This window comes from Salmo trutta, chromosome 27 (assembly GCF_901001165.1).
Source record: "Salmo trutta chromosome 27, fSalTru1.1, whole genome shotgun sequence".
NCBI classification, from domain to species: Eukaryota; Metazoa; Chordata; class Actinopteri; order Salmoniformes; family Salmonidae; genus Salmo; species Salmo trutta.
The window spans coordinates 38,155,654-38,286,577 of NC_042983.1; the positions used below are offsets into that span (position 1 = coordinate 38,155,654).

Here is a 130,924-nt window from a genome sequence, read left to right on the forward strand (position 1 = left end):
AGTTTTTCCTAGGGAGTTTTTCCCAGCCACCGTGCTTCTTTCACATGCATTGCTTGCTGTTTGGGGTTTTAGGCTGGGTTTCTGTACAGCACTTTGAGATTTCAGCTGATGTACGAAGGGCTATATAAATAAATTTGATTTGATTTTTGATTTGATTAGTATATCTAATGATGCTATAATTCTAAAATCAGTCTAGACAGCCTGTTTTTTTTTTGTCCCAAAACAATTGGTTCTATTGACACCTGAGTGTAATGAATTAATAAATTACACTAATAAGTAAGTGTTTAATGACAACTTGAATAATTGATCATGTCTGAAAATGATTGATGAGTCTAGTTATAAGAATAGGCCGAAGACTTAGAATTCTAGCAATACAAGACAATGACAAGTTGACTACACATTACAAAATGTCCCTGTAAATTTACAGTAACATACTGGTAACAGAGTTGCCAGCTACATTGTAATTTTGTTTTATAGCAGGGGTGCTGTACTATGTTTTACAGTAAGAAAAACAGTCCTGTGATATGCAATGCAGCATATTAATTTGCTCTATAAAGAAAAAATAAACTTGGACCAGGACAAAGTGTAAACCATAAATATGGTTAGGCCTGCTGTTTTTTTTACCCTTAAAATATGTGTTGGGCAGGGAACAAAATGTAAGCCTATTCCCTCTAAAGTCCAGCAATGCAATTTTAAAAATATCCAAGTAACTTACGGCAAAATCAAATGCAACAGTCATGTTTATGCCCCGGGAGGCTTCTTTCCTCCTTTTTCAGGAACTGTTAACTGTTAACTGGACTTCATCTCTCCTCAGTGAGTCAACGTTGTGCATTTTTGGACTTTAAATTCATGATATACAGTTCACCCATTGGTTCTTGAAGAATGTAACTTATAAATGCCTCATGAGCTTAGTTTAACTGTCGTACCTCAAAATATAAAATATAAGCTTGTTTTACCTCAATGTATATGTCAATGTAAATTTAAACAAACACTGCATATCCTCAAAACATGGTAAAAAAAACTATAGTTTTGATGTCATGGATGGTCAGTTCTTGCATCCATAGCTCTGTATATGACTCTGAGAGTGGTTACATTTCCACAGCCCCATCCCTCAGGTTTTTACCAAAACAGAGGCGTGGTGCCGAATTGTTATTGTTTGAACTGCAGATTGCCTCTTTAAGCTTCCATAAATGGAGCACAGAGAGCAGCTGTGGCTACAGGCAAATGGAGTGCACAAACAACTGCAATTCAGTCAGCAACCAGAGCTTATCGTGCTGAGTTTTCTTTATTTAGGTCCTGTCCCCGGGAGTACAATTCAAATAGATTTTCTAAATTCGGCGTCATATGGAAAATCATTAGACAGCACACCACACTGCACGCACCATTATCTTGCTCTACCTGTTGCATACTCCATATTGCAATGTTCAATCAGTCCCTTTCATTCCTTGAAAATGACCACATTTGGCTCCCATGCTCTCACTTGGTAACATCAATAGAAATGAACAAGACCACTGAGGCCAAATCAATTCTAACAGAGAATTAAGTAAATATTGCACAATGTTGACAAACAATGCCCCCTGAAAACTTTGAAAGAGCTCCTAATAATATTTCATTGAATTTGAAACACCAAAAAAAGACCACAGCATTATATTCTCCTCTCTGAGTGACTGTAAACCTGTAGCAAATCATCCCCCATGCTTTCCCTCAGCCAGTCACTAACCTCCAGAAAGCGAACATGACCAATGCGTTCCCTGTCACCCCCAGTGTTCCAATGATACACACGAAGAAGGCCACGATGTAGTGGACATGGTCTGGGACGTCCACCTTCTTGAAGAAGCTGTGTTGGACTTGATGCTGCTCCTCCATGTTGCTTGCCTGGCCCTGGACCATGGGGGTACCAGCATCTGTCCAGTCCACTCCAACGTGCCCCAGCTCCCTCTCGCTGGCTCTAGTCGCACTCTCTCCCTCTCTCAAACTCCCCCCTCTCTTTTTCTTTATCTCTCTCTCTCTCTCTCTCTCTCTCTCTCTCTCTCTCTCTCACACACACAACCACTCTTTGTCTCCATCTGTCTCCCTCTCTATCTCAGTCCCTCCCCTCTTTCTCATCTCTCTTTCTGTCTTTCTCGCTCTCCCAGCCACCTCACGCGAAGCAGATTCAGTCCCATCACTGTGTGCTATTATGTCAGACCCATAATGTCATCCACCAGCTACAGGCAGCAGGCAGGCAGCAGTAGCCTGGACACAGACAGGCAACAACCCTCACCATAGCCCAATGACCCTAACCGTAGCCCAATGACCCTAACCGTAGCCCAACGACCCTAACCTGAGCCCAACGACCCTAGCCCAACGACCCTAACCCTATCCCAATAACCCTAGCCCAACGACCCTAGCCTCAATGACCCTAGCCCAACCACCCTAACCCTAGCCCAACATCCCTAGCCCAATGACCCTAACCCTAGCCCAACCACCCTAGCCCAATGCCCCTAATCCTAGCCCAATGGCCCTAACCCTAGCCCAATGACCCAAGCCCAATGACCCTAACCCTAGCCCAATGACCCAAGCCCAATGACCCTAACCCTAGCCCAATGACGGTAAACCTAGCTTTTTGTGCGACCTGACCAAATTCACATAGAAATTTGAGTTATAGATCTGTCATTCTCATTGAAAGCAAGTCTAGGAAGCGGTAGATCTGTTCTATGTGCACTTCCTGTTTTTAAGTTTTGTTTTTGCATCTTTTACTTTCAGATTTGTACACCAGCTTCAAACAGCTGGGAATGCAATATTTTTTTTAAATGTATTTTGCTCCTTTGCACCCCATTATTTATTTTTCTACTTTGCACTTTCTTCCACTGCAAATCTACCATTCCAGTGTTTTACTTGCTATATTGTATTTACTTCGCCACCATGGCCTTTTTTGCCTTTACCTCCCTTATCTCACCTCATTTGCTCACATTGTATATAGACTTATTTTTCTACTATATTATTGACTGTATGTTTGTTTTATTCCATGTGTAACTCTGTGTTGTTGTATGTGTCGAACTGCTTTGCTTTATCTTGGCCAGGTCGCAATTGTAAATGAGAATTTGTTCTCAACTTGCCTACCTGGTTAAATAAAGGTGAAATAAAAATAAAATAAATAAAAATCTATGGTGGGACGGCGGTCAAGCCCCTGCACTCTAGTTATGAATGAGTCTCCCTCTGCCATATAGACGCATTGTCTGATAGATAGCAATTGGCGGCAAAAGAGCTGAGTACAGAAATCGGAGAGATTATTATTGTTATTTAAAAAAAATATATATATAATTTTTATTTTCATTTCACATTCAAATACAATTACAAATTCAGTGCATTGCTCGGAGAGATACTGCAGCTGCGCGCACGCCTTTTCGCAAAACTATGTGGAGTATTGGCATCAGACCATGACAATGCTCTATTTCGCTTGGTGGTTATCGAGGGGGAGTGTTGGAAAGATTTTTCACATTGACAGAGAAACTGTTGTCATTCTCAATGGATGTATAAAAAACCCAGACTTGGTTGACTTTCTGTGTAATGAAAAGAAAATGTGACATATTTGGGGAACTGAACGAACTGGACGCACAGCATGCAGGGAAAATACAAAAACATTTTACAGATGAGTGACCGAATCAGTGGATTCAGAGGAAAGAATTCTTATTGGAGAGTCTTTGAAACGCGAACCCCTTTCCCTCGGCGGTGCATGTTTGTAACAGAAAACAGCATCAGTATGTGTCCCACACGAGTGATGACTGCTCACCTCCAACGCTTGGAAGCGCACTTTAGGACCTACTTCCCAATCCGTTTGACTGTGATCCTGGCTCAGTTGACATGCCGGTAAGTGAAATCGAACAGCTGATCGAGCTGTCATTTGACCAAATGCATTCACGGGTCACTACGGAATCTTGGTCACTGACTCAAATGGAATAATACCCTCTGAGCATTAAATGCCGCGTTCAAAACAACTGGGAAAACAATTCAATTCAAGGCGTTTTTTAAAATGTATTTATTTATTTCACCTTATTTAACCAGGTAGGCAGGTTGAGAACAAGTTCTCATTTACAATTGCGACCTGACCAAGATAAAGCAAAGCAGTTCGATACATACAACAACAGAGTTACAGATGCAGTCAATAATACTTTTTTTTTTTTTTTTACATTTTAGTCATCTAGCAGACGCTCTTATCCAGAGCGACGAACAGTAGTGAATGCATACATTTCATTTCATGCATTTTTTTTTGTACTGGCCCCCGTGGGAATCGAACCCACAACCCTGGCGTTGCAAACACCTTGTGGCTCAGTAGAAAAATAAGTCTATATACAAAGTGAGCAAATGAGGTGAGATAAGGGAGGTAAAGGCAAAAAAGGCCATGGTGGCGAAGTAAATACAATATAGCAAGTAAAACACTGTAATGGTAGACTTATAGTGGAAGAAAGTGCAAAGTAGAAATAGAAATAATGGGGTGCAAAGGAGCAAAATAAATAAATAAATACAGTAGGGGAAGAGGTAGTTGTTTGGGCTAAATTATAGATGGGCTATGTACAGGTGCAGTGATCTGTAAGCTGCTCTGACAGCTGGTGCTTAAAGCTAGTGAGGGAGACAAGTGTTTCCAGTTTCAGAGATTTTTGTAGTTCGTTCCCGTCATTGGCAGCAGAGAACTGGAAGGAGAGACGGCCAAAGGAGGAATTGGCTTTGGGGGTGACCAGAGAGATATACCTGCTGGAGCGCGTGCTACAGGTGGGTGCTGCTATGGTGACCAGTGAGCTGAGATAAGGGGGGACTTTACCTAGCAGGGTCTTGTAGATGACCTGGAGCCAGTGGGTTTGGCGACGAGTATGAAGCGAGGGCCAGCCAACGAGAGCGTACAGGTCACAGTGGTGGGCAGTATATGGGGCTTTGGTGACAAAACGGATGGCACTGTGATAGACTGCATCCAGTTTATTGAGTAGGGTATTGGAGGCTATTTTGTAAATGACATCGCCGAAGTCAAGGATTGGTAGGATAATCAGTTTTACGAGGGTATGTTTGGCAGCATGAGTGAAGGATGCTTTGTTGCGAAATAGGAAGCCAATTCTAGATTTAACTTTGGATTGGAGATGTTTGATGTGAGTCTGGAAGGAGAGTTTACAGTCTAACCAGACACCTAGGTATTTGTAGTTGTCCACATATTCTAAGTCAGAACCGTCCAGAGTAGTGATGCTGGACGGGCGGGCAGGTGCAGGCAGCGATCGGTTGAAGAGCATGCATTTAGTTTTACTTGTATTTAAGAGCGGTTGGAGGCCACGGAAGGAGAGTTGTATGGCATTGAAGCTCGTCGGGAGGGTTGTTATTACAGTGTCCAAAGAAGGGCCAGAAGTATACAGAATGGTGTCGTCTGTGTAGAGGTGGATCAGAGACTCACCAGCAGCAAGAGCAACATCATTGATGTATACAGAGAAAAGAGTTGGCCCAAGAATTGAACCCTGTGGCACCCCCATAGAGACTGCCAGAGGCCCGAACAACAGGCCATCCGATTTGACACATTGAACTCTATCAGAGAAGTAGTTGGTGAACCAGGCGAGGCAAACATTTCAGAAACCAAGGCTATTGAGTCTGCTAATGAGGATGTGGTGATTGACAGAGTCGAAAGCCTTGGCCAGGTCAATGAATACGGCAGCACAGTATTGTTTCTTATCGATGGCGGTTACGATATCGTTTAGGACCTTGTCCGTGGCTGAGGTGCACCCATGACCAGCTCTGAAACCAGATTGCATAGCGGAGAAGGTGCAGTGGGATTCGAAATGGTCGGTGATCTGTTTGTTGACTTGGCTTTCGAAGACCTTAGAAAGGCAGGGTAGGATAAATATAGGTCTGTAGCAGTTTGGGTCAAGAGTGTCCCCCCACTTTGAAGAGGTGACCGCAGCTGCTTTCCAATCTTTGGGAATCTAAGGGTTGCAACAATTTCGGCAGATAATTTTAGAAAGAAAGTGTCCAGATTGTCTAGCCCGGCTGATTTGTAAGGGTCCAGATTTTGCAGTACTTTCAGAACATCAGCTGACTGGATTTTGGAGAAGGAGAAATGGGGAAGGCTTGGGCGAGTAGCTGTGGGGGGTGCAGTGCTGTTGACCGCGGTAAGGGTTGCCAGGTGGAAGGCAAGGCCAGCCGTAAAAAAATGCTTATTGAAATTCTCAATTATAGTGGCACTGGAATTTTATTGGCATGGGAAACATATGTTAACATTGCCAAATCAAGTGAAGTAGATAATATACAACAGTGAAATAAACAATAAAAATGAAAATGAACATTACACTCACAGAAGTTCCAAAAGAATGAAGACATTTCAAATGTCATATTATGTGTATATACAGTGTTGTAATGATGTGCAAATGGTTAAAGTACAAAAGGGAAAAGGAATAAACATAAATATGGGTTGAATTTACAATGGTGTTTGTTCTTCACTGGTTGCCCTTTTCTTGTGGCAACAGGTAACAAATCTTGCTGCTGTGATGGCACACTGTGGTATTTCACCCAGTAGATATTGGAGTTTATCAAAATCGGGTTTGTTTCTAATTCTTTGTGGATCTGTGTAATCTGAGGGAAATATGTGTCTCTAATATGGTCATACATTTGGCAGGAGGTTAGGAAGTGCAGCTCAGTTTCCACCAAAAAGATTGGAGAAGTGGTTTACCCATACATCTCCATTTTGGATAGATAATTCTTTGTGTTGTTTCTTTAGCATTTTCCAATTTTCCCAGAAGTGGTTAGAGTCTATGGATTCTTCAATTACATTGAGCGGATTTCTGACGTGCTGTTCCTTCTTTATCCGTAGTGTATTTCTGTATTGTTCTAGGGATTCACCATGGTAAAGGCGTAGGCTCAGGTTTTCTGTGTCTCTATGTTTTTGGTTGGATAGGTTTCTCAATTTCTTTCTTAGGTTTTTGCATTCTTCATCAAACCATTTGTCATTGTTATTAATTTTCTTTGTTTTTCTGTTTGAAATGTTTAGATTTGATAGGGTCAAATATACTGTTTTGGTTTTCTACTGCCAAGTTTACACCTTCACTATGACATCGGAACGTTTTGTCCAGGATGTTGTCTAAAAGGGATTTAATTTGTTGTTGCCTAATTGTTTTTTGGTAGGTTTCTACACTACTTTCCTTCCATCTATAGTATTTCTATTACTCAGTTCCTTTGGCTTTGATGCCTCATGATTGAGTATTACTCTGTTCAAGTAGACTGTGATTTTTCTGTGGTCTGATAGGGGTGTCAGAGGGCTGACTGTGAACTCTCTGAGAGAGACTGGGTTGAGGTCAGTGATAAAATAGTCTACGGTACTACTGCCAAGAGATGAGCTATAGGTGTACCTATCATAGGAGTCCCCTCGAAGCCTACCATTGACTGTGTACATACCCAGCGTGCGACATAGCTGCAGGAGTTGTGACCTGTTTTTGTTGGTTATTTTGTCATAGTTGTGCCAAGGTGGGCATATGGGGGAGGGAATGCTGTCACCTCCAGGCAGGTGTTTGTCCCCCTGTGTGCTGAGGGTGTCAGGTTCTTGTCCGGTTCTGGCATTTAGGTTGCCACAGACTAGTACATGTCCCTGGGCCTGGAAATGATTGATTTCCCCCTCCAGGATGGAGAAGCTGTCTTCATTAAAGTATGGGGATTCTAGTGGGGGGATATAGGTAGCACACAGGAGGACATTTTTCTCTGTTAAGATAATTTCCTTTTGAATTTCTAGCCAAATGTAAAATGTTCCTGTTTTAGGTCTGCATACACCCTGAGTCCCTTCCCTGTTTCACACCTGGTAGTTTGGTGGATGGGACTACCAGCTCTCTGTAACCTAGAGGGCAACCATTGGGTCCCTCTCCTCTATGCCATGTTTCTTGTAGGGGATGGTCTGGTTAATATAGCACTGTGCCATGCCAGGGAATGGTAATAAGGAGCTTCATTTTGTGCTCGTTTCGTGTTTTATCATTCTTTACATACGAGGGTAATGTATTTTAATTACATCTGAACAGTGGGAGGGTGCTTCTAAGGCCTCTCCATTTGGTTGGGGCTCTCCTGCCATCGTTGGGCTCAAGGGTTTTGACACCTCTCACTTGACACGCCAGTGCTAATTGAAGTTGTATCAAGCTTGGTAGCCTTAATTTAGCATTCAAGCCTTATAAAGTAAAATATATCATTGTAATGTATTTTTCTTCTTGGCTTTTTGAAATAAAATATAGCTTCAGACTAAACATTACTCACTCAGTTCCAGGCAGGATGGTATTTTCAGGTTTCTGTTGTTTTCCAGAGCATTTGCTGTATAGCTTGGGAATAATAATCTTTGGTAGTTGTAAGCCTTCCAGGTAATTCCATAATTCCATCCAAAATCAGGTTGTAGGTTTTGAGGTTTGATTTGGAGTGAAGGTTATGTTGTAGAGGGTAGCATCCTTTATAAGTCCTTGCCGAACAATCAAAGTTTATCTAACTCTAAATCTATATTTTTTTAAGAACATGCTGAAAAATGCAGAAGCTCATCTACTCATGACCTCTCTGTATCTCTTTCTCTCAAATCTCTGACTTCAGTGCATTCAACACAACTGGGAACTCTGAAAAAACGAGCTCCAACTGGGAAAAATAGTTTTGAACGGTTATCCAACTCGGAAATTCAGGCCTCTTTCTAGAGCTCCGACTTTCCGACCTGAAGATCACTGACGTCATCATTTGACCTCGTATTTTTCAGAGTTCCCAGTTGTCTTGAAAGCACCATCAGTGCTCTCGTCGGCATTACATCCAAATATCCACGTTGGATGTCACAGCAGAGATTAGGTGCGCATTGTAGACCACGCCCCATGATTTTGAGAAGCTCCGACACGACATGCATCCAGCACACCCATCTCATTAGTGGTGGTGAGATAAGAGACATTATGTCAGACTAATTTGTAATTTCTAATTTGCCCGACATTAAAATGATGTGATGGTGAGATGAGAAGACAATCAGAAATACTGTTAGAATGTTTTTGAAATGACTGCCATTGCACCAAATAATAAAGTAAACATTGGTTGTTAATTACATAATTTTTTTCACATGGTTGGGGTCGCGAGAATTTTGAGACATCAAAATGGGGTCGTGCGCAAAAAGGTTTGGGAACCCCTGCTGTAGGGGAACCAGATTTGATTCACACCCCCACTAAGCCACGCCTCCAATATACAGTGAGCTCAAAAAGTATTGGGGAGGTGACAATGTTTTGTTTTGTTTTGGCTCTGTACTCCGGCACTTTGGATTTGAAATTACATCAGTTTTTGTACATAGTCCCCCCATTTTAGGGGACCAAAAGTATTGGGACAAATTCAATTATGTCTATTAAAGTAGTCAAAAGTTTAGTATTTGGTCCCATATTCATATCACGCTAAATCTACATCAAGCTTGTGACTCCACATTTGTTGGATGCATTTTCTGTTTGTTATGGTTGTGTTTCAGATTTCTTTGGGCCCAATAGAAATTAATTGGTAAATAATGTATTTTGTCATTTTGGAGTCAAATGTATTGTAAATAAGAATAGAATATGTTTCTAAACACTTCCACATTAATGTGGATGCTACCATGATTACAGATAATCCTGAATGAATCATGAATAATGATGAGTGAGAAAGTTACAAGGGCATAAATATCATACCCCCAAAAAATGCTAACTTCCCCTGTTATTGTAATGGTGAGAGGTTAGCATGTCTTGCGGGTGTGATATGAAATGCTAACCTCCCCTGTTATTATAATGGAGAGAGGTTAGCATGTCTTGGGGGTATGATATTTGTGCATCTGGAACTTTCTGTCATCCTTATTCACGATTAATTCAAAGCTAACCAATTTTATTTTCCAATGATTGCATGTTAGCAAGAAGAATGGAAGGCTTGGGAGTTTACTCGCTGGCCTCCGGATTCTCAGAAGGGTGCCCGATCTGCTGCCTCTTTCGGCGTCTTTTCTTCATGCAAAAGGCGTGGATCTGGGCCTGTTCCAGTGAAAGCAGGATATCCTTCTCGTCGGACTCGTTAAAGGAAAAAGTTTCTACCAGTCCGCGGTGAGTAATCGCTTTTCTGTGAACGAGCTGAGAGACAAGGCAAGAAGGGCCTTCTATGCCATCAAAAGGAAGATCAAATTCGACATATCATTTAGGATCTGGCTAAACATACTTGAATCAGTTATAGAACCCATTGCCCTTTATGGTTGTGAGGTCTGGGGTCTGCTCACCAACCAAGAATTCACAAAATGGGACAAACACCAAATTGAGACTCTGCATGCAGAATTCTGCAAAAAATTATCCTCTGTGTACAACGTAAAACACCAAATAATGCATGCAGAGCAGAATTAGGCCAATACCTGCTAATTATCAAAATCCAGTAAAGAGCCGTTAAATTCTACAACCACCTAAAAGGAAGCGATTCCCAAACCTTCCATAACAAAGCCATCACCTACAGAGAGATGAACCTGGAGAAGAGTCCCCTAAGCAAGCTGATTCTGGGGCTCTGTTCACAAACACAAACAGACCCCACAGAACCCCAGTAAAGCAACACAATTAGACCCAACCAAATCAGGAGAAAATAAAAAGATAATTACTTGACACATTGGAAAGAATTAACAAAGAAAACAGAGCAAACTAGAATGCTATTTGGCCCTAAACAGAGAGTACACAGTGGCAGAATACCTGACCACTGTGACTGACCCAAACTTAAGGAAAGCTTTGACTATGTACAGACTCAGTGAACATTGCTATTGAGAAAGTAGGCAGACCGCCGTAGGCAGACCTGGCTCTCAAGAGAAGACACTCCCCACAAAACGGGGTGGAAACTGAGCGGCACTTCCTAACCTCCTGCCAAATAAATGACCATATTAGAGACACATATTTCCCTACGATTACATAGATCCACAAAGAATTCAAAAACAAACCCAATTTTGACAAACTCCCATATCTACTGGGTGAAATACCACAGTGTGCCATCACAGCAGCAAGATTTGTGACCTGTTAACACAAGAAAAGGGCAACCAGTGAAGAACAAACACCATTTTAAATACAGCCCATATTTATGTTTATTTATTTTCCCTTTTGCACTTGAACAATTTGCACAGCATTACAACACTGTATAAATACATAATATGACATTTGAAATGTCTTTATTCTTTTGAAACTTCTGTGAGCGTAATGTTTACTGTTCATTTTCATTGTTTATTTCACTTTTGTATATTATCTACCTCACTTGCTTTGGCAATATCAACATATGTTTCCCATGCCAATAAAGCCCTTAAATTGAATTGAATTGAATTGAATTGAGAGAGGGGGGGTGGATGAGAGGTTCCAGATAGGAGGAGTGTAATTACTTCTTTCATCTTTTGAATCCGCCCCTGACACTCATATAATGGATGCTAGCTCAATAAAATGGAGCTAAGCAGATCATGAGAGAATCAATCCATTTGGACCTGGATGTATTCTACACAGAGGAAGGACTGTACATTGATACTGTCATTCCTGTCATTTATTGTCATTTTTTGTGGCCCATGATGCCAATGTACGCTGGCTTAGAGATTAGTGAGATACGCACACACATCAAGGCAGAGAAATACACACACACACGCATGGTTAAACATAAATACACACACAAACCACAGGCCCATGATGAGCAGTTTGCTTCCTTTTGTCTAGTGATCCAAGCACAATCTGCAGTGTGGAAAGAACATTAGCCATTGATGGAATTCATGGAATACTTGTGGGGAACACTGCATGAAGTACAAATTAGCATTGACTGGGTTCAGTCCTATGACCCACATGCCCCAGGCCGTACATAGTAGCTACAGATATATGGAATAAATCAACTCCACCGTGGAGCTCTATGGTGGCCAAATGTGTTCTACAAAAGCATCATCCTTCAAACAGGTTTTATTCAAGTTTTTTTCTGAACACGTTGAAATAGAAACAGCAAAAAAGAAAAATCCTTTAAACTGATATATTAGAGACTTAAACGACAAAAACAATTAGGATTCTTCAAGGTTAGGATGGCATAATTTCATTGTTCACATCATCAAGGTGGATAGATTGCTATTTTGGATGGTTCAGCAGTTTGGTAAAACCATGGATGAATCTCTAGATCTGTACCACAAGGTGAGATGGAAATAGATATTTACGCAACAAGGCTTGAGGGGGTGTGGCATATGGCCAATATTCCACTGCTAAGAGCTGTTCTTAAGCATGACGCAACACGCAGTGCCTAGATACAGCCCTTAGCCATGGTATATTTGCCATATACCACAAACCCCAGAGGTGTATTATAAACTGGTTACCAACGTACATTTACATCATTTACATTACATTTTAGTCATTTAGCAGATGCTCTTATCCAGAGCGACTTACAGTAGTGAATGCATACATTTCATTTCATACATTTTTTTTCTTTTTCGTATGTAATTAGAACAGTAAAAATAAATGTTTTGTAATACCATCTGATATACCACGACTTTCAGCCAATCAGCATTCAGGGCTCGAACCACCCAGTTTATAATACAGATTATACAACGGGTGGGTCTAACCCTGAATGCTGATTGGTTTAAACCGCATTCCAGCCAGTGTCTATTCCACAAATTAAAATGCCTTTTTACTCTGTTCCGTCTGACTGCGCAATCCACTGTCTCATCAGCCCAGCCAAGCAATTAAAACACTTGATCTCCACTATAAAAAGCATCTAGACATTATCTCACAATTCTTTTAGACTAACATTTAGTTTTCAACAGCAGAGATTTGTATAAACCTTACTGTCTGTCTCTCCAACATTTGCAACATTGATTCAATATTCAAATTCGATTTCCAACTGTCCCATAGTAATGAACGTGTCGGGAGTCGGGACGAGACAGACGGCAGGCAGCGGCTCTCAGCTTCTCGAAAAGGTAAAACGAGACGAAGTGCAGCTAGTTTGCATTCTTTCCAGCTTCAGTTTGAAGTGATTGTGTTAGCTGTGTTGTTGGCTAGCTCCTCTGAACAACAGTGGCCTGATGAGGGAGCACATTTTCTACGCCAGGCGCAATCGCACCTCATTAGCTCATTGTTATGGATGTATCCAAATAAATATCACTAGAAAACAGTTTAAACAAATGCAAATGCTGCTACTTTGCTGTTATTCTGGCTTTTTGATGTGACTGTAAGTTAGCAGTAGTTGGTTAGCTAGCAAGCAAGGGATAAGAATGTTGCCAGCCAGTATGGCAATGGAACTTTTAGAACGAACAACTGGATCGCGTCCATAGATACAGAACAAAAAGACTGAACGACTGGGTCGCGTCCATAGATACAGAACAAAAAGACTGAACGACTGGGTCGCGTCCATAGATACAGAACAAAAAGACTGAACGACTGGGTCGTGTCCATAGATACAGAACAAAAAGACTGAAACACTGGGTCGCGTCTCTAGCAACCAAACCGATAGAATGAATGACCAGTCGACGTGGGTAGCAATCCTAGATTTGTGTCCGGGCTAAATTTATCAAAATGTTTTTTTAATGAAAATATGTCAATCATTATTTGAATATGTTGGTAACCCGTTGCTTAAAAGTGATAATGCCCTCGAAGCCGGTGTTTGTAGGATATATTGGAACAGTCTGCAGACCCTCGACTTCTTCTCGGGCCTAACACACGTGCCAATATATCCTCCAAACACCAGCTTCTCTGGCATTATCACTTGAATAACGCACCGTATATCAGCATGGTAGAATTCAATGGCTATAGTTCATTCTTACATATTTAGTTTGAGCTGCTTTTTAAAGCAAAAGTCGAATTGAAAACATTATTGGTATTGTTGAATTAGGTTTTCATAATAGCAAGCTAGGACTGATGGTTTACTTTTCTAAACTAGCAAGTATGTTTGTTTGGTCACCAAGACAACTACTGTAGCTATCTAGTAAACTTGCTAGCTACTTCAGTAGATGTTGTCACATTTCTACCGGGAAATTAACACATTTCTACCGGCAAATGTGTTATATTATAGCCATGGTATAAAAGGGATAATCAACTCAGTGCTTTATGGGTTCTCTGGAAAATAATGCAACTCGGTGGAAGGTTGGTTCTAGTACGCCAGAGGTTCCCGAACTTGTTATAGTCCCGTACCCCTTCAAACATTCAACCTCCAGCTGTACCCCTTCAAACATTCAACCTCCAGCTGTACCTCTTCAAACATTCAACCTCCAGCTGTACCCCCTCTAGCACCAGGGTCAGCGTACCCCTTCAAACATTCAACCTCCAGCTGCGTACCTCCTCTAGCACCAGAGTCAGCGCACTCTCAAATGTTGTTTTTTGCCATCATTGTAAGCCTGCCACACACACACTATACGATACATTTATTAAACATAAGAATGAGTGTGAGTTTTTGTCACAACCCGAATCCTTCTAACCCTCCCCCCCAAAAAAGATATAGGTGTACTATTGTAAAGTGGTTGTTCCACTGGATATCATAAGGTGAATGCACCGATTTGTAAGTCGCTCTGGATAAGACCGTCTGCTAAATGACGTAAATGTAAATGTAAATGTGGGAAGTGACAAAGAGCTCTTATAGGACCAGGGCACAAATAATAATATAATAATAATCAATAATTTAGCTCTTTATTTAGCCATCTTACATATAAAACCTTATTTGTTCATCAAAAATTGTGAATATCTCACCACAGGTTAATGAGTTGGGTGTGCTTGAAAGGATGCACATAACTCTGCAATGTTGGGTTGTATTGGAGAAAGTCTCAGTCTTAAATCATTTTCCACACACAGTCTGTGCCTGTATTTAGTTTTCATGCTAGTGAGGGCCGAGAATCCACTCTCACGTACAGTAGGTATGGGGTTGCAAAGGGCATCTGCAAGAAACTCTGAGCGCAGCCCTATCCAGAAATCTGGCAGTGGCTGTCACGCCCTGACCAGGTGAACTCTTCTATTTTGGTCAGGGTGTGGCATTTCTATAGTTTATTTTCTATGTTTTGGGTATAGCCTTGCTTTGGGGCGTATTTCTATGTTGGGTTCTGTCGATTCCCAATCAGAGACAGCTGTCGCTAGTTGCCTCTGATTGGGGAATCATATTTAAGTTCCTTTTCCCCCCACGATGTTTGTGGGTTGTTGTCTCTTGGTCTTTGAGCAGTAACGATACGTTTTATTCTCTGTTTTGACCGTGTTATTTCAGTCTGTAATAAATAACATGTGTTCGCTCCCAGCTGCGCCTTGGTCCACTTCTTCCTTCCTGCACGACGATCGTTACAGTGGCTTCTGATTAAATTCAATTTTCACAGAACCGCTTGTTCCCATTTCGATGAGGCTCTCTTGTTCAGATATCGGTAAGTGGACTGGAGGCAGGGCGTGAAAAGGATAACGAATCCATTTGTTTGTGTCATCCGTTTCGGGAAAGTACCTGTGTAAATGCGCATCCAGCTCACTCAGATGCTTCGCTATATCACATTTGACATGTCCGTAAGCTTGAGTTCATTTGCAAACACAAAATCATACAATGATGGAAAGACCTGTGTGTTGTCCTTGTTAATGCAGACAGAGAAGAGCTCCAACTTCTTAATCATAGCCTCAATTTTGTCCCGCACATTGAATATAGTTGCAGCGAGTCCCTGTAATCCTAGATTCAGATCATTCAGGCGAGAAAAAACATCACCTAGATAGGCCAGTCGTGTGAGATACTCGTCATCATGCAAGCGGTCAGACAAGTAAAAATGACGGTCAGTAAAGAAAACTTTAAGCTCATCTCAATAATTTTTTTTAAACGTGTCAATACTTTGGCCCTTGATAACCAGCGCACTTCTGTATGTTGTAAAAGCGTTACATGGTCGCTGCCATATCATTGCATAGTGCAGAAAATACACCAGAGTTCAGTGGCCTTGCTTTAACAAAGTTAACCGTTTTCACTTTAGTGTCCAAAACATCTTTCAAGCTGTCAGGCATTCCCTTGGCAGCAAGCGCCTCTCGGTGATTGCTGCAGTGGACCCAGGTGGCGTTGGGAGCAACTGCTCGCATGCGCCTTACCACTCCACTATATCTCCCTGTCATGGCTTTTGCGCCATCAGTACAGATACCAACACGTCTTGACCACCAGAGTCAATTTGATGTCACAAAGCTGTCCAGTACTTTAAAAATATCCACTCATGTTGTCCTGGTTTCCAGTGGTTTGCAGAAGAGGATGTCTTCCTTAATTGACCCCCCCATAAACGTAACAGACATATACCAGGAGCTGTGCCAGGCCCGCCACGTCTGTTGACTCATCCAGATTAACGCATATAATTCACTGGCTTGTATCCTAAGCAGTAACTGTTTCAAAACATCTTCTGCCATGTCACTGATACACCGTGAAACAGTGTTGTTTGATGAATGCATTGTCTGTATAGGTTGTTTGGCCTTTTCCCCCAGCATTGTCCCAGCCATATCCGCGGTAGCAGGTAGACTTAAATCCTCCACAATAGTATGGGGCTTGCCTGTCCTAGCCACTCAGTAGCTCAACATATAAGACGCGTCCAGCCCCTTCTTATTAATGGTATCTGTTGCGTTTATACATGTTTTACTACTCGAAAGTCGTCTTTATTCTCGCTCAAAAAACTCCCGCGGCTTATTTTTCAAAGTGTCATGTTTCGTTTCTAATTGTCTGCGCAAAAGTGAAGGTTTCCCGCGAGAGAGTAACGGTTAATGTGATTGGATGTTAATTATTTGACTAGGCTACCTGTATTTGACATTGAATAGCCTACCTGTATTTGACATTGTCTAGGCTACCTGTATTTGACATTGTCTAGGCTACCTGTATTTGACATTGACTAGGCTACCTGTATTTGACATTGAATAGCCTACCTGTATTTGACATTGAATAGCCTACCCGTATTTGACATTGAATAGCCTACCCGTATTTGACATTGAATAGCCTACCCGTATTTGACATTGAATAGCCTACCTGTATTTGACATTGACTAGGCTACCTGTATTTTGATATTGACTAGGCTACCTGTATTTTGACATTGACTAGGCTACCTGTATTTGACATTGACTAGCCTACCTGTATTTGACATTGACTAGCCTACCTGTATTTGACATTGAATAGCCTATCTGTATTTGACATTGAATAGCCTACCTGTATTTGACATTGAATAGCCTACCTGTATTTGACATTGAATAGCCTACCTGTATTTGACATTGAATAGCCTACCTGTATTTGACATTGAATAGCCTATCTGTATTTGACATTGAATAGCCTACCTGTATTTGACATTGAATAGCCTACCTGTATTTGACATTGAATAGCCTACCTGTATTTGACATTGAATAGCCTACCTGTATTTGACATTGAATAGCCTACCTGTATTTGACATTGAATAGCCTACCTGTATTTGACATTGAATAGCCTACCTGTATTTGACATTGACTAGGCTACCTGTATTTTGACATTGACTAGGCTACCTGTATTTTGACATTGACTAGGCTACCTGTATTTTGACATTGACTAGGCTACCTGTATTTGACATTGTGTTGTTTTTTCGCTGAACACTAGACGGTTTAATTTTATTTTTGGCAGTGAAACGAGGCTACTCAGGCGAGGAAAAAAACCTCACCCAAATGTATAGCCCCGTTGGAAAAAGGTAAATGTACTGTTTGAAAATGTAAACAAAATCACATTTTTATTTGGCGTACCCCGAACGGCATTGTGCAGGTATGTCTTTCATTATTTTCCATAGAACGCTTAGCCCCTCGTTGATTATCCCTTACTTCGAAACCCCTGCCTGGCTATTACTGCACCTAACATAGACTACAAATTAAATCAATGTAGTAGAATGGATATCCTCTGTGCTGAATTGTGTTGGGAAGCCTGAAAATAGCATTCCAGTCCATCTCTATATGGGCTGCAGTAATTTCCTGGCGGGCCGGCGAATCTGCTGTCGACAGCCTGCTGCTGTTATTGCGTGGATGAATTTGAGATCTAAATGTGAATGATTATGACTAACTCTCCAAACCCTAATCCCTTGTTGTACTGTGTAAATGTACGATGTATTAAGATAACCTCATGCAACTGTACACAGTTAAACCTCATTAAACACACATTTAGCGCATTTCACATTGGGTAAAGGGGAATAGAATTCGCAATCTTATTTATACGTGTAATCCACCCCCCTCACATCCATTATATGACTCTCGGCGAATCAATCAAGGCTTGAGTCTCGAAAGTCACAGACTTCCATTTGATGAGCCGTCGTTTGCATTTGATGAGAACGCGCAGTTTCGTCAATCTTGACGGCCGTCTGTTCCTTCTGAACAAGGAGATTTGATTTGTGCGTGGGGAAGGCTACTGTAAGTAAAAACACTCATTTAATACCAGCATGAGGATCCCATCCCTTATTCCCTCATTTACAGAGCATCATCAGTGAAATTTCAGTGACATGTAATTCTATCTAAGCCTCTTAAGCGTGCCTGGCTTTCTCTTAAAATGGGGAATCTAGGCTTACGATCCAAACGGCACCCTATTGCCTTTTATAATGCACTACTTTTGACCAATACCTTTAGGGCTCTGGTTAAAAGTAGTGCACTATTTAGGGAATAGGGTGCCATTTCGGACAGCACTTAGGTTAGATCATGAGTGCTATGTGAAAAACATGATGGACAAGAAATGTGCTTTGATTAATACGATTTAGTTGCCATGTCTAAAACCTAGACCATACTGATGGGTCTAGAACACCAAAACCTGGACCATACTGATGGGTCTAGAACACCAAAACCTGGACCATACTGATGGGTCTAGAACACCAAAACCTAGACCATACTGATGGGTCTAGAACACCAAAACCTGGACCATACTGATGGGTCTAGAACACCAAAACCTGGACCATACTGATGGGTCTAGAACACCAAAACCTAGACCATATTGATGGATCTAGAACACCAAAACCTAGACCATACTGATGGATCTAGAACACCAAAACCTGGACCATAATAATGGGTCTGTTCTATTAAAACCTGGACTATAATAATGGGTCTGTTCTACTAAAACCTGGACTATAATGATGGATCTAGAACACCAAAACCTGGACCATACTGATGGATCTAGAACACCAAAACCTGGACCATACTGATGGATCTAGAACACCAAAACCTGGACCATACTGATGGATCTAGAACACCAAAACCTGGACCATAATAATGGGTCTGTTCTACTAAAACCTGGACTATACTGATGGGTCTAGAACACCAAAACCTGGACCATAATAATGGGTCTATTCTACTGAAACCTGGACTATAATGATGGGTCTATTCTACTGAAACCTGGACCATACTGATGGGTCTATTCTACTGAAACCTGGACCATAATGATGGGTCTATTCTACTGAAACCTGGACCATAATGATGGGTCTATTCTACTGAAACCTGGACCATAATGATGGGTCGACTCTACTAAAACCTGGACCATAATGATGGGTCTATTCTACTGAAACCTGTACCATAATGATGGGTCTATTCTACTGAAACCTGGACCATACTGATGGGTCTATTCTACTGAAACCTGGACCATACTGATGGGTCTATTCTACTGAAACCTGGACCATACTGATGGGTCTATTCTACTGAAACCTGGACCATACTGATGGGTCTACTCTACTAAAACCTGGACTATAATGATGGGTCTACTCTACTAAAACCTGTACCATAATGATGGGTCTATTCTACTGAAACCTGGACCATACTGATGGGTCTATTCTACTGAAACCTGGACCATACTGATGGGTCTATTCTACTGAAACCTGGACCATACTGATGGGTCTACTCTACTAAAACCTGGACCATAATGATGGGTCTATTCTACTAAAACCTGGACCATACTGATGGATCTAGAACACCAAAATCTGGACCATAATAATGGGTCTGTTCTACTAAAACCTGGACTATACTGATGGGTCTAGAACACCAAAACCTGGACCATAATAATGGGTCTATTCTACTGAAACCTGGACTATAATGATGGGTCTATTCTACTGAAACCTGGACCATACTGATGGGTCTATTCTACTGAAACCTGGACCATAATGATGGGTCTATTCTACTGAAACCTGTACCATAATGATGGGTCTATTCTACTGAAACCTGGACCATAATGATGGGTCTATTCTACTGAAACCTGGACCATAATGATGGGTCGACTCTACTAAAACCTGGACCATAATGATGGGTCTATTCTACTGAAACCTGTACCATAATGATGGGTCTATTCTACTGAAACCTGGACCATACTGATGGGTCTATTCTACTGAAACCTGGACCATACTGATGGGTCTATTCTACTGAAACCTGGACCATACTGATGGGTCTATTCTACTGAAACCTGGACCATACTGATGGGTCTACTCTACTAAAACCTGGACTATAATGATGGGTCTACTCTACTAAAACCTGTACCATAATGATGGGTCTATTCTACTGAAACATGGACCATACTGATGGGTCTATTCTACTGAAACCTGGACCATACTGATGGGTCTATTCTACTGAAACCTGGACCATACTGATGGGTCTACTCTACTGAAACCTGGACTATAATGATGGGTCTACTCTACTAAAACCTGGACCATAATGATGGGTCTATTCTACTAAAACCTGGACCATACTGATGGGTCGACTCTACTAAAACCTGGACCATACTGATGGGTCTACTCTACTGAAACCTGGACTATAATGATGGGTCTACTCTACTAATACCTGGACCATAATGATGGGTCTATTCTACTAAAACCTGGACCATACTGATGGGTCGACTCTACTAAAACCTGGACCATACTGATGGGTCTGTTCTATTAAAACCTGGACTATAATAATGGGTCTATTCTACTAAAACCTGGACTATAATGATGGGTCTATTCTACTAAAACCTGGACCATACTGATGGGTCTATTCTACTAAAACCTGGACTATAATGATGGGTCTATTCTACTAAAACCTGGACTATAATGATGGGTCTATTCTACTAAAACCTGGACCATACTGATGGGTCTATTCTACTAAAACCTGGACCATAATGATGGGTCTATTCTACTAAAACCTGGACCATACTGATGGGTCTATTCTACTAAAACCTGGACTATAAGGATGGGTCTGGTCTACTGAAACCTGGACTATAATGATGGGTCTTTTCTACTAAAACATGGACCATACTTATGGGTCTATTCTACTAAAACCTGGACTATAATGATGGGTCTATTCTACTAAAACCTGGACTATAATGATGGGTCTATTCTACTAAAACCTGGACTATAATGATGGGTCTATTCTACTAAAACCTGGACCATAATGATGGGTCTATTCTACTAAAACCTGGACCATACTGATGGGTCTATTGTTCTAAAACCTGGACTGGATCTTTTGTACTGATGGTTCTATTCTATGGGGAATGAAATTATGTCATAATGAATTACATGGGGAATGGAATTATGTCATAATAAAATGAATGTGCTTGATTATGAGGGGATTAACCAATATTAATAAAAACAGATTAAACGGGTAAGAAAAAAATAGACTATAAAAAGCAGACTTGTTGAGTGCAATGATTTACACACATTTTTCTTTATTCAAAGCAGCGCAGGACAAGCAGCATCTGTATTCCATTAAGGGAATGTTACTATGTAAGAGATCCAGAGGTTGACTTAGTGCAGTTTAAGATTTTCTAACAACAGTCACACCTACTGTAAACATTGGTATGATAAAATGTTAACAATTAAATTCAGATTCCATTTCTATTGGCCCTAAAATCAGTCCATAAATTAAGGATTATCCATTGTCTCTTTTGGATTAAGAGCCGAGATGAAAGCACATTGTAGTGGAGAGCATTGGCAGAGCCATCCCTGGTTTCATCAGCAATAAAATGGAACGCATAGAAGCATGTAAGGAACATAACTTCTTACTCTCAATCCAAGCTAACAGTTGTTAACATACATTATTCAAGTCTTTGGTAGTTTGAAGGACTCCTCAATTGTAATACTGTAGGAACTCATGATATTTCTGGATTGAGCTGGTTGCATGGAAGTCTATTCCCTGGAGCTTCACGTCTGTTTTCTTCGGATTACTCTCATTTTAGGTCAAGAAGTATTTTCACATTTTCAGCTCAAATAAATGATGAGCTGATCCTTTCTATTTTTAATCTCTCGTGAATTCTGCAGATGTCCCAAGAAAGTACTACAGAGGGAGGTGCGGACAGCTCAGTACATCACAGGGCTGACCTCCTTCCCTGCCATCCAGGATCTCTATATCGGGTGATGTCAGAGAAAGGCCTGAAAAATGTCCAAAGACTCCAGCCACCCTGTACACTGAGTGTACAAAACATTAAGAACACCTTCCTAATATTCAGGTGCACCCATCTTTTGCCCTCAGAACAGCCTCAATTAGTCGGGGCATGGACTCTACGAGGTGTCGAAAGCGTTCCACAGGGATGCTGACCAATGTTGACTCCAATGCTTCCCACAGTTGGTTCAAGTTGTCTGGATGTCCTTTGGGTGGTGGACCATTATTGATACACATGGGAACTGTTGAGCGTGAAAAACCCAGCAGCATTGCAGTTCTTGACTTAAACCACCATACCCCGTTCAAAAGCACTTTTGTCTTGCCCATTCACCCTCTGAATGGCACACATACACAATCCATGTCTCAATTGTCTCAAGGCTTAAAAATCCTTCCTTTTATTTCCCCTTCATCTACACTGATTGAAGTGGATTTAACAAGTGACAACAACAAGGGATCATAGCTTTCACCTGGATTCACCTGGTCAGTCTATGTCATGGAAAGAGGTGCCTGGTTTCACCTGGTCAGTCTGTGTCATGGAAAGAGGTGCCTGGTTTCACCTGGTCACTCTGTGTCATGCAAAGAGATGCCTGGATTCACCTGGTCAGTCTATATCATGGACATCTGTGCCTGGATTCACCTGGTCAGTCTGTGTCATGGAAAGAGGTTCCTGGATTCACCTGGTCAGTGTGTCATGGAAAGAAGTGACTGGATTCACCTGGTCAGTCTGTCATGGAAAGAGGTGCCTGGATTCACCTGGTCAGTCTGTGTCATGGAAAGAGGTGTCCTGGATTCACCTGGTCAGTCAATGTCATGGAAAGAGGTGTCCTGGATTCACCTGGTCAGTCAATGTCATGGAAAGAGGTTCCTGGATTCACCTGGTCAGTCTGTGTCATGGAAAGAGGTTCCTGGATTCACCTGGTCTGTCCATGTCATGGAAAGAGGTGTCCTTAAAGCTACCATACAGCAAACAGACCCGGAGCATACCTGGACGATACCTGGACGATCTGCATTGACCCTATCTTCCACGGACTCTATGCACACTCACAAGACTATACAGTGCATTCGGAAAGACCGCTTTACTTTTTCCACATTTTGTTACGTTACTGCTTTATTCTAAAATTCATTCAATTACATTTTGTTCACATCAATCTACACACAATGCGCAGACCAGCTGGCTGGAGTGTTTACGGAAATATTAAATCGGTCCCTATCCCAGGTTGCTGTCCCCACTTGCTTCAAGATGTCCACCATTGTTCCTGTACCCAAGAAAGCGAAGGTAACTGAACTAAATGACTATCGGCCCGTAGCACTCACCTCTGTCATCATGAAGTGCTTTGAGAGGCTAGTTAAGGATCATATCACAATCTACCTTACCTGACACCCTAGACCCACTTCAATTTTTTGATCTTACCTCATTTGCACACACTGTATATAGACTTTTCTATTGTGTTATTGACTGTACGTTTGTTTATTCCATGTGTTACTCTGTGTTGTTGTTTGTGTCGCACTGCTTTGCTTTATCTTGGCCAGGTCGCAGTTGTAAATGAGAACTTGTTCTCAACTGGCATACCTAGTTAAATAAAGGGGAAATATATATATATATATATTTTTTTACAATTGCTTACCGCCCCAATAGATTCACAGACGTTTCAATCGCCAATGCACTGCCGCCCCCAGGTGGTGCAGGTAGGAAAAAACACCTCCACTTCGCTGATCCTCAACACAGGGGCCCCACAAGGGTGCGTGCTCAGCCACCTCCTGTACTCCTTGTTCACCCATGACTGAGTGGCTACGCACACCTCCAACTCAATCATCAAGTTTGCAGACGACACAACAGTAGTAGGCCTGATTACCAACAATGACGAGACAGCCTACAGTGAGGAGGTGAGGGCCCTGGGAGTGTGGTGGCAGGAAAATAACCTCTCACTCAATGTCGACAAAACAAAGGAGCTGATCATGGACTTCAGGAAAGAGCAGAGGGAGCACGCCCTTATCCACATCGACGGGACCGCAATGGAGCAGCTGGAAAGCTTCAAGTTCCTTGGCATACACATCACTGACAATCTGTAATGGTCCATCCACACAGACAGTGTGGTGAAGAAGATGCAACAACGCTTTCTCGTGCAATAGCGCCTCCTCAACCTCAGGAGGTTGAAGAAATTTGACTTGGCACCTAAAACCCTCACAAACTTTTACAGATGCACAATTGAGAGCTTCCTGTCGGGCTGTATCACCGCCTGGTATGGAAACTGCACCGCCCGCAACCACAGGTTCCCCAGAGGGTGATACGGTCTGCCCAACGCATCACCGGGGGCATACTACCTGCCCTTCAGGACACCTACAGCACCCGATGTCACAAGAAGGCCAAAAAGATCATCAAGGACAACAAACACCGAAGCCACTGCCTGTTCACCTCGCTATCATCCAGAAGGTGGGGTCAGTACAGGTGCATCAAAGCTGGGACCAGGACTGACAAACAGCTTCTATCTCAAGGCCATCAGACTGTTAAATAGCCATCACTAGGCGGCTTCCACCTGGTTACGTAACCCTGCACCTTAGAGTCTGCTGCCCTATATACATATACTTGGAATCACTGGCCACTTTAATAATGGAACACTAGTCGCTTTAATAATGTTTACATATTTTTGCTTTACTCATCTCATATGTATATACTATATTCTATTCTACTGAATTGAGTCTATGCCTCTCCGACTTTGCTCATCCGAGTCAGTATAGCAGTGTATGTTATTGATCTGTCAGTTTCCCTAGCTAATTCCCTACTTTTCACACTGACACGGTATTAACAGCTCTACAGACTACACTGTCATGGTGCACAGTCAGTACACAACACAATATTGAAGATGTTGATGATGAATGGATACGTATATTTGTAAGTCGCTCTGGATAAGAGCGTCTGCTAAATGACGTAAATGTAAATGTATATGTTTGAATGCCCTGACATGTTCACATAATCTCAGACATAAAATACTGCAGTTTAAAACCTCTACAGGATCAGTGTCTCCCCCCCCTCCCCCTGCGGGACGGTTGAGCTAACGCGCGCTAATGTGATTAGCATTACGTGGTAAGTAACAAGAACATTTCCCAGGACATGGACATGTCTTATATGGGCAGAAAGCTTAAATTCTTGTTACAGTTTTTTACAATCGCTAGGACCTATTTCTCAATACTTAGGTCACTTTTTCAAAACTCTTCACACAGTTCTCCTAACCAACTTTCAGCTTGGCACAGCAGTTCATTTCACATTCAAAATGCCCTAAAACTACCAAAACACTTCATACATGTGTAACGCCCTGGCCATAGAGAGGGGTTTTTGTTCTTTATTTTGGTTAGGCCAGGGTGTTACATTGGGTGGGCGTTCTATGTTCCTTTTTCTATGTTTTTGTATTTCTTTGTTTTGGGCCGTGTGTGTGTGTGGCTCCCAATCAGGCACAGCTGAAGCTCGTTGCTGCTGATTGGGAGTCACACATAAGGAGCATGTTTTTCCTTTGGGTTTGTGGGTAATTGTTTCTGTCAGTGTTTTTGTACCAGACAGGACTGTTTGCTGTCGGTTTACTCTTTTCTTGTTTTGTATAGTGTTCATGTTGTTTACATTAAATTCTAATAATGAACACTAACTCCGCTGCACCTTGGTCCACTTCTTCAGACGACAGCCGTTACAACATGTCTCAAATCAACTCATTATTCCATAACACTAGCAAAGGTTGTCACTCAACAAGCACACGTTGTCACTCATAAAACAACCACCTAAAAAACACTAACAACAGGTAGCATTACACAATGTTTTCTTTTGTCAAATTTCTTTACAAAACAAGAATGACACCTCTCTACTGTTTAGAATTCACTGCAGTATATGTTACAGGAATGAATCAGACATGATGCAATATGCTTCAATATGTTTTAGGGCATTTTTTGGCATTGAGTGATTCCAAAATACAACAATTTGTACATACACCATCTACCGATACAGATACAGTAGCAATACTAGTCAACCCTGTCATATGCATTTGGCCACAGGTTCTCATCCACGTCACATCTTATGTACTGGTCCCCACGGGGGACCAGTACGGAGAAAAAAATGTATGCATTCACTACTGTAAGTCGCTCTGGATAAGAGCGTCTGCTAAATGACTAAAATGTAAAATGTAAAAATGTCATCTTGGGCAATACACCTAGGAATCTTTTGGCATGCCTGGTCCATCCCTGTCAATCTTCTGCAGATATGTCCAGACATCCAGCATTCATTGCGTCCAGGAGGGACATTTGATCATGTGGATGGTGGTCATAAACCTTCTACCTCCATGAGGAAAATAATTCCTCTATGGGGTTGAGGAATGGAGAGTAAGGAAGGAGGAAAAGTGACACCATCCTGGGATGGGCTGCAAACCCTTCTGTGACTGCACGGGACTGGTGAAATTCCACATTGTCCCATATAATTACAAACGTTGGCTGATTACGCCTCACTGCAACCCTTTCCTCACCTGGCACAACCCTTCCATAGAGGTCATCCAGGAATGAAATGAGATGCTCGGTGTTGTGTGGCCCAATTAGTGGTTTGTGTAACAGCAATCCATCAGAGGATATTGCTGCAGACATTGTGATGTTGGCACCCCTCTGGCCCGGGACATCCACTGTGGCTCTTTTCCCAATCACATTCCTTCCTCACCGCCGTGTTTTGGCCAAGTTGAAACCAGCCTCATCCACAAAGATGAATATGTGGGGTGTTTGCCTGGCTTCTATTTCCATGACTCTCCATGACTCTCTCTCTAGTTAGGCTATTACGGTAGTTTACATTATACCTTAAAACATGCCATTGTGTGCCCTGCCCTGTTTGGTTTTGTTCAAGACCAGTTCTGCATTTTATAGTCCTCTTACCTGGACATATTGGTTCCTGAGTTGCTTGACTCGTTCAGATTTCCTCTCAAAGGGGACAGTGTACAACTGCTTCACCCTGACTTGATGTTGTTTCAGGACTCTAGAAATATTTGTTATGCTTACATTGTCTGCCAACACTTGTCCCAAATCTCTGTGAGTTTTATGCCATTGTTTCTGATGACCATATCAACGATTGCAGTTTCCTGCACAGCCGTGAAAATACTTCCTCTCCCGCCTATAGGAGGTACCGTTGGGTCCTAAGCGGAAATACAAAAACAATTACAATTACACAAGTAGGTTTAGAGGCTTTGCAATCTACTTCTGTAATGTTTCAGTCAGATGCCCTTGCAGAATGCACATCTTACCTGTTGTTTTGCTAGACATTTCTCAGAATAGATGCCACTGTTGAGCGTTGCAGATTTGGCTGCACTCTCAGACCAGCATCTCTCTTGATAGATCATGATTTATTACATGATCAATTATAGTAGCCCTAATCTCATCTGAGACTACAGCTCTTGATCTTCCTCTCAGTCTTCTTCCACCACGCATACGTACTCCTCTCCCTCTCCCAGCCACTCTTCTTCCTCTGTCAGCCACTTCTCTCTCTGGCTGGATCCATGTTTACATTACAGTACAGCATTATTCCTAAAATGCCCCCTTTTGTATAGATGGTAATGTAATTGAAAGACTAACACCTGGGTAGGTGTTCAGCTACAATGGGAATCAGCTGTGGTTGGTCTAATTGTTTTGATAGTATTTAATTTTTTAGATTTGGAATATATATTTATGTCTTATTCAATTTTGTGTTATGTTAGGTTTTGAACTTAAGTTTAACAGTTTTGAAAAGAGTATGTGAACATGTGCAAATTGGCCTGTAGGTACGTAGAGTTTTGGTGGTGGTTGTGTCTGAGTGAGAAAAGAATTCACGAAATTTAAAAGATGTAGTCATTGAATGCATTTTGTGCCAAAGCAATGAAAAATGATCCACAGTTTAGCCCACATAGACTGCTGTTGTGCTCACTGTGTGAAGAGGTTTTGAAAAAGTGACCTAAGTATTGAGAAATGGGTCCTAGCGATTGTTAAAAAAAACTGTAATCTAACTGCACTGTCCAATGTACAGTAGCTATTACAGTGAAATAATACAATGCTATTGTTTGAGGAGAGTGCACAGTTATGTACTTGAAAATGTATCAATAAACCAATTAGGCACATTTGGGCAGACTTGATACAACATTTTGAACAGTAATGCAATGGTTCATTGGATCAGTCTAAAACTTTACACTGCTGCCATCTAGTGGCCATAATCTAAATTGCGCCTGAACTGCAATAATACATTGTGGCCTTTCTCTTGCATTTCAAAGATGATGAAAATAAGAAAAATTAAAACGCATGTTTTTTTCTTTGTAGTATCTTTTACCAGATCTAATGTGTTATATTCTCCTACATTAATTTCACATTTACACAAACTTCAAAGTGTTTCCTTTCAAATGGTATCAAGAATATGCCTATCCTTGCTTCAGGTCCTAAGCTACAGGCAGTTAGATTTGGGTATGTCTTTTTAGGCGAAAATTGAAAAAAAGGATACGAGGTAAGACCATCCATATAACATACTATGTGCCAGTGAAACTGAACGTCATGCACTCAGAAATGTAATTCCTCTGCTGGAAGTGTAAAACACAAAAGGGGACATATTTGCATATGTTATGATCTTGTGAAGGCTGGCTGAATTCTTGCAAAGAGTATGATCATTTATCTCAGCATGTCTACAGATTCTCCCTTCACCCTGTTTTGGTTTGTTTGTAAGTGTTGATACTAGAGACTGTTACAAACGGTGTAACGGATACTAGAAACGGTGTAACCTAGCATTTATAGCAGCTAGGTTGGTTAGAAGGTTGGTTATCCTCCATACAATGTCACAATGGATGGCAGAAATGTCAAGTTATGTATCAATAGATTTGATTTATTACAAGATTAAGGGTATACTGTAAAACTTTCTTAAAGTCTGGGTGCCTTATATGGAACAGCCTACTGCTTGACAAAAGAGGTCTGTATTGAAATCTTTTTTTTTTTTAGAGCAATCGCAAATCTATAGTTTTTTTCATAGCACACAAGACACCTGTGTAATTTGTGCCTGTCTCAGTGGACTAATCCATTGAGGAAGAAGCAGGGATGCCACGGTCCAAGAATATGGGCATTGTGACGCACAAGGCACGTCTCTCCAGAATGCGCTCTTTCCTGCCATTTTGTGGGTATTCAGTGTTTCATAACTTCATTGTGTGCATTGTTTGTTGTGTCTATCAATTCCCCATTACTTACATCACCAGTAGAAGCCTACATTTACCGTTAATACCCATCCTTTATCATCTGCCTACCTTTGACTCATTTCTCTCTGCCTCCTTCTTTCCACTCCTCTCCTCTTTTGACCTCACCAACTCCCCTCCAAGTCTCCGACCTCTACCTTGTATCCTTTTCCCTCTCGCTCTCCTCCAACACTACTCACTCTGCCCCTACTCAGATGGTATTGCGCCGTTGCAACCTTCGCTCTCTCTCTCCTGCTACTCTCTCCTCTTCCATCCTTTCATGTCTTCCCTGTGCTCAATCCTTCTCCAACCAATCTCCTGATTCTGCCTCCTCAACCCTCCTCTCCTCCCTTTCTGCATCCTTTGACTCACTATGTCCCCTATCCTCCCGGCCGACTCGGTCCTCCCCTCCTGCTCCGTGGCTTGACGACTCATTGTGAGCTCACAGAACAGGGCTCCGGGCAGCCGAGCGGAAATGGAGGTAAACTAGCCTCCATGGCATCTTTTCACTCCCTCCTCTCCACATTTTCTTCCTCTGTTTCTGCGCTAAAGCCACTTTCTACCACTCTAAATTCCAAGCATCTGCCTCTAACCCATGGAAGCTCTTTGCCACCTTCTCCTCCCTCCTGAATCCTCCTCCCCCCCTCCTCCCTCTCTGCGGATGACTTCGTCAACCATTTTGAAAAGAAGATTGACGACATCCGATCCTCGTTTGTTAAGTCAAACGACACCGCTGGTCTTGCTCACATTGCCCTACCCTATGCATTGACCTCTTTCTCCCCTCTCTCTCCAGATGAAATCTTGCGACTTGTGACGGCCGGCCGCCCAACAACCTGCCCACTTGACCCTATCCCCTCCTCTCTTCTCCAGACCATTTCCGGAGACCTTCTCCCTTACCTCACCTCGCTCATCAACTCATCCTTGACCGCTGGCTACGTCCCTTACGTCTTCAAGAGAGCGAGAGTTGCACCCCTTCTCAAAAAACCTACACTCGATCCCTCCGATGTCAACAACTACAGACCAGTATCCCTTCTTTCTTTTCTCTCCAAAACTCTTGAGCGTGCCGTCCTTGGCCAGCTCTCTTGCTATCTCTCTCAGAATGACCTTCTTGATCCAAATCAGTCAGGTTTCAAGACTGGTCATTCAACTGAGACTGCTCTTCTCTGTGTCACGGAGGCTCTCCTCACTGCTAAAGCTAACTCTCTCTCCTCTGCTCTCATCCTTCTAGACCTATCTGCTGCCTTTGATACTGTGAACCATCAGATCCTCCTCTCCACCCTCTCCGAGTTGGGCATCTCCGGCACGGCTCACTCTTGGATTGTGTCCTACTTGACAGGTCGCTCCTACCAGGTGGCGAGGCGAGAATCCGTCTCCGCACCACGTGCTCTCACCACTGGTGTCCCCAGGGCTCAGTTCTAGGCCCTCTCCTATTCTCGCTATACACCAAGTCACTTGGCTCTGTCATATCCTTACATGGTCTCTCCTATCATTGCTATGCAGACGACACACAATTAATCTTCTCCTTTCCCCCCTTCTGATAACCAGGTGGCGAATCGCATCTCTGCATGTCTGGCAGACATATCAGTGTGGATGACGGATCACCACCTCAAGCTGAACCTCGGCAAGACGGAGCTGCTCTTCCTCACGGGGAAGGACTGCCCGTTCCATGATCTCGCCATCACGGTTGACAACTCCATTGTGTCCTCCTCCCAGAGTGCTAAGAGCCTTGGCGTGACCCTGGACAACACCCTGTCGTTCTCCGCTAACATCAAGGCGGTGACCCGATCCTGTAGGTTCATGCTCTACAACATTCGCAGAGTACGACCCTGCCTTACACAGGAAGTGGCGCAGGTCCTAATCCAGGCACTTGTCATCTCCCATCTGGATTACTGCCATTAAACCCCTACAACTCATCCAGAACGCCGCAGCCCGTCTGGTGTTCAACCTTCCCAAGTTCTCTCACGTCACCCAGTTCCTCCGCACACTCCACTGGCTTCCAGTTGAAGCTCGCATCTGCTACAAGACCATGGTGCTTGCCTACGGAGCTGTGAGGGGAACGGCACCTCCGTACCTTCAGGTTCTGATCAGTCCCTACACCCAAAGAAGGGCACTGCGTTCATCCACCTCTAACCTGCTCGCCTCCCTACCTCTGCGGAAGCACAGTACCCGCTCAGCCCAGTCAAAACTGTTCGCTGCTCTGGCACCCCAATGGTGGAACAAGCTCCCTCACGACGCCAGGACAGCGGAGTCAATCACCACCTTCCGGAGACACCTGAAACCCCACCTCTAAGGAATACCTGGGATAGGATAAAGTAATCCTTCTAACCCTCCCCCCCCCCCAAAAAAAGATATAGATGTACTATTGTAAAGTGGTTGTTCCACTGGATATCATAAGGTGAATGCACCAATTTGTAAGTCGCTCTGGATAAGACCGTCTGCTAAATGACGTAAATGTAAATGTAAATCTGCAATATTTGTTTGGTTATGGTAATTTACCACATACTACTACTACTTCTACATAATACTACATAATGGTACTACTCCATACTACTACTACATACTACTACATACTATCACTACATACTACTACATAATACTACTACATACTATTAGATACTACTACATAATACTACTACACACTACTGCATACTACCACATAATACTACTACATACTACTACATACTATTAGATACTACTACAACATACTATTAGATACTACTACTACATAATACTACTACATAATGCTACTACATACTACTACATACTTAGATACTACTACTACACACTACTGCATACTACTACACACTACTACACACTATTACAACACACCTCTACTACATACTACTAAATACTACTACATACTATTACATGATACTACTACATACTACTACTACTACATACTATTAGATTTTACTACTACATACTACTAGATACTATTACATAATACTATTACACACTACTACATAATAAACTCAGCAAAAAAAGAAACGTCCCTTTTTCAGGACCCTGTCTTTGAAAGATAATTTGTAAAAATCAAAATAACTTCACAGATCTTCATTGTAAAGGGTTTAAACACTGTTTCCCATGCTTTTTCAATGAACCATCAACAATGAATGAACATGCACCTGTAGAACGGTTATTAAGACACTAACAGCTTACAGACGGTAGGCAATTAAGGTCACAGTTATGAAAACCTAAGACACTAAAGAAGCCTTTCTACTGACTCTGAAAAAAACAAAAGAAAGATGCCCAGGGTCCATGCTCATCTGCGTGAACGTGCCTTAGACATGCTTCAAGGAGGCATGCGGACTGCAGATGTGGCCAGGGCAATACATTGCAATGTCCGTACTGTGAGACGCCTAAGACGGTGCTACAGGGAGACAGGACGGACAGCTGATCGTCCTCGCAGTGGCAGACCACGTGTAACAACACCTGTACAGGATCGGTACATCTGAACATCACACCTGTGGGGCAGGTACAGGATGGCAACAACTGCCCGAGTTACACCAGGAATGCACAATCGCTCCATCAGCGCTGACTGTCCGCAATAGGCTGAGAGAGGCTGGACTGAGGGCTTGTAGGCCTGTTGTAAGGCAGGTCCTCACCAGACATCACCGGCAACAACGTCGCCTATGGGCACAAACCCACCGTTGCTGGACCAGACAGGACTGGCAAAAAGTGCTCTTCACTGACGAGTCACGGTTTTGTCTCACCAGGGGTGATGGTCGGATTCGCGTTTATCGTCGAGGGAATGAGCGTTACACCGAGGCCTGTACTCTGGAGCGGGATCGATTTGGAAGTGGAGGGTCCGTCATGGTCTGGGGAGGTGCGTCACAGCATCATCGAACTGAGCCTGTTGTCATTGCAGACAATCTCAATGCTGTGTGTTACAGGGAAGACATCCTCCTCCCTCATGTGGTACCCTTCCTGCAGGCTCATCCTGACATGACCCTCCAGCATGACAATGCCACAAGCCATACTGCTCGTTCTGTGCGTGATTTCCTGCAAGACAGGAATGTCAGTGTTCTGCCACGGCCAGCGAAGAGCCCGGATCTCAATCCCATTGAGCACGTCTGGGACCTGTTGGATCGGAAGGTGAGGGCTAGGGCCATTCCCCCCAGAAATGTCCGGGAACTTGCAGGTGCCTTGGTGGAAGAACATCTCACAGCAATAACTGGCAAATCTGGTACAGTACATGAGAAGATGCACTACCATACTTAATGCAGCTGGTGGCCACACCAGATGCTGACTGTTACTTTTGATTTTGACCCCCCCTTTGTTCAGGGACACATTATTCCATTTCTGTTTGTCACTTGTTCAGTTTATGTAAACTTGTTTAGTTTATGTCTTAGTTGTTGAATCTTGTTATGTTCATACAAATATTTTCACATGCTAAGTTTGCTGAAAATAAACACAGTTGACAGTGAGAGGACGTTTCTTTTTTTGCTGAATTTACTACTACTACATAATACTACTACATGCTATTAGATACTAATACTACACACTACTGCATACTACTACTACACACCTCCTACTACATACTACTAAATACAACTACATAATACTACTATTACTACATACTACTACATACTATTACATGCTGTACTACTACATAATACTACTACATAATACTACATACTACTACATAATACTACTACTACATAATATTACACTACTACATACTACTACATAATACTGCATACTACTACTACAGTACATACTACATAATACTATGCTTTAATTGAAGCCTTCATAAACACTTTATAAGGCATAAATTCTTCAGAAATCATAAGCATGTCATGCTGTATGAAGGGTGGCAAAGCACCCTTTGTAATGATATCACCTTTTATGCAGTTTGGCTTTGCTTTTTTACAACATCATGTGAAGCACTTATGTAGTGCTCATAAAGACTTCATGAATGACATATACAGCCTTTTTAAATTGTAGTTCATTCAAGTATGACCAGTTTTTTGCCATTTCCCCTCAGAAGGGGTAGCATGGGAACAGTACTTGAACAATTAATAATGTTACTGTGAGTTACATAGATACTCTTATGTCATTGTTACAGAAATACTCTCAGGTCAATGTTACAAAAATATTCTCAGGTCAGTGTTACAGAAATACTCTTAGGACAATTTTACAAAGATTATTTTATGTCAATGTTACAGGAATACTCTGAGCACAATGACAATCAGATTCCCTCACAGCCTCACCAAGAACAGTGTGTCTCTGAACATGCTGCATAATTTATACATATTCTAAAATACACCAGTAGCGAGCACAAGGCAGCTATTTAAAAATGTGTGTGTCATATGCTTAGTGACAGCAATTCAAAGTAAATTATGTTATATTATTGTATATTATTGAATAATGTAATCATCTCAATTTGGACATTTCTAAGTGGCTACAGGCAGCACAACCTGACTAGAATTGTTCATTCATCATTTATTAATTAACTAACACATTATTACAGAGTCACAGAATGTACTGTAGTGTCCTGCAGTTTCAGCTAAACCAGGGTCAAAATCACACTGTTTCATTGGAGATCATTCAACCATCATAAAGGGTTTGGCTTATCATCAGTGTTTATCAGCATATAAACTTCAGTTACCTGGAAAAGCCAATACACATTATTTCATCACTCTAATGGCAAAGCCTTTTTATTGAATGTCTGAACATCTTTCTGGGTTTTGGGGATACATGTCTGCTCCTATCTTTAGCTAGCGTCCCAGATCTCCTCTTCCAGAAGACTGCATTTGCATACTCCCTGTCATGGATTTAAATGCATATAGGATTTGGTGTAAGGCGCATTGGAATGAAGGGAGTTTCTACTGTTGTTAAATTCAAGCGATAAAGTGGTCAAGTGCACAATTTGGAAGAAGGGTGGAGAATTAGGTCACAGATGCAGTGGAAATGAGACTAGATTGTGGATCCCCGCATGAACAGCTAACTGGCCCGTCTGGCCCAGGGCATGGAGGAACGCCATTGATTTGTAGCACTGATATTATTGGTAACACCCAGCAGGATTTGATGTGGCGTGACATTGCAGATTCACAAAATAATCTCCCAGCTATTGATTCAAATCAAATGTAACCTCTATGTCTACTATTCAATGGCATTTTGGGATGTGAAATCATGCTCCGTTCTCTGCTGGAGTGCCCTTTTGATCTCATTCAAGAAAGTAGCTGCTGTAATCTGTTAATGGACATGCGTGTGATGTGCACCCGGCTCCATAGTTGGATAGAGGGCGCACTTGGCCCAAAGCCTGTTTTTTGCATGGGCAGCGCCATTGAGGTCTTTCACCATTTTGAAATAGTAATCTGGATGGGACTTTCTATGGGTTAAGGAAGGATCAAAGAGCAAACATTCCATAACTCCAGGTGGCAGTAAATCACCAACCTTGACTTTATACCTGTTCAAACCGCAGGTATAAAGCCAGATTTGAATTGGAGATCCATCCTGGCATGTCAACAAAGCTCTCTGGAAAAAAAATATATATATTTTTGCAACCCAATAGAAACAAGTGAAGTCACAGTGCACGACAACAAACTGTAGGGGGATGCTCAAGTGTCATTCATCACAGGGATGTCAAAAGACTCATCCAAAGGGAATTCAAATAAACAACTCATAACAAACATCCAAAGTAATAAACAGTCAGATTTTTCCAAGCCATCAATACGTCAAGAAATTACCCAACGGAGGCCGTTCCTGCTGTGATTCTTGTACTGTTCTTCTCTTTCACAGAAGGAGCGGTCAAGAGGTGAAGGACGAGGTGAGACTCAAGCAGCTTCAAGTTTGTCAACAGAAAAGTGTGTGTGTGTGTGTGTGGTGGGGGGGTTGTTCTTCTATCCTTGAGGGGACATAAAATCTCCAAAAGTCCCCACAAGGATAGAAGAACAAAGAAAATTCTCCCTTGTACGGACATTTCCCACATTCCCCATGAGGACAAAGGCTATTTTAACCTTAATGGTTAGGGTTAGAATTAGGGTTAGGGTAAGAGGTTCAGGAGTTAGGTTAGGGTATGGGTTAAGGAAAATAGGATTTGGAATGGAAATACATTTTAGGTTCCCACGAGGATAGAAGAACAAAATGTGTTTGTGTCAAACCAACATTTTCTTTCACTGACTATTTGTGGAGGCAATTTTGTAAAATAGTCCACTTCAGCCAGTCATTTTATTCGGAGCAGTCAGAAGGGGAGTCATTATTCAAAGATTTGCAGTAGGCCATAGACAAAATATATGATGACAAAATATATATAATGACATCAAAGGAACATCAAAAGGAACACGGCAAAAAACGTCATCTTCACAAAAGAGGGAACTTAAAAGCTGTGGCAATGTCTTGATTGATTTCTGTGGAATGCAGTAGTTACCATAGCACAGTCCAAATCAAATGGTAACATATTAGCTAGATAACAGCTGCCTGTTTGAACTTCATTGAAATCAATCACATTTTTTATTCCAAATATCTATCATTAGCAATGTTCTCTGAACATTGAGTATTATTTTCTGTTTTAAATCAAACATTAACATTTTAGCAACAAAATCAGACAAAATATCAACACAGAACATTGTCAGAATGTCCTTGGTGGTGAACTTCTTATTGCAGTAAGCCTAGGCCTGAGATGACTTGGTAACTAAATGTTCTGTTAGTATTTGTGGTTTGAAATACACACAACTGGGGAAATTCATTAGGTTCAAAACAGGAGCGACAACACAACTAAAAGGCTGACATGTGCAGTACATCATATCACATTAAGAGGGTGATGGTGTTTTCCACACATTACTTTGGTTGACTTATATCAGGGTTTCCCAAAACTCGGACCTCGGAACCCCAAGAGGTGCACGTTTTGGTTTTTGGCCCTAGCACTACACAGCTGATTCAAATAATCAGCTAATCATCAAGCTTTGATCATTTGAATCAGCTGTGTAGTGTTAGGGCAAAACACTAAACGTGCACCTCTTGGGGTCCCGAGGACCAAGTTTGTGAAACGCTGGGGACTTGTATATTTTTCTGTGCAATAATGATAGTGTCCATCTGGCATATTTCTTTGTTGTAGAGAAAAAGCAGAGAGACATGGATACTCAAAGAGGAAAATGTCCTGATATCCAGACAGGGGGAAAGAAAGAAACACCTAGACACTCACGGCTGATCTTCATACCTTCCAGCAGTGGAGGCTGCTGAGGGGAGGACAGCTCATAATAATGGCCGGAACGGAGTAAATGGAATGGCATCAAACACCTGGAAACCATGTGTTTGGTGTATTTGATACCATTCCACTGTTTCCGCTCCAGTCATTACCACAAGCCCGTTCTCCCCAAATAAGGTGCCACCAAACACTAGCAACCTGCAAACAACTCACATGAATTGAAGTCAAAAACACTGTAGTCTATGGACTGATTGATACAGACACCACAACACAACAATCACATGACTCTGTGACCCAAGAGCAGGCTTAAAAAATACAACTAAAAAAAGGTTATTTTTCTACAAACATCATGTCACTTTATCAAAAACATCCTTCATTACTACATCTTTTGGTTCTCCAAATCATCCAATAAGGATGTAGAAAAAAATATATGGATATCTTCGAAACCATCCCATGAAATTGTCCTTCGGATGTCAAAATTGCAACCTTACATTTCAGGAAGTTCTAGCGAGGTCTCTCCACTCCAGTCTCGTTGCACTTGTGTTATTGGGTCCTTTGGTGAACGTGTCTTGCTGCTGAGTGGACAGAAAGCCCAAGGCCCGTATTCACAAAGCATCTCAGAGTAGAAGTGCTGATATAGGATCAGGTCTCCCTGTCCATGCTTTCTCATCTAAAAGGCAAAACTGATTCTAGATCAGCACTCCTACTCTGAGATGCTTAATGACTACGGGCCCTGGACACACAGGACTTTTAGTTGGTACAAGTGTTGATGTTCTTGCCATCGGCAGCGTCCTCCACTAGGGAGAGGTGGTAGTCGGTGGACAGGGTGAAGTGGGAGACGCAGCCCACCAGACCTCCACTGTACTGCCGGTTAGTGTGCAGAGCAATCTCCTTCATCCCCCCTAGGCAGAGCAGAGACATCAGGTATTCAAGTTGTAATCCTACTCATCTTCATCATCACCATAATTACAATATGACATTTCTGACCATGACCACCCTTATCATCACCATCATAACCATTATCATCACCATCACCCAAATTGCCATCACTATCATCATGATCATTTTCTTTGTCAACATCATTACATTTACATTTTACATTTTAGTCATTTAGCAGACGCTCTTATCCAGAGCGACTTACAGTAGTGAATGCATACATTTCATTTTCATTTCATACATTTTATTTTCTTCGTACTTGGCCCCCCGTGGGAATCGAACCCACACCCCTGGTGTTGCAAACACCATGCTCTACCAACTGAGCTTCATCACCATCATAACAATTATCATCACCATCATAACCATTATCATCACAGTCATAACTATTATCATTGCTGTTATTGCTATCTTAACCATCATCATCATCATATCATGATCAACACAGGTTGTACTAGCTTACATTTAGTCTTCCAACCATCAGACAGACAGTGGAACCGCCAGACAGACAGACATTGGAACTGAGGAAGCGCCAGACAGACAGACAGACAGACATTGGAACTGAGGAACCGCCAGACAGACAGACAGACAGACAGACATTGGAACTAAGGAACCGCCAGACAGACAGACAGACAGACAGACAGACAGACAGACAGACAGACAGACAGACAGACAGACAGACAGACAGACAGACAGACAGACAGACAGAAATTGGAACTGAGGAACCGCCAGACAGACAGACAGACATTGCAACTGATGAACCGCCAGACAGATAGACAGACAGACAGACAGACAGACAGAGGAACTGAGGAACCACCCCCAGACAGACAGACAGACAGACAGAGGAACTGAGGAACCACCAGACAGACATTGGAACGGAGGATGCAGTGAGAATCCAGGAGACTATCCATGGAAGGGAAAGGGGGATACCTAGTCATTTGTACAACTGAATGCATTCAACTGAAATCTGTCTTCCGCATTTAACCCAACCCCTCTAAATCAGAGAGGTGCGGAAGGCTGCCTTAAATCGACATCCACGTCATCGGCGCCCAGGGAACAGTAGGTTAACTGCCTTGCTCATGGGTAGAACGACAGATTTTTACCTTGTCAGCTCGGGGATTCGATATAGTAACCTTTGGGTTACTGGCCCAACGCTCCTACCCGCCAGGCTACCTGCCACGGCTGCACCTACTTCACTGCCCAGTCACTTTTAACGGGGACTAATGATGATTTAGTGTAAACTACACACTAGTTTCTTAAAAATACGATGACATTGCACTTTTGGATGAAATCTTAATCAGCGGCAATTGAGAATGGAGTTAGTGGAACTGTCAGCCGGGAGTCACAGAACTTTCAGAGGTGGAGTGACTCAATGTGCAACCCCAGGAATAATATAGGTGACTAAATAGCTGTGGTGGTGACATACCGACATACAAGACCCCGTTGACGTTCAGCTGTCTCATCTTCCCAGGTGACCTGCCAGTCTGGACCCCATAGTCATCCACCGTCAGCTTCCCAGTCTGGCCATCCCTGAAGAACACACAACAACAGGAAGGATGCGCAGCAGAATGACACACAACGAAGGGGGGGGAGTAGAGAGAGAGAAATGAATGGATGAGAGGTTCCAGATAGGAAGAGAGTAATTACGTCTTTCATCTTTCGAATCATGTTATGGATGCTAGCTCAATAAAATGGAGCTAAGCAGGTCATGAGAGAATCAATCCACTTGGACCCCAAATATGGCCGTATTCTACATTAAGTAAGAGCTGTCCATTGATGGGGTCTTGGTGTACAATACATGTACATTTACTGTCATTCCTGTCATTTACTGTCATTCCTCAAGTCTTTTTTGTGGCCCATAATGCCGCTGTACGCTGCAACATACCCAACACTGGCCTAGAGACTACAGTGAGATATGCACACACATCAAGGCAGAGAATCACACACACACGCAGGGTTAAACATAAATACACATACAGTTTTATGTCTATTTCCCAGACTTGTCTAAAGAAGTCCAATTGAAGCAATGAGACAGACCTCCAAATTCTTCCCAAATGTCTTAGACACTGCCTGATTCCATATGCACAAAATGTTACAACGGATACTAGATCAAATGGGAGATTAATCTACAATGTCATACAAGTTTGCCACCTGCAATAAGACACATTATGTTGTATTCCCAGAAACCCTAGTAGAATGTAATGCATTTTTCTTCTTTTAATTTCCAAGTGAGAAGGCATTGAAAAGCACCTGACAGCCTTTACTCTGTGCCACCTTCCATCGCTGAAGGTTCCGTTGACGATCACATTGGCCACACCACTGCCCAGGTTATAGCTACAGACACAGGAAGACAACATTGGAATTAACTACTGCTACAATCATCCCACAGCCAGGAATGAAACAATGCACATTCGACAAGGCTCAACTCAAAGGGTTGGTTTCCCAGATGCCGATTATGCCTAGTCCTGGACCAACAAAATGGTGTATGGAGCCTACTTTTTAGTCTAAGAGTAGATTCATCCTTTTCGGGCTATGCACCTTTTAAAGGCAATGTTCCCGCATTTGTGGAGAACGCATTCACGGTAAACACTGCATATGTCAATCTCAATCGGAAATTACCTTTAAGTGCAAATTGCGCTATATTGCGGATTTAACGCGAATCGCAATAAATCCTGGCCTTAATCTGTATCCAGGAAACTGTCCCAAAGATACGGAAAGAAAAGGCTGGGCAATGTTTTTACCAGCCTGGTCCCAGACCTGTTTGTGCTGTCTTACCACAGCATGACCAGAGGAGTTTCTTCTGCAGGAAGCATTAGGGAAAGGGAAGGTGTGGACTAGAGGTTGACCGATTCTGATTTTTCAACGCCGATACCGATTATTGGAGGACCAAAAAAAACCAGATGCCGATTAATCGGCCGATTTTTATTTATATATATATTTGTAATAATGACAATTACAACAATACTGAATTAACACTTATTTTAACTTAATATAATACATAAATAAAAATAAATGTTGTCTCAAATAAATAATGAAACATGTTCAATTTGGTTTAAATAATGCAAAAACAGTGTTGGAGAAGAAAGTAAAAGTGCAATATGTACCATGTAAAAAAGCTAACGTTTAAGTTCCTTGCTCAGAACATGAGAACATATGAAAGCTGGTGGTTCCTTTTAACAGGAGTCTTCAATATTCCCAGTTAACAAGTTATAGGTTGTAGTTATTATAGGAATTATAGGACTATTTCTCTCTATAACCATTTGTATTTCATATACCTTTGACGATTGGATGTTCTTATAGGCACTATAGTATTGCCAGCCTAATCTCGGGAGTTGACAGGCTTGAAGTCATAAACAGCGCTGTGCTTCAAGCATTGCGAAGAGCTGCTGGAAAACGCAGGAAAGTACTGTTTGAATGAATGCTTACGAGCCTGCTGCTGCCTACCACCGCTCAGTCAGACTGCTCTATCAAATATCAAATCCTAGACTTAATTATAATATAATAAACACACAGAAATATGAGCCTTTGGTCATTAATATGGTCAAATCCTGAAACTATCATTTCGAAAAGAAAATGTTTATTCTTTCAGTGAAATATGGAACCGTTCCATATTTTATCGAACGGGTGGCATCCATAAGTCTAAATATTCCTGTTACATTGCACAACCTTCAATGTTATGTCATAATTATGGAAAAATCTGGCAAATTAATTACGCTCTTTGTTAGGAAGTAATGGTCTTCACACAGTTCGCAACGAGCCAGGCGGCCCAAACTGCTGCATATACCCTGACTCTGCTTGCACAGAACGCAAGAGAAGTGACACAATTTCCCTAGTTAATATTGCCTGCTAACATGAATTTATTTTAACTAAATATGCAGGTTTAAAAATATATACTTGTGTATTGATTTTAAGAAAGGTATTGATGTTTATGATTAGGTACATTGGTGCAACAACAGTGCTTTTTTCGCGACTGTGCCGATTAACCGGTCAACCTCTAGTGTGGACTAGAGTGATGTGTGATGTCAGAGGTTCACCATTAGGGAAAAGGGAAGGTGTGGACTAGAGTGATGTCAGAGGTTCACCATTAGGGAAAAGGGAAGGTGTGGACTAGAGTGATGTCAGAGGTTCACCATTAGGGAAAAGGGAAGGTGTGGACTAGAGTGATGTCAGAGGTTCACCATTAGGGAAAAGGGAAGGTGTGGACTAGAGTGATGTCAGAGGTTCACCATTAGGGAAAAGGGAAGGTGTGGACTAGAGTGATGTCAGAGGTTCACCATTAGGGAAAAGGGAAGGTGTGGACTAGAGTGATGTCAGAGGTTCACCATTAGGGAAAAGGGAAGGTGTGGACTAGAGTGATGTCAGAGGTTCACCATTAGGGAAAAGGGAAGGTGTGGACCAGAGTGATGTCAGAGGTTCACCATTAGGGAAAAGGGAAGGTGTGGTCGAGGGGTGTGTGATGTCAGAGGTTCACCATTAGGGAAAAGGGAAGGTGTGGTCGAGGGGTGTGTGAGATCAGGGGTTCACCTAAAAATGAGTGCTCCATCCTGCAGTCCTAAAGACAGGAAGTCACTGTTGAGCCTCACTTGACTGTCGCCTCGCCATAGCAACAGACCATCCTTCGCCGTGCTCTTAAAGCGCATAAACATGTTGGTCCTGACGCCCGAAACCCTGGGGTGGGAAACACAGGATATGTCAGCACAGAGTGGCACACAACACTTTCCTTAAAATCCCACAAACCCAGAGGGCTTTCTAGTTGACTATGTTATTCTCACATTGGCTGACTGTGTAGTGTACATCATCTGACTAAAGCTAATATACAGAAACTATGTGATGCGGTATAACTCAACTACTGCTGAAGCCATAGTATTTTTGTCTGAACCTAATGCTTCAGAAAATACTATTTCAGTGGTAGTGTTTTCACTCTAAAGCACACGTACATGCATACACACACACACGCACACACACCCACACACACGTAGACAAACCTTTTCAGGATTTCACGATTGTCGTATGTGAGGTAGCTGCGGCCAATGAATTGTGGAATCTCAATGGCATCTGTGACAGCTGAAAAGAAAATAACATTTACACAATGTGGCCACTAGATGTCCTCCTAAGCATGGTACTAACTGAGGGGAACCAGGACACAGACAACTCTACACAGGATAATGAACAGGGGTGTATTCATTAGTGCACACGGTAGCAAAATATTTTGCAACTGAACACGTTTTGCAACGAATTTGAGAGTTTCTGATTTACAAATTCATGAGAGTTCCTTCCTGGTTTTTGCCTGTTTGTTCTGTGTGGTTCCTAGTAAATACACCCTAGGTAAACAAAAAAAGTGTACAAACAGCGTTATTAAAGTCTGATATGGTAGATGAACAGAGGTAGCCTAGTTTTTACGAACATGATGGTGATAGAAAACTTACTGTTTAAACAGTAATTCCCACATTCTGCACAGCGAAAGCATAAAACAGATAAGACAACGGCTTAGGAGAGATTATGTTGTTTAAATATATTACATACATTAAAATGTACATTTAAATGCAGAATATTTTCCACCAAAATGTTGAAAATCTACCTTGTCATACGGAATGTAGCCTACAGAGTATAACTTGTGGAAAATGTGGACGTGGGAACAATTTATTTTCCTTCTCTCACCCTTCTGGCAGTGCCGGCCATCGTAGCCGAGAGGGCAGTCACACTCGTAGCCATCCCATTTGGGCCTGCAGGTGCCGCCGTTGGCACAGGGACTCTGCACACATGGGTGGGCTGCGTTCTCCACATTCACCCCCAGAGCAAAGTCCTTGGTCAGTGGGATGCTGCGGTCATTTAGAACCAGCTGACACAACAAGTAGAGGGGAGGGTGGGGGGGCAGGTAGATGAGGAGAACGTTAAATGTAGAGGGGAGGGTGGGGAGGGCAGGTAGATGAGGAGAACGTTAAATGAACAATCATTGTATTGTTTCCTTCTCCTATACAAACAAATGAATGAATGAAGTACTGAATGAATTAACAAATGAATGAATAAATTAATGAATTGAGTTGACCATTGTAAAATATATGTCAACTTGCCACAGTACACACATTAACAACAATCGATGAGAAATATACACAAAAGTCAAAATACTGTGGTCAGATGGGCCATCCCAAGACTTTAACATGTATTTGAAAAGCCAAATCAGTTGTGTTTGTGGGATATCTGACTCTTTATCTGGCTCTTCATCTGACTCTTCATCTGACTCTTCATCTGACTCTTCATCTGACTCTTCATCTGGCTCTTCATCTGACTCTTCATCTGACTCTTCATCTGGCTCTTCATCTGACTCTTCATCTGGCTCTTTATCTGGCTCTTTATCTGGCTCTTTATCTGGCTCTTCATCTGACTCTTCATCTGACTCTTCATCTGGCTCTTCATCTGACTCTTTATCTGACTCTTTATCTGACTCTTTATCTGACTCTTCATCTGACTCTTCATCTGACTCTTTATCTGACTCTTTATCTGACTCTTCATCTGACTCTTCATCTGGCTCTTCATCTGACTCTTTATCTGGCTCTTCATCTGACTCTTCATCTGACTCTTTATCTGGCTCTTCATCTGACTCTTCATCTGGCTCTTTATCTGGCTCTTTATCTGGCTCTTTATCTGACTCTTTATCTGGCTCTTCATCTGACTCTTTATCTGACTCTTTATCTGACTCTTTATCTGACTCTTTATCTGACTCTTCATCTGACTCTTTATCTGGCTCTTTATCTGACTCATTATTTACTAGGAACTCTGGGACACATGCAGTAAGAACCTAACAACTGGGCTGTGTTCAGTACGAAAACACATAATGCAACGTTCAATTAAAAACAGAAACAGTTGATGTTCTGAACGACCAGTTGGAAAAAAACGGGGAGGGGTTGGGTTGTGGCTTAGGGAACGCTGTCGGAATAGCCCCTGCCCTTTAAATACGTTCACTCACTGCTTCAAGCAACACCTCGCCTCACCCACCAAACGGAGCAAACGTACCTCAAAGTCAAGAATGTTCAAGAAACGTGTCGTTCAGTACAAGACGTTACACAATGTAGCAAACATGTAATCGAACTGAACGGACCCCCGGAGAGACTGTGGCACCCTATTCCCCTACATAGCGCACTATCTTTGACCAGAGCAGGAGGTACGGCTGTTTCAGCACCTCAACCTGAGTCATCTATACAGTAACAGTACCTTCTGGATGGTGCCGCTGAAGGGGCGGAGCACGGCCGCGGCGCTCTTGGTTTTGTCATATTGTGGCACTCCGCCGATGTACAGAGGAGAGCTGCACTTGATCTGAGTGAAGGCTCCCTGGAGGAGGAGGAGTCACAGTAGAGTAGAGTCACAGTAGAGACACAGTAGAGTAGAGTCACAGTAGAGACACAGTAGAGTAGAGTCACAGTAGTCACAGTAGAGTAGAGTCACAGTAGAGTAGAGTTACAGTAGAGTAGAGTTACAGTAGAGTAGAGTTACAGTAGAGTCACAGTAGAGTAGAGTCACAGTAGAGTAGAGTTACAGTAGAGTAGAGTTACAGTAGAGTCACAGTAGAGTCACAGTAGAGTTACAGTAGAGTACAGTCACATTAGATTAGAGTCACAGTAGAGTAGAGTTACAGTAGAGTAGAGTTACAGTAGAGTCACAGTAGAGTCACAGTAGAGTAGAGTTACAGTAGAGTACAGTCACATTAGATTAGAGTCACAGTAGAGTAGAGTTACAGTAGAGTATAGTCACAGTAGAGTAGAGTCACAGTAGAGTAGAGTTACAGTAGAGTCACAGTAGAGTAGAGTCACAGTAGAGTAGAGTTACAGTAGAGTAGAGTCACAGTAGAGTCACAGTAGAGTAGAGTCACAGTAGAGTAGAGTTACAGTAGAGTAGAGTCACAGTAGAGTAGAGTTACAGTAGAGTCACAGTAGAGACACAGTAGATTAGAGTAGAGTTAAAGTAGAGTTACAGTAGAGTAGAGTCACAGTAGATTAGTCACAGTAGAGTTACAGTGGAGTCATAGTAGAGTAGAGTCACAGTAGAGTAGAGTTACAGTAGAGTCACAGTAGAGTAGAGTAGAGTTAAAGTAGAGTTACAGTAGAGTAGAGTAGAGTCACAGTAGAGTAGTCACAGTAGAGTTACAGTGGAGTCACAGTAGAGTAGAGTCACAGTAGAGTAGAGTTACAGTGGAGTCACAGTAGAGTTACAGTAGAGTAGAGTAGAGTCACAGTAGAGTTACAGTAGAGTAGAGTAGAGTCACAGTAGAGTAGAGTCACAGTAGAGTTACAGTGGAGTCACAGTAGAGTGGAGTCACGGTAGAGTAGAGTCACAGTAGAGTAGAGTAGAGTCACAGTAGAGTAGAGTCACAGTAGAGTAGAGTCACAGTAGAGTAGAGTACAGTTAAAGTAGAGTTACAGTAGAGTAGAGTAGAGTCACAGTAGAGTTACAGTGGAGTCACAGTAGAGTGGAGTCACAGTAGAGTAGAGTCACAGTAGAGTCACAGTAAAATTGTTCCTTACCATGCCACCTGACCTAGGAAAACACCTAGAGTTTCTACCTGGTCAGGTTACATGGTCAACTGTAGGGATGTTGTGGTTACCATATTACAGGCAGTTATGAGAAATGTCAAATTCAGTACAAATTGGACAAAAAGAAACGCAGTAAAATTCCACATGAGCATTGAGTCACGGTAATCTCCTTTTATGCACTCTGGACACAGTGGCAGAATAAATTCAACCACACATTTGTTTCATTACAAAACCGGAGAGCAACATCTGTCTGGCGAAGTCAACAAAACATATTGCATGTAACAAACAGTTACATGACTTACAGCATGGTCAAGCAAGGTAATGTTTCCCTGCATTTTCGGACTATTAAAAACAACTATTGGTTTAGAACCACAGAGAGTTACCACAAGTCACAAAGAAAACAGGATCTGCCTCCACTATTCCAGCACCATTTCAACATCATCTAATCACCTCTGCTTAGTCTAATACAGTGACAACTAAAAGATAACAAAAACTAATTAGTCCAATCCATGTAAGCTAAATATTATGTGGCTGTCCATGCTATTGATTTCTGTGTGTGTTTGTGTGTGTGTGCATGTATGTGTGAAAACATGTGGATTTATTCTACTTGTAGAGAAACGCCAATGCCATCCTCCTCTTTCATGTTGCCTAAACAGTATATGACTCTTCCATACAGTACACGCTATTATCTTTTGTTGTCCTAGGTTACCTGGCTAAAATACTTGCTCGCTAGCTTAACTTCATGGGCAAAGGCGCGCCAGGCCAGCTAGTTAACGTTAGCATACTAAGTCTAGCTACATATTGAACTTCCATCCTCTCAGGCCAGGGGAACAACAATGTATGAATTAATGGTTGAATCAGAATCGCCGTTATAATTGTTGGCCAGTACGGAGAATTAAGTACAACCACAAGTTCAAATCCCTGTCTCCAAATGTAATGGCTAATTTAGGAAAGGGACGATTTTAGCTAGCTAGCCACCGGAGGACAACAACACAACGAGATGCAACAATTCCATTTTTTTCTGTCAATAATGACGTTTGGCTCGTGATGTGATTGGTCTGAAGACAAATCCATACTGGCTTCCCTTGACACTTTTTTTTGTGTGCACCAGGACCATTCACAGCTGAGCTCACTCAATTTAGCTCAACGCTGATTGGCTATTATTTTATATATTTCTTTATCAAGGGAGGCCAAATGCTCGCTGGCTTTCCTTCCATTCAATGCCATGGGCGGCAACAATGTTTTTTCAACTTTCTCAAATCATCAATAGTCTATAGTCGCATCATGCGGCCCATATAGGTATGATTTCTAAGACATTCTAAGGTTTGTATCATTCACAACTAATGTTGCCAAAGAACTCTAAATCCAGTGTTGAGGACCTGTTTTAAATGATCACTTTAATGCTCAACATAGTCCCTTCATATGTACACTTGTTCCAGAATGGGAAAAATATTGAATTATATTCTTCTAACTATTAAATCATATAATATAAAATAATGGCACAGGACTTAAGCATATCTTGTTGCTAAATGAATAAGCCTACAGCCTAGGCAGAGCACATAGCCAGATAACATACAATGGGCCAACTCATATTCTGTTTTTCTGAAATACATTTTCTTCATATCATTATGTTTCTTTAGACCTGCCTAAAATAAATCATGTATTTATTGTGATGGTGTATATTAAATTAATTTGTTTGACTTTTTAAATGTAGATGTTCCAAAGGCGTGCATCAGTGGCTTGTATGTGTGGAGGCATGGAGATGCTAAACGTGTTTATGTTAATTAACGGTCAATTACCGTGAAACAGACAGTCTTTTGCATGACAATAACCAGTTGACAAAATGTTTTCTGGAAATTCCCAGAATCAGGATAGAAAAGGTAGGACATCTGTAATTCTCCGACCAGGATTTCTGGAAAACCTGGGAATTTTGGGAAAGTTATTGGAAATGTCAAATCCTAGTCCAGTCCTGTACCTCAGCTATGCCCTCCATGGGCCTCTGGTTGTCCACCTGCAGGATGCCACTCTTGGCTGTACGAGAGACCCGCAGCTCATGCCATGTACCTATACTGACCTGCTCCTCACTCCTACACACACATGCGCACACACGCACGCACGCAGAGACACACATACGCACACACATAAACAGACATAGACACACATACGCACACAGACACAGACACACACAGACAGTTAAAGCATGGGTCAAACAGTCATCATTTCCTATACACATGAACAAAGAGTTGCCAGCACAAGTCTACAAACACTACAAAACAGTCGTAACAAAGTCATATCTTCTAAACAGATCTTTCAATGAAGCCTGTACCTAATGACAGACCCTCCAGAGCCACAGTCAAAGCGGAACTCCACGTATCCTTCCACCAGGTTGATGGCCAAGAAGTCCCGGCTGCTGGCGTCGTCGCTGTAGAGCAGCGTGCCGTCAGGACTGGCCGGCTGAAAGGTGATCTCAAACTCCATGAAGGACAGGTAACTGAGGAGGGACTGGGGCCAAGGGGCGCTGGCGTACGAAAACATGGTCTCGTTGAAGAGCGGAAGAGACAGCAGGAAACCTGGCAGTGGTTTGGGATAGAGTGACAGGTTTGGGATAGGGTGACAGGTTTGGGATAGAGTGACAGGTTTGGGATAGAGTGACAGGTTTGGGATAGAGTGACAGGTTTGGGATAGGGTGACAGGTTTGGGATAGATTGACATGTTTGGGATAGGGTGACAGGTTTGGGATAGGGTGACAGGTTTGGGATAGAGTGACAGGTTTGGGATAGATTGACATGTTTGGGATAGGGTGACAGGTTTGGGATAGGGTGACAGGTTTGGGATAGGGTGACAGGTTTGGGATAGGGTGACAGGTTTGCGATAGGGTGACAGGTTTGGGATATGGTGACAGGTTTGGGATAGGGTGACAGGTTTGGGATAGAGTGACAGGTTTGGGATAGGGTGACAGGTTTGGGATAGGGTGACAGGTTTGGGATAGAGTGACAGGTTTGGGATAGAGTGACAGGTTTGGGATAGGGTGACAGGTTTGGGATAGAGTGACAGGTTTGGGATAGAGTGACAGGTTTGGGATAGGGTGACAGGTTTGGGATAGGGTGACAGGTTTGGGATAGAGTGACAGGTTTGGGATAGGGTGACAGGTTTGGGATAGAGTGACAGGTTTGGGATAGGGTGACAGGTTTGGGATAGAGTGACAGGTTTGGGATAGGGTGACAGGTTTGGGATAGGGTGACAGGTTTGGGATAGGGTGACAGGTTGGGATAGGGTGACAGGTTTGGGATAGGGTGACAGGTTTGGGATAGAGTGACAGGTTTAGGATAGAGTGACAGGTTTGGGATAGGGTGACAGGTTTGGGATAGGGTGACAGGTTTGGGATAGAGTGACAGGTTTGGATGGGGTGACAGGTTTGGGATAGTGACAGGTTTGGGATAGAGTGACAGGTTTGGGATAGAGTGACAGGTTTGGGATAGAGTGACAGGTTTGGGATAGATTGACATGTTTGGGATAGGTGACAGGTTTGGGATAGAGTGACAGGTTGGGATAGGGTGACAGGTTGGGGATAGAGTGACAGGTTTGGGATAGAGTGACAGGTTTGGGATAGAGTGACAGGTTTGGGATAGAGTGACAGGTTTGGGATAGAGTGACAGGTTTGGGATAGAGTGACAGGTTTGGGATAGAGTGACAGGTTTGGGATAGGGTGACAGGTTTGGGATAGAGTGACAGGTTTGGGATAGGGTGACAGGTTTGGGATAGGGTGACAGGTTTGGGATAGGGTGACAGGTTTGGGATAGGGTGACAGGTTTGGGATAGGGTGACAGGTTTGGGATAGAGTGACAGGTTTGGGATAGGGTGACAGGTTTGGGATAGGGTGACAGGTTTGGGATAGGGTGACAGGTTTGGGATAGGGTGACAGGTTTGGGATAGAGTGACAGGTTTGGGATAGAGTGACAGGTTTGGGATAGAGTGACAGGTTTGGGATAGAGTGACAGGTTTGGGATAGAGTGACAGGTTTGGGATAGAGTGACAGGTTTGGGATAGAGTGACAGGTTTGGGATAGAGTGACAGGTTTGGGATAGAGTGACAGGTTTGGGATAGGGTGACAGGTTTGGGATAGGGTGACAGGTTTGGGATAGGGTGACAGGTTTGGGATAGAGTGACAGGTTTGGGATAGAGTGACAGGTTTGGGATAGAGTGACAGGTTTGGGATAGAGTGACAGGTTTGGGATAGGGTGACAGGTTTGGGATAGAGTGACAGGTTTGGGATAGAGTGACAGGTTTGGGATAGAGTGACAGGTTTGGGATAGAGTGACAGGTTTGGGATAGAGTGACAGGTTTGGGATAGGGTTAGGGGAGATGAGTTGGAAAATGTTTCAAAATCGAAAAGTTGATCTTTCTAAGTAGAATACAGTGTGGCTGATCTTTCTACGTAGCATACAGGGTGTGTAGCACAAGAAAGAAACATGTCTATGTCTGATGTCACAACTGTACAAGTATGATTGAATGGGCAGAAGTCAGTATTTAATACCCAAATGTATTAATCTAATAATTAATTTGCCTCTAATAACATCATATTATTATAGCAAAATCTGCCTGATAAAAGGGGCTATGCCATGTCAATCCATAGAAAAACAATGATATCTAAAACAATCAATACAATTTATTCACAATTGGCATTATACAGTTAGTGTTGTAGAGAAGTACAGTATTATACATCCCAAATAGCACCCTATTCCCTACACAGAGCACTACTTTTGAACAGAGCCCTATGGGCCATTTGTGACGCAGACTAGAGGACAGAAAGATGACTCACTCTCTTCACAGAGCATGCCTCTGAAGCCCAGAGGGCACAGACAGATGTACCCGTCCGCTCGGTTGGCAAAGCAGATCCCTTTGTTGTCGCAGGTGATCATCTCACACACACTGTCACTGCACTCACCTGGAGAACAAATGGAAAGGATACACACAGACGCTGTAGGGTTTAAATAAACAGTTAACAACAACAAAAAAGGCGTCCACTGTTAATACAATCCCATGAAATTGTGCAGTCAAGTTTTCACTTTCAGAACAAAGCTACATTTGTGATGATGTGTTTTGTGTTTTATGATGATGATGATGAACTCTCTCTTTAACTGCCCCCAACTCTAAATTAACTATCCCTTTAACTGCCCTTTAACTCTAAATGAACTATCCCTTTAACTGCCCTCTAACTCTAAATGAACTATCCCTTTAACTGCCCTCTAACTCTAAATGAACTATCCCTTTAACTGCCCTCTAACTCTAAATGAACTATCCCTTTAAATGCCCTCTAACTCTAAATGAACTATCCCTTTAACTGCCCTTTAACTCTAAATTAACTATCCCTTTAACTGCCCCCTAACTCTAAATTAACTATCCCTTTAACTGCCCTCTAACTCTAAATGAACTATCCCTTTAACTGCCCTTTAACTCTAAATGAACTATCCCTTTAACTGCCCTTTAACTCTAAATGAACTATCCCTTTAACTGCCCTCTAACTCTAAATTAATTTACTTATACAGCCAGACTTGACCAATAGATGGAATATGGATGACACTACCACAGACGAAGAGCCAAGCGTAAGTAAAGTCTATTTTTTCACTGCTGTCTATCCCTATTCTACATATCATCATTATGGGATGAGATGTGTATTTCATATCATCTTTCTTTGAACGAATCACCTCATTGATTTCACCTATGTGGTGCTACAGTGAGAGTTACCACTTTGACACAGAGTGAGAACCAGCAGTGCATCTCCCTCGTTCTGTCGACTCTCATCAACATTGACTGTCCATTCAACTCCACACCCAGTATAAATGCACTAATCAATATGGTGTCTGACTGTTGACCTACAGAAAGCCAGACAACTCTCCAGCTCAAATCTGACCTGGGGACAGATTCATTCCACAGACATGGCCAAAGACATGGGATGATGGACTACAGTACATCAGAATATTCATGGAAATTGGACAAAGTGACATTCTGTTAGAAGTGCTAGAACTAAAACTAGAGGTAGAAGACTACAATTATAAGACTTGAATGAAAAACATAAAGAAACATCAGAAACCATTGGGAATGAAGAGGATATAAGCTAGCTAGACATCCAGACGTGTATGGATCGGACCCCCTCCCTTACCGATGTCTGCCCCGCTCAGAGCACTGCCTAGGGGCCAGGGTCTGAGATCCGTGGCCTTGTTGTTGATGGTCAGGCTCTGGATGCAGCCCTGGAAGCCCCGGTTGCTCCCTGTGGCCCTGACCAACCAATAGGCACTGGGAGCCCCTCCCACGTACAACGGGCTTCGGAATGTGATCTTGGTGTACTGTCCCTGTGGGGGAGAATGAGAGGGTCAACCATTACAGTCAAGCAAATCTATAGCTAATCCTGGCAAAACAGAAAAAGAGAAATAGAAAAAGCGATGCGCCAAAGCTCTGTAATGAGAGGGATTATCACCTGTCAATCATGGATGTACGCATCTCAAATGACACACTATTCCCTATATTGTGCGCTACTTTTGACCAGAGTCCATAAGGAAGCCCATCGGGGTCTGGTCAAAAGCAGTGCACTATGTAGGAAATCAGGTGCCATTAGATACACAGACCATTATAGATCATACTTCTATCTCAGTGAAATATCGACCCAATCTAAAATGTTGCTGGCTCCGCTGGTGTGTTCTGCCCTCACCTGTGAGCGTCCTGAAATGGGCGTATCGTTGTCCATTCTCAGCCAGCCACTCATGCCGTCCCTGAATACGGTGACTGTGTGCCACTGTCCCGGCACCATGCGAGTCTCGCTGACTATCTGAGCTGCCCCAGTGCCACAATTAAACCTGCAAAACCCCAACACATCGTCTGTCTCCCCCGCCGCAACCACACTGACCCTATCACAGCATGCCTAATCTCTGTCACACAGTCTGGGATGAATTTCCCCTAAGTGCAGATCTAGGATCAGCTTCTCCTCCCCAATACTAACCTTAATTATTAGTGGGGAAAATGCAAGACTGACACAAGATCAGCATCAAGGGGCAAATTCACCCTACACCCTGACAAACCCGCCACAACCACACTGGTCACACACCTGTAATGCAGCTTGCCTCGTACAAGAGCCAGAGAGGTGAAGTCTCCACGGCCATGCTCATTCTCCCCACAGTACAGCAACAAGCCATCCTCCGAGTCTGCCTAACACACAACACACACACAGATACAGACAGAAATACACACGCACATGCACAGACCACACACACTGACACACAACCAGTGGTATAGTACTGTACCTTGAATTCAAGGGTCATCTGAATGGTCTGGTAAGAGTTCTTCAGAGGTTCAAAGGTCATGTGGGAGTGGCCATAGAACCTTGGGAACTGCACCGTCACTCCTGGCAAACACAGAGCAGGAAACACCAGTTCATCACTGTGTTTTACAATGGCATCGATCAAGTCAGTGTGAACACGCAACACACTCAACTGAATTCAAATACTGGGGCTCAAAAACGTAGGAGTGCAAGGCAGAACCAGGTGGAAGATCATGATGGTATTCATTAGGGCACACTATGGCAAAAGGTTTTGCAACGGAAAGCGAAAACAAGCGTTGGTTATTGGACAAGCTCAGGTATAGTCCATCTTTGTTTTAGTTTGCTTCTTCTGTTTGGTGAATAATGAATACGACCCAGTTGAATTTAGGTGAAACACAAACATATTCGAAACTCTACCCCCTCCCTTTCTCCCTGTGCTCCACATGATCAATTTGTGTTCATGACACAGAATAAGGCCTACACCAGAGACACCCTATCCAGAGACCCTATCTCCACTAGAGAGACATTTTCAGAGAAAGAGAGGACACAGATCATTTCCAGAAGGATGTCTATAGACCTAAACTCAGCCACTGTCTCTGGGGTACCCCCCCCCCCCCTCCCACCAATTACAGTGGATAGAACGCTCCGATTGCACAGGGTTGATCCATTCTCCCACGAGGAGAGGGGTTAAAAACACTCAATAAAGTCAGTCAAATTATTGTCAGGGTTTATAAGACTCAGGAGATAAGTTTGAGTATATTTCTGAGGAGGAGCAGGAAGAGGAGAGGAGGAAGGGGAGAAAGAGGAGGAGCAGGAGCAGAGGAAAAACAGGAGGAAGAGCAGGAAGAGGAGCAGGAGGAGGATGAGCAGAAGTAGAGAAAGAGCAGAAGGAGGAGCAGGAGGAGGAGCAGGAAGAGGAGCAGGAGTAAGAGGAGCAGGAGCAAGAGGAGCAGAAGAAGAGGAAGAGCAGGAGGAAGAGCAGGAGGAAGAGCAGGAGGAAGAGCAGGAGGAGGAGGAGCAAGAGGAGGAGAAGCATGAAAAGCAGGAGGAAGAGGAGCAGGGGGAGGAGAACGCTAGCAAGTCCCTGTCCTAATCCAAGGTCCAAGTCCTGTCATCACAGGGTTAACTCCCCCTGACCTGACCTGACCTGGACTGACTCACCGTAGGAGCAGATGTCACCACTGCGGCCCAGGTTGCAGTGGCAACGGGAGCCTCCGCTGTCGTAGTCACTGAGGCAGAAGCTGTCAGGGGGGCACACCGTGTCCTCACAGGCTAGGTCGTAGAGTCTGGGCACGGGGCCCATCCACTGGGTCATGGGGGGCGTGGGGGTAATGGGAGGCAGGGTGGTGGGGGAAGGGCTGTCGGTGGTAGGGCTCATGGTGATCAGCTCAGGGGTGACGGGGGTAAGTGGGGAGCCCAGCTCTGGGTCAGAGGGGGGTGAGGGGAGGAGGATGGTGTTGGGTGCGACCGTGCCCATCCTGTAGATGACGTTCCCGCCTGGCTGAGAGGACGGCGTTCCAGACCGGGAACGGAGCTGGGATCTCTGGTTGTCACCGTTGGGAATGGCAGGGAACGGCTTCAGCTTCGAAACGGCAAGATGGATTAAGAGGGGTGCCACTGCCACGGTTACTTTAGTTTGCTGGATTAGTTATTGGACAGACTGGGTGCATGCCTAAAACAAACAGTGTTGCCAAATCTATAGTTATACTTATAGAGCTGCTTTCCTGGACCAAAATGAACCCTATTCCTGAACCCAAATGAACCCTATTTCTGGACCCAAATGAACCCTATTCCTGGACCCAAATGAACCCTATTCCTGGACCCAAATGAACCCTATTCCTGGACCCAAATGAACCCTATTCCTGGACCCAAATGAACCCTATTCCTGGACCCAAATGAACCCTATTCCTGGACCCAAATGAACCCTATTCCTGGACCCAAATGAACCCTATTCCTGGACCCAAATGAACCCTATTCCTGAACCCAAATGAACCCTATTCCTGGACCCAAATGAAGCCTATTCCTGGACCCAAATGAACCCTATTCCTGGACCCAAATGAACCCTATTCCTGGAACCAAATGAACCCTATTCCTGGACCCAAATGAACCCTATTCCTGGACCCAAATGAACCCTATTCCTGGACCCAAATGAACCCTATTTCTGGACCAAAATGAACCCTATTCCTGGACCCAAATGGACCCTATTCCTGGACCAAAGATCAATCTCAATGGATAATCTGCATTAAAAGTGCTTTTTGAACAAGGAAACCAGAACACCAGAGTTGTTAAATATTTGCCCTGAGAATAGATTCCGGACTGGGATATGACTGAGATAAGGATAAGATTGGTAGGGTGGCTTTCCTGGGTTTCTAAGGCCACTGTGACCGGTCTAGGGTGAATTTTCCCCTAGACACTGATCTTGGGACAGTTTTTCCTGGAAAAAACTTAACCCCAGAGCCCTGATGTACATGATGACCCACCTCCTCAATGAAGACATCGTAGTCAGAGTCGTCTATGTCAAATCCGTCTTCATCTTTGATCTTGCCGTCTGTGATGTATCGCTGGCCATAGCCGCTGCTGCCAACCTCTGCTGTGCCTATGGATATGGACACTATTATGTATAGAATTAAATAGATACAGTGTACAGTACAAGTACAATATCAGCATCATGAGAGTATGACAAGAGCACAGTGAGTCACAATGTCACACTTAGTCTGACTCTCCAGACAGATGGACAGGTGGGGAACATAGAGTTGGAAATAGCTGCCCATGCTAACACAGGCCTTGTGGCAAGTACTCTATCCAACTCTATGGTGGGGCCTTGGTCGAGTGGGCAGCAAACACACAGGGAGCCCATGGTGCTGAGGATGATGATGATTAGCTGATAAATGTTGGTGGATGATCCCCTTTATAGGGATGGATGATATACAGTAGTAGCCTGATCCTAGATAGATCAGCTTGTGCTGCCGTGTCAAAGTCATGACAAGGAGTTGACATAATAGCACAAACAGATCTGGGACCAGGCTAATACAGTAGTTGTCCCAGGTCTACCTGTCACAGTGTAGAGAGCTTGTTTCACCACATACTGGAACCTGTCCCCCAGATATACGACTGACCATGCAGACAGAGACCAGGCTGAGTCCGACCAGACAGTAGGAAACAAAAACACCATGATGTTTAGAATCCCCAACCTAAATGTTTTATTTCACATATAATGCTGTGTGTCTCTGTGTGTGTGTGTGTGCAGAACAAACTCAAAATAATTACTCCTAACCATAATGTAGGAGTGAGGTAAGGTTAATGCTGACCATAATGTAGTAGTGAGATAAGGTTACTACTGACCATAATGTAGGAGTGGGGTAAGGTTACTACTGACCATAATGTAGGAGTGGGGTAAGGTTACTGCTGACCATAATGTAGGAGTGGGGTAAGGTTACTGCTGACCATAATGTAGGAGTGGGGTAAGGTTACTACTGACCATAATGTAGGAGTGGGGTAAGGTTACTACTGACCATAATGTAGGAGTGAGATAAGGTTACTATTGACCATAATGTAGGAGTGGGGTAAGGTTACTACTGACCATAATGTAGGAGTGGGGTAAGGTTACTACTGACCATAATGTAGGAGTGGGGTAAGGTTACTACTGACCATAATGTAGGAGTGGGGTAAGGTTACTACTGACCATAATGTAGGAGTGAGATAAGGTTACTGCTGACCATAATGTAGGAGTGAGATAAGGTTACTATTGACCATAATGTAGGAGTGAGGTAAGGTTACTGCTGACCATAATGTAGGAGTGGGGTAAGGTTACTGCTGACCATAATGTAGGAGTGGGGTAAGGTTACTGCTGACCATAATGTAGGAGTGAGGTAAGGTTACTACTGACCATAATGTAGGAGTGAGGTAAGGTTACTACTGACCATAATGTAGGAGTGGGGTAAGGTTACTACTGACCATAATGTAGGAGTGGGGTAAGGTTACTACTGACCATAATGTAGGAGTGGTGTAAGGTTACTACTGACCATAATGTAGGAGTGGGGTAAGGTTACTGCTGACCATAATGTAGGAGTGGGGTAAGGTTACTGCTGACCATAATGTAGGAGTGGGGTAAGGTTACTACTGACCATAATGTAGGAGTGGGGTAAGGTTACTACTGACCATAATGTAGGAGTGAGATAAGGTTACTATTGACCATAATGTAGGAGTGGGGTAAGGTTACTACTGACCATAATGTAGGAGTGGGGTAAGGTTATTACTGACCATAATGTAGGAGTGGGGTAAGGTTACTACTGACCATAATGTAGGAGTGGGGTAAGGTTACTACTGACCATAATGTAGGAGTGAGATAAGGTTACTGCTGACCATAATGTAGGAGTGAGATAAGGTTACTATTGACCATAATGTAGGAGTGAGGTAAGGTTACTGCTGACCATAATGTAGGAGTGGGGTAAGGTTACTGCTGACCATAATGTAGGAGTGGGGTAAGGTTACTGCTGACCATAATGTAGGAGTGGGGTAAGGTTACTATTGACCATAATGTAGGAGTGGGAATAAAATGGGTTGTGTTTAGTAAGGAGAAAACTTTTTCAATCAGAGTGAAAACAGTATGAGTCCTCAATGTGTTATGGTAAAGAAGATTGGCATTAAAATGATCCTGTCCATTTATTCTTTGTTTTGTGGGAGGGAACTACAAATAAGACAGTGGGGATGTGTCACGCCCCCCTCCCCTCAGGTGCCCCATGTTTTTGGTCATGCAGGGAGTTCATTTGGAGATATGGGTGCTAGTCAAGTCCTGTACAAACCCGCCCTTCCCCGCGGGGGGGGGGAAACCTCCCCCATCCCCCTGCTCTTAATCCTGTCTGATGAGGCCAGGGCGTAACCCGATTTTCGCCCTGTGAGGGGGGGGGGCAAGCTTGTGACGCAGTGTGTTGGGACAGCCTCTCAGTCCAAACCAACAGGACTTCAGATGCTTCATTCAGTCCAGTTTAACCCTGTGATTGCCACCATGTGTCTGCGCGCCAGCCGCCCACCCACATGGCTCTAGGAGTTGGATTGACAGGACAACAGCTCCCACAGTCTTCCTCACAACATGGCATCAGGAACCTCTCTCTGTTCTGTAAAGGGTTAAACTTGTATCCAGTACCTAATGGGAGTCTTACCTCCAACCTGTATTTATAACCTTATGTTTACCTAATACAGTGTGTGTGCAAACAAATAAATAAAACAAATAAAGACACTTCCATACTTGCACACGTACACACACACCAGAGTAAAGCTTACTTGCTAATGTTTGTCCATAGACTGCCAGTCTACCATGGCCCCTCTCTCCCCAACAAAGACAGTACTGATCCGGAGCCTCAGGGTTATCTCTGGTAGCCTCCTAAAAGGCATTCAATTCTCTATATAGTGCACTGCATTTGACCAGGGCCCATAGGGATCTGTCAAAAGTAGTGCACTATGTAGGGAATAGTGTGCCATTTGTGACACACACCTCTTTCTCTCTCATGTCAATATCAATCAGCCCATAAACCTCCCTTCCCCCCACCACACCAATTGTAATTTACATTATAATAATAGGAAAATACAATTCTCTGGACCTGGTCTAAGTCTATCGCTTTATCTCCATGGACTTAAAGAAATGGACAGAAAACACATACGCTCTCTATGCATGCACAACACACACACACACACACACACACACACACACACACACACACACACACACACACACACACACACACACACACACACACACAGTGGCGGGGCAGTTACCAGGGGTGCGGATGGGGTTGTTGATGGCGCTGGGAGGGCTCACTCCATGGACGTTGGCGGCTCGGACCACAAACTGGTATTCCGTGTCGGGGCTTAACCCTTTCAGTACCATGGAGTTGGCTTCAATGGGCTCCCTGATGTAGGTCCACTCTGTGTCCATCTCAGGCCTGTATAGAGGAGACCATTCATATAGGAATTACACTGGTGCACTGACTAAAACACTATTCAGAATATAAAACACTGAGAGAAAAATGTTTATATCTCATAAAATAATGCATTTATTTATTTTTTTTAACTGGGAGGAATATGGAGTGTGCAACTTAATTCATGGTCTGCGTTAGTCTGCAGCTTGTTAACAGGTGTGTTTCTCCAGCTTCATGCTCTACTTAACTAGAGGGCCACTGACTGCATAACTTCCAGGTTAGCTTACAGGGTTCTCACCCCATACTGCACACCTGTCCTGCACACTTCCAGTCCCAACACGGTTCACAGGTCAAAGTTGAGTCTTAACACACTCGTCTTAACACAGAAACACAACTCATTCTCAACTGATTGGCAGCCAACACCGGGATAGTGTTTTCAGCAAATGTTGATGTGAAATTGAATATATGCTGAGGTCTAGAAATATAAGAGATATATTGATGTAGCTCCATTTAAACAACCCTTTCTACCTTTTTTCAGTTGCCATTTGGAATTAGAATCGGGCAACGGATCAACCCAAATCCAAGTACTTGCTTGTTCTAACAGGCGTGAAACAGTATCTTACTCTATTGGCTGGGAACATGAGGATATTACAAATCAGACAATTGTCTGTCAGAAGCTTGGCAGGGTGAAGTCATCAGAGTTGAACATGTACAGCTGGTACTTTTAATACTGTCCATCTCGCTTTCCTCAGTCAATGTTATTTTTTAAATCAATACTTCTCATTTTAAATGGACTGTGTGAAGAAAACAGCTGTTCAAATAGAACCACTGTGGTTTGGTAGAGTTGAGAATTCAAACTGAAACATGCATTCTAGACTGGAACAAATCTGCAAAAAGGTATAAAAACATTACTGTCTTCAGAGGGCTTTTCTTTTCTTTCTTCTTTTTCTCCCCAATTTCATGGTATCCAATTGGTAGTTACAGTCTTGTCCCGTCGCTGCAACTCCCCTACGGAGTCAGGAGAGGCGAAGGTTGAGAGCTGTGCGTCCTCCGAAACACAACCCAACCAAGTCGCACTGCTTCTTGACACAATGCCCACTTAACCCCAGAAGACAGCCGCACCAATGTGTCGGAGGAAAACACCATACACCTGGCGACCGTGTCAGCGTGCACGGCGCCCGACCCGCCACAGGAGTCGCTAGTGCGCGATGGAACCCTCCCCTTATCACTCCTTCCGTGGCCTACAACTGCTCTTAAACGCTAGCAAAACCAAATGCATGCTTTTCAACCGTTCGCTGCCTGCACCCGCCTGCCCGACTAGCATCACTACTCTGGACGGTTCTGACTTAGAATATGTGGACAACTACAAATACCTAGGTGTCTGGCTAGACTGTAAACTCTCCTTCCAGACTCATATCAAACATCTCCAATCCAAAATGAAATCTAGAATCGGCTTTCTATTTCGCAACAAAGCCTCCTTCACTCACACCGCCAAACTTACCCTCGTAAAACTGACTATCCTACCGATCCTCGACTTCAGCGATGTCATCTACAAAACAGCTTCCAATACTCTACTCAGTAAACTGGATGCAGTCTATCACAGTGCCATCCGTTTTGTTACCAAATCACCTTATACTACCCACCACTGCGACCTGTATTCTTTAGTCGGCTGGCCCTCGCTACATATTCGTCACCAGACCCACTGGCTCCAGGTCATCTACAAGTCTATGCTAGGTAAAGCTCCGCCTTATCGCAGCTCACTGGTCACGATAACAACACCCACTCGTAGCACGCGCTCCAGCAGGTATATCTCACTGGTCATCCCCAAAGCCAACACCTCCTTTGGCCGCCTTTCCTTCCAGTTCTCTGCTGCCAGTGACTGGAACGAATTGCAAAAATCGCTGAAGCTGGAGACTTACATTTCCCTCACTAACTTTAAACATCAGCTATCTGAGCAGCTAACCGATCACTGCAGCTGTACATAGTCCATCTGTAAATAGCCCACCCAATCTACCTACCTCATCCCCATATTGTTTTTATTTACTTTCATTTACTCTTTTGCACACCAGTATCACTACTTACACACCATCATCTGATCATCATCATCTGCTCATCTATCACTCCTGTGTTAATCTGCTAAATTGTAATTACTTTGCAACTATGGCCTATTTATTGCCATACCTCCTCATGCCATTTGCACACACTGTATATAGACTTAGTTTTTTTTCTATTGTGTTATTGACTGTACGCTTGTTTATTCCATGTAACTCTGTGTTGTTGTTTCTGTCGCACTGCTTTGCTTTATCTTGGCCAGGTCGCAGTTGTAAATGAGAACTTGTTCTCAACTAGCTTACCTGGTTAAATAACGGTGAAATAAAAATAAAATAAAAATAACCCGGACAACGCTGGGCCAATTGTGCGCCGCCCCATGGGACTCCCGGTTGCAGCCGGCTGCGACAAAGCCTGGACTCGAAACCAGACTCTCTAGTGGCACAGCTAGCACTGATGCAGTGCCTTAGACCACTGCGCCACTCAGAGGTCGACACAGTAGTGGCAAGGAATCTCAATAACCTTTACATTTCGGGTACTGACATAAATAAACCTTATTGTCATTTTGGATATTCTTAACATATTTACTTGGATGTACACTAAAACAGACCACATCTAGGCACATCTGGGCTCCCGAGTGACGCATCGGTCTAAGGCACTGCATCTCAGTGCGATAGGCGTCCCTACAGTCCCTGGTTCGAATCCAGGCTGTATCACCTCCGGCCGTGATTGGGAGTCCCGTTGTCTGGGGTAGGCCATCATTGTAAATAAGAATTTGATCTTTACTGACTTGCCTAGTTAAATAAAGGTTAAAGAAAAAAGTACAAGACTGACTAGAATTGTTTACCGCTAGCGTAAGCTAAATAGTCACTGTATAAACGTACCTGATGTAAGCAACAAGAAAGTGTAGAACTGGTGCACTTCCCTCACTCTCACCCTGTGTCCACGACAACGCAAGCTCTGTGTCCGATACGGCCACGACAGTGGGCTGAGTGGGAGGGGACGGAGGCATACACATCTCTGCGGATGGGAAAGAACAACCCTGTCATGTGACATTTAAATGTCCCGCTGAACTCAATGTAAGATCATGCTCGATTTACAAAGTCAAATAAATTCATCCTAGAGGGGGAATTACAAGGAAGGAAACAATAAACAACAACATGACAACAGGAAGACAATTAATATACCACAACATACTGTATACCATACATGATATTAATATACCACAACATACTGTATACCATACATGATATTAATATACCACAACATACTGTATACCATACATGATATTAATATACCACAACATACTGTATACCATACATGATATTAATATACCACAACATACTGTATACCATACATGATATTAATATACCACCACATACTGTATACCATAGATGATATTAATATACCACCAGTATGGAGAAATGGAGGGGACCAGTACGGAGAAAAAAATGTATGAAATGTATGCATTCACTGCTGTAAGTCGCTCTGGATAAGAGCGTCTGCTAAATGACTAAAATGTAAATGTAAACATACTTTATACCATACATGACATTAACACAGGGTTTCTTGTACTTTGTCTGCACACAACAAAAAAATTGACACTAGAAAATTCAGGGGATCCAACTTGGAAAATGTATATTCCTTAATTACCGCTGTGTGTTCATTATTCACAAAATTGTAGGTCTCGCTGGTTATCCTTACACACAATGATGTAGAAGGTGTAAAAGGTTCTTAGTTGACACTAAAAGGTAGTGTTCTAAAATAAGTTCTTAATTTGTTTGATAAGATTGCAGATTTTCTCAAGGGACCTCATTTGAGTTTCAGACCCCACGTTTGGGATCCAATGCATTAACACATACACATCAAATCAAATCAGATTTTATTGGTCACATACACATGGTTAGCAGATGTTATTGTGAGTGTAGTGAAATGCTTATGCTTCTAGATCCGACAGTGCAGCAGTATCTAACAGGTAATATCTAACAATTCTACAACAAAACCTAATATCTAACAAATTCCACAACAAAACCTAATACACACAATCTAATAAAGGAATGGGATAAGAATATATAAGTATAAAATATATGGATAAGCAGTGACAGCACACCTCAGACAGGTCTAGCTTGTAGAGTAAAAAAAAGAGAAAAAAATATAGCACTGTATTGTGGTCACCTTTGCTGTCACCTCTGCTGTCACCCTTGATTACCTTGTGAAGAAGTGCTGATGTCCCTGGGCATGCTAGGTCGGCCCTCGCCTGCCCATCCATACGCACCAACACTAACTCTGTACTGGGTGGCAACTTTAAGGTTACCAATGTCCACATCCTAGGAGAAAGGGTGAGAGAGAGTGAGAGAGTGCATAGTAAGCTTGTCTGCTCTGAAACTTCCATTCACATACAGCACCAGTCAAAAGTTTGGACACACCTACTCATTCAAGGGTTTTTCTTTATTTTTACTATTTTCTACATTGTAGAATAATAGTGAAGACATAAACTATGAAATAACACATATGGAATCATTTAGTAACCAAAAAAGTGTTAAACAAATACAAATATATTTTAGATTCTTCAAAGTAGAATGCGTACTCTTTGTCACATCTGCTCCCGCTCTCCCCCCCCCCCCCCCCCCGGTGCTCGAGGGCGTCAGGTTGCCCTGCATCCCGCCTCCCTCGCTGCAGCGGGATTGACAGGCGTCTTGCCTCAGCCGGATTGTCTGGCTTCCATGCCTCAGCCGGCTCGCCAGGCTCTCACGCTCCTGCCAGTTTGCTGGGCTCCCACGCCCCAACCGGCTTTCCCAGCGCCCATGTCTCGGCCGGTTCGCCCAGGTGGGCCCCAAGAGGGGTGGATACTGTCACCTCTGCTCCCGCTCTTCCCTCTTCCCTGGTGCTTGAGGGTGCCAGGCTGCCCTGCATCACGCACTCCTTCCATCCATTACGCACACCTGCCTTTCCTCGTCATGAGCATCAGCGATATTGGACTCACTTATCACCTGTTTATTTCCTCCCCTATATTTGTCAGTTCCCCAGCTCTGTTCCCCGCTGTTGCATTGTATTGTTTTTGTCTTTAGTATTAGTTTGCTGACGCTGTTCCTGTCTTGTTCCATGTCCATTATTTATTACATGTTTTACTCCCCATACCTGCTTCGTCTCTCCAGCGTCATTCCATGTGGCACTCTTGGCATTCTCTCAACCAGCTTCACCTGGAATGCTTTTCCAAATGTCTTGAAGGAGTTCCCACATATGCTTAGTACTTATTGGCTTCTTTTCCTTTACTCTGTGGTCCAACTCATCCCAAACCATCTCAATTGGGTTGAGGTCCGGTGATTGTGGAGGCCAGGTCATCTGATGCAGCACTCCATCACTCTCCTTCTTGGTCAAATAGCCCTTACACAGCCTGGAGGTGTGTTGGGTCATTGTCCTATTGAAAAACAAATTATAGTCCCACTAAGCGCAAACCAGATGGGATGGCGTATCACTGCAGAATGCTGTGGTAGCCATGCTGGTTAAGTGTGCCTTGAATTGTAAATAAATCACTGACAGAGTCACCAGCAAAGGACCATCACACCTCCTCCTCCATGCTTCACGGTGGGAACCACACATTCGGAGATCATCCGTTCACCTACTCTGCGTCTCACAAAGACACAGCGGTTGGAACCAAAGTCTCCAATTTGGACTCATCAGACCAAAGGACAGATTTCCAATGTCCATTGCTTGTGTTTCTTGGCCCAAGCAAGTCTCTTCTTATTTTTGGGGTTATTTAGTAGTGGTTTCTTTGCAGCAATTTGACCATGAAGGCCTGATTAATGCAGTGTCCTCTGAACAGTTGATGTTGAGATGTGTCTGTTACTTGAACTCTGTGAAGCATTTATTTGGGCTGCAATTTCTGAGGCTGGTAACTCTAATGAGCTTATCCTCTGCAGCAGAGGTAACTCTGGGTCTTCCTTTCCTGTGGTGGTCCTCATGAGAGCCAGTTTCATCATAATGCTTGATGGTTTTTGCGATTGCACTTGAAGAAACTTTAAATGTTCTTGAAATTTCCCCGATTGGCTGACCTTCATGTCTTAAAGTAATGATGGACTGTAGTTTCTCTTTGCTTATTTGAGCTGTTCTTGCCATAATATGGACTTGGTCTTTTACCAAATAGGGCTATCTTCTGTATACCAACCCTACCTTGTCACAATGCAACTGATTGGATCAAATGCATTAAGGAAAGAAATTTCACAAATGAACTTTTAACAAGACACACCTGTTAATTGAAATCCATTCCAGGTGACTACCTCATGAAGCTGTTTGAGAGAATGCCAAGAGTGTGCAAAGCTGTCATCAAGGCAAAGGGTGGCTACTTTGAAGAATCTCAAATATGAAATATATTTTCATTTGTTTAATACTTTTTGGGTTACTACATGATTCCATATGTGCTATTTCATAGCTTTGATGTCTTCACTATTATTCTACAATGTAGAAAATAGTAAAAATAAAGAAAAACACTTGAATGAGTAGGTGTGTCCAAACTTTTTACTGGTACTGTACATACAAAGGCTGTGGATAAGATTACATTAGACAACAATTATGTAACTTTAAGGTTTTACACTCAAATATGTTTGGCACAAGTAGCACAGTTCTGTCTGAATACTACTTACAAAACTTGCTTGTCCATCCAATTGCCCCTAAGAGAGAATAAGAGCCAAAATAATAAATAAGTAATTATGTTGGATTAAGTAGGATAAAACAGTCAACTATTTGTTTTCCAAGAAACACTATGTGACCTCCTCAAAACGGATAAAAAACGTATACTTTTAAAAGAATTCCACCAGATGCCTAATCATCTACTTCTATCACCCATTTATTTGTTCAATTACTGTGAAGGACACGTCCATACTGTTAGATTTACTTTAAGGACACGTCCATACTGTTACAGTTACAGTGAGGACAAGTCCATACCATTAAGTCCATACTGTTAGAGTTATTATAAGGGCATGTCCATACTGTTATGGTAACTGTAAGGACACAGCCATACTGTTATGGTAACTGTAAGGACACATCCATACTGTTACTGTAAGTACATGTCCATACCATTAAGGTTACTGTAAGGACACGTCCATACTGTTAGAGTTACTGTAAGGCCATGTCCATACTGTTATGGTTACTGTAAGGACACATCCATACTGTTACAGTTACTGTGAGGACAAGTCCATACCATTAAGGTTACTGTAAGGACACATCCATACTGTTAGAGTTACTGTAAGGGCATGTCCATACTGTCATGGTTACTGTAAGGACACATCCATACTGTTATGGTTACTGTAAGTACACGTCCATACTGTTATGGTAACTGTAAGGGCATGTCCATACTGTTATGGTTACTGTAAGGACACATCCATACTGTTATGGTTACTGTAAGGACACATCCATACTGTTATGGTTACTGTAAGGACACATCCATACTGTTATGGTTACTGTAAGGACACATCCATACTGTTAGAGTTACTGTAAGGACACATCCATACTGTTATGGTTACTGTAAGGACACATCCATACTGTTATGGTTACTGTAAGGACACATCCATACTGTTAGAGTTACTGTAAGGACACATCCATACTGTTATGGTTACTGTAAGGACACATCCATACTGTTATGGTTACTGTAAGGACACATCCATACTGTTATGGTTACTGTAAGGACACGTCCATACTGTTATGGTTACTGTAAGGACACGTCCATACATATACAGCTAACAGTATCACTGGCATCACTCTGAGGAGAGGACACGTTACTTACGGTGGTCAGCATGTCCAGACTGAGAGGCACCTCCAGCGTCACGGCAGTACTCACTGGCCGACTGTTCCTCATCTCTGTGTAGAACACCTGACAAACACACACATACACACGAACGCACACACACACACGCACACACAGCCTGGGTTCAAGATTGTGCAGTATACTATCGTCAGGCTTAGAAAATGTACATGGTGGCAACAAGGTGAAGTGCCCTTCTGTGAAGTGGAGAGAATGGTAAGTGGGATAGTGTATGGCAGTGTGTGTGTGTGTGTGTGTGTGTGTGTGTGTGTGTGTGTGTGTGTGTGTGTGTGTGTGTGTGTGTGTGTGTGTGTGTGTGTGTGTGTGCGCACGAATGGCATGTATGCAGGTGTGTGTGTGTTTGTGGGTGTGCATGTGCTTGTGTGTGTACAGGTGTGTGTGTGTGTGTGTGTGTGTGTGTGTGTGTGTGTGTGTGTGTGTGTGTGTGTGTGTGTGTGTGTGTGTGTGTGTGTGCGCACGAATGGCATGTATGCAGGTGTGTGTGTGTTTGTGGGTGTGCATGTGCTTGTGTGTGTACAGGTGTGTGTGTGTGTGTGTGTGTGTGTGTGTGTGTGTATGTGTGTGTATGTGTGTGTGTGTGTGTGTGTGTGTGTGTGTGTGTGTGTGTGTGTGTGTGTGTGCGCACGAATGGCATGTATGCAGGTGTGTGTGTGTTTGTGGGTGTGCATGTGCTTGTGTGTGTACAGGTGTGTGTGTGTGTGTGTGTGTGTGTGTGTGTGTGTGTGTGTGTGTGTGTGTGTGTGTGTGTGTGTGTGTGTGTGTGTGTGTGTGTGTGTGTGTGTGTGTGTGTGTGTGTGTGAGTTTGTTTGTGTGTGTGTACATGTTTCACAGCTAAAGCCTGGGTCCAGTACAATAAGCTTCCCTTTATGTGAATGAGGAGCAGAAATGGTATCCTCTCTTCTCTTTATGTCAGTTTGAGATGAGAAACAGGAGCATCAATGCTTCTTGATCCACGATGGTAATGAGGCCTTAGCTGACGTTCACCACAAGGTCATCAGACTGCTGTCAAATAAGAGACACAGTTCCTCCCAAATGGCACACTATTACCTACTTAGTGTATTACTTTGAGTAGTGATGGGGGGAAACATCGATACAGTTACATTTCGCAATGTTAAGTGTTGATTTGTAAAAAAATATATATACACACTGAACACACTGACCCATAGATTAATACACACTGAACACACTGATCCATAGATTATGGCCTAATGAATTTATTTTAATTGACTGAATCCCTTATATGAACTGTAACTCAGTAAAATCTTTGAAATTGTTGCATGTTGGTTTATATTTTTGTTCAGCGTATATACAGTTAATTCGTAAAGTATTCAGACCCCTTGACTTTTTCCACATTTTGTTACATTACAGCCTTATTCTAAAATGTATTAAATAGTTTTTTCCCTCATCAATCTACACACAATACCCCATAATGACAAAGCAAAAACAGGTTTTTAGAAATGTTTGCTAATTTATAAAAAACTGAAAAATTACATTTACATAAAAATTCAGATCCTTTACTCGTACTTTGTTGAAGCACCTTTGGCAGCGATTACAGCCTCGAATCTTCTTGGGTATGACGCTACAAGCTTGACAGACCTGGAGTTTCTCCCATTCTCCTCTGCAGATCCTCCCAAGCTCTGTCAGGTTGGGTGGGGAGCGTTGCTGCACAGCTATTTTCAGGTCTCTCCAGAGATGTTCTATCAGGTTCAAGTCCAGGCTCTGGCTGGGCCACTCAGGGACATTCAGACTTGTACCGAAGCCTCTCCTGCATTGTCTTGGCTTTGTGTTTAGGGTCATTGTCCTGTTGGAAGGTGAACCTTCACCCCAGTCTGAGGTCCTGAGCACTCTGGAGCAGGTTTTCATCAAGGATCTCTCTGTACTTTGCTCCGTTCATCTTTCCCTTGATCCTGACTAGTCTCCCAGTCCCTGCCACTGAAAAACACCCCACAGCATGATGCTGCCACCACCGTGCTTCTCCATAGGGATGGTGCCAGGTTTCCTCCAGACGTGACGCTTGGCATTCAGGACAAAGAGTTCAATCTTTGTTTCATCAGACCAGAGAGTCTTGTTCCTCATGGTCTGAGAGTCTTTAGGTGCCTTTTGGCAAACTCCAAGCGGACTGTCATGGGCCTTTTACTGAGGAGTGGCTTCCGTCTGTCCAGTCTACCATAAAGGCCTGATTGGTGGAGTGCTGCAGAGATGGTTGTCCTTCTGGAAGGGTCTCCCATCTTCACAGAGGAACTCTAGAGCTCTGTCAGTGTGACCATCGGGTTCTTGGTCACCTCCCTGACCAAGGCCCTTCTCCCCTGATTGCTCAGTTCGGCCGGGCGGCCAACTCTAGGATGAGTCTTAGTTGTTCCAAACTTCTGCCACTGTGTTCTTGGGAACCTGCTGCAGACATGTTTTGGTACCCTTCCCCAGATCTGTGCCTCAAAAGAATCCTGTCTCGGAGCTCTACGGACAATTTCTTTGACCTCATGGCTTGGTTTTTGCTCTGACATGCACTGCCAACTGTGGGACCTTATATAAACAGATGTGTGCCTTTCCAAATCATGTCCAATCAATATAATTTACCACAGGTGCACTTCCATCAGGTTGTAGAAAAATCTCAAGTATGACCAATGGAAACAGGATGTACCTGAGCTGAATTTGAGTCTTAGGGTCTAACTACTTATGTAAATAAGTTATTTCTGTTTTTTATATTTAGTAAATTTGCTAAAATTTCTCAAAACTTGTTTTTGCTTTGTCATTATGGGGTATTGTGTGTAGATTGCTGAGGAATTTGTATTTATTTAATCAATTTTAGAATAATAAAAAGTTAAGGGGTCTGATGACTTTCCCAAAGGCACTGTATATATACATGTTTTGCTAGGTAGCGTCAGCAAGTGCTAGTAGGCTGTACCTACACCTAAACTATATTTTTGATCCTGTAGCATGTTTTCCATCTTATTTTTAAATAGTGGGCCAATATGTCTTTTATTTCCATGACTGCTCCATGACTAATCAAAACTCATGTTCTCATGGTCTCTCTGCAGCAGACATCCACCACCGTGCTTATTATGGAAAGGGAGATACCTAGTCAGTTGTATAACTGAATGCATTGAACTGAAATGTGTCTTCCACATTTAACCCAACCCCTCTGAATCAGAGAGGTGCGGGGGGCTGCCTTAATCGACATCCATGTTTTCGGCGCCCGGTTAATTGCCTCTTCCCGGTACATATAGTGAGCAATATGTTTGAAACATCAAATCGCAATAAAATCACAGTATCGAATCACAATACATATCGTACCGGTACCGAAGTGTGTTGGTGTATGTAAGCCAATTGTTACCTTGTAGCCTGTGATGGTGCTAACATGACGCCGGGGCATCTTCCATCGCACACTGAAGGCTGTGCAGTTCACCATCTCCAACTGGATGTCCAATGGAGGGCTGAGGCGCTCTGTATGGGCCAGGAAATTATGTCATCACAATGGGTCAAAGTGAAAAGGCAGTGGCACTCATTAGAGGTTACAGGTCAATCACAATCCAAGAAGCAACAACAAACAAGTAAGAGTGATCTACAACCAATATGTAATCCTAAATACAGTACAAATACTGTCCCTCTGTGAACGAGTTCAAGAGTCAAAACACACACATGCTGTTATAAAATGATGTGTTTGACTGCCGCAACAGATAAACTGCTAATATTTGACATGACAATGCATCTGCAGACTACCAGAACTTTCAGAAGACCTAATGAATCTCTTCATATTTAACTTTTTTTTTTTTTTACATTTTAGTCATTTAGCAGACGCTCTTATCCAGAGCGACTTACAGTAGTGAATGCATACATTTCATTTCACGCATTTATTTTTCTTTTTTTTTGTACATATAGTGCCCTTCTGAGTAAACACCCATAGAATAAAGCTCTGATGCAAGTCTGGGATGTGGAAGGGACCACAATAATGGTGTCATTCCACACCCCAGACTTCCGAGGTGATTTAATTTATATTTCAGACAGCACCTTTAATAAGGCTTATTGAATGATGACACAAAAGATGCATTTGTTCTGACATGGCTAATAATCACAATCAGCCCCATTCTTCATGGTAAATTCCTTGTGATGCTGATGGTCTCATTGGTCTTTGCCTAATTATTTTCCCTGATGTGAATGTGTGGAGAGTTAGCACTTGTGTCATCAGTATGGCTCCTGAAGAGGACACATAACTTGGTACCCTTTCTGTCTGAATGGATCTCTGAGCGCTGAAATGGCATCCTATTCCCTATATAGTGCACTACTTTTGACCATTACCCATGGGTAGTGCACTATGTAGGGAATAGGGTGCCATTTGGGATACAGACAGACCCAGGCAGCCAGAATAAAACACTACATAGTAGATACATGTACCAAAACTTCCACTATGACTCACTTGCTGGAACCTAATGTCAGCACTGCACTTAGAACAGACCTTTCCAGAGCAGTGAGAGGAGAGGAGGGGAGGGGAGAGGAGAAGAGGGCCAAGCAAGGACATATTTCCACTGGGGTAAATGTCTGATAGGGAGCAGACCTCCATGGCCAAATGGAAAGGACATGTAGGGAGCCTGCACTGCTCTCTGAGCAGATAATGCAGTATGTGAAGTTGACTTGTTCCTGTCCCCAGGTGCACTTGAGTAGGTCATGTAGAACTGATTCTTAGAATCAAATTTAATAGAATAGAAATGATAGAATAGAACACAATGCTCATGGATCTCCAAGCAGACAGTACATGACGTGATAATGTAGGGGTCTGCAGTAAGATGTAGTGGTTTAGGATAGTTTTTAGGATGTTACAAAGCACTTCCCGGTCCGTTACACCAAGACTGTGCAGCGTCTAGGATAAAAAAGCCCCTTGTTGTCACACAAGAGTTTGTCAATCATCATTTGGTTTCCCTTTCCTCAAGCTACTATGTCTTTCTGAAGAAGACAAAAAGGCAACTTTGCCAGCCTTTAAGGCAGGGTTTCCCAACCAGCCTTTAAGGCAGGGTTCCCCAACTGGCCTTTAAGGCCAGGTTCCCCGACCAGCCTTTAAGCAGGGTTCCCCGACCAGCATTTAAGGCAGGATTCCCCAACCAGCCTTTTAAGGCAGGATTCCCCAACCAGCCTTTAAGCAGGGTTCCCCGACCAGCATTTAAGACAGGGTTCCCCAACCAGCCTTTAAGCAGGGTTCCCCGACCAGCATTTAAGGCAGGGTTCCCCAACCAGCCTTTTAAGGCAGGGGTCCCCAATTGGCCTTTTAAGGCAGGGTTCCCCAATTGGCCTTTAAGGAAGGGTCCCTCAACTGTCAAAATAAAACATAAGAAAAAGTATGTTTGAATGACACTGTGTTTTTACAGCTAATGTCGGTTTGCCTGAGACTGACGCGGTGGAGGAGTTTGTACATATGGATATATACACACTCTCATCCAAATAAACACATACAAGAACACACACATACATGTAATAGTGCCAGACATGCACACAAACATATACAGTTGGCATCGCTGTTATGATTTTAGTTGTCCTTGATGTCCTTTGTTTTGCATTGTTGTTTGCTGTTTTCTTCTGTCTTTTCCTTTTTTCTCTTTAGTTCATTCTCTTGGTTGTTGGAGCATTGGGGGGTTCTTGGGGGTGGGGAATGGAATTAATTGTTTTTTGTTTTTTTTTCTTCATGGGGGGACTGTGGGAGGGGTCTCGAATGGTTGAGGGACAGCTATCGGGGAACTGTGGGGGGATCTTGGAGGGTTCGGGTTCATGTTTTTTGGCCTGGTGGGAGATCTGTCAACGTGCCCTTGAGCAGGGCATTGACCCTGGATGCTTCTGTCTGTTGCTCTGAATGGGAGTCTGTTGGATGACTGGTATGATGTAGTTGTTGAGCTGCTTCACTGCAAACATATTGTATGTTTCGGATATTCAATAAAAAAATATATACAAAAATATTTTTTTAAAATGTAAATATAAAATAATACAGGATTTCCCAACTGGCCTTTTAAGGCAGGGTTCCCCAACTGGCTTTTAAGGCAGGGTTCCCCAACTGGCCTTTTAAGGCAGGGTTCCCCAACTGGCCTTTTAAGGCAGGGTTCCCCAACTGGCCTTTTAAGGCAGGGTTCCCCAACTGGCCTTTTAAGGCAGGGTTCCCCAACTGGCCTTTTAAGGCAGGGTTCCCCAACTGGCTTTTAAGGCAGGGTTCCCCAACTGGCCTTTTAAGGCAGGGTTCCTCAACTGGCCTTTTAAGGCAGGGTTCCCCAACTGGCCTTTTAAGGCAGGGTTCCCCAACTGGCCTTTTAAGGCAGGGTTCCCCAACTGGCCTTTTAAGGCAGGGTTCCCCAACTGGCCTTTTAAGGCAGGGTTCCCCAACTGGCCTTTTAAGGCAGGGTTCCCCAACTGGCCTTTTAAGGCAGGGTTCCCCAACTGGCCTTTTAAGGCAGGGTTGTTGTTGTTGTTGTTGGACATAAAAGACCGTAAAAACACCAGCAAATCATCAATCAAATCTTCATTTTAGAAATCTGTTCCAAAGTATTCCCACGCATAATAGAGATATATACGTGACCATGCAAATGTAAGCAATGTTTGAAATTATTATGTTTCAATCAAATATTATATCTGTTTGGGCTTCTTGCGGTCAATTTGAAGTCGACAAACTATTTGTAATTATGTTCCGGTTCACTGACCAGCCGCTCAAATAAAAATCGGGCAAAAATCTAGTTGATCGGCTGAATCTAGTTGATGATCCCTGCTTTAAGGCTAAATTAGGAGGAGTCAGTCATTTTTTTAGATGCCGCAGTACTCCTACACTCTTAGATAAAAGGGTTCCAAAAGTGTTCTTCAGCTGTCCCCATAGGAGAACCCTTTTTGGTTCCAGTTAGAACTATTTTTGGCTCCAGGTAGAATCATTTTGGGTTCATGTAGAACCCGCTGTGCAAAATGGTTCTACCTGGAATCAAAAAGGATTCTTCGAGGGCTTCTCCTATGGGGAAAGCCAAAATAATCATTTTAGGTTCTAGATAGCACCTTTTTCTTCTAAGAGTGTCGACTGTGTCTAAAATGGCACACTATTCCCTATGTAGCACTATGTAGGAAAAAGGGTGCGATTTGGGACGCTGCCCCAGTCTTGTGTTTTAGAGGGGATGTGATTCATGTGGACACGTCCCTGCCAATCTCCTCGTAGAATGTGATCAGAATGACTGGAAACACACCGCAGAATACAAAGACATACAGCCGTCGCTGCAGGAAAGAGATCAGGATACAAGCCGTGTGTCAGAAACAACTGCTCTGAGTTCAGTCTACACTACAGGGGAGATATAATAGTCTCAATCCAAAAGGCTTAGAGGTCAGGCGGACAGAGCAACACACTATCACAGGAAATAGAGAAAGACACCGTAGACTAGAACCCAAACATTGTAGCACTTAATATCCATGAAAGACATATTTTTTGTTGTTGTTGATGAGGGTATGCTCTGATATACTCCTGCTGACCAACATCAGGCCACCAAGCTGCAGTAAAATGAACACACTGCAACATTCTGAATGCTCATCTGTAGTGATAATGATCATTGATGGCCAGTGAGCAGACCACAAGTTAACGTTACTAATTGAGATAAATGTCAAATGAACAACTGACTTAAATAACACCTGTGAGGTGTTATAAAAGTAGGCTGGGTTTCTGTATAAGCACTTTGATTGATTGATTGATTGATTGATTGATTGATTGATTGATTTGACAACAGAGTAAGGCACATCCAAGGATGTCGTTCTTTGACTACTACTATTACAGCAAGAGAGACATTTTAACTTGGAACTCATTATACAGTAGGCCTGGTGCAGTAAGTTTACATCACATTATACAGTAGATTTGGTGCAGTAGGTTTACATTACATTATACAGTAGGTCTGGTGCAGTAAGTTTACATCACATTATACAGTAGGTCTGGTGCAGTAAGTTTACATCACATTATACAGTAGGTCTGGTGCAGTAAGTTTACACTACATTATACAGTAGATTTGGTGCAGTAGGTTTACATTACATTATACAGTAGGTCTGGTGCAGTAGGTTTACATTACATTATACAGTAGGCCTGGTGCAGTAGGTTTACATTACATTATACAGTAGGTCTGGTGCAGTAAGTTTACACTACATTATACAGTAGATTTGGTGCAGTAGGTTTACATTACATTATACAGTAGGTCTGGTGCAGTAGATTTACATTACATTATACAGTAGGTCTGGTGCAGTAAGTTTACACTACATTATACAGTAGATTTGGTGCAGTAGGTTTACATTACATTATACAGTAGGTCTGGTGCAGTAGGTTTACATTACATTATACAGTAGGTCTGGTGCAGTAGGTTTACACTACATTATACAGTAGATCTGGTGCAGTAGGTTTACATTACATTATACAGTATGTCTGGTGCAGTAGGTTTACATTACATTATACAGTAAGTCTGGTGCAGTAGATTTACACTACATTATACAGTAGATCTGGTGCAGTAGGTTTACATTACATTATACAGTAGGTCTAGTGCAGTAGGTTTCGGCTACCAGACTCTTGTAGACACATTTTTTTACCAGAGTAATAACCATCACTCTGCAATCATACCACTTTGTTAATAAGTACAAGAGGGCACATTTTATGTTTTACGTTTCAAGGGCTGTGCATTTTTATGATTTTTAAGTGTGCATTTTTTATGATGCATGTAATACAGTGGTTAGACAAACTGTAGCTGGTAAGGGATGTGTAAAATGGAGGAAGGGAGGTGTAACGCCTCTGTGTGTGCCCATTTAATAACAAATGCAGCATGTGTACTCAGCACAGGAATCTATGGGTATCCAAAGGTCCTCATCAAGTCATACAACATCATGTACACCATATATACCATGTTCCTCTATACAAGCTCTCTCCTATTCTCTCCTCCACTACTACTCAGTATAAATTGTGTACTTCTGCAAATCCCCTTCCTCACTGACAGAAACAACACTGACATGTGTCTGGCACTTGGCACCTAGTATGATAATGTCTGTCACCTAGTATGATAATGTGTCTGTCAACTAGTATGATAATGTGTCTGTCACCTAGTATGATAATGTGTCTGTCACCTAGTATGATAATGTGTCTGTCACCTAGTATGATAATGTGTCTGTCACCTAGTATGATAATGTGTCTGTCACCTAGTATGAGAATGTGTCTGTCACCTAGTATGATAATGTGTCTGTCACCTAGTATGAGAATGTGTCTGTCACCTAGTATGAGAATGTGTCTGTCACCTAGTATGATAATGTGTCTGTCACCTAGTATGATAATGTGTCTGTCACCTAGTATGATAATGTGTCTGTCACCTAGTATGATAATGTGTCTGTCACCTAGTATGATGACAGACTTGTTTCAGATTAGCGTTATTATGAGTTTATTACCATATAGTAATGTGGCTAATTGTCCTACTGTATTCAAAAAACATGTAACAATTCATGTAGTATGTGGAAATGACAATCAGAAAATTGGTCATAATTCCTATTGATTCTGCAGTAAATTATGTAGGCCCAATGAATATTCACAACATTATAATATGTATGAATTTATCTTTGCTGTTTATTAAAATCAGGAGAAATATCTCTTGACCTAGGCCTACATATCAATCGAGAATATGATCAATAGTCAACTTACCCGATCTTCGAACGTTGGTCCTTTTCGCAGAAAAAGAAACGTTGATCATGCATATTGAAAAAAACAATATATAAAAAACGCTCCTCTGTTTACTGGTAAACTCCATATCTTTGTCTAAAGTTAAAAAGGTCAAATGGTCATTTTAGGCTACATGCAACAACAACAAAAACTCCGCTTAATTATAAGAATTGACGAGAGACGCAAGTGATCAAAGTTTCTGATGACAAAGACAACTAGTCATTCAAAGTTCCTCACAACCTGCTCTCAAAGAACGCAAATGAAAAGGAAATTATGTTTGGAAGGCAACTGAGGTTTGACACGGATAAGATTGCAAGCTATTAAGATCAGTTGAACGCACCACGAGTTACTGTGACATTGTCGACGCGCAAATGTGTGCTGCGTAAACGTTAAAAAAAAACACAATCTGGATTTCCGAGTGGGTACTAATTTTACGCGCGACACTCTGCTTCTTGTCATTCGTCTTGTGATTTAGAAGTTTGCGAAATGGCAGAGGAGAGCCGAAACGTGGGGACATTTAGAGCTAAGAGGATAACAGGAGTCTAATCCACCCAGCTGGAGATTTGGCAGCTCACTACAGCCACTCAGACTAATATAGAAACACACTGGCCGCGCGCGTAATAGAAAACAAATAAACCATGAATTAATGAATTAAATTCAGTATTTCATATGAACTTTCAAAGAGAAGTCGGCTTTTTTGCACAAATATTGTCAAAAACAAATGACTGGTGAATGAGCATATAAATGTATGTAGCCTTCTATAAGCTATGCTACTGTATGTAGTGCTGACTCTAATTTCAAAACAATGACCCGCTGACTCGGGTATAACTCATTTGACCAAGTAAGAGGACTGATTGGTAAACTCAATTGTCTTGAGGGAAATCACTTGGGTTCTCTCGCTGTGTGTTAATGCTCACTGATAGATGCGTTTTCTGGGGAGATCAGCCAAATGGCTTAAGTAAATTTGCCAATTCCCTCCTCCCCCATAGAAGAATCCCTTGAAGAACTCCTGTCTTAGTTCTCCGGGAAATGTATTATTATTTTATTGAAACAGAGCTCTAATCGAAATGAAGGAACATGTGAAATGTAGAATTAGGAGGTTAATATTTGCTGTAGCGCTGCATGTTGTCTATTATAGCGTTCACACACACACACACACACACACACACACACACACACACACACAAAAATCGGAACCCCATAATGGATAGGATTAATAGCTATCTCCGATCATCTTAATAACATAATAAATCCAATCAAAGCTCTTCATAGGATAGAAGATGTCTATTCTGTTGTGATAATCCTACTCATCATAAAGTTCAGAGGTTTCCTTTCTATTCCTCCACCAAATGTCCCGTATCAAACCGTTTTAATTATTATAATGGCACCCTATTCCCTATATATTACGCTACACTACTTTTGACGAAGGCCAATGGGGCTCTGGTCACAGTAGTGCACAATATTGGTAATAGGGTGCCATTTAGGACGCAAATCCATGTCAAACACATTCTATTATTCTAACATGGCACAGATACACCATGCTCGGTGTGAAATCCATGTTGTGGGATTAGTCTGTTAAATCTACACTGAGAATGTCAATGACTGTTCTGTGGTCAGTCTTATTAACACTCCTCTTCAACCTCTATTATCTTTCCCTGCAGGTCACCACAAATGTAACCTTCCTTGCCTGGGAAGGAAATGAGGAATCACAAGGAGAAGTCGAGAGGAAATTGTTGAATTCATTACCGAGCACAGAAATATTCTACTATTTTTCCTCTATGGGGTTACAGGAGAGTCAAGTTGATCTCTTATTTTCTAATGAAACCAAGATAAGAAAGTCGAATAGAAAAAAAAGAGAAATGAAAACATTAAGAACACCTACAGTCTAAAGTTGGTCAACACTGAGCGGACAAAACATTAAGAACACCTACAGTCTAAAGTTGGTCTACACTGAGTGGACAAAACATTAAGAACACCTACAGTCTAAAGTTGGTCAACACTGAGCGGACAAAACATTAAGAACACCTACAGTCTAAAGTTGGTCAACACTGAGCGGACAAAACATTAAGAACACCTACAGTCTAAAGTTGGTCTACACTGAGTGGACAAAACATTAAGAACACCTACAGTCTAAAGTTGGTCAACACTGAGCGGACAAAACATTAAGAACACCTACAGTCTAAAATTGGTCTACACTGAGTGGACAAAACATTAAGAACACCTACAGTCTAAAGTTGGTCTACACTGAGTGGACAAAACATTAAGAACACCTACAGTCTAAAGTTGGTCTACACTGAGTGGACAAAACATTAAGAACACCTACAGTCTAAAGTTGGTCTACACTGAGTGGACAAAACATTAAGAACACCTACAGTCTAAAGTTGGTCTACACTGAGTAGACAAAACATTAAGAACACCTTCAGTCTAGGGTTAGTCTACAATAAAAATATGAAGAACACCTGCTCGTTCCATGACATAGACTGACCAGGTGAATCCAGGTGAAAGCTATGATCCTTTATTGATGTCACTTGTAAATCCACTTCAATCCGTGTAGATAAAGGGGAGGAGACAGGTTAAAGAAGGATTTTTAAGCCTTGAGACAACTGAGACATGGCTTGTGTATCTGTGCCATTCAGAGGGTGAATGGACAAGACACAATATTTAAGTGCCTTTGAACAGGGTATGGTAGTAGGTGCCAGGCAGGCACACCGGATGGGTCAAGAACTGCAACGCTGCTGTTTTTTTATGCTCAACAGTTTCCCGTGTGTATCAAGAATGGTCCACCACCGAAAGGACATCGAGCCAACTTGACACAACTGTGGGAAGCATTGGAGTCAACATGGGCCAGCATACCTGTGGAATGCTTTCGACACCTTTTAGAGTCCATGCCCAGATGAATTGAGGCCGTTCTGAGGGCAAAAGTGCAAGTATTCAGACCTCTTGACCTTTTTCACATTTTGTTAGGTTACAGCCTTATTCTAAAATTGATTTTTTTAGAAATGTTTGCTGATTTATATATTTTTTTAAATGGAAATTTCACATTGACAGTTGCAAGAAAATGTATGTGAACCCTTTGGATATACCTGGATTTCTGCATAAATTGGTCATCAAATTTGATCTGAACTTCATCTAGGTCACAACAATAGACAAACATAGTCTGCTTAAACTAATAACACACAAACAATTGTACGTGTTCATGTCTTTATTGAACACACCGTATGAACATTCACAGTGCAGGGTGGAAAAAGTATGTGAACCCTTGGATTTAATAACTGATTGACCCTCCTTTGGCAGCAATAACCTCAACCAAATGTTTTCTGTAGTTGCGTATCAGACCTGCACAACAGTCAGGAGGAATTTTGGACCATTCCTCTTTACCAAACTGTTTCAGTTCAGCAATATTCTTGGGATGTCTGGTGTGAACCGCTCTCTTAAGGTCATGCCACAGCATCTCAATTGGGTTGAGGTCAGGACTCTGACTGGGCCACTCCAGAAGGCGTATTTTCTTCTGTTGAAAACAGAAACTTCTGTGTTTTGGGTCATTGTCCTGTTTCATCACCCAACTTCTGTTAAGCTTCAATTGGCTGACAGATAGCCTAACGTTCTCCTGCAAAATGTCTTGATAAACATGGGAATTCATTTTTCCGCCGGCAATAGCAATCTGTCCAGGGCCTGAGGCAGCAAAGCAGCCTCAAACCATGATGCTCCCTCCACCATACTTTACAGTTGGGATGAGGTTTTGATGTTGGTGTGCTGTGCCTTTTTTTCTCCACACATAGTGTTGTGTGTTCCTTCCAAACAACTCAACTGTAGTTTCATCAAACCACAGAATATTTTGCCAGTAGTGCTGTGGAACTTCCAGGTGCACTTTTGCAAACTTCAGATATGCAGCAATGTTTTTTTTGGACAGTAGTGGCTTCTTCCATGGTGTCCTCCCATGAACACCATTCTTGTTTAGTGTTTTACGTATCGTAGACTCGTCAACAGAGATGTTAGCATGTTCCAAAGATTTCTGTAAATCTTTAGCTGACACTCTAGGATTCTTCTTAACCTCATTGAGCATTCGGCGCTGTGCTCTTGCAGTCATCTTTGCAGGACGGCCACTAGGGAGAGTAGCAACAGTGCTGAACTTTCTTCATTTATAGACAATTTGTCTTACCGTGGACTGATGAACATCAAGGCTTTTAGCGATGCTTTTGTAACCCTTTCCAGCTTTATGCAAGTCAACAATTCTTAATCTTAGGTCTTCTGAGATCTCTTTTGTTGGAGGCATGGTTCACATTAGGCAATGCTTCTTTTGAATAAAAAACTCAAAGTTTGTTAGTGTTTTTTATAGGGCAAGGCAGCTCTAACTAACATCTCCAGTCTCGTCTCATTGATTGGACTCCAGATTACCTGACTCCTGACTCCTGGCTTTTGGAGAAGTCATTAGCCTAGGGGTTCACCTACTTGTTCCAACCTACACTGTGAATGTTTAAATGATGTATTCAATATAGAAAAATACGATCATTTATTAGTTTAAGCACACTGTGTTTGTCTATTGTTGTGACTTAGATGAAGATCAGATCAAATTTGATGACCAATTTATGTAGAAATCCAGGTAATTCCAAAGGGTTCACATACTTTGTCTTGCCACAGAACATAAGTATTCAGACCCTTTACTCAGTACTTTGTTGAAGCACCTTTGGCAGCGATTACAGCCACAAGTCTTCTTGTATTTGGGGAGTTTCTCCCATTTTTCTTTGCAGATCCACTCAAGCTCTGTCAGTTTGGATGGGGAACGTTGCTGCACAGCTATTTTCAGGTCTCTCCAGAGATGTTCCATCAGGTTCCAGTCTGGACTCTGGCTGGTCCACTCAAGGACAGTCAGAGACTTGTCCCGAAGCCACTCCTGTGTTGTCTTGGCTGTGTGCTTAGGGTCATTGTCCTGTTGGAAGGTGAAACTTTGCCCCAGTCTGAGGTCCTGAGTGCTCTGGAGCAGGTTTTCATTAAGGATCTCTCTGTACTTTGCTTCATTCATCTTTGCCTCGATCCTGACTAGTCTCCCAGTCCCTGCCGCTGAAAATCATCCCCACAGCATGATGCTGCCACCAACAGGGATGGTGCCAGATTTCCTCCAGACATGACGCTTGGCATTCAGGCCAAAGAGTTCAATCTTAGTTTCATCAGACCAGAGAATCTTGTTTCTCATGATCTGAGAGTCTTTAGGTGCCTTTTGGAAAACTCAGAGCGGGCTGTCATGTGCCTTTTACTGAGGAGTGACTTCCATCTAGCCACTACCATAAAGGCCTGATTGGTGGAGTGATGCAGAGATGGTTGTCCTTCTGGAAGGTTCTCCCATCTTCACCTCCCTGACCGAGGCCCTTCTCCCCCGATTGCTGAGTTTGGCTGGGCGGCCAGCTCTAGGAAGAGTTTTGGTGGTTCCAAACTTCTTCCATTTAATAATGAAGAAGGCCACTGTGTTCTTGGGGACCTTCAATGCTGCAGAAATGTTTTGGTACCCTTCCCCAGATTTGTGCCTTGACATAATCCTGTCTCGGAGCTCTACGGACAATTCCTTTGACCGCATGGCCTGGTTTTTGCTCTGACATGCACTGTCAACTGTGGGACCTTATATAGTTAGGTGTGTGCCTTTCCAAATCATGTCCAATCAATTGAATTTACCACAGGTTGACTCCAATCAAGTTGTAGAAACATCTCAAGGATGATCAATGGAAACAGGATGCACCTGAGCTAAATTTTCAGTCTCATACTGTAGCAAAGGGTCTGAATACTTATGTAAATAGGGTATTTCTATTTTTCATTTTTAATACATTTGCAAAAATTTCTAAAAACCTGTTTTCGCTTTGTCATTATGGGTATTGTGTGTAGATTGCTGAGGATAATTTTTTCCTCTTAAAGGGGTTAGGGTTACAATGTAGATGCCTACCGTATGGATGTATCCTCTTAAAAGGGTTAGGGTTAGAATGTAGATGCCTACCGTATGGATGTACTCTTAAAAGGGCAGTAATTATTATTTTTTACCGTTACATACCAGCCGTGATTGGGAGTCCCGCTGGGCGGCGCACAATTGACCCAGCGTTGTCCGGGTTTGGCCGGAGAAGGCCGTCATTGTAAATAAGAATTTGTTTTTAAATCACTTGCCTAGTTAAATAAAGGTTAAATATATATATATTTTTTAATTATGTATTGATAATTACACCATACTTAAATTATATTTTTTTGGAATACCTATTATTCTTGTATTGGATTGACTATTCACAAGATACTTTTGTCTAACTATTGTTCACAACCATACTGAATATACCATCCTCATAGAGAAAGCCTCTATGGCCTCTACTTCTCCGGTCACATTCCTACAGCAGACATCAAATCAGACACAATTCCTTATTTTGTAAACCAATGTCTTTGTTCATTATCACATCTTTATAGGATCCTGTGGTGCCCCTGGCTACTAATGTGGCATCCTTGTATTCAATTTAGAACTCTCCCGAGCAAAATGCTAAAGAGCAAGAATGTGTCCCAAATGGCACCCTATTCCCTACGTAGTGCACTACTTTTTTTTAACCAAAGCCGTATGGGCCATGATCAAAAGTAGTGCACTAAATAGGGGAAAAGGGTGCCATTTAGAATGCAATGATCTCTACCGCCATGCATACACATCATATCTCCCTGCAAATTAAGACGTCAAATTCAGGAACCAGCACCAAACAAACTAGCTTGATGATTTGTGCAATTGTTATAAGCTCTGAGGAGAAAAGATAACATTGTTGTTTGTCATTAAAGTTCCATACCCATATACCCAAACCACCCAGTCATCAGTTTTATGGCTTTTTCTCATCTGTCTTCACACAGCAGTATGGTTTCTCTGTCTCTAAAGGGTGGTAGACGGTGCTTTGGGTTTGGCAGAGTGAGAGTTCACAGCAGTATGGTTTCTCTGTCTCTAAAGGGTGGTAGACGGTGCTTTGGGTTTGGCAGAGTGTGAGTTCACAGCAGTATGGTTTCTCTGTCTCTAAAGGGTGGTAGATGGTGCTTTGGGTTTGGCAGAGTGAGAGTTCACAGCAGTATGGTTTCTCTGTCTCTAAAGGGTGGTAGATGGTGCTTTGGGTTTGGCAGAGTGAGAGTTCACAGCAGTATGGTTTCTCTGTCTCTAAAGGGTGGTAGACGGTGCTTTGGGTTTGGCATAGTGAGAGTTCACAGCAGTATGGTTTCTCTGTCTCTAAAGGGTGGTAGACGGTGCTTTGGGTTTGGCAGAGTGAGAGTTCACAGCAGTATGGTTTCTCTGTCTCTAAAGGGTGGTAGACGGTGCTTTGGGTTTGGCAGAGTGTGAGTTCACAGCAGTATGGTTTCTCTGTCTCTAAAGGGTGGTAGACGGTGCTTTGGGTTTGGCAGAGTGTGAGTTCACAGCAGTATGGTTTCTCTGTCTCTAAAGGGTGGTAGACGGTGCTTTGGGTTTGGCAGAGTGTGAGTTCACAGCAGTATGGTTTCTCTGTCTCTAAAGGGTGGTAGATGGTGCTTTGGGTTTGGCAGAGTGAGAGTTCACAGCAGTATGGTTTCTCTGTCTCTAAAGGGTGGTAGACGGTGCTTTGGGTTTGGCATAGTGAGAGTTCACAGCAGTATGGTTTCTCTGTCTCTAAAGGGTGGTAGACGGTGCTTTGAGTTTGGCAGAGTGAGAGTTCACAGCAGTATGGTTTCTCTGTCTCTAGGGGTGATAGATGGTTGCCTGGCTACCCAAACTCCTTGCTACGGCCAAACGCTACGCCACAGAAGTTAGTTTCTTCAATGACAATGAATCTGGATATGAGTACCTCCCTAACCATTTCTAGAATGGAAATCCATTCTAGACCATCTGATTGGTCCCAGAAACTGATGGGTTGGGCCAGAGTCAGGACACACGTGGGTAAAGCGCTGTTTAGAAAATTCGTCATTGGCTTTGATACTCTGATTGGTTAGAGATGATCCAATCGCTGATGACTTTGTTTTGTACAACACTCCTCATTTTGACATCACCACAAACAACTTCAATGATGGCAGTCTCAAGCTGAAGCTTGTAGTGAACGATAGAGCAGAGGAAGAATTCAGTGTGAGTCGTCAGATAGATGGGGGGGGTCACAACAGTATGGTAGATATAGAAGCCTCTGTCCTGGTTATGCTGGCCAGCAGGGCTGGACTGGGGTGAAAAATAGGCCCAGGCGTTTTTAATTTCCTTTTTACCTTAAGGCCCCCAAAACCGGACCATTTTTTTCCTCGAGGCCCCCACTATATTAACCAAATAATGCTAATTCTACACAGGTAAGGCAGGTAGCAGGTAGTGGTTAAGCGCGTTTGGCCAGTAACCGAAAGGTTGCTGGTTCAAATCAACGAGCCGACAAGGTGAAAAATCTGCCGATGTGCCCTTGAGCAAGGCACTTCACCCTAATTGCACCTGTAACTCGCTCTGGATAAGAGGGTCTGCTAAATGATTAAAATTATAATGTCAAATGTAAAACCTCCCAGAGTCCATTTCTTCTGGCCAGGCCTAACCCTGCTGGAAACAGGACATCTGCTCTGAGGAGATACAGCCAAGAAACAAAATGCACAGGTTCTAGACTACACAACCTGGAGGAGCAACCACGACATCTGGCAATATTTGACGTCTTATTGAGAAAGTTTATATAAATTGAAAGGTGAGGACACCTAACAACAACGTCTGACCACCATCTTTATGTGTCATCCTCAATGATTTTATGTCTGCACCTTGTCTGTGATATGTGTTTATAAAATGATCAAATAAACATTTGACAAATAAAAATGGTTAGCAGTACTGCACTGTCATGGAGTTAGCATTTTATTAAGGTCATTGCTGGGAATACGGCGTTTTCGCCCCCGTCCCGCCCCTCTAGAAATATATTTCTCAAAACTATAGATCAAGTTATGCGCATGTGTTATTTTACGCCCAATTTTTTTTTCTATGTAGCTGCCGCTCACACTCCACACCTCCCTAAACATTTCTCTCTTTACTCACCCTCTTCTGAACCACTAGCCTATGTATTTGAATCATATTTCTGAACAGCTGAAATAAAAACCCTGCAGCGATATGAACGAACATTCAAGCATTTTGAAGGCTACAACCTTCTCTGTCTGCTATAACGGATATTGCCGTTAAACAAGCAGGGCGCGGTCTCTACACATTGTTTTTGCTCCAATGCAATCTTCGTTTTGTGTGATGATGTAGGTCTCTTTGTAATCTTTGTAGTTGCTGCCATGTAGCCACTAGTCAGAGTTGCTGAAAAATAACATGACAACAGTGTCTGCCTCCTGCTTAGCCAATGTTTGCCGTGATGATGAAAATAATAAGACTACATCGCTAATTAGACTGCGTGTCTGTGGGCGCGTTTGTGTGGTAAGGCGAAAGCAACCGACTGTAGACTAAAGTGAATTCGTGGAAGGTACATCTGCGACAGCCGAAAGTTGGACACTAATGTGGTTTTCCAACAGCAAGGCTCAGATCAACATGGCAGCGTTGCCATTGTTTATTAAAGTTTTTCTTTATAATGTCGAATTAAACATGCCTCCATACACTCACAAAAATGTAAATCATACACTACAAGACCAACAGTATGTGGACACCTGCTCGTCGAACATCTCATTCCAAAATCATGGGCATTAATATGGAGTTGGTCCCCGTTTTGCTGATATAACAGCCTCCACTCTTCTGGGAAGGCTTTCCACTAGATGTTGGAACATTGCTGCTATAACAGCCTCCACTCTTCTGGGAAGGCTTTCCACTAGACGTTGGAACATTGCTGCGGGGACTTGCTTCCATTCAGCCAAAAGAGCATTAGTGAGGTCGGGCACTGATGTTGGGCAATTAGGCCAGGCGATGGGGTTGAGAGTGTTGCAACCGAGGACAGACAATTTTTATGAGCTGCGTGCTTCAGCACTCGGCAGTTCCCTTCTGTGAGCTTGTGTGGCATACCACTACGCAGCTGAGCCATTGCTGCCCCTAGAAGTTTCCACTTCACAATAACAGCACTTATAGTTGACCGGGGCAGCTCTTGCAGGACAGAAATCTGTCAAACGGACTTGTTGGAAAGGTGGCATCCTATGGTGGTGCCTTGTTGAAAGTCACTCAGCTCTTCAGTAAGGCGATTCTACTGCCAATGTTTGTCTATGGAGATTGCATGTCTGTGTGCTCATTTTTATACACCTGTCAGCAACGGGTGTTACTGAAATAGCCAAATCCACTAATTTCAAGGGGTGTCAACTTATTTTTGTGCCTTCGGCAAGTATTCAGATCCCTTGACCTTTTCCACATTTTGTTACATTACAGCCTTATTCTAAAATGTATGAAATAGTTTTTTTCCCCTCATCATTTTACACACAATACCCCATAATGACAAAGCAAAAACAGGTTTTTAGATATTTTTGCTAATTTATAAAAACTAAAAAAATAACATAAATATATCACATTTACATAAGTATTCAGATATTTTACTCAGTACTTTGTTGATGCACCTTTAGCACTGATTACAGCATTGAGTCTTCTTGGGTATGACACGACAAGCTTGGCACACCTGTATTTGTGATTTTCTCCCATTCTTCTCTGCCGATCCTCTCAAGATCTATCAGTTTTTATGGGGAGTGTTGCTGCACAGCTATTTTAAGGTCTCTCCATGTTCGATCGGGTTCAAGTCTGGGCTCTGGCTGGGCCACTCAAGGACATTCAGAGATTTGTTTTCCGAAGCCACTCCTGCGTTGTCTTTGCTGTGTGTTTGGGTCATTGTCCTGTTGGAAGGTGAACCTTCACCCCAGTCTGAGGTCCTGATTGCTCTGGAGCAGGTTTTCATCAACAATCTCTCTGTACTTTGCTCCATTCATCTTTCCCTCAATCCTGACTAGTCTCCCAGTCCCTGCTGCTGAAAAACATCCCACAGCATGATGCTGCTACCATCATGCTTCACCATACAGATGGTGCCAGGTTTCCTCCAGATGTGCCGCTTGGCATTTAGGCCAAAGAGTTCAATCTTGGTTTCATCAGACTAGAGAATCTTATTTCTCATGGTCTGAGAGTCTTTAGGTGCCTTTTGGCAAACTCCAAGTGAACTGTCATGTGCCTTTTACTGAGGAGTGGCTTCCATCTGGCCAGTCTACCATAAAGGCCTGATTGGTGGAGTGCTGCAGAGATGGTTGTCCTTCTGGTAGGTTCTCCCATCTCCACAGAGGAACTCTGGAGCTCTGTCAATGTGACCATCGGGTTCTTGGTCACCTCCCTGACCGAGGCCCCTCTCCCCGGATGGCCAGCTCTAGGAAGTGTCTTGGTGGTTCCAAACTTCTTCCATTTAATAATGATGGAGACCACTGTGTTCTTGGGGATCTTCAATGCTGCAGAAATGTTTTGGTACCCTTCCCTAGATCTGTGCCTCGACACAATCTTGTCTCGGAGCTGTACGGACAATTCCTTCGACCTCATGACTTGGTTTGCTCTAACCCGGAAGCTTATAACACATCCCGCTATGCCTTCCGACGAACCATCAAACAGGCAAAACATCAATACAGGACTAAGATTGAATTGTACTACACCGCTCTGATGCTCGTTGGATGTGGCAGGGCTTGCAAACCATTACAGACTACAAAGGGAAGCAAAGAGCTGTCCAGTGACACGAGCCTACAATACTAGATGAGCTAAACTACTTCTATGCTCTCTTCGAGGCAAATGGCACTGAAACATGCATGAGAGCACCAGCTGTTCCGGAAGACTGTGTGATCACTAGGGATGGGTATCATTAAGATTTTAACGGTATTGCTACTCTTACCGATACTGCTTATCAATCTGTACTTTAACGGTATTCTTATCGGTTCTTTTTGTTATTTTTTACGAGAAAAACAAAAAGCAAATTAAGAACAGAATTAACGTTGTTTTATTTTCTGAAATGTTAAATAAAATAAACATTTATTTACAGCAAAAGAAACAGCAATGTTTTGAACAAATCACTATTATAGACCGTAATGTTGTGATGATGGAATTGTAAAACAAATTAAATAAACAATATTTTCCTGCAAAAGAAAAGACAGTGGTACAGAGCAACACGGGTGGGGAATGCAGGTAGACTGCAGAAGATAAGCCAGTGGTATAGAGCAACACGGGTGGGGCATGCAGGTAGGCTGCAAAGGACTAACAGTTCTTAGCAGTTCTTCTGGAGAAAGATAAACATATTTGCCTTCTCTGGCAGAAGTCGGGACCTCTCCTGGCTTATTGTGTTCCCTGCAGTTGAAAATGCCCTCCTGCAAGGGGTGTAGGCTAGAGCACAGAGGTAGCTTGTTGCAATGTTTGTGAGGAGGGGCAGAGTAGCTCTCTTCTCCCACCACCACTAAATCCGCGGCTCTTCAGCCATGGGGATGAGAGGCAGGCCTTTGTAGAGCTCGACCTCTAGGTCAACATGTTCGCTGAGGGTGAGGGACGAGGTGTCCTGTTGGATCGTCAACCTCAACTCTCTGTCCTCCTCTGAGAACAGCTCCTCCAAGGCACTCCTTGTTTTGTACAATGGAGGGACTGTCTCCTCCATTTCCTCTCCCACTCCTTCAGATTCTTCCTCCTGTTGCTGGTGCTGTGTGTCTGTCTGCTACGGCTCCTCTGACAGCCCTGGTGTTGCCTCTGTCACATTGGCCTCAACAGTTGTCTTGTTCAGCCTGTCCCAGGTGGCGTCACTCACCGGCCTCCCTTTAAATCTGGGGTCCATTGCTGTGGCCTCATGCAGGAAGGCTTGAATGTCCTCATCCTGATAGCGCTCGGAGAGGTTCTCCCACACCTTCTCTTTGATGGTTGCCACAAACGTTGTATCTTCATGCTTCACAGTGAAGTGCTCTTCCAGTTTGTGGAGGATGGGTTTGATCTGTCGACAGGGCTGCTGCTTGGATCGCTGGATACGGCTCCATGAATCTCTCTGTCATTAGATAGAGCGCGTTCCATCTGGTCTCGACATCAAGGATGAGTGAGTGTTGTGGAAGGCCTGAAACAACAAAAAACAACATACATTTAAATACCGCACACTTGAATATTGAATTAAATTGTTAAATGTGGGAATTTCAAAATAATGCTTTAATAGATTGAACTGGCTTCTTACCAAGGAGCTGCTGCTTTTCCTTCAAGACTGTTTTGGACACCGAGCATCTCTTAAACCACACGACCACTGCTCTGATTCTGTCTGGACACCGAGCATCTCTTAAACCACACGACCACTGCTCTGATTCGGGCTGCCCATTTATCAATGGAAGTCATTTGGTAGATTTTCTGTGCTGCCACATTCAATGTGTTTGCAAAGCATCCAATTTTTAGGATGTGTAGCCTCTTGATGGCAACATCCATATTGCCAGCATTATCAACAGTCACAGCTACAACCTTGCTCGGCTCGATCTCAAACTCTTCCAGAATGTCTGAGATCTCCTCTGCCACAACTTCGCCAGTTTGCGATTTGTACACTGCCCTGGTGTGAAGGACCTTCTGTTTTACACTGCCCTGGCTTGTGTAGTGCACTGTAACAGTGAGATAGTGGTCCTGACAGAGCGCTGGTCCACCCGCCTGATGTGATGGCTATCTTTGGCACGTCCTTTAACTCAGTGATCACATTGGCCTTTTCTAGGTAGGAATGAAATGTTAAAGTGTCACTGAGGTACGATTACGGCGTGTCGTGTAAAGGCGAAGACCAAACAAACACTATACAAAAACACAGGGTTGAAACCCCCAAAAAAGAGTGAGGAGTACCTCAAATAAATAAAACACGCACACAATGATTAACCCACGGGACGAGACCCGTAATCATCTGTGCAATCCACAAGGGCACGAAAGACCAAAACACACAGCACAGGTACTCACACGAACCAACGGACATTGTAACAATAATGGACAGCCCAATGGAAACCAAAGGGCACACTTAAACCAGTACTAATCAGTGGGATTAAGGGACAGGTGTGCGTAATGAAAGTTCCGGAGGGATCCGTTACAGCCTTGCTCATCTCCCTACGATAAAAAAAATATAGTTTTCATGTGGTGAATTATCATTATTGAATTATTGTGTTGTTGTGTATTGTATTGTGGAGTGATGGGACTAACATACAACCCTTTTATACTACTATATCCTAAACATGAATACAACTCAATATATACTGACAGACTGTTACCTAAAGCCCTTGGACTCCACTGATGCAAAGGGGTGTAGGCCTTTCACTATGAACTTGGTCACAGCTAGGTGTCACTCATTCACCCTCTCCTCAGTCATCCTCCCACTAGCTGCCAGCGTGAAGGGGCTTTGGGCTGGTCTTTGGCTTGGACCAGCTGTATTAGAGGGAGGAGTGGGTTGGTTCATTGTAGCTGCAACTTTACCAAAAAAGTTGCAAAATCTTAAATGGATGATTGAATTTATGAACGCACCCATAGCTAAACAATCAGCTGGCTAATGGTTACTATTGATCATGAACAAATGTTTGCATTATTTAGTTAACTCCAGTGTGTGGGCTCTAGGCTGCTAGCATACATACCTAACGTAGATCGGGCAACAAGAGATGAACTACGAGCTAGGCAGTCGAAAACTGTGCATTTCTCTGCCTGTACATGATGCACTTTCAATAGACGTTTGGACAGATTGCTCGTGTTTCCGCCCTTACAAGCAAAAGTCTTGTTGCACTTGTGGCAACGGAGCATCGTCAGCATCGACTCTGGTGAAGTGTAACCACACTTTTGAACGTTTAGTTCTCTCTGCCATCATCACTAATTCAGGGCAGGGTATTTCTTGTGTGTGTGCTGTAGCGTGTGAGACACCGGCTCCGTGCGAAAGAGATCTCTCTTCTGGATTAGGAATAGTGAAAATGCATCATAGATGAATGTCTTCATCTCATTGCAAATTAGAAACGGTTGGTGAGATAAAATGTGATAACGTTAATGTAGCAATAATAAATAGGAAATGTATTTTCTTAATTTCTCCAGTACCGAAAGCAGAACCGATAACATCGGAGCTTATCAATACTACAGTCTTTCATAATTTAACCCGGGGCCCGTTTAATACCGGGTTTCAGTACCCATCCCTAGTGATCACGCTCTCCACAGCCGATGTGAGTAAGACCTTTAAAAAAAGTCAACATTCACAAGGCCGCAGGGCCAGGCGGATTACCAGGACGTGTACTGAGAGCATGCGCTGACCAACTGGCAAGTGTCTTCACTGACATTTTCAACCTCTCCCTGTCCGAGTCTGTAATCCCAACATGTTTTAAGCAGACCTCCATAGTACCTGTGCCCAAGAACACTAAACTAACCTGCCTAAATGACTACCGACCCATAGCACTCACTTCTGTAGCCATGAAGTGCTTTGAAATTCTGGTCATGGCTCACATCAATACCGTTATCCCAGAAACCCTAGACCCACTCCAATTTGCATACCGCCCCAACAGATCCACAGATGATGCGATCTCTATTGCACTCCACACTGCCCTTTCCCACCTGGACAAAAGGAACACCTATGTGAGTATGCTATTCATTGGCTACAGCTCAGCATTCAACACCATGGTGCCCTCAGAGCTCATCAATAAGATAAGGACCCTGGGACTAAACACCTCTTTCTGCAACTGGATCCTGGACTTCCTGACGAGCCGCCCACAGCTGGTAAGGGAAGGTAACAACCATCCACCAAGCTGATCCTCAACACAGAGGCCCCTCAGGGGTGCATGCTCAGTCCCCTCCTGTACTCCCTGTTCACTCATGACTGCAAGGCCAGGCACGACTCCAACACCATAATTAAATTTGCCGACGACACAACAGTGGTAGGCCTGATCACCGACAACCATGAGACAGCCTATAGGGAGGAGGTCAGAGACTTGGCCATGTGGTGCCAGGACAACAACCTCTCCCTCAACGTGATCAAGATAAAGGAGATGATTGTGGACTACAGGAAAAAGAGGACCGAGCACGCCCCCATTCTCATCCTGCAGTGGAGCAGGTTGAGAGCTTCAAGTTCCTTGGTGTCCACATCACCAACAAACTAACATGGTCCAAGCACACCAAGTGTCACGAATTATGTCGTGGTGTTGCAGAGAGGAGGACCAAAATGCAGCAGAGTTGTGGGTACTCATTCTTTTAATGGGGAAAAACAAAAAGCATCCACAGGAAAAACAAAACAATACTCACAACAGTGTAGCAGGCTCAATAACGCAGTGCTCACAAACAATCTCCCACAAAAGACAAACACACCCTACTATATGGGACTCTCAATCAAAGGCAAATAGACAACACCTGCCTTCAATTGAGAGTCCCAACCCCAATTAACCAAACATAGACATACAACCAGCTAGATCAACATAGAAATACATAAACAAGGAACAGTGCCCAAAAAACCCCGGAATACATAAATCAAATCCCCTACAACAAACACACCACCCCGAACCACATAAACCAAATACCCTCTGCCACGTCCTGACCAAACTACAATAAAAATTAATCCTTATTCTGGCCAGGACGTGACACCAAGACAGTCATGAAGAGGGCACAACAAAATCTATTCCCCCTCAGGAGACTGAAAATATTTGGCATGGGTCCTCAGATCCTCAAAAGGTTCTCCAGCTGCACCATCGAGAGCACCCTGACTGGTTGCATAACTGCCTGGTATGGCAACTGCTCGGCCTCCGACCACAAGTCTCTAGTGAGGGTAGTGCGAATGGCCCAATACATCACTGGGGTCAAGCTCCCTGCCATCCAGGACCTCTATACCAGGTGGTGTCAGAGGAAAGCCATAAAAATTGTCAAAGACTCCAGCCACCCTATTCATAGACTGTTCTCTCTGCTACCGCACGCAAGTGGTACCGGAGCGCCAAATCTAGGTCCAAGAGGCTTCTAAACAGCTTCTACCCCAAAGCCATAAGACTCCTGAACAGCTAATCAAATGGCTACCTGGACTATTTGCATTTTGAGTCTCATAGCAAAGGGTCTGTATACTTATTTAAATAAGGTTTTTCAGTTTTTTTATTTTTAATACATTTGCAAACATTTCTATAAACCTGATTTTGCTTTGTCATTATGGAGTATTGTTATTTTTTTGTCAACGATCGATGCAAAATACTCTGAGGGACCTTACAGAAAATGGCATGTGTGGGTACAGAGATAAGTTAGTCATGCAAAAATCATGTTAAACACTATTATTGCACACAGAGAGAGTCCATGCAACTTATTATGTGACTTGTTAAGCAAATGTTTACTCCTGAACTTATTTTGGCTTGCCATAACAAAAGGGTTGAATAATTATTGACTCAAGACATTTCAGCTTTTCATTTTTATTTAAACATTTCGAAAAACATATCTCCACTTTGGCATTATGGTGCATTGTATGTAGGCCAATGAAAATTATTTTTCAATTTAATCTTTTTTAAATTCAGGCTGTAACACAACAAAATGTGTAAAAACTCAAGTGGTGTGAAAATTCTTGAAGGCACTGTAGGCCTTTTTTTATTTCACCTTTATTTAACCAGGTAGGCTAGTTGAGAACAAGTTCTCATTTACAACTGCGACCTGGCCAAGATAAAGCAAAGCAGTTCGACACATACAACAACACAGAGTTACACATGGAATAAACAAACATACAGTCAATAATACAGTAGAAAAAAATATATATACAGTGTGTGCAAATGAGGTAGGATAAGGGAGGTAAGGCAATAAATGGGCCATGGTAGCGAAGTAATTACAATTTAGCAATTAAACACTGGAATGGTAGATGTGCAGAAGATGAATGTGCAAGTAGAGATACTGGAGTGCAAAGGAGCAAGATAAATAAATAAATACAGTATGGGGATGAGGTAGTTGGATGGGCTATTTACAGATGGGCTATGTACAGTACAAGTGCAGTGATCTGTAAGCTGCTCTGACAGCTGGTGCTTAAAGCTAGTGAGGGAGATATGAGTCTCCAGCTTCAGTGATTTTTGCAGTTCGTTCCAGTCATTGGCAGCAAAGAACTGTAAGCAAAGGCGGCCAAAGGAAGAATTGGCTTTGGGGGTGACCAGTGAGATATACCTGCTGGAGCGCGTGCTATGGGTTGTTGCTGCTATGGTGACCAGTGAGCTGAGATAAGGCGGGCTTTACCTAGCCAAGACTTGTAGATGACCTGGAGCCAGTGGGTTTGGCGGCGAGTATGAAGCGAGGGCCAGCCAACGAGAGCGTACAGGTCGCAGTGGTGGGTAGTATATGGGGCTTTGGTGACAAAACAGATGGCACTGTGATAGACTGCATCCAATTTGTTGAGTAGAGTGTTGGAGGCTATTTTGTAAATGACATTGCCAAAGTCGAGGATCGGTAGGATGGTCAGTTTTACGAGGTTATGTTTGGCAGCATGAGTGAAGGATGCTTTGTTGCAAAATAGGAAGCCAATTCTAGTTTTCATTTTGGATTGGAAATGCTTAATGTGAGTCTGGAAAGAGAGTTTACGACACCTTCCGGTGAAATTGGGGAGCGCCAAATTCAAATTAAATTATTATAAATATTAAACTTTCATGAAATCACAAGTGCAATACATCAAAATAAAGCTTAACTTGTTGTTTATCCAGCCGCCGTGTCAGATTTCAAAAAGGTTTTACAGCGAAAGCAAACCATGCGATTATCTGAGGACAGCGCCCCAGCACACAAATGCATAACAATTCATTTTCAATCAGGGAGTTGTGACACGAAAGTCAGAAATAGCGATATAATATATGCCTTACCTTTGAAGATCTTCTCCTGTTGGCACTCCAAAAGGTCCCAGTTACATTACAAATGGTCCTTTTGTTCGATAAAGTCCTTCTTTATATCCATAAAAACTCAGTTTAGCTGGTGCGCTTCAGTCAATAATCCACTCGGTTTCCCTCCTTCAAAATGCATACAAAATGAATCCCAAACGTTACCAATAAACTTATCCAAACAAGTCAATCAATGTTTATAATCAAACCTTAGTAACCCTAATACGCAAATAAACAATACAATTTTATACAGAGAATGGTTTTTGTCTTTACCGGAGAAAAATACCAAAGAACGCGCTCTCATTCACACGCTTGGAAACACTACAGCCAAAATGGGAGCCACCTAGAAAAACTACAATTTCTGGCTAATTTTTCCAAAAACCAGCCTGAAACTCTTTCTAAAGACTGTTGACATCTAGTGGAAGCACTAGGAACTCAAATTGGCCATGATTTCGCCCTATTGTAAAAGTGCCAGCCATTGAAATCAGTGGTAGGAGGATTTTTTTGAGGGGGGGATGGTTTGTCCTCGGGGTTTTGCCTGCCATTTCAGTTCTGTTATACTCACAGACATTAATTTAACAGTTTTAGAAACTTTAGAGTGTTTTCTATCCAAATCTACCAATTACATGCATATCCTAGCTTCTGGGTCTGAGTAGCAGGCAGTTTACTTTGGGCACACTTTTCATCTGGACGTCAAAATACCGCCCCCATCCCAAAGAAGTTAACACAGTGTCCAAAGAAGGGCACGAGCTATACAGAATGGTGTCGTCTGCGTAGAGGTGGATCAGAGAATCACCAGCAGCAAGAGCAACATCATTGATGTATACAGAGAAGAGAGTTGGCCCGAGAATTGAACCCTGTGGCACCCCCATAGAGACTGCCAGAGGTCTGGACAACAGGCCCTCCGATTTGTCACACTGAACTCTATCAGAGAAATAGTTGGTGAACCAGGCGAGGCAATCATTTGAGAAACCAAGGCTGTTGAGTTTGCCGATAAGAATGTGGTGATTGACATAGTCGAGAACCTTGGCCAGGTCGATGAATACGGCTGCACAGTAATGTCTCTTATCGATGGCGGTTATGATATTGTTTAGGACCTTGAGCGTGGCTGAGGTGCACCCATGACCAGCTCTGAAACCAGATTGCATCTCTTGGGCGAGTTGCTGTGGGGGGTTCAGGGCTGTTGATCGGGGTAGGGGTAGCCAGGTGGAAAGCATGGCCAACCGTAGAAAAATGCTTATTGAAATTCTCAATTATAGTGGATTTATCGGTGGTGACAGTGTTTCCTAGCCTCAGTGCAGTGAGCAGCTGGGAGGAGGTGCTCTTATTCTCCATGGACTTTACAGTGTCCCAAAACTTTTGGGATTTTGTGCTACAGGATGCAAATTTCTGCTTGAAAAAGCTAGCCTTAGCTTTTCTAACTGCCTGTGTATATAGATTCCTAACTTCCCTGAAAAGTTGCATATCACAGGGGCTATTCGATGCTAATGCAGAACGCCACAGGATGTTTTTGTGCTGGTCAAGGGCAGTCAGGTCTGGAGAGAACCAAGGGCTATATCTGTTCCTGGTTCTAAAGTTTTTGAATGCGGCATGCTTATTTAACATGGTGAGGAAGGCACTTTTAAAGAATTACCAGGCATCCTCTACAGACGGGATGAGGTCAATATCCTTCCAGGATACCCGGGCCAGGTCGATTAGAAAGGCCTGCTCGCTGAAGTGTTTTAGGGAGCGTTTGACAGTGATGAGGGGTCGTCATTTGACCGCAGACCCATTACGGATGCAGGCAATGAGGCAGTGATCGCTGAGATCTTGGTTGAAAACAGCAGAGGTGTATTTAGAGGGCAAGTTGGTTAGGATGATATGAGGGTGCCCGTGTTTATGGATTTGGGGTTGTACCTGGTGGGTTCATTGATAATTTGTGTGAGATTGAGGGCATCAAGCTTAGATTGTAGGATGGCCGGGGTGTTATGCATGTCCCAATTTAGGTCACCTAGCAGCACGAGCTCTGAAGATAGATGGGGGGGCAATCAATTCACATATGGTGTCAAGGGCACAGCTGGGGGCAGAGGGTGGTCTATAGCAAGCGTCAACGGTGAGAGACTTGTTTCTGGAAAGGTGTATTTTTAAAAGTAGAAGCTTGGTTACAGACATGGATAGTAAGACAGAACTCTGCAGGCTATCTCTGCAGTAGATTGCAACACCGCCCCCTTTGGCAGTTCTATCTTGTCAGAAGATGTTATAGTTAGGGATGGAAATTTCAGGGTTTTTGGTGGTCTTCCTAAGCCAGGATTCAGACACAGCTAGGACATCCGGGTTGGCAGAGTGTGCTAAAGCAGTGAATTAAACATTTTTACATTTTTTTTTTTTTTTTTACATTTTAGTCATTTTAGCAGACGCTCTTATCCAGAGCGACTTACAGTAGTGAATGCATACATTTCATACAATTTCATACATTTTTTTCTGTGCTGGCCCCCCGTCGAACCCACAACCCTGGTGTTGCAAACACCATGCTCTACCAACTGAGCTACAGGGAAGGAGGCTTAGGGAGGAGGCTTCTAATGTTAATATGCATGAAACCAAGGCTTTTACGGTTACAGAAGTGAACAAATGAGAGCACCTGGGGAGTAGGAGTGGAGCTAGGCACTGCAGGGCCTGGATTAACCTCTACATCACCAGAGGAACAGAGGAGGAGTAGGATAAGGGCACGGCTAAAGGCTAACAGAACTGGTCGTCTAGTACGTTCGGAACAGAGAGTAAAAGGAGCAGGTCTCTGGGCGCGATAGAATAGATTCAAGGCATAATGTACAGACAAAGGTATGGTAGGATGTGAGTACATTGGAGGTTAACCTAGGCATTGAGTAATGATGAGAGCGATATTGTCTCTAGAGACGTTTAAACCAGGTGATGTCACCGCATATGTGGGAGGTGGAACTAAATGGTTGGTTAAGGCATATTGAGCAGGGCTAGAGGCTCTACAGTGAAATAAGACAATAATCACTAACCAGGACAGTAATGGACAAGGCATATTGATATTAGGGAGAGGCATGCGTAGCCGAGTGATCATAGGGGTCCAATGAGTGGTTGAGCTGGCTGGAGACACGGCGATTCAGACAGCTAGCAGGCCCGGGATAGCAAGCTTGCAGAAGGGCCTTAGAAGGACGTCGCGAAGGAGGAAAGTCTGTTTTAGCCTCCGCCTACATGAAGTTGGTTCCTGTTTCTTTAGTCACGTTCACGTGGGTCAAACAAAAACACCTTAATGATTGGTTGACAATAGAGCCTCCCACAATGCAGGCGATGGCTGAAGGTTGAAGAGCAACTGCAGAAACTTGCAGTAGACTGCAGTCAACCGTTGAACTTTGATCACATGATTTCCGTTAAATTCATGCAAGTCGGCCAATTTTTATCCCCATAAGGCAGCACGTTTTAAAAGGCGGTGACCTTGCAAAAGTGATACGCTCGAACGTGCCCTGTGTCTTGCTTATGTTTGATATGTTGCCTCCCCACTTGAGTTTTGCATTGGGGCAAAAAACTATTTGTGAGTTTGTGCGAAGATGTTGATCATGTCTATTATGTACAACTTTTTCCTAATTTGTGTTGCTCAACTCAGCGCCTCAAGGCCACTACGTCTCCAGTTGAGCAACTCAGTGCGTCAAGGCCATTACGTCTCCAGTTGAGCAACTCAGCGCGTCAAGGCCATTACGTCTCCAGTTGCTCAACTCAGCGCCTCAAGGCCACTACGTCTCCAGTTGAGCAACTCAGCGCGTCAAGGCCCCTACGTCTCCAGTTGAGCGACTCAGCGCGTCAAGGCCCCTACGTCTCCAGTTGAGCAACTCAGTGCGTCAAGGCCCCTACGTCTCCAGTTGAGCGACTCAGCTCGTCAAGGCCCCTACGTCTCCAGTTGAGCAACTCAGCTCGTCAAAGCCACTACGTCTCCAGTTGAGCGACTCAGTGCGTCAAGGCCACTACGTCTCCAGTTGAGCAACTCAGCTCGTCAAAGCCACTACGTCTCCAGTTGAGCAACACAAGTTAGGAAAAAGTCAGTCATTGAAAAAGTTTTTATTAAAAGTATGAATTTCAGCACCTCCTAGTAGAACTGTAGTTGTATAGGACAAACACAAGTACAGGTAAGCATTTCCAGAATTTACCATTATTTTTTTTAAATATGTTTTTTGTATTTTACCCCCTTTTTCTCCCCAATTTTGATCTTGTCTCAAGGTCGGGTCATGCGTCCGAAACATGACCCGCCAAACTGCGCTTCTTAATACCCGCCCACTTAACCCGGAAGCCAGCTGCACCAATGTGTCGGAGGAAACACTGTTCAACTGATGACCGAGGTCAGCCTGCAGTCCGCCACAATGAGTCACTAGAGCGACATGAGCCAAGTAAAAACCCCCCGGCCAAACCCTCCCCTAACCCGGACGACACTGGGCCAATTGTGCGCCGCCCTATGGGACTGCAGATCACGGCCAGGTTGTGATACAGCCCGGGATAGAAACCGGGTCTGTAGTGACGCAGAATTTACATTTTTACAAGAATTGACTGATGATGGCTCAATGTTTCTGCTAGCAAATCACATGACCAGTTAAGCCTAACTCCCCTCCTAATAACATGAAATCGTGCTTCTGCTTAATAGCCTACTGAGGCATGGAACGCAATATCTGAGTCGACCATGTCCTTTGTATACAACGTGAAGTTTGTAGGCTACACCAGACCAAGATGTTCATTGCCGATCAAGAAAGGGGAAGCGGCAGGGGGACGAGCACTGAGCAGCACATACATACCGTAAATTCCGGACTATAAACCGCAACTTTTTTCCCAGGCTTTGAACCTCGCGGCTTAAACAATGACGCGGCTAATATATGGATTTTTCCCGCTTTCAATTTTTTTTTCTCCCAAAAAACATTCTGTGACGTGTTCAGTTTTTTGCCAGCATGAAGCTTTCATTAGACCAATGAAATTGCCGAACGGGTTACGGTCAAAAACTTTTTTGTTTACTGTTTAGATTAAATCGAGCGCTCTCAAACTTCCCATCATTCTGATTCCGGTAGTCATTTAGTCACCCTCATCATGGCAAAGACACAGAGAAATGCATATGATGCAGCTTTCAAGTTGAATGCGATTGATCTGGCTGTTGGAAAAGGAAATAGAGCTGCTGCACGGGAGCTTGGTCTTAATGAGTCGATGATAAGACGTTGGAAACAGCAGCGTGAGGAATTGACTCAGTGCAAAAAGAAAACTAAAGCTTACTGCTATTTTTTTATTTTTTGTTACAAGCCGTGTTTCGTTAAAGCCTATTTATTTTTGTTACAAGCCGTGTTTCGTTAAAGCCTATTTATTTTTGTTACAAGCCGTGTTTCGTTAAAGCCTGTGTAAAGTTCATTTGTTTCAATGAACCGGTAGGCACCTGCGGCTTATAGACATGTGCGGCTTATTTATGTTCACTTTTTTTATTTTTTATTCAGTGGGTGTGGCTTATATTCAGGTGCGCTTAATAGTCCGGAAATTACGGTAGGCAGAAGAGTGGGTATAGACAGCGGAGTGGGCAGCAACAGCAGCAGCATAAAAAACATCTCAGTATCTTTAGCCACGGCAAATCGGGTTTCCAGAACTGCCACCACTCCGTTTTATTAAACACAACAAACACATTATTAGGATTGTTGTTCTGATTATTTCAGAGGAATGGCCTTAACTGACCCTGGGGATTAGTAGTAGTAGATTAATCCTCCATCATGCAGTAAGGGTGTAATAATTGGTTGACCTGCAGTTGACCCCCTAGTTATGTCATGGCGCAATCAAAGAATGAAATCATGAAGAAAAAAAAATCTAAAATCCCGCATGTGTATTATAGAACTTTATCAAAACTGAAAAACAACTTTCAGTCTGTTAGTAAGAGTCTGCTTCTGAACAAGTGCAATGTGTATGGAGATGGAGAGATCCCAGCTAACCAGTTTTGGTTCCCTGAACCAAAAAAACAAAGGAGAACCTTTAGGCAACGTTACAGGAACGTTCTGTACTAGCTGGGATAGACCTTTGCTCTGTCTGAATGGGACAGCCTGTAGTTTACAGGATCATCATAGAGACAGGCTGACAGAATCCTACTTCTTTCCCTGTGGATTACTTCCTAATCTATCACTGTCAATAAATCTCACAAGGGAGATTATACAGTACATTGGAAAGATTTACAAGGTGCCCTAGTGTCAAGGTGACCATGTGCTTGTGTATTGGTTAAATTTACTCCTCAGCTTGAAATACCACCACCCGTGCTATCAAATTGCAAGCTTTTCGGTGGCACAGCAGACTAAGGTGTTGACAAGAGGGCAGTCCCATGTGTTCCCGAGACAGAGGATCCAATATTGAATGCCAGTGTGGGCTCATGAGGAACGAAGTGGTACTGTTAAGCAAGCAGCGTGGCGCCTGTTACACTCAGGCCTCTGTATCGACTGCATGCAATGATATGAACAGGCGTATTACACATCTGTTTGTTGCCTACAAGCAGATAGGTGTTTGCACCTTGTAAATCCAGTGTCTGACCTTTCTGACTTGTTTCATAGCTATAGATTGTTTTTGTCTCAGAAAGAGCAAGCAAAGCCAGAATGTAACAGGCCTAGATACACAACCGCTGGTCTCTAAAAGGTAATGAGATAACACAGTAAACCCTTCATGTAATACCACCTTCAACTCCTTCTTTGCTATGTGATATTATTTGCTTCCATATACAATGTCCTAGTCTGCCCTCTAGTGGACTTCAACTGTAAATGTAAATGTTTCTGAAGGTAAAAACCCCTGTGGGTCCCAGTGAAACAATAAACCAATTGACTTTCCCTGAAACAACCATAAAAAACCCAACAATACCCCTTGCTTGTAGAATGACATCCTAAACTCCTGCTACATGCACATCCATATTAGATATGAAGAAGAGAAAACTGTAGGCTAGGATGGTGATGAGTGAGCTATGCCCTTTCAATGGGAGGTCATCATTTGGCCACTACGGTTGTAAAATAACACCCCTTGACCTTGTCCTCCCCAGCCGCGTTATGTTTCCACCTACAATCTGGTTTGATCTAGCTTGCATCCTTACATGTAAGGGCTGTCCCTACTACAGCAACCCTTGTCTGCTACCTGAATGTCTCAATAACACAAAGACCCACATGCTATCTGGTGGGAACGCAGCCCTCCAATGGGAATAACAGTGATTGCTGTCAAGATAAAGCTTCTAGCTAACTAATGAACGTCCATGTTGAGATCTTGAGAGGATAGTTAGTTGTGGCTATTATTATTCCCTTCCATCTCATATTTCTCAAATGAATAGCAACACCTCACAGCACAACGCCTTTCCCCTATTTGACCTATATAGTTTGTGTGTATGTATTGATGTGTAGGCTACGTGTGCCTTTTTAAAACATGTACGCAGTTCTGTCCTTGAGCTGTTCTTGTCTATTGATGTTCTGTATTATGTCATGTTTCATGTTTTGTCTGGACCCCAGGAAGAGTAGCTGCTGCTTCTGCAACAGCTAATGGGGATCCTAATAAAATACCAAATACCAAGATGTCATAAAATCAAGGCGGAATTACGAGAAACCTTCAGGACCATTTTATAGGCCTACTTGAAGACTAATAAAATATCAACTGTAATAATGGGATGATCTAATGATATGTGTTTGCTGTAAAGCATCGTCTTGTTAACGTTCCCATAATGGACAATGGGTGGAGCCACTTCAACTTGAGATCTATCACTTTCCCTGGTGTGTTATCGTCATCACACTCATAATAAACATCGTAATGGCTGCACTTCAAAATGGCTGCGTTTCAAAATGGCTGCGCTTCCAAAATGGCTGCACTTCAAAACACGCAGATGGAAGCATACAGACATACACACACATACAGTCCATTCAGAAAGTATTCAGACCCCTTCCCCTTTTCCACATTTTGTTACGTTACAGCCTTGTTTTAAAATTTATTAAATCAAAAAATGTATCATCAATCTACACATAATACCCCATAATGACAAAGTGAAAACAGGTTTTTAGAAATGTTAGCAAATGTACTAAAAATAAAATACAGAAATACCTTATTTACATAAGTATTCAGACCCTTTGCTATGAGACTCGAAATTGAGCTCAGGTGCATCCTGTTTCCATTTATCATCCTTGAGATGTTTCTACAACTTGATTGGAGTTCACCTGTGGTAAATTCAATTGATTGTACATGATTTGGAACAGCACACACCTGTCTATATAAGGTCCCACAGTTGACAGTGCATGTCAGAGCAAAAACCAAGCCATGAGGTCGAAGGAATTGTCCATAGAGCTCCGAGACAGGATTGTGTTGAGGCAAAGATCTTGGGAAGGGTACCAAAAACAGATCTGCGGCATTGAAGGTTCCCAAGAACACAGTGGCCTAAATCATTCTTAAATAGAAGAAGTTTGGAACCACCAAGACTCTTCCTAGAGCTGGCTGCCCGGCCAAACTGAGCAATCGGGGGAGAAGGGTCTTTCAAGTCTTGATCAAGAACCTGATGGTCACTGACAGAGCTCCAGAGTTCCTCTGTAGAGATAGGAGAACCTTAGAAGGACAACAATCTCTGCAGCACTACACCAATCAGGCCTTTAGGGTAGAGTGGCCATATAGAAACCACTCCTCAGTAAAAGGTACATGGCAGCCCGCTTGAAGTTTTCCAAAAAACAAGATTTTCTGGTCTGATGAAACCAAGATTGAACTCTTTGGCCTGAATGCCAAGCATCACATCTAGAGGAAACCTGGCACCATCCCTACGGTGAAGCATGGTGGTGGCAGCATCATTCTGTGGAGATGACTGGGAGACTGGTCAGGATCGAGGGAAAGATGGACGGAGCAAAGTACAGAGAGATCCTTGATGAAAACCTGCTCCAGAGCGCTCAGAACCTCAGGCTGGTGCGAAGGTCCACCTTCCAACAGGACAACGACCCTAAGCACACAGCCAAGACAATCCAGGAGTGGCTTCGGGACAAGTCTCTGAATGTCCTTGAGTGGCCCAGCCAGAGCTCGGACTGGAACCCGATCGAACATCTCTGGAGAGACCTGAAAATAGCTGTACAGCCTCGCTCCCCATCCAACCTGACAGAGCTTGAGAGGATACGCAGAGAAGAATGGTGACAAGCAGACAAGCTTGAAGACTCGAGGCTGTAATTGCTGCCAAAGGTGCTTCAACAAAGTACTGAGTAAAGGGTCTGAATACTTATGTAAATGTGGTATTTCAGTTTTGAATTTTTAATACATATGTTAAAAAATCTAAAAAAAAAAATGTTTTGCTTTGTCATTATGGGGTATTGTGTGCAGATTGGTGAGGGGGAAAAAACAATTTCATCAACTTTCGAATAAGGCTTTAACGTAACAAAATGTGGGAAAAGTAAAGGGGTCTGAATACTTTCCGAATGCACTGTATGTACACTCATGTTACATATAAATCACAAATGCTGCTCTCATACTCTTATTTAGTATTGCTAATACTGCCCAATTTAAACACTGGCGCCCACAATCCCCCCCTTTCTCTATATGTTTATTAAATATTGGACTATAAATTGTGTCTTCCTGTATTATACTTATACTGAAATGTTCATTATATTCTAATGAGCCATTTGACTTCATGTTTGTATTCTTATCTTTTATTATGTTTTATTGTTGTTGCATTGTCGAGAAGAAACCTGCAAGTAAGCATTTCGTTGGACGGTGTGTCTACCATGTGTATCCTGTATCCTGACTAATTAAATTGAAACTACAGTATGTGAGGTAAAAGCACCATGGCCTCTGTGTCTGTTAGCAACAGCAGCAGATCATGGTATGTCTCTCAATAGGCCTCCTGAGTCAAGTCTACTACACAATACTGTTGCACTTCTGCTCTTGAACCCAGGGAACCAGCTGGACCTTAACACCAGTACATGTGGTGTGGATTACATCACCAGCGGTCACTTTCTCCCCCATTTAATCACACCCCCATTACAACTGTCAGATCGTCCCTCTAGGAAGCTGAGTACAGCAGGTGTGCATCCCAAATGGCACCATATTCCCTATATCGTGCACTACTTTTAATCCAGGTTCCCCCTAAGTAGTTCACTACTGTATCTAGGGAATAAGGTGCCATTTGGAACATATCCCCAGGAGTTACATGTTAGAGGCATAATGGAGGTAAATGCCCCTTACAATTAGCCATGTGAGTGAAATAATACCTAGACTGCATGTCGGCCTCCATCAGTCTTGTTGTGTCCCAATTATCTTTCCTGAACTCGTGCACTTGTTCACTTCCCTTCATGGATTTGAAGGGAAATGAATGATGTGTGGAAACTCCCACTAGCCTATGCCTACACCAATCCAATGCTTTTAAACTTGTGGGGAGTAGAAAAGGATTGCACACTTCAGGAGGAAAGAGATATCATTGGGACACCCCCATTGAGTCCAGCAGGGGAGGAAGTGGGTCTCTTCTTTGTGGAGTTGAAGCTTGGCAGGAGGGTAATTGCTTAGCTGTTTTCTTTCTTTTTTCAATCAGCAAGGAGTCTAATTGGTGAAGAGGGGACTCTAACGACGAGACTTGCTGTTGCACCCATCGGCAATGTACAGTACTTTATATGGGAACTGCATTTTTATAACCAGTGTGTCCCACTGGTTGATGCTTATTCATAAAACCCTCTTAGGCCTCACTCCCCCCTATCTGAGATACCTACTGCAGCCCTCATCCTCCACATACAACACCCGTTCACTCCCCCCTATCTGAGATACCTACTGCAGCCCTCATCCTCCACATACAACACCCGTTCTGTCAGTCACATTCTGTTAAAGGTCCCCAAAGCACACACATCCCTGGGTCGCTCCACTTTTCAGTTCGCTGCAGCTAGCGACTGGAACGAGCTGCAACAAACACTCAAACTGGACAGTTTTATCTCCATCTCTTCATTCAAAGACTCAATCATGGACACTCTTACTGACAGTTGTGGCTGCTTCACGTAATGTATTGTCTCTACCTTCTTGCCCTTTGTGCTGTTGTCTATGCCCAATAATGTTTGTACCATGTTTTGTGCTGCTACCATGTTGTGTTGCTAACATGTTGTTGTCATGTTGTGTTTCTACCATGTTGTTGTCATGTTGTGTTGCTACAATGCTGTGCTGTCATGTGTTGCTGCCATGCTATGTTGTTGTCTCTTTATGTAGTGTTGTGTTGTCTCTCTCGTCGTGATGTGTGTTTTGTCCAATATTGATATTATTATTTATTATTTTTAATCCCAGCCCCCGTCCTCGCAGGATGTCCCTTTTAGTAAGCCGTCATTGTAAATAACCATTTTTTTCTTAACTGACTTGCCCAGTTAAATAAATACTTCTTTTTTTTAAAGTGTCACTTTGGTAATTCATAACACTGTATCTCCAGATCTCGACCCAGTGAACCCTGAGACAATGGAACGTCAGGATTCTGCCACTCTCACAGCTTTCCTCATTTAACATTTGGTGAATAAATACGATTTAACTGTAGAAATATGTCTTACTGATAGAAAAGTGGTAATAGTTCTCTGACTGGGAGGTTTTCATAGGAAAAATAATGAATGTATTTTCTATAGACAGAAATACACAAAATACTGACGTTTACTGGCCTCAGTGAGTGACTGGAAAAAAGTGCACTGAGAACGAATGTGGTATTCCAAAATGTTGATCTATATATCCTTCTACAGGACATTAACTTCCCTGAAACAACTGATCTTCAGCCCATTAGGATCCAAAGGACTTGACAACATTACAGCCTTTAGTTCTCTCTGGACTTTGTAGAATGCAGTGGTGTAAAGTACTTAAGGAAAAATACTTTAAAGTACTACTTACAGTAAGTCGTTTTTTGGGGGGTATCTGTACTTTACTTTGTTATTTATATTTTTGTTATTTATACATTCCTAAAGAAAAAAAATGTACTTTTTACTCCATACATTTCCCCTGACAACCAAAAGTACTTGTTACATTTTGAATGCTTAGCAGGACAAGAACATTTTCAAATGCACTCACTTATCAAGAGAACACGTGGTCATCCCTACTGCCTCTGATCTGGTAGACTCACTAAACACAAACGCTTCGTTTGTAAATGATGTCTGGTTATCTGTACATTTTGAAAAAAAAAAATGGAGCTGTCTGTTTTACTTAATATAAGGAATTTTAAGTGATTTTTACTTTTACTTTTGATACTTACGTATATTTAGAACCAAATAGTTTTGGACTTTTACTCAAGTAGTATTTTACTGGGTAACTTTCACTTTTACTTGAGTAACTTTCTATTAAAGGTAACTGTCCTATTACTCCAGTATGAGAATTGGGTACTTTTCTCCATCACTGGGTGAATGATGTTGAAGCCACTGCAACAAACATATGAGGTGAATGATGTTGATGAAGCCAGCATGATCTAAGGCATTTACAAAGAACAGCATCAAGGGTGGAGCAGAGCAACCACTAAACATTGACATCTCTCTCTAGGAAAAACAAATGCTGAGCCAGAGCAGGTCAATACTGTGATTTGAAACTTCATTTTCAAATTTAGCCATATGGCAATTTTGGCAAATGCCAAATGGGTTGGTCCATCTTTGGCCCAATGAGCCAGTCTAAATTGGGGGTTTTGCACAAAATGATGATTAATTAGCTGATGATAGTAGAGGACTGTACCATGATGACAGTAGAGAGGACTGTACCTCTGATGAGAGTACAGAGGACTGTACCATGATGACAGTAGAGAGGACTGTACCATGATGACAGCAAATAGGACTGTATCTCTGATGAGAGTAGAGAAGACTGTACCTCTGATGAGAGTACAGAGGACTGTACCATGATGACAGTAGAGAGGACTGTACCATGATGACAGTAGAGAGGACTGTACCATGATGACAGTAGTGAGGACTGTATCTCTGATGACAGTAGAGAGGAATGTACCGTGATGAGAGTAGAGAGGACTGTACCATGATGACAGTAGAGAGGACTGTACCATGATGACAGTAGAGAGGACTGTACCATGATGACAGTAGAGAGGACTGTACCTCAGATGACAGTAAAGAGAACTGTACCATGATGAGAGTACAGAGTACTGTACCATGATGACAGTAGAGAGGACTGTACCATGATGAGAGTAGAGAGGACTGTACCATGATGACAGTAGAGAGGACTGTACCATGATGAGAGTAGTGAGGACTGTACCATGATGGGAGTAGAGAGGACTGTACCATGATGAGAGTACAGAGGACTGTACCTCTGATGAGAGTAGAGAAGACTGTACCTCTGATGAGAGTACAGAGGACTGTACCATGATGACAGTAGAGAGGACTGTACCATGATGACAGTAGAGAGGACTGTACCTCTGATGAGAGTAGAGAAGACTGTACCTCTGAGGAGAGTAGAGAGGACTGTACCATGATGACAGTAGAGAGGACTGTACATTGATGACAGTAGAGAGGACTGTACCATGATGGCAGTAGTGAGGACTGTACCTCAGATGACAGTAGAGAGGGCTGTACCATAATGAGAGTAGAGAGGACTGTACCATGATGACAGTAGAGAGGACTGTACCATGATCAGAGTAGAGAGGGCTGTACCTCAGCTGACAGTAGAGAGGACTGTACCATGATGAAAGTAGAGAGGACTGTAGCATGATGAAAGTACAGAGGACTGTGCCATGATGACAGTAGTGAGGACTGTACCATGATGGGAGTAGAGAGGACTGTACCATGACGACAGTAGAGAGGACTGTACCTCTGATGACAGTAGAGAGTACTGTACCATGATGAGAGTAGAGAGGACTGTACCATGACGACAGTAGAGAGGACTGTACCATGATGAGAGTAGTGAGGACTGTAGCATGATGGGAGTAGAGAGGACTGTACCATGATGACAGTAGAGAGGACTGTACCATGATGAGAGTACAGAGGACAGTACCATGACGACAGTAGAGAGGACTGTACCTCAGATGACAGTAGAGAGAACTGTACCATGATGAGAGTACTGTACCATGATGAGAGTAGAGAGGACTGTACCATGATGACAGTAGAGAGGACTGTACCATGACGACAGTAGAGAGGACTGTACCATGATGACAGTAGAGAGGACTGTAGCATGATGAAAGTACAGAGGACTGTACCATGATGAGAGTAGAGAGGACTGTACCATGATGAGAGTAGAGAGGACTGTACCATGATGACAGTAGAGAAGACTGTACCATGATGACAGTAGAGAGGACTGTACCATGATGACAGTAGAGAGGACTGCACCATGATGATAGTAGAGGACTGTACCATGATGGGAGCAGAGATGACTGTACCTCTGATGAGAGTACAGAGGACTGTACCATGATGACAGTAGAGAGGACTGTACCATGATGACAGTAGAGAGGACTGTACCATGATGACAGTAGAGAGGATTTTACCATGATGACAGTAGTGAGGACTGTACCTCTGATGACAGTAGAGAGGACTGTACCATGATGAGAGTAGAGAGGACTGTACCATGATGACAGTAGAGAGGACTGTACCATGATGACAGTAGAGAGGACTGTACCTCAGATGACAGTAGAGAGGACTGTACCATGATGACAGCAAATAGGACTGTATCTCTGATGACAGTAGAGAGGAATGTACCATGATGAGAGTAGAGAGGACTGTACCATGATGACAGTAGAGAGGACTGTACCATGATGACAGTAGAGAGGACTGTACCATGATGAGAGTAGTGAGGACTGTACCATGATGACAGTAGAGAGGACTGTACCATGATGACAGTAGAGAGGACTGTACCATGATGACAGTAGAGAGGACTGTACCATGATGAGAGTACAGAGGACTGTACCATGATGACAGTAGAGAGGACCGTACCTCTGATGACAGTAGAGAGGACTGTACCATGATGAGAGTACAGAGGACTGTACCATGATGGCAGTAGAGAGGACTGTACCATGATGACAGTAGAGAGGACTGTACCATGATGAGACTACAGAGGACTGTACCATGATGACAGTAGAGAGGAATGTACCATGATGACAGTAGAGATGACTGTACCGTGATGACAGTAGAGAGGACTGTACCATGATGAGAGTACAGAGAACTGTACCATGATGACAGTAGAGAGGACCGTACCTCCGATGACAGTAGAGAGGACTGTACCTCTGATGAGAGTAGAGAAGACTGTACCATGATGACAGTAGAGAGGACTGTACCATGATGACAGTAGAGAGGACTGTACCTCTGATGAGAGTAGCGAGGACTGTACCATGATGACAGTAGAGATGACTGTACCTCTGATGACAGTAGAGAGGACTGTACCATGATGACAGTAGAGGGGACTGTACCATGATGACAGTAGAGAAGACTGTACCTCTTATGAGAGTAGCGAGGACTCTACCATGATGACAGTAGAGAGGACTGTACCATGATAACAGTGGAGAGGACTGTACCATGATGACAGGAGAGAGGAATGTACCATGATGACAGTAGAGATGACTGTACCGTGATGACAGTAGAGAGGACTGTACCATGATGAGAGTACAGAGAACTGTACCATGATGACAGTAGAGAGGACCGTACCTCCGATGACAGTAGAGAGGACTGTACCTCTGATGAGAGTAGAGAAGACTGTACCATGATGACAGTAGAGAGGACTGTACCTCTGATGAGAGTAGCGAGGACTGTACCATGATGACAGTAGAGAGGACTGTACCATGATGAGAGTAGAGAGGACTGTACCTCTGATGAGAGTAGAGAGGACTGTACCTCTGATGAGAGTAGAGAAGACTGTACCATGATGACAGTAGAGAGGACTGTACCATGATGACAGTAGAGAGGACTGTACCTCTGATGAGAGTAGCGAGGACTGTACCATGATGACAGTAGAGATGACTGTACCTCTGATGACAGTAGAGAGGACTGTACCATGATGACAGTAGAGGGGACTGTACCATGATGACAGTAGAGAAGACTGTACCTCTTATGAGAGTAGCGAGGACTGTACCATGATGACAGTAGAGAGGACTGTACCATGATAACAGTGGAGAGGACTGTACCATGATGACAGTAGAGAAGACTGTACCATGATGACAGTACAGAGGACTGTACCTCTAATGCATGCCTGATATGACAAAGACCCTTTCATCATCCTCTCCTTCATTTTTTATTCAGTTATATAATGTGACATTAAGAAAGCCTTATCTGAGCCAGAACGGCCCATCGGTCATCTCCTGTTTCTGTAGCGTGAGTGAGGCAGCTTGCTGTACAAGTACACCCCCTGGACACGGTGAAATGGAAGGCACAAAAGCCTTGTGATAAGCCAAGGCCTTTCTTGAACACTAAGCTACAGAGACACAGCAACAGCTCCAACTCTGGCCCTGCAATTTGGATGCCTGTCAGGCACTGTGGCTGCTGGTTGCATTTAAAATCTTGGAAACTGGCCAACACTAGTAAACTGCTTTAATTGAGTTCTAATAGACTACACACAAGTACAAGCCTATAGTACTTTGACAAATAGAACAGAACTCGAAAAGGCAAACACTGATCATTTGTGAAGACCTTTGTACATGTGGAACATTACAACACAGAGATATCTCGCTGAGATATACCCCAAACCAGGGCTATTCAACTCTTACCTTACGAGGTCCTGAGCCTGCTGGTTTCCAGTTCCACCTGATAATTAATTCCACACACCTGGTGTCCCAGGTCTAAATCAGTCCCTAATTAGAGGGGAACAATGAAGAAAAGCAGCAGAACTGGCTTCGAGGTCTAGAGTTGAGATTGAGGGCCCTGAACTATTAAGCTAAATGTGGATAGGCCTATCTCAGAACATCGTATTAAAGTTACACAGACAGACAGGGTTGTGTTTGACTAGAAACCAATCCCTTCTGTGGAAAATGTGCTTTTATTAATGATGTCTTGTCTAATATCACACAAACCATCTAAATGACAAAGACAAACAGACTACAAAAGGGAAGCATAGCCGTGAGCTAACCAGTGACACGAGCCTACCAGATGAGCTTAATTACTTCTATGCCTGCTTCGAGGCAAGCAACACTGAAGCATGCATGAGAGCATCAGCTGTTCCAGATGACTGTGTGATCACAATCTCCACAGCCTATGTGAGTAAGACCTTTAAAAAAGGTCAACATTCACAAAGCCTCAGGGCCAGACGGATTACCAGGACGTGTACTCTGAGCATGCGCTGACCAACTGGCAAGTGTCTTCACTGACATTTCCAACCTGTCCCTGACTGAGGCTGTAATACCAACATGTTTCAAGCAGACCTCCATAGTACCTGTGCCCAAGAACACTAAGGTAACCTGCCTAAATGACTACCGACCCGTAGCACTCACGTCTGTAGCCATGAAGTGCTTTGAAAGGCTGTCATGGCTCACATCAACACTATTATCCCAGAAACCCTAGACCCACTCCAATTTGCATAGCGCCCCAACAGATCCACAGATGATGCAATCTCTATCGCACTCCACACTGCCCTTTCCCACCTGGACAAAAGGAACACCTATGTGAGAATACTATTCATTGACTACAGCTCAGCATTCAACACCATAGTACCCTCAAAGCTCATCACTAAGCTAAGGACCCTGGGACTACCCTCTGCAACTGGATCCTTGACTTCCTGACGGGTCGCCCCCCAGGTGGTAAGGGTAGGTAACAACACATCTGCCACGCTGATCCTCAACACGGGGGCCCCTCAGCGGCGCGTGCTCAGTCCCCTCCTGTACTCCTTTTTAACCCATGAATGCATGGCGAGGCACGACTCCAACACCATCATTAAGTTTGCCGACAGCACAACAGTGGCAGGCCTGATCATCGACAATGATGAGACAGCCTACTGTATAGGGAGGAGGTGGTCCTGGCCGTGTTGTGCCAGGACAACAACCTCTCCCTCAACGTGATCAAGACAAAAGAGATGATTGTGGACTACAAGGAAAGGAGGACCGAGTACGCCCCCATTCTCATCGACGGGGCTGTAGTGGAGCAGGTTGAGAGCTTCAAGTTCCTTGGTGTCCACATCACAAACAAACTAAGATGGTCCAAACACACCAAGACAGTCGTGAAGAGGGCATGACAAAGCCTATTCCCCCTCAGGAGACTGAAAAGATTTGGCATGGTTCCTCAGATCCTCAAAAGGTTCTACAGCTGCACCATCAAGAGCATCCTGACTGGTTGCATAACTGCTTGGTATGGCAACTGCTCGGCCTCCGACCGCAAGGCACTACAGAGGGTAGTGCGTACGGCCCAGTACATCACTGGGGCCAAGCTTCCTGCCATCCAGAACCTCTATACCAGGCGGTGTCAGAGGAAGGCCCTAAAAATTGTCAAAGACTCCAGCCACCATAGTCATAGACTATTCTCTCTGCTACCGCACTCCAAGCGGTACCGGAGCGTCAAGTCTAGGTCCAAAAGGCTTCTTAGCAGCTTCTACCCCCAAGCCATAAGATTCCTGAACAGCTAATCAAATGGCTACCCAGACTATTTGCATTGCTTTTGTACTGTATCTGGGAAAATATAGGCCTATAATTTTTATCCTGGATGACATGAATCCAACTACAGATGTTTTTTGTCAGTGCAAAGTGAAAGCCCCGGGGTAGTTTCACCTCGTACAGATCTAGGATCAGCTTCCCCTCTCCCTCTTCCAATCCTAACCTTAACCATTAGTGGGGAAAATGCAAACCCGACCCCAGATATTACATTCATAGAATAATTCATTATATTTCTAGGATTGTCAAACATTCATTAACCATGTGCCCACATTTGTTTTTCAGTTAAATCCTGGAACTGTTTTCACTATCTACCTGACATTTCGGCCATTCTTATCTTCACATTATCAAGCCATGTGTTGAGATAACCATCAATATGTCATATCAGATCCTAAGTTACAGTTACAATTCCTTTGAAATTGCTGTAATCAGATGAACTCACATAACATGACATTGTAATGACACAATATGCGTGTTCCAATTGGCACCCTATTCCCTTTATAGTGCACTACATTTGTAGGGCTCTGGTAGAAAGTATTGCACTATATAGGGAATAGGGTGCCAATTAGGATGCATACAGTCTTTGACAAAACCATGGCATTTTGATGTACTGTATAGTGTTTGATGTTGAGGGAGGAAAATGCTGTTCTAAACATAACGTGTGTACGAATAGCTTTTCCATTGACCAGTTGTGCGCTTTACGGCTGGGTGGGTGTACACAGTAGATTCACTGTAAACAAGTTTAACGACATCTGGCAAAAGGACACTTGACACGCATGCAATGACACACAAAGTCCCTGACCACTCTGTTCTTTGACCTGGTATATGGAGACTGTGATACGGCGTCAGGAGGCGACTCCCCCTATACAGCTTCATTCATGGCAAAGTCCTAAGCTTACTCATTAACACTCCTCCTACTCCTCTTCTCTCTATCCAGTGTTTCCAACAGGGTTTCCTATAGGCGGGGCAAAGGCTTTAAGCAACATTTAGAATGGCCAAATATTGACACCGAACTGAAATTCTCAAGTCAAACTTAGTAATTGGGGAAGGACTTCTCCCTGTATAAAGAAGTCAATGGCATTGCTTCAACTAAGTTCCCTAAAGACTAAGACAGTTTGTCTTCCTTCTCATGGAGGTTGTGTTTTAGGTTAAATGTCTAAATTACACCGATTCTTGGCAGGATTTTCAGTCCAGTGAAGTCATATGATACCCACCCGAGGTAAGCGATATACGTCCACAATTACTCCCCTGGTGGAAAATGTTATCTGCTGGTCAAGCTCCGTTTAGAGTTCAAGCTCAGAAGGCAGAGAAATAGGTCGCCAAAGCCTCACTTGGCGAATGTTTGTGGGAACGTGACCAAATATTTCAATACAATCTTCGAAGAGTTGATTCCTTTTCTCTTTCTAAACATGCCTCATCCAACATAAATCTAAAGCTCAGAAATCCAAGCTGAAGGCATCTAGTGCTCTGTGAGGAACTGCTCCTGTCTTTCTGTGCTCAGGCATTTTGGTAGAGGGACTTGTTCATGAGCTCCCTCACTCTCACCGTATGAAGCTACTGTTGTGTAACAGAGTTAGCCCTCTCCTTTACTATCAGCATAAAGTGATTATAACCCCTTAAAAAACTGTAAACATTTCATTTGGACCTTTATCCATATGAGAACGTGGATGAGGATTGTGGCTGTCCTGGGTCTGTATAAGATGGATGTCACATCATGAGGACATAGGGTGCCGTTCGGGCAATTTAAAGTATTGTTCGGGGCCTTATTTGTGGAGTAACTGTTTTTCTGGGTGATTTGTGACGTTTTATTTTGTGCTTCCAATGACTGTGTTTTTGTATTTTAATGTACAGTGCATTCGGAAAGTATTCAGACCCCTTTCCCTCATCAATCTACACATAATAACCCATAATGACAAAGCAAAAACAGTTTCGAATTTTTTAGCACAAAAAACTAAAAACTGAAATTTCACATTTACATACAGTACGAGTCAAAAGTTTGGACACTCCTACATGTTGAGATGTGTCTGTTACTTGAACTCTGTGAGGCAATTATTTGGGCTGCAATTTCTAAGGCTGGTAACAGTAATGAGTGTATCCTCTGCAGCAGAGGTAACTCTGGGTCTTCCTTTCCTGTGGTAGTCCTCATGAGAGCCAGTTCTTGAAATTTTCCGGTTTGACTGACCTTCATGTCTTAAAGTAATGATGGACTGTCGTTTCACTTTGCTAAATTTGAGCTGTTCTTGCCATAATATGGACTTGGTCTTTTACCAAATAGGGCTATCTTCTGTATACCAACCCTACCTTGTCACAAAACAGCTGATTGGCTCAAACGCATTAAGAGGGATAGAAATTCCACAAATTAACTTGAACACAAGGCACACCTGTTAATTGAAATGCATGAAGCTGGTTGAGAGAATGTCAAGAGTGTGCAAAGCTGTCATCAAGGCAAAGGGTGGCTACTTTGAAGAATCTAAAATATATTTGAATGACAGCCTACCAAAAGGCAAAAGGCCTCCTGCGGGGACAGAGGCTGTGAAAAAAAAATAATAATAATAATAATATTGGACAAAACACATCACAAGAGAGACAACACAACACTACATAAAGAGAGACCTAAAACAACAACATAGCATGGCAGCAACACCATCAACAGTAATCACATGGAAATGAAAGATATCCTAAATGCTCATGACCTCAAAACAACTGTAAAATAGGCCTATAGTGCAAAATCCCAGTATCTCCAGGAAATGTGTAATATGCATATTTAAACTAACTGGAGTTATGCGTCTCTTCTTTAATCCGATGTGTCCAACCACATCATATTAACAACATTTGAGAGTGGATTCATAAATACAGTTGCCTACGGTCTTCAGTATTTCTCTTGAAGACAGCCACTGCAATCTACTTCAATAAAGTATGTTGGACCATTTCTCACGTTGGATGGTGACCGACAGCAAGCAGCACACTAGAGAGGGCGGATTACGAGACGTCAGCACTCCCCAACCCACTGTATAAATCTCCTCCACCACCAAGACCAGTAGGAGCTGCGCGGAATTCTGAACCATGAGGACCACCAACACTAATCTCGAAGCTAGTTTACTTCACACTAACTGGTTTACCTACCTTGAGAAAGCCTTAAACGAAATGGAATTTTACTAAACAACAACTATGGTGTAGATGAAGCATTTTCTTCTTCTTTGGATATAATTCACATAATGCGCATTGGACATCGCATAGGCTACCAGTTGATTCCATTCTTAGTTCTCGAACAATCATGGCACGTTCGGTCTTACTGTCGCATGGCACATTTGCTTATTAACCAGTTTTGATGTTTTATTCTTTATGCCAAACAGTTATTATTGGACAATTTGTAGAAGTGTAGAGTGGTAGAGTGACTGACATCTGGAATTGAGGAAAAAACGGTCGCTTCGCAGCGCATGGACAGGTTGTCATCGTGAAATTGGATTGAAATTCTATATTATCCTAATTGTTAAATCTGTCAATGGATTTTAGATATTGAACTCTAAAACATATTAATTTGTATTCAGCATCTTAAAAAAGTTGGCATGGACCTGATATAAATTGAGGATAACCTGGATAACCATAGGCTTATCGCCAAGGGAAAATGTTTACTCGGTATTTATGTTCCAACGGGAATTTCTTTGACCCAGGGCAGGTTCCACAATTGGACTAAGTTCTACAATGAAGTTATGGGATACCCTTACCACCTGTTTCGTGCTGCTGAGCAGCGTACATACGAGCCCTCTCCGGAACCGACAGTCCACAAAAAGAACACGCGCTTCAGAGAGTCTCCATGACTTCCCACCAATGCATCTCAGCATATTTTCAACCAAAAGTCCAGAAACAGCCGACAGGGAAGAGTTATCTGTAGAAACACAATGTAAGTTCAGGCATTCTCATTTCTGGAATTAAATCAGATCTTACTGTGCCAGTAGACCCACGTCACTGACTTGGCTGCAATAGGCCTGCCTCTTGGTCGGACTGGTTTTGCACTACACATTTAATAGTGTTATTTGTTTCAGAAGCAAGAATATTAGAATAGATCACTCACAATGACATAAATACAAAATACCAATTGAAGGGCCTGAGTTCCCCGCACTAACACCCTGGACCAGAGCTAGGTATCATCTAGGTGCATTTATCATCTGACCAACATTCAGATGACAGGACCAGTCAATAACTCTAAAATCACATGTAAAGATGCACTCAAATATATTGACACCCTTGCACAATTCACTATTTATTCTAAAATAGCCATTCAAGCAGTTTTGGAAAGAGAAAACAGAATATTCTATTGCCACAATATTTGGCCACATCTGTAGGATAATCTCAAAGAACATATCATGTAGCCTATTGGTACACATCATATTGTAGTTTCATGGGAACTCACTTTGTGTGCATAAATTCTATACAATTTCTGTGAGAAGTTTTAAAAGTATATACTGCTACATGATGAGGTATGTAGCCAGTCTTTTCAGGATGAGGTATGTACCCAGTCTTTTCAGGATGAGGTATATACCCAGTCTTTTCAGGATGAGGTATGTAGCCAGTCTTTTCAGGATGAGGTATGTAGCCAGTCTTTTCAGGATGAGGGATGTAGCCAGTCTTTTCAGGATGAGGTATGTACCCAGTCTTTTCAGGATGAGGTATGTAGCCAGTCTTTTCAGGATGAGGTATGTAGCCAGTCTTTTCAGGATGAGGTATGTACCCAGTCTTTTCAGGATGAGGTATGTAGCCAGTCTTTTCAAGATGAGGTATGTACCCAGTCTTTTCAGGATGAGGTATGTAGCCAGTCTTTTCAGGATGAGGTATGTACCCAGTCTTTTCAGGATGAGGTATGTAGCCAGTCTTTTCAGGATGAGGTATGTAGCCAGTCTTTTCAGGATGAGGTATGTAGCCAGTCTTTTCAGGATGAGGTATATACCCAGTCTTTTCAGGATGAGGTATATACCCAGTCTTTTCAGGATGAGGTATGTAGCCAGTCTTTTCAGGATGAGGTATGTAGCCAGTCTTTTCAGGATGAGGTATGTAGCCAGTCTTTTCAGGATGAGGTATGTACCCAGTCTTTTCAGGATGAGGTATGTAGCCAGTCTTTTCAGGATGAGGTATGTAGCCAGTCTTTTCAGGATGAGGTATGTAGCCAGTCTTTTCAGGATGAGGTATGTAGCCAGTCTTTTCAGGATGAGGTATGTAGCCAGTCTTTTCAGGATGAGGTATGTACCCAGTCTTTTCAGGATGAGGGATGTGCATAGTATATACCGCAGACTCTGATTTGCTCATTTTTCTCTCTGACAGATAACATGGATGAGCTTCAGCCAGAGCAGTTTGAGGATGTGGTGGATTTCATCAAAGTCACCATCAGTAGACTGAAGAGCTCGTTACACCTGGACACAAGGATACGAAGGAAACGAGAGAGAAGGAAAGGAGGGAAGGGAGCAGCCAGAGGAAAGGACCAGAGGGAGAGGTCTGGGAGCGGACGAGGGAGAGGGCGAGGGAAAGGGGGCAGAGGACAAGGCTGTCTGCTCAAACAGATCCACCTGAATGTGACTGACCTGGGTTTAGGTTATCAAACCAGCGAGGAAATGATCTTCCAGTACTGCAGCGGGCCTTGCAGGAACTCGGAAACGAACTACGATAAAATCCTCAACAACCTCACCCAAAACAAGAGGCTCCTGCCGGAAACGCCGCCTCACGCTTGCTGTCGACCAGTCGCCTTTGACGATGACCTGTCCTTCCTGGATGACCACTTGATGTACCATACAATGAAGAAGCATTCTGCTCGGAGGTGTGGCTGTGTCTGACCTCTGACCTTGTGTCACTAAGAAGAGAGTCAATAGTAGTGAGAGGACATGGCTTGGATCAAAACTAAGATATATTTTGTAGAGGCCATCCTGGACCCATTGAAGGTACATGAAATGAAAGGGCCTACCAATGCTTTGTGTTGTTGATAGGATGTTTTAGGAGGCATGCCATACCTCTCCATTGTTAATTATATCCCACCACTAACTGATGACGTCAAAATCATCCTGACTCTATGGATGGTTTTAGATGCTGACAATGGACTTAACATGTACAACAAATACTGAATTACAGTGTGTACAATATTTAGAAAGATTTAATTAACTTATTTTTATTTATTACAGTTTTTATAATAAAGGAATTATCTTCTTGTTATTTATTTCTATGTCATTTCCTCGATAAATGCCAAAGGTTTAAGTAATGGATAAAAGGGCATATTATAGGGTTTTGGGGAGAGTAGGCTATTCTATATCCAGGGCCCAGTTTTTTTAATGCATAGAAACAGAATGAATAGAACGGACAAATCGTTGACTTGAATGTGGGCTCCCTGTTCTATTTCTATGCATTTAATCCTATCCGATGGGCGAAATCCACATAGATAACTTTTGAAAAACTGGGCCCTGGGTACAGTACTAGTCCATTTAGCATGGCCTGTGTGTCGTCTATTATTGTCCTCCCGCATCCTGCTCGACTTCGATATATCCATAGTGGTTCCACATCATCATCATCATCAAAAAACATATTCGTCCCCATGCCAGCCAAAAGAGACCTGCGATCCTGCTCTGGTCTTCAAGGTTTGTGTGCTTGTGCTTTAGTCAGTTGATTGTGTGTTTTTTTTGTTCAGACTAGTGCGCTTGTCTGTATTTCAATGATATTATTCTGGTAAAAAAAGGGAAGGTGTTCTTTATCATTCAGGGTTGAAGAGTTGTGTGCTGATCTTATTAAGTTGTATTACTGAACCAAAGCTTCACAAAACAATTTTTTATACAATATTTGTTTTTTATAACTTTTTATTGGTTCCAACCGCTGTGTCTTTGGATGACAACTGCGTGTTAATTCATAGGCCTATGTCATCTTTAAATTAGATCACTTTTCTTTTCCATTTTAGATTATTAGTCATTTAAAATCGTTAGCTGGTTGTAATAAATACCCGGGAATCTTCTGGCTAGCATGTTTGAAGAATGTATCAATACTAGTGGAAACAGATTGCAGAGAGGTGCATTAAACAACATGATAGGTGAATGAGGGGAGAAACACTCTCTCTTCCCATGCTTTTGAATACACCACTAAGAGGCCTACAATCCAATTCCACATTGCTACATTTTCCAAAACTACTAGCCAAAATGTTTTGGACGGCACTAAATAGGTCTATCCAGCAAACTAATTAAAAAAGGGTTTGGATGAAATGACTACACCCTAGGTTTGACAACACCTTTAAGATCCCGCGCTGTACAGATCCTCCTTTTTTGAGCTCTGTAAACCTTATGCAGTTGAGAAACAGAGTCAGATTAGTACTATCAAATCTGTCTTTAGACATTGCATTGTTAGGCTCAGGGCTGTGCATCACTCCTGTGCCCCAATCAGGGCCCACTGCCCTCAGTGGATGCCCTAATGACATCATTTTGCTCTCCACTCCTTATGGAATCTTATGACATGTCTGTCATTTCTGATATGGTGTGTGAGGATAAAGCTTTGTGGATTATACTACAGGGCTGCTTGATGAGAGCTGCTTCACTGGGCATTACAGTCCTCAATGGGTTTAGTTTAGTGACGTCTGATCCCCTAACTGGCTGCATGCTAACCACTGGGGACTTTGCTATGATCCTTTAAAAGTATAATATTGATCTGAACAATTATTTTGTACGCCTGATTCCCACTATAGGGCCGACCCGAATCGCACTGCGCTGGCTTGGACATGTTCTTAACACATTGTCCTCTCCAACACTGTTCCAACAACTATGGTGGATGTGTAACCAGGCCAGACCAGTACATCTCGGCTTGGCCATGTACTGTGAACCAGACTTTACTATCTGCAAATACATAGGCAGGTCTACACAGTGGCAGGACTACAAAGAGAGAGGTCTTCACAGAGAGAGGTAGGTCTACACAGATAGAGGTAGGTCTTCACAGATAGAGGTAGGTCTACACAGAGAGGTCTACACAGAGAGGTCTACACAGAGGTAGGTCTACACAGAGAGAAGTAGGTCTACACAGAGAGAGGTAGGTCTACACAGAGAGAGGCAGGTCTACACAGAGAGAAGTAGGTCTACACAGAGAGAGGTAGGTCTACACAGAGAGAGGTAGGTCTACACAGAGAGAAGCAGGTCTACACAGAGAGGTCTACACAGAGGCAGGTCTACATAGAGAGAGGCAGGTCTACACAGAGAGAGGCAGGTCTACACAGAGAGAGGCAGGTCTACACAGAGAGAGGCAGGTCTACACAGAGAGAGGCAGGTCTACACAGAGAGAGGTCTACACAGAGAGAGGTAGGTCTACACAGAGAGAAGTAGGTCTACACAGAGAGAGGTCTACACAGAGGCAGGTCTACACAGAGGCAGGTCTACACAAAGAGAGGCAGGTCTACACAGAGAGAGGTCTACACAGAGGCAGGTCTACACAGAGAGAGGTAGGTCTACACAGAGAGAGGCAGGTCTACACAGAGGCAGGTCTACACAGAGGCAGGTCTACACAGAGGTAGCCATTTCAAACGGCATCAGTGTTGTCTGTTTCATCAGTGTTATTTTAGACCAGGAGATAAAACCACACAAATGGACTAAAATAAAGTTCAAAGCAGTAGGAAGAAGAATAGAGAAGGGAGAGAAGGGAGAGAAGGGAGAGAAGGGAAAATGTGTCACGCCCTGACCTGAGAGAGACTTTTTTATGTCTCTATTTAGGTTTGGTCAGGGTGTGATTTGGGTGGGCATTGTATGTCCTTTTTTCTATGCTTTGTATTTCTTTGTTTTGGCCTGGTATGGCTCTCAATCAGGGACAGCTATACATTGTTGTCGCTGATTGGGAGTCATACTTAGGCAGCCTGTTTTCCTTTGGGGTTTGTGGGTAGTTAATTTCTGTTTAGTGTTTTGTTATACCTGACAGAACTGTTTGGATGTCATTTTCTTGTTTTGTTCAAAGTGTCTCAATTACAATTAAATATGAGCACTCAACACGCTGCGCCTTGGTCTACTTCTTCAGACAGCCGTTACAAAATGAAGTCCAATCTTATCAGATGGAGGAAACAGGGAAGCTTTCATGTGAATGGAGCGACAACACGAGAGGGAGGTGAAGATGGAGGGGTGTAGAAGAGGTGGAATAGAAAACATGAGATGTAGTGTAGTTGACATGTGATCCAGCCCTCCCCATCCCCATGGCCTTGACACAATGACTCAGCCCATCAATACAACAGAGGAAACAATTACACGTCCAGGAACAAGGAGGTGACCAGATCGTTAGATGAGCTACACCAAGGACTATTGTTAGGGTATCGTAGGCCACTTGTAAATGAAGGACAATGCCCAACGACTGAACCTAGACACACAGTCCAACTGCTATCTGGTAACAGAACACAGGTGGTGGCAAAGCAGGTGCTAAATACATGTATGAGCGAAAACACACTCCTTGTCCCGGGGGATGTATTTCAAAAGGGCTTTTTCAGATACAAACGGCAATTTCTATAATCAGGACAAAATGGTTGACGATCAGTAGACTTGGCTCTCTCTGACGCTGCCATGTGTCAATGTGTGAAAAGACAAGGAATGTGGAAAAATGACCTCAAACATGAAGTGGGAGGATGATAACATCAGATGGGGGGGGTGGGCGGTCAATCCAAGGGGGATATGAAACACACGGACCATAAGGCTGTGTGTGACTGGGTTTAACAACTATGAAATCTTTCAACATGAGTCAGTTGTATGGGAATATGGGAAGAGTTGTGCTAATATGGCCGCAGCATCAGAGGGTGACCAGGGGGGCAACAAGCTGATTAGTTTCCTGGATGTCTGGCCTCCAACCACAGCCCACCCTTTCACCAGTCCTTAGCTGCAGTTAGATCTCACCCACAGCCCACCATTTCACCAGTCCTTAGCTGCAGTTAGATCTCACCCACAGCCCACCATTTCACCAGTCCTTAGCTGCAGTTAGATCTCACCCACAGCCCACCCTTTCACCAGTCCTTAGCTGCAGTTAGATCTCACCCACAGTCCACCCTTTCACCAGTCCTTAGCTGCAGTTAGATCTCACCCACAGCCCACCATTTCACCAGTCCTTAGCTGCAGTTAGATCTCACCCACAGCCATACAGTGAGTCAGCCTCACCATTACTCATACTACAGAGGTCAAACCCAGAGCAAGCCACTGGATCTCTCACGCAACCCCACTTGTCTACTTAAATGACTTGTCTAGTTTCCTTAGATGCTATTTGTTTATTATCATGCCTTGTTTTTTTTTTACATTGGAAAAGGTTTCGTAAAATATAGCTATTCCATGATTACATAGAAATGACTTCCAGCTTTACAGTAATAATACTTGTTTTGGCTGCCTAGTATTTTCAGGTGAGGTGTGAACTGGAAATGTAATGTAACCTTTTTCAGGTGGGTGTCAGTCAGATGTCTGACTCAAAGCAGGCTTATTAAATATTCAGGTGTGCCAAGCCGGGGGAAACCTGAGTGTCTCACACCTGTGTAACACTAAGGTGTCTCCCACAGTACAACCAGCTCCCCTCTTACACATAGACTGACTGAATTCAGTCAGAATGTGTCGAGTTCCCCCCATGGACTGCCATGCACTGCTGTGTTCCATTGCCATTATACTATATGTGTTTAAGTGTGTGTGTGTGTGTGTGTGTGTGTGTGTGTGTGTGTGTGTGTGTGTGTGTGTGTGTGTGTGTGTGTGTGTGTGTGTGTGTGTGTGTGTGTGAATATATCTGTCTGTGTTTTTTTTCTATGTGTGTGTGTTTTTATACGTGTGAGACTGTAATTTAATGGAAGCCCTTGAATTTGAGTAACACACACACACACACACATACAAACACACAGAGAGAGACAAAGATAGAGAGAGACAGAGAGAGGAAGAGTGAGTGAGAGAGTGAGAGAGAGAGGAGACAAAGTGACTTTCCATTCAGGAGCCTGGTTGTCTCTGCGCTTCATAGTTAATTGCTCACAGGAGACAGGAGCAGTGTTTGGTGGAAACTGTCCATACTCCTCCTGCACAGTACATTAAGCAAAGAGGTTAGTGCTGACGGCCTGTCTCTTTCTCTTTGGAGTGAGCGGCATGGTGCCGTGCCATCCAGCAGCACAGAGGCACACAGAACTCTGGTCAGTGTGGGAAGCACTTCTCCCTGGCGTGACAGTGAGGTGGCCTGCCTCTCCTCTCCTAGGCCACATGACCAGCAGCAGCACAGCAGAGTCACAGAGGAGACAAACTGTCCTCTAGCTGCCCTTTGGGGGGTCTGATGGAAACACAATCAGAGGAGAGAAGAAGGGAACGGGAGAGGGGAGAGGAGAGGAGGGAGGAGAGAGAGGAGAGAAGATGGGACGGGAGAGGGGAGAGGAGAGGAGGGAAGAGAGAGAGGAGAGAAGATGGGACGGGAGAGGGGAGAGGAGAGGAGGGAGGAGAGAGAGGAGAGAAGATGGGACGGGAGAGGGGAGAGGAGAGGAGGGAGGAGAGAGAGGAGAGAAGATGGGACGGGAGAGGGGAGAGGAGAGGAGGGAGGAGAGAGATGAGAGAAGATGGGACGGGAGAGGGGAGAGGAGAGGAGGGAAGAGAGAGAGGAGAGAAGATGGGACGGGAGAGGGGAGAGGAGAGGAGGGAGGAGAGAGAGGAGAGAAGATGGGACAGGAGAGGGGAGAGGAGAGGAGGGAGGAGAGAGATGAGAGAAGATGGGACGGGAGAGGGGAGAGGAGAGGAGGGAGGAGAGAGATGAGAGAAGATGGGACGGGAGAGGGGAGAGGAGAGGAGGGAAGAGAGAGAGGAGAGAAGATGGGACGGGAGAGGGGAGAGGAGAGGAGGGAGGAGAGAGATGAGAGAAGATGGGACGGGAGAGGGGAGAGGAGAGGAGGGAAGAGAGAGAGGAGAGAAGATGGGACGGGAGAGGGGAGAGGAGAGGAGGGAGGAGAGAGATGAGAGAAGATGGGACGGGAGAGGGGAGAGGAGAGGAGGGAGGAGAGAGATGAGAGAAGATGGGATGGGAGAGGGGAGAGGAGAGGAGGGAGGAGAGAGAGGAGAGAAGATGGGATGGGAGAGGGGAGAGGAGAGGGGACGGGAGAGGGGAGAGGAGAGGAGGGAGGAGAGAGAGGAGAGAAGATGGGACGGGAGAGGGGAGAGGAGAGGAGGGAAGAGAGAGAGGAGAGAAGATGGGACGGGAGAGGGGAGAGGAGAGGAGGGAAGAGAGAGAGGAGAGAAGATGGGATGGGAGAGGGGAGAGGAGGGGAGGGAGGAGAGAGATGAGAGAAGAAGGGAACGGGAGAGGGGAGAGGAGGGGAGGGAGGAGAGAGATGAGACGTATCAGAATTGATGCCCTGGTACAACCCCTGTTAGCCTGGGACTGGCACCCTATCCTGTATGGGCTCTGGTCAAAAGTAGTGTACTATATAGGGAATAGGGTGGCATTTAGGATGCAGCCGTGGACTACGGTGTCACTACAGCTCAGAGTTCCAGGAGAAAAAAAGAGTTCATTAAGAGAATGACGTCTCGTCTTTACACGATTGAGAATCAAGTTTCATTAAGCAGATGCTTGACGGGCAACGCTTGGTCTTCATTAGGCATTAGGATGAGGTCCGAGACAGACACTCCAACCTGACTGAAAACATCAAAGGCATGTCAACAAATCATTTTTACTGGTATTCGTTTGCATTGTACACATTCACTCATCGGACGGAAGGAACACCGAAGGCCTTCCAAACAAGACGTCTCGGACAGAGGGTGTGTCCTCACCAGGGTGTTTTACAATCAGGGTTTTACAACCAGTACATACAATTGGGGGCTGCTGTATGAAACCGGTAAACTCCTTCTCCTGAACACAGCGGATGAAATGATGCGTTTCTGGATGTAGCGGGAAGGAAAGGATGAGGTCTGGATGTAGCGGGAAGGAAAGGATGAGGTCTAGATGTAGCGGGAAGGAAAGGATGAGGTCTAGATGTAGCGGGAAGGAAAGGATGATGTCTGGATGTAGCGGGAAGGAAAGGATGAGGTCTGGATGTAGTGGGAAGGAAAGGATGAGGTCTAGATGTAGCGGGAAGGAAAGGATGATGTCTGGATGTAGCGGGAAGGAAAGGATGAGGTCTAGATGTAGCGGGAAGGAAAGGATGAGGTCTAGATGTAGCGGGAAGGAAAGGATGATGTCTGGATGTAGAGGGAAAGAAAGGATGAGGTCTGGATGTAGCGGGAAGGAAAGGATGAGGTCTGGATGTAGCGGGAAGGAAAGGATGAGGTCTAGATGTAGCGGGAAGGAAAGGATGAGGTCTGGATGTAGAGGGAAAGAAAGGATGAGGTCTGGATGTAGCGGGAAGGAAAGGATGAGGTCTGGATGTAGCGGGAAGGAAAGGATGAGGTCTAGATGTAGCGGGAAGGAAAGGATGATGTCTGGATGTAGCGGGAAGGAAAGGATGAGGTCTAGATGTAGCGGGAAGGAAAGGATGAGGTCTAGATGTAGCGGGAAGGAAAGGATGATGTCTGGATGTAGCGGGAAGGAAAGGATGAGGTCTAGATGTAGCGGGAAGGAAAGGATGAGGTCTGGATGTAGCGGAAAGGAAAGGATGAGGTCTAGATGTAGCGGGAAGGAAAGGATGATGTCTGGATGTAGCGGGAAGGAAAGGATGAGGTCTAGATGTAGCGGGAAGGAAAGGATGAGGTCTGGATGTAGCGGGAAGGAAAGGATGAGGTCTGGATGTAGCGGGAAGGATAGGATGAGGTCTGGATGTAGCGGGAAGGAAAGGATGATGTCTGGATGTAGCGGGAAGGAAAGGATGAGGTCTGGATGTAGCGGGAAGGAAAGGATGAGGTCTGGATGTAGCGGGAAGGAAAGGATGAGGTCTAGATGTAGCGGGAAGGAAAGGATGAGGTCTGGATGTAGCGGGAAGGAAAGGATGAGGTCTGGATGTAGCGGAAAGGAAAGTAGGAAAGGATGAGATCTGGATGTAGCGGGAAGGAAAGGATGAGGTCTGGATGTAGCGGGAAGGAAAGGATGAGGTCTGGATGTAGCGGGAAGGAAAGGATGAGGTCTGGATGTAGCGGGAAGGAAAGGATGAGGTCTGGATGTAGCGGGAAGGAAAGTAGGAAAGGATGAGATCTGGATGTAGCGGAAAGGAAAGGATGAAAGGTGAGGTCTGGATGTAGCAGGAAGTATAGGATGAGGTCTGGATGTAGCTGGAAGGAAAGGATGAGGTTTGGATGTAGCGGGAAGGAACGGATGAAAGGTGAGGTCTGGATGCAGCAGGAAGGAAAGTAGGAAAGGTGGGGTCTGCGCTAGCTAAGGGAAAGGAAGCTGGTCAAATGAGAACATATTACCCTGATGAAAGCAGCTTAATAGTATCCAGCTGTGCAACCTCTGTGTGTTTCTGTCAGTCTGTGACGTCATCAGTCAGGGACAGAAACACCAACATGCCCTGGCCCCTGACCCATCTAATCAAGTTAGAGAACAGCTCGGCACTAACACTTCATTGAGCCTGGTTTATGTGTAATCCAAACCTTTTTTCTTGACCAAACAAGATTTATAGTGTAATACAATTAATTAGCATTTGGGTTTCATTCAGATTGTTATCAGGGCTCAGTCTGACATCGTTCTGCTCAGGTCTTTTCATCCATTCTAGTATTGAAGTGAATAACAGGATTGCTTTCAATTTGGGCCAACTTTTCATTAGAGAATTCAGGTGGTCATTTATCTCAATTTGTAGTGAGCAAAGCAAACCTACTTCTAGTTCTGGGTTCCACATCATGGTCTTCTAAGTAATGTTGTTGCAGCCAAAATGGACACACCCTGACCACACCCAACTTCTGTTGGTTCCTGTCTGGATCCAGCCAATCAAAGTCAACCAAACTGTGTTAGAGTAGGACATTACCTTCCAAACTCAACAGTATGTATAATGTGTGCGCTTCTGCAAAAACACAGCTAGCTAAAACAACAGCATTTATTTTATTTTACCCACAGCGGCTGCCCCAGTTACGGCTTGTGACATTGAGACTTTTCACCCCCTGGGGTGTGCGGGGAGTTGAGGCCGGGGCGATCGTGCACAGTTCAGCCATATCAGGTGTGATTGGACTGGATTGACGACGGCTGGGCTGCCTGTGTTTTTAGCTCTGCTCTCACCTGGGTCACAGAGGAGAGGAGAGACGAGCCATGTAGAGGGAGGGAGGCACAGTGAGGAAAGCTTCTAATCTCCCTCCATAAACAACCAGACCCCTAACTCAACTCCCCAGGAGAGGAAACATCATCTCTCCACAGATCCGTTTCTTTTAGCTCTCCACCTCCTATCACACAGCACCGGGTCTAGCTGGCTGGGCTGTTGCCAGGTCTCCTATCACACAGCACTGGGTCTAGCTGGCTGGGCTGTTGCCAGGTCTCCTATCACACAGCACCGGGTCTAGCTGGCTGGGCTGTTGCCAGGTCTCCTATCACACAGCACTGGGTCTAGCTGGCTGGGCTGTTGCCAGGTCATCTCTCTCCTTCCTTCCCTCACTCATTGTGACTGCCTCGTTAGATTAAGAACCTCTGAAACCCCTTCACAAACAACACTCCAGCATGCAGAGGACTTCAACATGGTCCCACTGTCAAATGACCAAACCCTCATAGATGGTTGTAATTAGCAGTAACTTTTTGCTTTTGTTACTGTAAAATGAGAATAAAACGTGCCTGTCTCTTCGATTTTTTAACACCAAAATAATTGCAATGTGGGGAAACGAATAATTAATTAATATGAATAATTCCTACTGTGATGTGTTTAAGAATGGTACACACAAATTGACCTGAATGGCGTGTGAACAGAAAAAGCTCCCGGAATAGTTCCTCAAAAGGCTTTTTAGGGGATTTGGAGGGTGTGGGTGTGTATAG

At 43.3% G+C, this 130,924-nt stretch overlaps 3 protein-coding genes across 5 annotated transcripts in view; 1 reads left to right on the plus strand and 2 right to left on the minus strand.

Annotated features, from left to right (window-relative positions):
* Positions 1-1,940, minus strand: part of opn4xb (opsin 4xb) — a 35,224-nt gene extending 33,284 nt beyond the window's left edge. Inside the window, exon 1 of the mRNA XM_029717986.1 lies at positions 1,721-1,940. Within this exon, the coding sequence (XP_029573846.1) occupies positions 1,721-1,890 (170 nt within the window). The 5' untranslated portion in view covers positions 1,891-1,940. The remainder of the gene's footprint in view (positions 1-1,720) is intronic.
* A 35,503-nt stretch (positions 1,941-37,443) lies between these two features.
* Positions 37,444-78,481, minus strand: egflam (EGF-like, fibronectin type III and laminin G domains). Of its 2 annotated transcripts, XM_029717987.1 has the most exons (24): positions 77,842-78,481; positions 71,515-71,624; positions 68,145-68,231; positions 67,006-67,032; positions 64,575-64,692; positions 63,250-63,385; positions 60,174-60,340; positions 56,882-56,997; positions 55,563-55,983; positions 54,385-54,485; positions 54,189-54,289; positions 53,796-53,940; positions 53,250-53,439; positions 51,909-52,034; positions 49,416-49,659; positions 49,065-49,176; positions 45,774-45,890; positions 44,223-44,403; positions 43,991-44,014; positions 43,550-43,628; positions 43,089-43,232; positions 40,815-40,898; positions 39,991-40,094; positions 37,444-38,533 (listed from the first exon to the last, which is right to left on the minus strand). In XM_029717987.1, exons 1-24 carry the CDS (start codon positions 77,945-77,947, stop codon positions 38,382-38,384), a joined length of 3,192 nt encoding a protein of 1,063 aa, XP_029573847.1. In that variant the 5' UTR covers positions 77,948-78,481; the 3' UTR covers positions 37,444-38,381. The 2 variants fall into 2 exon arrangements, with proteins under 2 accessions (XP_029573847.1, XP_029573849.1); XM_029717989.1 differs by lacking the exon at positions 43,991-44,014.
* Positions 78,482-116,119: 37,638 nt separating this feature from the next.
* Positions 116,120-121,235, plus strand: gdnfb (glial cell derived neurotrophic factor b). Of its 2 annotated transcripts, none has more exons than XM_029718213.1 (2): positions 116,120-116,285; positions 120,383-121,235. In XM_029718213.1, the coding sequence occupies exons 1-2, from the start codon at positions 116,270-116,272 to the stop codon at positions 120,886-120,888; spliced, it is 522 nt and encodes a 173-aa protein (XP_029574073.1). In that variant the 5' UTR covers positions 116,120-116,269; the 3' UTR covers positions 120,889-121,235. The 2 variants fall into 2 exon arrangements, with proteins under 2 accessions (XP_029574073.1, XP_029574072.1); XM_029718212.1 differs by lacking the exon at positions 116,120-116,285 and adding an exon at positions 118,173-118,967.
* Positions 121,236-130,924: the final 9,689 nt, after the last annotated feature.

Bases quoted from the DNA above. Each gene is read 5' to 3' on its own strand.
- egflam (XM_029717987.1), bottom strand. From the start codon at position 77,947: ATGGAGTTTACCAGTAAACAGAGGAGCGTTTTTTATATATTGTTTTTT. The intron at 44,015-44,222 runs GTGAGAGAAGGA...TTCGCTGTGCAG, and splicing joins TGGCCGGCACTGCCAGAAGG to AATGTGGGAATTACTGTTTA. The intron at 43,233-43,549 runs GTTTGTCTACGT...TTCCCACCCCAG, and splicing joins AATCGTGAAATCCTGAAAAG to GGTTTCGGGCGTCAGGACCA.
- gdnfb (XM_029718212.1), top strand. From the start codon at position 118,769: ATGAAGTTATGGGATACCCTTACCACCTGTTTCGTGCTGCTGAGCAGC. The intron at 118,968-120,382 runs GTAAGTTCAGGC...TCTCTCTGACAG, and splicing joins GTTATCTGTAGAAACACAAT to ATAACATGGATGAGCTTCAG.